Consider the following 134,486-nt stretch of genomic DNA (forward strand, 5'->3'; position numbering starts at 1 on the left):
AAATGGAAATAAAAACAGAATGCACATCTCAGAAACACGTTTTATTCAAAATAGGACAGAAAAAACAAAATGTGGAAAAAACTACAATTATAAGAAAACTATGAACTTGTTTTGACTTTAATGCAGCGACATGTTTCACGATGGAACAACAAAGGCTGGAGAATTAAGTGGTGCTAAAGAAAACAGGTGGAGGAGCATTTTGAAAACAGTAAGGTTCATTTGTAGGGCTACAATGATTCGTCGACATAATCGGTCACACGACATAGAAATTTCTTGTCACATCCTAAAACCACATAAATGTTTTTTTTGTTTTTATTTAAACTAAAACACACTACAGGAAGCTGTGGGGGCAGTATCACCTATGTTGTCTGCCAAGACTGCACTCAACACTGACGAAGAAGAAGACAGTGGAACAGCAAAACAGCATCATCTGTAAACTTTGGAAACTTGTTATTTTGGACTGGAAAACAAAATCTTTTTTTATTTACTTTAAAGCTGAATTTTTGGTTCAAATACTACTAGAATTTAATTCATATTACTTAATATTTGTGTTCATTTCATTTTTATTTGGACAGTCTTATTGAGTAAAATAGGACTAAATATTTAAGTATTGATGTTAAAAATACATTATTTTCAAATTCATGTCTCCTGGGTCATTGTTTTAATTTTCTGTGGGACGAGACGAGAGGGTGATACTCACAGGTGGGCAGACCTGAGCAGGTGAGGTACTAAAGCCTAGAACAGGAAGTCTTCCCACAGGAAGCGGAGACAAGATTTATTGAAATAATCGTTGACTAATCAAAGACAAATTGAAACCTCTGGAGCATCAGAAAATCAAAAACACAACAAAGAGCCGCGGGACTGCTGAGCCTCTAGAATCCTCTATCAAACCTTTTTTGAGACCTGGTGCTGCCATCAATTTCAAAAAAAAGATTTATCATATTTTCCCTGACGAATGAAAAAGCTTCAACATGATAAGTATCATCAGATTTAGTTCACACATTGCGACATGTAATACAGTCAAACGATCATTGTCTGAATAGGTTTTCAAGCCAAAAGCAAAAACATTTGAACCAGCATGAATTTGTACATTTGTGTCAAACTTAGCTCCAAATATTTGACCTTTTCTAAAAACATGTTAAGACTACAGCTTCTCACCTGTGTGAGCTCTCAGCAGGAGGAAACAGCTGATGTTCAACATTTACGTGGCCAGTCAAATGAGGATTTCAACTTTCGCCACGCTTTGCAGGAATGCAGCTATTTACCTGAATGAATTTCTGTGTGTTTTTTAAGTGATGTTGAATTTGAAAACTTTTTACTGGAGGTGTTACCAACATGTGACCTCTCAACTGTGTGAGTTCTTATGTGGAAAGACAAACTTTTATTGTGATAAAAACCTTTCCCGCATGTTTTGCAAGAGTACGGCTTCTCACCTGAGTGGAGCCACACATGTTGTTTAAGTGACGATGACCTGGGAAACCTTTTACCGCATGTTTGACAAGAGTACGGCTTCTCACCTGAGTGAAGTCGTGTGTGTTGTTTAAGTGACGATGACGTAGAAAACTGTTTACTACATGTTTGACAAGGATATGGTTTCTCGCCTGTGTGAGATCTCATGTGGATATTTAAATGATCTGTTGAAAGAAAACTCTTCCCACATGTTTCACAAGAATACGGCTTCTCACCTGAGTGAATTCTCATGTGGACGGTCAAATGACAAGTTCGACGAAACTTTTTCCCACATGTTTTACAGGAATATGGCTTCTCACCTGTGTGGATCTGTGTATGCCTTCTAAGTTCTGATGGCCTAGAAAACATTTTACCACAAGTCTTACAGAGATTTTTGCACGAACGAGAGCTTTCTGCAGTTTTACTTCTGTTTGGATTTCTTGTTGATCCTGGATCTGCACTCCTGCTTCTTCCCTGATCTTGGCTCTCAGCAAGAGGGGCGTTATTAGTGATGAGACGATCATTATCTGGTTCACTGTGCTCTCCTTCCTCAGCAGCAGTCACCATGAAGGTATCCGTCTCCTCCTTCAGTCCCAGCTGCTCTCCCTCCTGACTGCTGCACAGTTCCTCCTGCTCCTCTTTAATCTGTGGAGGTTCTGGTTCCTCCTGGTCACAGAGCTGCAGCTCAAGGAGAACCTCCTCCTCCTTACAGACAGGCTGCTGTGGGACGTCTGGAGGGGAAAAAAAAGACAACTAATGAGATTATGAGAGAGAGAGAGAGACAGAGACAGAGAGAGACAGACAGAGAGAGACAGAGAGAGTACATACAATACAAACATCACATTGGGGATGGTCAGGCTAGGTAGTGAGGAAAAAAAAAACAAAAAAACAACAGTGAAATGTGTAACACAAAAGGATAATACAGGAATATCAGCACACCATAACACAATAAAACACAGACAAGCAACATGGGAGAGTATTCCAGTGTGTACAGCTGATCTGGGACAATCTTCGCCTGCGCCTCCAGCTGATCCGTCCACATTGGATGGGAGGCGTTGGATTCAGGGGAAGGAGGGTGATAGTGAGGGCGCATCAGTATCAGTGTACATGTTTCGTGCGTGTGCATGTGTATCCCGTGTTCAGCTGAGAGAAAGTGTCACCACGCCCGGTTAAGCAAAGGTCAACAGTCTCCAGTGGACGCAGGTGGCCTTGAAGGAGGGACAAAGAGTTCTGACAACAATCCTGTAATCATGGGAACAATTTGTTGTTCCAGTCAGCTTCGACCTTGGCGCCAGTGGGATAGCTGCATGAGTGAAGATGGTGAATGTTTGGGTTTAGTGCAAACAACTGCATCCAATTTTTACAGTTGGTCTAATGTCCGTCACTGGTCACCAATTATCTCAATTCCCGTTGTTCTTCTCCAAGATCTTATCAAAACACAGTCTGAGTACTCACAGCCCTGCCCATCGTCTATCATGTCAGCCAGCCTTATGGGATTTTGAACAGCAGTAGCGATAAAAAATGCGGCCCTTAAGGCTGCAGACCCTGAATTGGGATACAGCCATTGTGTCTGTTTTATGCTGATGCACGAAGGCCCTGACACTGAGAGGGTGGATCTACCTGTACGTGACCAGGCTGCATCCTCAGTGCTCAAACATCTGAAGATGAAAACCTGTTTTATGTTTCCTACATCTAATCAAGCGCACGACACAAACACTCAGCAAGTACTGGTCTCTGTTTATGGATGGGATAAAGAAAGGCAACGGAGTTGATGCCTTGTAACTAAGCAACAACCTATATGATGCACTTAAGTGCAACGCTAAGTCACACTCTGAGTCTGAACTTTTACAAACCAAGCTACTGAGAACACAGGACACAATCAGCAGAATGTCTGTGATGAAAATGACCATGAGCTGCCTGAAATGACACTGATGCGTTCATATTATTGGAGACCCACAGGAGGACTTCTATTGCTGTATCTGCATCTGCATCTTAATGCATTCATACATGAGGGTATTTTACATTACACTTTCTTTTAAAGCGATACTTTCACAGTTCTAACTTTATGCTGTTACTTGCATAAAGAAAACTCAAATCCAGGCTGATTTCAGCGCCTGCTGTTTGAATGGAGCACGGTGCAGTCCTGTCAGTGAAGTTGCCCCCCACCTGCTTCAAATCCAACAAAAGTGGTGTCAAACGTTTGTGCTGCTAAAATTGTCGTTTGTGCTGCCTCTGTTTTAAAGATATTAATGAAAATGCAAACGTCAAAAGGTCAGCCAGCCCCCCACATCACCCAAATCAAACAAAAGTTGATGTCACAGGTTGGTGCTACGTTTGTGCTGCAAATTTTTTGTTTGTGCCGCTTTCATTTTAAAGATATTAATAAAATTCCATCCATCCATCCATTCGCTTCCACTTATCCTTTTAAGGGTCGCAGGGGGCGCTGGAAATCTATCCCACACAGCAAAATCCGAAGTGTTGATGTGAGTTAAAATTACTGGTGTTAAAAATTTCGAGTTGAAAAGTGTTGGTTTGAGAGTTACAGTAACACTAACGGTGCTGAAAAAGCTCTGTAGCCGGAGTTATTTCAAAGAGTCAATACTATAACACTCATTTGGAGTTGATTTCCACATCCGGGTTTTTCGCGCTCATGGGCATGAGGAGTCCGCCAGAAGTTTGCTGTCAAGATCGAGGAGGTTGTTCAGGTAAGAACTATACAACAAGACCTATGTTATTTTATCATTATTAAATATTGTAACTAACTAGCCTATAACATTATTTATCAGAAGCATGCAATATTTTCCTAATGTGGAGTGTATTCATCTGCGGTAAGAGATGGGATTCGTTAGCTTAGGTAGCTAAACTATCCTCTATAACAAGTTAATATTGCAGCGAAAATAAATGCGTGCTTAATATAATTCTCAATTCTAGTTAGTTCTAATGTCATAAGAGAAATGCTTTCCAGTGTTCAATGCTTATTAAATGAAACGAGGGAGGAGTTAGCTATCCTCTGGATATGTTAAATGTAATGTTAAAATTTGAATTTGTGGTAGCCTAGCTGGCAGCTAAGACAAATGCGTTTAGCCCACTGCTTTTAAGGGAAGCGAACATTCGCCTCAGAAATATCCTATTTAAAAGTGAACTAAACAATCACATGGAGACGTTCAAGTCAAGTTTTGGAAAGCGTCAAGATAGGCTAATTACACGTGCTACCAGCGAGTTTAGCAGTAGCCTAGCCTACAAATCTTTGAAGTGGCAGGGGGTTATGGAATTCTGTTAGATGTTAGTGACCAAGCAAGGCGCGCTGCGTTTGTGCATGGATTGCTTGCTAACGGTTAGGATATATCATACATGTTGTAGTAGGGCTGCCCAATTAATCGAATTTTAATCACGATTACGATCTGGGCTTTCAACGATCATTAAAAATGACTGAGCCGATTATTAGCCCCTCCCTCGTGCTTTACTCTCGCGCTGCTCCGTGTGGCAAATCGAGCGCACCTCTCTGCATTTCGAACACGTGTCACAACAATTAAGAGGACCCGAGGGAAGCTCGGAAAGCTAAGCAGAAGTTATTTGGAGAGGAGAGTGACTGCCGTTGGTTGAAAAGAGAGGTAAAAAAAACTTCAGTGGTGTGGAAACATTATGGGTTCGCGGAGTCAGACGTGGATCAAGTAGACATAGTGTGTAAACTTTGCTACAGTGTTGTAGCTGCACCACAGAGCAACACTGCAACGTTCACTAAACATAGATGTTTACATTTTTCATTTATTTTTTATATTGCAAACATTTGCACTGTTATCAGTATTTGCACACTATTTTATATTATTTTTTGACAATCTTTAAAGTCATTATTCAATACATTGTTATTGTTAAATAAATATCGTCAAATAATCGAGATCTCAATTTCAGTGAAAATAATCGTGATTATCATTTTTGCCATAATCGAGCAGCCCTATGTTGTAGTAGGCCTAATCTAAGGGAACATTTTCCCCTTTTCTACAGTTTTAGTGAAATAGGCTACCATCCAGTGTTTAAGACAAAGCGGTATAACGACTGAGGGTCATTGACGTCGCCTCCACTGATAATCGTAGCATGTCGTGTCACAAAACAACCACCACAAAGTAGCAACTAGCCAGACGGCTGTGCATGTGTCAGAAACTCCCGATATAAATGTAAGACTTGCACTCATTAATTTACAGTATAAGGGATATTTGTTGTCATAAGTGAAAGCGTGATGAAGGCAGGTGTGCGTTCAACAGGAAATTTTATGTGGATTATCATCCTGACATGGTTTAAACAGAGATGCTTTTCCCCAAGTAGGCTACAGCGATTTACTCGCAACATAGCAGAACTAAGTATCTAGCCTGCGTGCAGACGAGAAGATCGCCGTTGTCGTCTTATAAACATGTGGATGGGTGGATAATTCATTGGATGCTATTTCTGTGTACCCAAGTTCAGCTATTTTAGTGCGCAGGGGGAAGCCAAATTATGTTCCTGAGGTTGAAGTGGTCTGTCACCCCTTCACAGATCATCACACAATGTATAGCCTAATATTTTCTTAAAGTTGTCCGGATTTGTTGCCACTTAAGCTATGGTTTAAATATATGGTAAAAAATATTCTGTGCCCCCTTCTCTCCACCAGGTGCTGTTGTAAGACATGTTGCTGAAAGTGAAATACCTCAATGTAAAGAAGTACATTAAATTGCACGCAGGATTCACTTATCTAGAATTCATCAGTGAAGGTAAGATAACCTGGCAGAACAAAATTTGTTGCACATGTATCAGTTCATCATGTTTGCATCTCATCTATTTAAAAAACGAATTAAATGTTAACACATTTTATTTTAATGTGTGACATTAAAAACAGTACAGAGCAGTAGGCCTAGGCCTATATTGTTGCTGCAGACTTGTCTAATTTAACCATTTTAAAGACAGGTAAAACAGCTGTTAATAAATATTAGCTAAATAAAAAAGTCAAAATTAGTTTTTAAAAAAGTTTTTCAGGCGTTTTAGGTGACATTATGCTTATCTTTTTGTAAAGCCAAAACCAAGTTTGGACTTCTGGATGCTGCTGACCTTGATATTTTCGATGAAACTGACACAGCTGTCGAAGAAGACATTTTTCTGGAGTTACTGGAGGCCCAACCAGACCTATGCCTGACAATACGTGAAAAGATTTCAGATGAAGGTAAATGTTATCATAACTTAAATTTTCAGAGTATAGCCCACTCAATGTAGAGCCAAGTTCTTTTGCTCTTGATGCAGATGACATTGACCTGTCTTCATGCAATATACATGACAGTGGACAGGGCTGGGTCATATTTGTATAGAATGTTGTCTGAACATGAACATTGAAATTGTGTTATTAATGGCATTGTGGAGTAGCCTAAAGAAAGTTAACCAAATCATCTCTCCCAAAGATTTTTGTCCTTTAGCTCATTCCACACCATCCTCCTCGGATACATTATCTTCCCTCACGGACACTATATCACTTTCATCAAGTGACAGTGACCTCAGGGAAAAGGGCATTCCTGCAGGCCGCAGTAGATCCAGCAAAGACAGTTCTGCACCAAATGTTTCTGTGTCAGAGGCTGCAAAAGAGGTAATTGAGAACAGAAAATGTCTTTTGTATTTTTGAGTTGACACCATTTATACTGTAGATTGTTATACAAATTGAAATTCAAAACATGGTGGTTCCCAACTTGCCCTGTATGAAAAAATGTTAGTAGAAGTTAGTGCTTCTTGCTAGATATGTCTTTCACAGGTTTGTTGACATTCCTCTAAACTTTCACCTTTACTGACAAACAAGTTTTTATTGTTATTATTTTCCCTTTTATATGAGCAGATGGTTAAAAATGCCTTGACTAGGAAACCTGGTGGAGAGGAAATTCTTGAAGAATACAATGCCGAAAATTCACTGAGCCACCGCACCCGGCGGCAGCTTGTTAACATATTGGCAAGTGATATGACTGAGAGACATGGGTAAGAGTAATAGTACCTAATAAAAAAGTAAAGATGGGCCATATGGAATATTCTTGTAATGTATACTGCAGTAAAGACACATACTTCTGATTTAACATTGTCAATTGTATTTCCTCTATAGCAGAATTCCCTCCCGTAAGCAAAAGGAGAAATATGCCCTTGGAATAATTACACTCTTTCCCTCATTGAAGGATCCATTTTCTCCAAACGGCTATGTAAGTCATGCAGTGATTGTAAAACAGCACATTATTTAGTTTTCATCATGGAATAATTACATCAGCTAAATGATTTAAAAGAAAAATCTTAATTCCTCTTTCGTAATAACTATTGTCATAAAACTGTATTGAAATTGTGGATGTTGTTTAACATGTATTGCACCTGTTACATGATAATAGTCCTTGGGTTTCTTTTTGCTGAATCTGCAAAGTCTGTAAGATCGCATTTGATGTTTATTTTTCATCTATGTTTAAATGTGACAGGAGCATTTCTACGACGGAGTGAAAGGCACTGGATATGTAGCGTGGCGCCTCAAAACCATGTCCAGGTCTACAACCAAACGGCCAGTGAAGGAAGTCCCAGTGCATCAAGAACAAGGGCCTAAGCGCAGAAGATTAGCAACCACATTGCCTCAGCAACTTGATGGAGATGCCTGCAAGGAGGCCATCTCATTTCTTGTTCACTCTCCTGATGAAGCAAGTGTATTTCAGAAGATGAAAATGACGTTCCAACATCGCCAGGATCTGGTGCATGATCCACAAAGAACTGCAGATGTCTTCAAAACATTTCCACGCTTTTTGGATGTCAAAGGACTAGTAAGTCAAATCACTTGATATTTTCAACTGTTAATCCTTTTTTTTTTGTTTTGCTGATGTGGATGGCAACAGTAAAAGATGTGATCATTGGTCATCCCAGTCAGGCTATATCCCATATTGGTCAAAATCACATTGCAATGTAAACAATGTTGAGCACTGTCTTTATGTCCTGTGTGTATGATGAACAGGTCAATCAAGACTTCCTGCTGCTGTTTGGTGCTGAAACAGCCACCAAGTTGCTTGAGAAGTGGGACATGTCATTCAAGCCAAAGGTTATTAAAGAAGCCAAACAGCTGACTCAGTCAACTGACCTGTGTCGTTTGATAAAAGCTGCTGAGAAACCAACAGAGAGTGATGTAAATGGTAGGCGTCGCACCATGCTTGTTTGATTTTAATAATATTTATTTTTACCTGTCATTTTGAAATTGTTTTATAAATTCAACCATACACAGACTGGGACAGTGACATGGCCTCTCTGCTGCTACTCCTTCAACTTTTGCCACCCACAGCTGGATGAAAGAGGAGAACCAAAATAAGTCCAACTGATGCAGCACACAAAATGGTGCACTTTCACAAGGTAAATATGTTGTCTCACTTTTTAAAATCCTACAAAACACTTTTTCAGTTTTTGCACTTTTTAGTTTTCCTCTCCATGAAGTATGTGTCTTAGTATTTTGTAATAAGTTAGCAAGGCACATAATGTCAAACTGAATGAATGGTTCATACTCAGCAAGTGTAAGCTAGGCCTATATGTCAATATCTCATTTGTTTTTAGTCATGCTGCAGCATTGATGAACACTTGCAAGCAAGAGATGGTAAACAACCATACATCCTCGCTGTTGGTCGAACCCAGAACAGCATTGACACCTTCTACATCGCAGTGGACAAACAGCTCATCCCCTGCCAAGCCACCAGCTCACTCAGTGCTTTTGATGAACTTTTCAAATCCCACTACGTGTTCAACTTATCTTACGACGAGTCACTGGTTCATCTCTACAGTTTTGTGCAGACCACCATATTCAACATTGATGCCACCTCAACAGATGAGTCACCACGTGTTCGTGAGTTGCGTGCCAAAATGTTGAATGAGAACCATGTTTAAATGTTTTTATCCAAGCACCAAATTTAATGACTTGTTCAAATTGTTGTATCCAGGTAGGAACATGATTCCCAAACACCACTTTATGTTGCACTACCCAACTTGCATCAGAAAAATTGGGCCATTATTGCATGTATGGAGCATGAGAGGTGAGGCTAAACATAGGGTGTTCAAAGACACCCTTAAGAACTTTAAGAACATCACAGTGTCACTTGCCAAAAAACATCAAACATCCATAGCATACAAGTGGGAGACATGTCCTTTAAGCCATGTTGAGTAGGGGCCCTTGAAATCATTTGATGTTAATAGTGAGGAAAATAGTGAAATGATCTCCCTAGGCTTGCCTGCTGTTGCAGAAGAGGCTTTCGCTGCTAATTGGGTTAACATTAATGGGACTGAGTACAGAACAGGTATGGTCATTTGTTGTGGTTCTGAACATGAGATGCCGGTGTTTTGCAGAATAAAAACAATAGTTTTGGTCAATAGTCACACCTACTTCATAGTTCAGAAGCTTGTGGTTGAAAATTTCAGTGAACATTGCCATGCTTATAAAGTGTTTGAAACGGATGAAAAAGATGTTGTTAAAGCAGACTGTATTGAAATATACAAGCCCTTTGATTTGCAAAGTGCTTATGGTGATGATGATGGTCTGTACATTGTGCCATTATTTTTGTTGTGAACGTATGCTGTATGGTGCTTGGAATTTAATATTTATTAAAATGCTTATGTGACCAATTTTATGTTTTCTCCTTTTATCCTGTAAAGGGACTTAACAAGGATTTTCACTGAATGTAACACAGTAGTCATACAGTAATTGCACTTTAATGCATTTTTGTATTCAGACAATTAATACAGACTAGTATTTAAAAGCTCATATATGTCACTTTAAAGTGCCAAAATAACACTGTAAAAGTTACAGAATAACACTCTAAGTGAAAACAGTCAACACAATCCAGTGTGAAAATAAACACTTAAAAGTGTCATAAATAACACCATAGTTGTTGTGTAGTAACACCCTCAGTGAAAAGAGTTAACCCAAGCCAGTGTAAAAGTGAACACTTATCAGTGTCCTAAAACAACACTATAAATGTTAGGTAGTTACACTCTGAGTGAAGACACTTCACACCATACAGAGTGAAATTCTAACACTATGGGTGTTATATTTTTAACACTACAATGGAGTTAAAATAATAACACTTTGCAAAGTGTTACTTTAACTCTAAACCAGTGAGAATTATATAAACACTGGAAAAGTGTTAACTTTAACACTATAGGAGTTGAATTAACACTGGAGATTTTGCTGTGCAGCTGTCATAGGGCGAGAGGCGGGGTACATCCTGGACAGGTGGCCAGTCTGTCGCAGGGCCAACACACAGGGACAGACGACCAGTCGCACTCACATTCACACCTATGGGCAATTTGGATTAACCAATTAACCTATCACCACAAGCTGCATGTCTTTGGAGAGAACCCGGAGAGAACCCACGCAAACACGGGGAGAACATGCAAACTCCACACAGAAAGACCCTGGCCTGATCGTGGAATTGAACTCAGGACCTTCTTGCTGTGCAACAGTGCTAACCACCGTGCTGCCGTAATAATAACATCAAATAACATTTATGAAGAAATTTAAAGGGGCATGCCTGTAGGTGCGTATCAGTTTATAATTAGATATGGTGTTTTGAGCCAATAAGCTGGTTGTGGATCACTGACTACCATGTTTCTTAACATTACCTTACTCCATCTAGTGTGCTACCAGCAGGGTATATGCTAAAATGCTAATGGTTGTTAAAACATTAACCTAGAGCTGGGCGATATGAGATTTTTTCACATCACGATATGTTTTTTTCATTTTATATATATATATATCTATCACGATATCAGCCAAATAACTATATTTGTAAGATTTAAATGTGCCGTTGCGCACAAGTAAAATGTGAAATAATCAGCAGCTTGTTTTGATTTAAATATTTATTTCCCATAATAAGTTCAACAGGGTAGATGTACTTAAGGAACATGAGACTTTTTCAGATAAATAAAGGCAAATATTGCAAACTACACAAAAGGCAGCCGCTAAAGCGTTTAAGTTTCAAAATAGAACAAACGAAACAGACTAAACTGTCAATTCCACTTAGAAACAAAATATTAATTCTAAAAATAAATCTTAGTTTGTTTTACAGAAGAACAGACAAAACTGACTAACTTTTGTCAATATCAAATAAACTGAGAACTAAAAGGAAATTCTCAATCTCTCCTTGTTGTATAGCTTAGATTTTCAAACAGTTTTAACAGTTACTTTAGTCTGACAAAAGCCGAATGACGAATTAGCGCTTCCAGTCAGAGACTGAGGCTACGTCCACACGTACACGGGTATTTTTGAAAACTGAGATTTTCCATTTTCGTTTTAAAAAATAATCCCGTCCACACATAAAGGCAGAAATGAAGGAAAACGCTGCTATGAACATGCCAAAGCAGCAGGTGGCGCTAGATTCCTAACCGTGCAGAAATGTTGGCCAATCAGAAGTCTAGAAGCCTCGGTGGGAAAAAGTAAACAAAGCTGGGGCATAGAAGCAGAACCGAGTCGTATGTGTGGAGGGACAGTAACTGTGTGTATATGTAAGCATTTAAACACTGCAGAGAGTAGAATTAACAGTATTGTAGAAATTCATTTCACCGAAACAATAACGTGGCGCACAGTGTGACGCATGCACCAGTTTATTGTATTTCCAGACTTGCTTTCGGCACATTTACAGTGCACGCTACTCTGTTTTTTGTCAGACTTGAAATAGCCGAAATACCTTCACACTACGGAACTTCTATGGCTCTTCCGTTCAACAATCTCTCCGGCATTGCAACCATCATCTGTTTTCTCTTCGGTCACGCTCGGTTGATTTTTCTAGTCGGCACACTCATTTCCTCCATTATGCGCTGGCTGCTTCCCAAACAAACACACGTGCGGCTTGGCACTTGTGCTGTACGTAACAAGTCACGCGACGTGACGCTGCGGCTGTGATTGGTTCGGCTCTGCGCTGCTTAATTTGGATTGGCTGACCTTTTTTTTTTTTTTTTTTTTTTAAGAGGACAAGAGCGGCGAGGTCTATCGCGATAGCGTAATTTCTCTATCGAGTAAAAGTTATATCGCGATACATATCGTTATCGTTCTATCGCCCAGCTCTACGTTAACCTAATAATATGTGAACTGTAGCTTTTAATTCAAATGCTAATATTAACAAAAGTGCTGTCATTTGTATGTGGGCTGTCATGAGCAAGTTGTATAAAATTAACATACACAGGAGTGCACTTCAGTGATTCAGCAAATGTGAGCTCAAAGGCTCCAAACAGCCTGCAGAACTGTGAATCTCAGGTAACTGTCAATGTTACCTGAAAGGGCCAAACTATATATTTTTGCAAGAGTCAAACTTCTGTAGCCATGGTCACAAAGGGCTATTAAATGAGTGGGCTATTAAACACGTGTGGCATTGACACACATTTATCTCAGAGCCTGGATTTATCTACAAGTATTTTGATGATGAGCTATGAACATTGACTAAATTCATTTTTATGCCGATCAAATGAATTTTGAACTAGATCTTGTTAAGGATAAACTGGTACAACTCTGCCAAAAAAGCAAACATAGCGACCTGTGTTCGGTTTGTGATCACCAGGGGGCGCTATCACACACATTCTACTTCTGAGAGAAAAAAAACAAGAGTTGAAGAAAACATGTGCTAGCTCTCTCATTTGCATTTTTAAGCTAGCTTCCATGAGCAACAGCAATCATCAACACTAGAGCAGGGCGATATGGCCAAAAATATTTATCACGATATATATTTGAAAATTTGCGATAACGATATAACAGACGATATAATTGATGCGAGACAAAATACAACTCCACAACATTACTAGTGCAAAAAAACCATCCATTCCTTTTACTTAAACAAGCAGCTGTTTTTATGTGCATTAAGGCTTTATAAAAATGTAACAGTACAAATGCAAATTCCTTGCTGAAAGTTTAACCAAAAGGCATTTCCAGTAGAAATGGGCTGACATATCCTGAGCATAACCATGTATAATATCCACTGAAGTTAAAAAGAGGTGCTTTGCAACATTAAACTGCAGTGTGCAGTACGTATTTTTCGGACCATAAGGTGCACGGGATTATAAGGCACATTAAGCGAAACAAAGCAGTCAGATAAATCAAACTTTATCAAACTCATTCTTCTTGCTTCCTCCACTTCTGTACCATTGATTCATTAATGTTGAATCCTCTGGCAGCTGCTCTATTCCCATGTTGTTGCAGTATATTAATGACTAACCTCGTATTGTGGATGGATTATCTCAGTTGTTCTCCTGACTGAAGTTTGGTCCGTTTACAGCATCCTGCCATGCGATTGCATTTGTCTCTAACTATCAGGAACTTTAACGTTAACTTTTATAAGTGGAAAAGTGTTAGTGTTCGTCCTCCAGCTTCACTGTTTATGTTATGCTAACATAGCTGTGTCGCTAGCGATCACGTAGCACATCATTATATACCAGCTAGCCCAACTTCAGTAACCCTACAAAGGTCACTGCTGTTTAGTTTCCAGTCTTCATTTATGTTGGAAGTGATAGCAGAGCTGTACGTTTGATTTTTTTAGAAATCTCTCAGTCAGAACATGCTATATCATGGTTAGGTAACTAGCGAAACTAGCGAGCTAACTTCCGCTAGCTTCCTGCTAACTTCTAACTCTGTTAAATGTAATAACTTTTGTTTTCATGGATGCCTGGAAGTTAAACGTCATAGTTACACCTGGTAAAGCAGCAATGCTGATCGTTTTATTAAAGATAAATGGTAAATGGCCTGCATTTGTATAGCGCTTTTCTAGTCCATAGGACCCCAAAGCGCTTTACACTACATTCAGTCATTCACCCATTCACACACTGGCGATGGCAAGATGAAAGAATTTAGACAGTTTTTAACTCTAAGTGATGCTGCAGTGTTCGTTTAACCTGAAGCGTACGGAGTTTAGGACCCAGATTACTCCCAGATTTAAGAGCATCTTAGTCCGACAATAACGACAATAACGACGGCCGCTTGCATGTTCTGCAAAAAAATGTGCTTTGTCGTGTATCTGACGGACAAACACCAAGTTGCACCATTTTTACAAACCAATTGTGGTTCATCTGTTTCACTCAACAATCGGCCATGTGCGTATGAAAACAAAGGCACCGCGCATGCGCGTTTTACTCATATTCTATCGCGATATTTCATTTTCCTATCGTTGCCTAACATTATACCGGTATTACCGTGAACGGTATAATATGGCCCAGCCCTAATCAACACTTCAATTCACTACGTCAAAACAGTGTATCAAAGTAAGTAATTTTATGTCCACTTAAAGATGTAGAACTAAAGTTATAACCAAATTATGGCAGTAATATATCACATTTGTCATTTTTGCTTGACAGATGCCAAAGAAATCAGTGGTGGACAAAATTGCAGTATTTGAAGTCCTTTGTGCTTCTAAAGAAGCAGTCATAAAAAAATGGAAAAGTTTCAACTCCAAGTGACATATAGAAAAATCTATGCAAACAACTTGGCAAAAAGATGACACCAAAAGCTCTTTACACTTTTGTTAAATTAAACAGACAATGTATGGGCTGCTCTGGATTACAGTGACGAATAGAGACTGACACAGACAGCAGTGACAATGATAATGATTTTGAACAAAGCAGCTCTCCTTTTCAAAACAAAGACTGCAAGACTGTGGAGCTCCCATTTGAACAGTGGATACATATGATTCCACATAAAGTCACATACAAAAAGAATACTTTCAAGAAAAGGGAATACACAATTTTGAAGCCAGGCACATGGACTCATGTTGTAAACCAGGGAATCTGGAAAGAGGTTAAAAGTACATGCACCATTACTTTTAAACGAGCCAAGGTGTACCCCAGACCTGTATCTTGTTTTATTAAAATCAGAGGCTTTTGTAAAGAGTGTAGTGGCCAGCTGTACATTACATGTGAAAAGGAACCTGAAAATCACTGCCCAATGGTGCTGAAGTGTGTAATGGCAAACACGGATGAATCCATCCACACTGGCTTTTCTAAGAGAGCCATGCCCGGAAGTCTGAGGGCACAAGTAACAAAAGAACTTGGTGAAGGCAGACTGCAGCCCCATGTGTGGAGAGCATCAGAGGCAGCAAAGCTGATGGACTTTGGTGATCCAGAGCCAAGCCATCTACCAAATTTGACAACTCTGCGCAAAGACAAACATGAACAAAATCAACTAGAAGTTGCTCATAAAAACCCAATACTGTCTCTCCACTCATTAAAATACAGTTCCCCTCCCAGTGGAAGCATTTGGGACATTGGATTAGACAAGTTCTTCTGTCACTACTGGAGTCAAACTCAAATGCTGTACAAGACTGCAAAGCACCCATAGTCGCTTTTGATGCGACTGGCTCAGCTGTAAAAAAGCTTCTCAGGCCTAATGGTTTATCTGGAAACATCTTCCTGTATCAAGGTGTGTTAACAGGAAGGGACAACTCTCACGTCCCAGTGGTGCAAATGTTGTCAGAGAGACATGATGTCCAGGCAATCACAAGATGGTTATCGGAATGGATTCGTGCTGGAGCACCAATCCCAAAGGAGGCCATCTGTGATTTCTCCTTAGCTTTACTTGGTGCTTTAGTTAAGGCTTTAACACATCATTCAGATTTGAAGCTACATTAATGAATGCTTTGGCGTCTTGCTTCGGAAAAAAATCCCCCTTATGTCAGGAGTGTCCAAATCAAATCTGAAAAGAAAGATTGCAGATGAGACTATGTCTGTTTCTGATGACAAGGAAGAAGAAGACATTAGATAACTTCAGCTAATGTTGAAGCAGAGTTCAAGAACATTAAACATGGTCTGTTCAAGCATGAAAATCTCCCTATAAGGATAGATAAATTCCCTGCACGACATCTTGGTTTCATTGAAGGAAACATGCAGATCTGTTCTGCAACACAAATACGAAAAGAAGCAGAGGTTGCCAGACAGGATGGTACAGTGAAGCGTCAGGATCCACACAAAGCCTTTGTGGAGCAGGAAGTGGATGATAACCCCTCTCAGGAGCCCAAAATTGACACAGACATGGACATTGAAGAAACAGCAGCTTTGGAAAACTGGAGAGGCCTTGCAGTTCCTAGCCTTCCTGATCAGCAAACTGATCAGGAAGGCTAGCTCTGTGGTCGGCATGAAGCTGGACACTCTGGTGACAGTGGCAGAGAAAAGGACACTAAAGAAACTGATGGACATTATGGACAATGCTGGGCATCCTCTGCACACGGCCATAACCAACCAGAAGAGTCTGTTCAGTGACAGGTTGCTTCTCCCCAAGACAAGAACTAACAGACTTAAAAACTCCTTTGTCCCACACGCCATCAGACTGTTTAACTCCTCTCTGGAGGGGAGAGGGAGGGGAGTCTGAGACTCTCCTCAGCTCTTACTGGGACAGTGGCGCGGCTGCCCCTCTGTTGGTCTTCCTTGGTCTCTTGTTTTCTGGGGGCCTCTGGATGTCTGGAGTTTTGATCTCCTCCATACCTGCTTCATACCCTGGGGACGGGGCTGTGGCTCCCCACACTCCCTAGCAGATCGTTACATGGAGAAACCTTTGGAATGCAAGCATGCTGATCCACACAGGTGTGCACACAGGTGTACACACGGGTATTCACAGACGCGGACTACAGCTTTCTTGGCTGCTGCCTAAAGCACATTGTGCGCTGTCTATCTTGCGTGCTGCACAATATCGTTTATTATTTAGTATCTACTGATATCTACTGCTAGCTAGTTTATTGTGATGGTGCTGTTTTTTTTATTATGTTGCTCTTTGTTGTTTGCTTTCTCTTCTGTTTTTTTTCTCCATACAGGTGACCCAGGTGTTTTTTTTTTTCTTTCTTCCCCCCCTTCTCACCGTCTCTTCTCCCCTTTGGTTTTCTTTCTCTCCCTCTCTTTCTTTCATTCTTTCTCCCTGTCCTGTCCCCCAGTCATGTCTGTCCCGTTTGTAGCAACTGAAAATAAAATAAATTCATAATTATAATAAAGGTCAATCAAATGGACCAATATGGCATGGCCATGATGATCCACTTGGTAAAATAAATCCACTTGGCATCTTTCTTGGCCTTAAGACAACAATTCTGATGCTAAAGATCCAAACGGGACACAAAACCCCCCCAAAAAAACAAACATGTTGAATAGTTCAGAGGAGAACAAAGTATTCCAGCTTGTGAAATCCCTTGCTTCAAAGGGTGTCACTCAACATGCCTATTCATTGAGGGCAGAGGTGCTGAGCTCAATATTCTGCCCTGTTCAGTTGAAGACTGCTGTTCATCGTGTTGATGCACAGTGCCATGTGTCCACAGTAATTCAAAAAACAATGACGGAAAATCCAAGTGTTCACTTCACAAGACAGTGTTCCTCCCAGTACTGCAAACTTTACACACCAAACACAAGGCAAATATCTTTTGTTTCCATTGATCTGTCAGCTTCTGGCATAGCTCACCTTCAGTCTGCTGTTGAACAAGGGCTCAACCTTCCAGCATCGCCATGCCTAAGACCAATCGAAAGTCCTGATGCATCTCCAACAGCATTTAAAACAGATTCATCAGGAAAGCAACTTTGCACAGGGACTGTTTGTCACAGTTTCACCCTGAGAGAGCTTGTATGGATTGACACAGACCTTGGAAAAGGCTCTACAGAAACTCTGGAGCACAGTTTTCACAGTCCAAAAAGGTTTTTGCTTACTGAATTCCCATCCACTCTGCTACTTCAAGGAGAGAAATTCACACTGAAAGCAGTCATTACATTTCAGGAGGGCCCAACACCAGAAACACTCGGGCATTATATGACATTCTGTAACAGGACCCCGTACATCTGGGAGATGTATGATGACCTAAGGAAGGATGTAACCATAGCATCTGAAAACACCAGCGCATGTCCGCACGCTGTGCTCTACACAAAGGAGTGATGGCAAGATTTCATGAAAGAAAGTCCTTTTCTAGTTTGTGAGTTAGATGATGGAAATAGCTGTTATTTTTCAGTTATTGTATTAGACTTGTGAGGCTCAGACAGTTCCATGTATTTACCTTTTCTAACAGGAAACATACAAACTGTTATAAAATCAGTTTTACCCCGGTTCGTATATTCGTCAGGACTCCAGAAAGAACACCGGGACTCAGTAGTCAATTAACAACACTTTTATTAATACACACTTATTGATTACACCTTCTAGAAGGGAGATGTACAGGACCCCGGACTTTCTCTGCAGATCTCAACTCCTTTGTCTGTTACATGCAGTTTTGTATCAGTGACCCCCCTTCTAAACCCTCTACAAGGTGCCATAAAACTAAGTACTATGTTTACATACTTTCACTTGTGTGTGTGCGAACCTGTGAATGCCTACATGTGCGCGTTCCCGCGTGCCTATATGAGTGCTCGTGTGTGCCTGTGTGAGCATACCTGTGTGTATGTGTGAGTGCACATGAGTGAGTGTGCGTGTGGATGTGTGTGCGTGACAGTTAAAACACTGTGGGGGTAGGTGACTCCCTAGAGGTCATAAAAACCCATCTCCCTTCCAGATCACAGTTATCCAGTTACAAATGTTGAGACCCCCACCCAAACATCCTCTGGGGAATTTCCACTCAGTGGGGGAGGGGTCTCCTACAATCTACTCCTAAGTTCACAAGACAATGAGCCCTTTATTATATTAAGGGCAGTGTCAGTGTCTCTACAATAGTTCTACATTCTATGATAACACATTTCTAAACTCTAAATCAGCTAAACATTCTACAAAACCACGTTGTTCTCGTAGTTTTGTATTTTGTTACCAGCAAATAAAGTTGTTTCTCCAACAGAATGCATTAATTATTTTAAATGCTATATTTAACCTAGTTTTTAAATAGGTTATAGCAGTTTGATTACTAGGTTTAAGAGTGTGATCATGAGAAAAAAATATCCAATGCTGGTTAATATCTCTCAATGTTTTTTACAGCAAAGGAAGTGGCTGGTTGAACTTTAGAAACTTATAATAATATCTTTAAAACGACAGCGGCACAAACAAACATTTTTGCAGCACAAAAGTTTGACATCAAATTTGTTTGATTCCATTAATGTGGGGGAGCTGGTTGACCTCTGATGACCTCTAGAATTTTTCTTGAATATCTTTAAAATGAAAGCAGCACAAACGAAAATGTTTGCAGCACAAACGTTAGATACCACTTTTGTTGGATTTGAAGAAGGTGGGGGGCAACTTCACTCGTGCAGTCCTGTCCTCTGTTTGCTCTTTGTTAGCTCACATCTCCAAAAAGTCCTCACAATCAGAAACGTCCCGCAGAGCTGTGATCAGGATCCTCCCTCAGAGGGACACTCACCTGTCCTGTGCAGCTTGATTTGGGGTTTCCAGGTGATATCCAGCAGTCTGCGCTGACGGTCGATCTCTTCCTCGTACTGGACGATCGTTTTTTCAAACTCCAAGAATATTTGTTCAGCAGCAGCAGTTAGTCGCTCGTTGATGAACTCTCTCAGATACTGAACTGAAGGCATCGTTGCTGCCGCAGCTCACACACTCAGCTCACACACAACAACAACAGTCTCTGGAAAGCTAACGCAATTTGCGCCTTTCCTTTGTTTACTTCCGCCTGGTGTCACGTGATTAACTCACCTCCCCCTCTCTCTTATTAATGAATGTAAAGTATTACAGAGAGCTCGGGGAGTCAGTGCAAAGCCGCTAACACCACAGTGATGTGCTGACTCTTTCGGTCCCACACTCCCGGCTCTGTTCACACACGCGCCTTTCCTTTCTTTATTTCCGCTTGGTGTCACACGGTTGTTGCTCCGGCAGAGAGCATTTACCTTTAACTGTTCCGCTGTCGAAGATTTCTCTGTTTCAAATCAGTTTCCAGCTGAAATCAATTTTTTTCTACATCCACGGAAAACAAGAAAATCGCAGATATTCTCATTTGAATTTTAAGCTTTCTGGTTTGAAATGATCTGAATACGTTTCTTATATTGAACTTTAACATGATCCCTATAAAAAGAGTTACTGTTTGATCTGGTGAGCTCAGAACAAACAAACAAAAATGTGCTTTCTGATCAAAATATATAAAGTTTGATTAAAAACTTACAAAGTAATGCCAGAATAAGTTATTAATTATTATTATTGTTTGACTGGCCACAAATAAATTTTTATTATATTCAGTTGTTAAACATTTGGCATATTGTTTATTAAATTAGAACCTCTGGTGCTGGTTCTAATTTCAGCTAGGCCTTCAAGCTGGCTGTAGTTAAACCTTTACTCAAAAAGTATCTCTAGACCCAGCAGTCTTAGCTAATTATAGGCCAATCTCCAACCTTCCTTTCATATCAAAGATCCTTGAAAGAGTAGTTGTCAAACAGCTAACAGATCATCTGCAGAGGTTTATTTGAAGAGTTTCAGTCAGGTTTCAGAGCTCATCACAGCACAGAAACAGCTTTAGTGAAGGTTACAAATGATCTTCTTATGGCCTCTGACAGTGGACTCATCTCTGTGCTTGTCCTGCTAGACCTTAGTGCAGCGTTCGATACTGTCGACCATAATATCCTATTAGAGCGATTAGAACATGCTGTAGGTATTACAGGTACTGTGCTGCAGTGGTTTGTATCATATCTATCTAATAGACTCCAGTTTGTGCATGTAAATGGAGAGTCCTCTTCACACACTGAGGTTAATTATGGAGTTCCACAGGGTTCAGTGCTAGGACCAATTCTGTTTACATTATACATGCTTCCCTTAGGCAGCATCATTAGAAGACATAGCATACATTTACACTGCTATGCTGATGACACCCAGCTCTATCTGTCCATGAAGCCAGATAACACACACCAATGAGTTAAACTGCAGGAATGTCTTAAAGACATAAAGACCTGGATGGCCGCTAACTTTCTGCTTCTTAATTCAGATCAAACTGAGGTTATTGTACTCGGCCCTGAAAACCTTAGAAATATGGTCTCTAAGCAGATTCTTACTCTGGATGGCATTACCTTGGCCTCCAGTAACGCTGTGAGGAACCTTGGAGTCATTTTTGACCAGGACATGTCCTTCAACGCACATATTAAACAAATATGTAAGACTGCTTTCTTCCATTTGTGCAACATCTCTAAAATTAGAAATATCCTGTCTCAGAGTGACACTGAAAAACTAGTTCATGCATTTATTACTTCCAGGCTGGACGACTGTGATTCATTATTATCAGGATGTCCTAAAAACTCCCTGAAAAGCCTTCAGCTAATCCAAAATGCTGCAGCAAGAGTCCTGACAGGGACTAGAAAGAGAGAGCATATTTCTCCTGTTTTGGCTTCCTGTTAAATCCAGAATTCAAAATCCTGCTCCTCACATACAAGGTCTTAAATAATCAGGCCCCATCTTATCTTAATGACCTTGTAGTACCATATCACCCTATTAGAGCACTTCGCTCTCGCTCTGCAGGCCTACTTGTTGTTCCTAGAGTATTTAAAAGTAGAATGGGAGGCAGAGCCTTCAGTTTTCAGGCCCCTCTTCTGTGGAACCAGCTTCCAGTTTGGATTCAGGAGACAGACACTATCTCTACTTTCAAGATTAGGCTTCAAACTTTCCTTTTTGCTAAAGCATATAGTTAGGGCTGGACCAGGTGACCCTGAGTCCTCCCTTAGTTATGCTGCAATAGACGTAGGCTGCCGGGGGATTCCCATGATGCATTGAGTTTTTCCTTTCCAGTCACCTTTCTCACTCACTATGTATTAACAGACCTCTCTGCATTGAATCATATCTGTTATTAACCTCTGTCTCTCTTCCACAGCATGTCTTTTATCCTGTCTTCCTTCTCTCACCCCAACCGGTCGCAGCAGATGGCCCCGCCCCTCCCTGAGCCTGGTTCTGCCGGAGGTTTCTTCCTGTTAAAAGGGAATTTTTCCTTCCCACTGTTGCCAAAGTGCTGCTCATAGGGGGTCATATGATTGTTGGGTTTTTTTCTCTGTATCTATGAAGCGCCTTGAGGCGACTTATGTTGTGATTTGGCGCTATATAAATAAAATTGAATTGAATTGAATTGAATTGGTCACCAGCAGCTCCCTCACAGGGAAATCTTCAAAACTCCTCCGTAGGCCCACCCAGAAGATGGATAAACTCAGCATTTCATGAACACTGTGATGGAGATGTTTGTGTAATGTTATAAATACTCGGATACTCCTCAGAGGCTCCGGACATAAAGATATTATATTCAGTCCTGTAGAAAGTTATATATTTACAAATATATTATCATCTCTGGTTACTGTGGTATGAATGACTCTGAATTACTTTATGGTAAACAACACGCTACTGTCAAAAAACAGTGAAAGAATTCCAGATCACAAGTTTGTAGTTAAACATACAAGTGACGACCTTTGACCTTCCTCAGGTTTTATTTAATTGTGTCTGAGAAAATCTCATGTACTCTTCATGCAGCTGAGTACATTCAGTGCACATTCTTATCTCTCGCCTCAGTCTTGAATCCTCCTCACCTGATTCATCACTGACCCCAACCAGCAAAGGCATAAGAGCTTGATCCACATAGCTGGAAAGAAAGCGAATTTGTTCCTGGTGGGTGTTGGACTCTGCGCTCTGCAGATATGAGGAAACAGTGACAGGAAACAGAGCTCAGCAAGAGGAGGAGCTACAGCAGTGAACATGAAAGGCTTCATTTAGGAGCTGAAGAGCTGCTGTGTTCTCTCTATTGTTCATTCAGTCCAAGAGAAAATCATGTTGCTGCTTTTCATTTGGATGATGATAGTCTCCTTTCAGACTGGTGAGTCATCAAAAGATGGAGTGAGATGTAAAAGGAGATGATGGACATGAAAATATCTGGATGTTGTTTGAATTGATTCACTTTTTATAAACTAAGTTTAAAGATGCAGAAACATGATGGTGAAATATGTCTTTGTTGTTTTCAGGATCCTCTGAGGATTTACTGACACCATCTAAAGATGTAGTGACGAGTTTGGAAGGAGGCACTGTGACTCTCTCCTGCAACTATTCAGGTTATGTTCAGAACCTTTTCTGGTACCATCAGAAGTCTGGTTCACATCCACAGCTTGTTATGGCAGAACATTCAAAGCAAACAGAAAAGCTGAAGTTTATACATGACAAAGAAAAACAGGAGTTTCATCTGGAGATCTCCTCTGCTGCAGTGTCTGACTCTGCTGTGTACTACTGTGCTGTGAGGCCCACAGTGACAGGAAACAGCAAAACTCTGTACAAAAACCTTTGGAGCAAAGACAACAGAATACTCCACAACATCCACTAGAGGGAGCCACACACTGTTAAACCTCTGATTCTTGTGTCATTGGACTGATGACAAAGACAACAGAGAAATGAAGCAGTAAAGATCAGAGACAGAGACAGAGCTGCTGTGGAAGCACAAAACTGTTTGATTGGCTGAGCTATTAAAATGGCCCCGCCCACTGAAGTTGAGCTCATCCAATGACATTATTTGTTGGTCATTGTGCTGCAGTGGAAGAACATTGTTCATGTGCTGTCTGTCTGGCTTTAATAACTCCAAAGACATGTTGCTGCACCTCTTTTTGCTTCTATCTCACATTATAGGTGAGTTTAAGAACAGGGATTAAAGTTTAGTTGAAGCTGCTGCATTAAGCAGATATACAGACTGCATTTCACTACTTTTCTTCTTTCTTTTTCCAGGACTAACAGCTGGAGACTCAATCACTCCTCAACAACCTGAAGTCACTAAAACAGAAGGAGAATCTGTCACACTCACATGTAGCTATGAGACAAGTGATGATACTCCTTGGCTTTATTGGTACAGACATGATTCTGACCTTCAGGCTCCTCAGTTTATACTCTGGAAAGGAGCAAAACGCAGCACAAGTGATTATATTCCCAATAATCGATATGGATCCCAAACATCACCAACAACAACTAATCTGACCATAGCAGCCCTAACCCTGGCAGACACAGCTCTCTACTACTGTGCTCTACAAACACAGTGATACAAAGTGTAGAAGAGGCTGTACAAAAACCTGAACACAGATATCTGACTACTCTTCAAAGAGGAGGGAAGTGGTATTCAAAGCACAGCTTCATATCAGATGGATTCTGCTAATTCCTGTTTTATCAGAGTCACTGTGGTTACAGCTGCTAATGAAACACTGTGGGAGGATTCACATGAGCAGCAAATCCACATCAACCACAAACCAACTGCAGGAACGTTCAGACACAATAAAAACTGTCAAACATCAAAAGCTGCTCATTTACACTATTTTATATTTAGTGGATGAGGACATGCAGAAATGCAGCAGAAGCAAAATAAACAGAGTAACAGAGGTTTATCTCTTTAAGGTAAAATCTCTCACATGAAGCTAAAAGTCCAACCAGGAAGACCATCTCATGCTTGTTCCATTTATTCTCTTTGAACTCATCACATCAGATGATGATGCTCTCCTTCAGATTTGGTGAAAACATCAATGTCCTGCTCTCATTTCTCAAAGTCTCCCCCTCTCTGCTGTTCTTAGTTTTCATTTCAGTGTCAGATGGATGCAGCCCTCCTCCACATTTCATCAGGACCAGAGTCTGTGGGTCCTTCCACTGAGTTCTTCAGCAGTCCTGCTCCACCACCAGGCTCCCTCTGATCTAAACACTGAGGACCGCTCACACATTTCTGCAGCAGCAGGGAGAGTTTCCAGTCAGCAGAGTTCATGAGTTCACATATTTTCTTTCACAGGAACTGCAGCAACATTTCAACATCACATCCTCTTTAGATTTTATAATCTTACAGAGATTATAAAAGACAAAATATGACTTTGGACGCAGGATTACACAATAGCAAACTTTAAATCTGATGAACCAGCAAAGACAGACTCGACATAGCTGCTGTAAACCAAGAAGAAAACACATGGAGGAAACCTGACAGCATTACTGTATATGTGTGAAACCAACAAGGCAAAACAAGCACAGAGTAAACATCCAATTTATCAGGAAGTGGGGACAAGGAAAGCACTAGAAATGAAGAGGATTAGGTAGACGGGGAAGCATCAGAAACATGAGGAAATAGTAAAGAGAAGAAAAACAGGAGAAGCTGTGAATGTGACAACCTGTGAGATTTGAACTAAAGACATGCTGGAACAGTGGGGACGAGATTTTCTCACCTTATTGTTTTGTACAAGAATATTTAAGGCATTCACACAGCTCAGTTAGATGTGGTCAATATAATGTGACTGGTACATGGTCAATGAACCTGATGGAGGAAATCAGAGATGACCCGGAGCCTGCGAGCAGAACCAGGTCCTGCATTTTTAGCTCCTGAGCTTGATACAAGCAGCAGAAATTAACAGTTGGTCTTCTTTCTTTTAAATTCATAATCTTTTGACAAACAAACATTTGTGTTAGTTGAAATTTGGCGGCTCAAACTGGTGCTGCTTGAAAGCTAACTCTTGGTCTGGTTTATGTCCCGAGTCTAACACACTGATCATGAGGAAGTTTTGGATTTTTAATGAAGGGTTTTCCCCTGACGCTGCTTCTTCAGGAAATCATCTGATCTACACTTATTATCTGTCCTAATGCAACATTTACCTGCAGGCCAGGTTTGACGCAGCATTGCTGAGCGGACTCATTCTTCTGCTGGGAGTCAAAAAGAAAACGATCTATTAGTTCAAACTTTGACCCTGGCAGTCCCATGAAGACAGTGAAGCAGGACACAAACAGCCTGAAACTGTGACCTCTTCCAGTATTTCAGTGTTCCTTCCAACTAATGTTAGCTACACTGTCAAAAGCACAAAGCTTCCATCCAACAACCAAACACAAGCCCAGGTTTGGTGCAAAAGTGCAAATAGCCAGAACCCGTTCCAGCGAAGCAACTCTCCTGTCCACCAGCAAAAATCCCAACATAAAGGCATCAAGCTGGGGGAAACAGATGTATCCACCCTGGTTATCGCCAGGGCCTCCAACTTTGGCTGCCACCTAACCCACACTCTCTGTGGAGCCCCTCCCCTGGGCCTGGTCCAGCTTAGAGCCTCAGAAACCCCATCCCACGTACCCAGACATGGTCCACTGGTCAATGCAGCATAGATGTCTTCTGATTCATTCTTAGTCTTACCCCTCTCTCAGGACCAGTGTGCATATAGGGACCCTGCCAGGGGCAAATTACCATTGAAAACAGAACTCCTGGTATCATTTGGCACCATATCCCTCCACCATGATAAGGTGGAGATTCGTGGAGGAACATTACATCAAGTAGTTCCTGAATTATCTCTAAACATGTCCATGAGTTAATCAGTGAAGAAGCAAACGTATCACCTGTGTAAAGGAAAGCGAGCCTCATTCCTGTGTTTGTTCTGGTATATTGTGAAACCAGTTCGGTGAGTTTCTTTTCAGGAAACTGGAAACCTCCCAAACAGCCAAAGCAAAACCAGTTTGGTCCAAAGAACTCAGCCTTCACGTTATCATGAAGAAGAACAATTCTAACTAGATTCCAGCTCAGTATAAAAGAGCATCCAGTCAGTCAGTCAGTCAGCAGGTGTTTCCAGTGCAGGTACAGTTGAGTCCTTCTTTTCTGAGCAGTCTGAGCTCTTTAATCAGAGGACAACCAGGACTCAGCATCTCTGCTGTAAGTCTCTGATTCTTCATTTCTCATTTGTCTTAGCAGCAGCAGCAGATGTTGTTTCTGTTTTACTTTGAAGAAGGTTTTTCTTTCATCTGTCACATCAGAGATGGAGGATGTTGCAAAGAAAGAAGACATGAGAGGAACATGATTATTTTGTGTTCTTATTGTGAAACATCTTGGGACAGAAATGACATTATTCAGATTTTATGTCAGTGAAAGTGTTAAGTTTGCAGTACTGTGGTAAAGCTGAGAGGGGTAAACTTGGACTGGTGAAGAGTAGCTGAGCTGTTTGCATACATTTAATCAGAGATTGTTTAACTGTGAGGTGCTGTTTGAGTTAATTCACCAAATTCTAGGTTTTTTGGGTTTTCGTAGTGGCTGGAAGCTGGAAATATGTAACATCTGAATTCGGTCGGCTAAATCCACAAAGAGCAGCTTTAGCTGATCACAACCTGGATACAAAGAAAACCTGAGTGGAGCTTCCAGTACAGGGTCTCATTTCCAAGTCCCCCACGCTGCCCCACTGCACCTGGGCTTAGAGTTTCCCCACCTGCCAAATCTCACTTTGATGCCTGATTAGGATCCCGTGTGTCTACATTCAATAGTCTTCAGGTTTATTAGGCTCAAGTCTTATTATCTATTAATCAGTATCAGCAATACATTTTCTCATTAATATTTTTAAAAATCAGTCCTGAATAATCCACAAGAAGCAGAGATGATGTGATGCACAGTGAAAATCCCAAGAGCTGATGTGATGTGACACATTCTGTCTCTCCAGCTCAACATGTCCTCTGATTTCTTTCTAGGTCAGAGATGGAGACGTGGACAGACAGTCAGGGTAAAAAAGTATGTTACTGTATGATTCATATGAGATATGTCGATTGTTTGATCTTAGCCTCTTGTAGTAACTTCCAAACCAATAATAATAATAATTACTGCAAATGACTGCATAAAAAAATCAGCTTGTGTTAAAATAATCTGAAGAGTTTCTGTTTGGTCTCTCAGATTTACCCAGTGACTCAACAATCACAGTCAAATCGCATCGCCCTGCTGATCAACATTGAAACGTTTAATACAAGTTTATACAAATGTAGAGCTGCGAAAGATGAGAAAGTCATGCAAAGTCTACTTCAAACTCTTGGATATGAGGTAGTGAGATGTGGGGACATCACTGCAAAGGTAACTTTTAAAAGCAGAAAAGGTTTCTTCACTTGCACCCAGTTTTACAAACTGGTTAAATGATCCAGTGACGGATTTCTTCTCACAGATGATCGATAAACCTCTGAAAGAATTTTCTGAACACCCAAAACTGGCCCTCACAGACAGCGTGTTTGTGACTTTGGTGTGTTATGGAGGCACGGGAACTGAGGAGTTTGAAATTGACCAAATCTTTCAGCACTTAAACTCAAAGAACTGTCCTGCACTGAAGGACAAACCAAAGATCGTCATTATTCACGCCTGCAGAGGAGGTGATTCTCATCTGTCCTCACACACCCAACAAACAGCATGAATGAATCTTCAATGAATTTACTGTTAATATTTGTTCATTTGAAAAGGTAAAAGATCGACACGTTTCAGTAAGTCTGTGTGTTTGTTTCAGTGGGGGAGGAATCGGTGGATTTACTTGATAGGACACAATTTGTGCCCACAGACGACATCGAATCTCTGTCAGTGAACTCTGTCAAAGGTCCTCGGACACACAATGAAAAGGATTTCATCATTTTTCATTCCAGCACCACTTGTAAGTGCACCACCCTCCAATAAGTAACATTTAGAACAATCAAACACCCCCTAACTACAGATATGATCTGGTTCTGTTTGCTTGCAGACACAGGTTCATACACTCATGAAACATACGGTTCTGCCTTCATCCAACACATCTGTGAGGCTGTCAAAAAGCACTGCCTTAGAGATGACATTGAGGAAATATTCAGAACGGTAAGTTTGGCAAGTGGAATATATGGAATACACAAATATATACATATCTATCTATCTATCTATCTATCTATCTATCTATCTATCTATCTATCTATCTATCTATCTATCTATCTATCTATCTATCTATCTATCTATCTATCTATCTATCTATCTATCTATCTATCTATCTATCTATCTATCTATCTATCTATCTATCTATCTGTGTGTGGAATCATGTTAAGTGCAGTCTAACCAACAGGTCATGCAAAGCTTTGAAGAATTCCCATCTGAGCAGATGCCAACCAAAGAGAGAGACACTCTGACAAAGCGCTTCTACGTGTTTCAAAGTGAGTGTTACAGGTTTTTGATGTGACTTTAAGATATTGTGTTGTTTTGGGATGACAGGACACATGAGACTGCATGAAATGTTCAGTCTGGTTTATTCACATCGATGAGCGACTGATGGAACTAAAGAGCAATGATGATGATGATGATGAACAAAACAGAAAAGCATCCCACAGCATTAAGTTCCCAGTGGACAGTTCTGTGTGGCATCAGTCCATATGAGAGTCCTCCATGATCCCACAGGGCTTCAATATTGAGGTCCAGGCTCTGAGGAAGCCGGTGCATGGCTCACAGTGTTTCATTGTGTTTGTGTTTGTGAAGTTCACCTGATCGACACACCAGCTGTCAACAACTGTACCATCCGTGCTCCAGTTATGTTGAGTCTTCCCAGGCACCTCAACCCCTACTCACATCTTGCGTCTCAATGGGTCACATGATAGAGTGAGGCAAGGTTTCACCATAGTTTCATCCAAAAGCTCTGCTGATAATGACCCACACCTTTTTTTATAACTTGGATCTTGTGATGAGGCACATGATCAATAGTGTGCCAATGATCCTCTTAAGTGGACAACTCCCACTAGAGTTTAAACACCAAAGGAGAAACCTCTTCAAAAAGCTTCATGAGGTCCAGTCGCCGTCTTCCAAAGCTGCTTAGATCGAATAAACGGTAAATGGACTGGTTCTTGTTTAACTCAACACAACGTGCCTCATTCACCTTTTCTATATAAGAGCTTTCTATCTAACATGCACACATATTTATATTCTGATGGATGCGTTGAATCCATCAATCTTCTTCAGTAGTTTATGTAGACTAAAAATGACCATGACAAGCAGAGGACGAATGTCACCACATCAAAGTCTCTTGGTGGCTTTACTGCTTTCACTCAACTGATATATGAGGAAAAAACACTTTGACTTCCTACTTTTGTTCTGTTTCATTCAAAAAAACAAAACATGTAGGTGTTGTGAAAATTGTAATATTTGATTTTAAAAGAGCAATTCTGATTCAAGATGCACCTGAAGAAGTGAAGCAGTGGTCTGCAGGAAAGGAGTCTCTAAACAGGTATGAACAGATCCCTTCACTCAGCCTGTTTGTTTTATGCAGATGTAAGAGCTACATGAAGTCTTCCCTCTGTGACAGTATGAGTGATGATGTCCATGTTAGCATGTTGCCAACGACTGTGCTGGTTTGACCCCTCCTCTCCCTGCAGGGTGGAGCCTGATGGCGTCCGACGGGTGAGCTCGGATCTGAAGAAGTGTACGTTTGATTTTATGATGATTCTTGGAAACAAATCCAACCGTCTTTAAACTACTGTGTCGCTCATTCATATCTCTGATATCAGGAGTCACCATCAAAGAGCCGATCAACGAATAGATGATCGATCAATAACTGGATTTATTTGTTCTCTCTATCAGATTCCTATCAACTCACAATCGACCCAAACACAGTATACAAATGGATCCAGCTGTCTGACAGCAACAGAGAGGTGATGCGTTTGAATGCACAGCAGCCATATCCTGATCATCCAGAGAGATTTGACCGCCCTCAGCTGCTGTGCACAGACGGGCTGACTGGTCCTTGTTACTGGGAGGTTGAGTGGAGTGGATATGTTTCTATAGCAGTGAGCTACAAAGGAATCAAACGGAGAGGACACAGTGATGACTGCTTGTTTGGACTGAACAGTCAGTCCTGGAGCCTGGACTGCTCTTACTCTTACTCTGTCTTGCACAATAACACAGAAACCTTCATCCCCAAAGACGTTGTCTCCAACAGAGTAGCAGTGTATGTGGGCCATCCTGCCGGCACGCTGTCCTTCTACAATATCTTCTTGGACTCTCTGATCCACCTCCACACCTTCAACACCACATTCACTGAACCTCTGTATCCTGGATTTGGAGTCTGGTCTCATAATTCTTCAGTGAGAATAATGAAGCCGGTCCATGTGCACTGCTCTCCTCCAACAGAGTAGCAGTGTATGTGGACCGTCCTGCCGGCACAGCAAACAACCTCTATCCTGGATTTGAAGCTTGGTTTCATAATTCTCCAGTCAGTCTGTGCTTAGTTCAGTATAAAACTCTGAGAAGCACTGCTAAATAGACCTTTCAGTCTGCATCTTGCACTCAAAAACACTTTCAGATTCATGGATTCAATGATTTAATGTTTTAAACTCCTCTAAATGATTCCTTCTTAATTTCAATCCGCTGAAGATTGAAGCTTCCAGCAACCGTAGAGTGTGAGCCAGGGTCCAAGCTGGACAGGTCACCAATCTGAGACAGGGCTGACATTAACTTCATTCCACTAACTGCATGTCTTTGGACTGTGAGAGGAAGCTGGAGCACCCAGAGAGAATCCAAACAAACAAGCTGAGAACATACAAACTCCACACATGAAGGTGAAGTTGGACTCGGGACTTTGTTGCTGTGAGGTGACGGTGCTGACCTCTGCACCAAAGCTCTTCTGACATGGGGCTGAGAAAATATTTTGCACTGCTGATCAGAAAGAGAAATTCCTGCTTGAACAATGTTCTTTGTGTGATAGAGACTAAATATATATTGATCTTCAGTTTTCTTTACTGATGTGCTTTGTGTGAAGTGTGTTTCTTCTGCTTCGAGTATTTTAAAGTCACTGATACAACAACCACGTTTTTCCTCACCTGGAGACTTTCAATGAGAGCTTTAGATGAGAAATTCATCATGATGTTTAAATTGAATTCAACTTTATTTACACAGCACCAAATCACAACAACAGCCGCCTCAAGGTGCTTTATATTGTAAGGTCGACCCTACAATAATACACGCAGAGAGAAACCCAGCAATCATATGAAGTCCAGATATGTAATAGTCATTAACATGATCAGAGCCACGAGTGGTTTTAATCTCAGGAAGTTTATACAACAACTTGTAGCACCAACTGTAGTTAAATGAGGCTGCACAACATGAAATGCAGACTACAGAATTTCACTTTAATAATACTGAATGAGAGGAGCAGCAGCTAAGTCGTCTACATAAACCTGGAACAGTGTTTATTGATAGGCTGCGGACACTGCGCTGGTTGCCTGGGGTCAGGAAACTCTCAGGGTTTGCCTGCTCTCGTTGTGCCTAACTGAGCTAGTCTGGGTAAACAGGCACAACATTCACTGGCTTCATCTGGACTGAACCACGGGGAGAACCGGTGACAAGAACACTCTTCCTCCTGGAAGAGGGAGCATGGCTCCTCATCCTCCCACCACAACCACACCAATGATGAAGCTGGTTCATTCATGGAACTGTCTGGAATGCCGAATAACAGGAGCTCTTACAAGCTGGGCACCAGCGTCACAGCTTGAATGCTGGGTGGCAGCGGTGATGGTGGTGACCTGGGTGACCGGTGCAATAAGACTGCTGACTAAGAAGGCAGCAACAGACGAACTCCAGAAAACTCATCTCCAGTCAACCAGGGAACACATGATGGTAGGTCAACATAGACTGACACAGACACTGAGGAATAAACAGCACTATTTAAACACCCGAGGGTCAGAGGCATCAGGAGAAACAAGAGTGTAACAAGACGCAGGTGAGGATCATCAGAAGCAATGAGACAGAAGGTAAAACTAGACCAGCAACCGTCAGGACGTCAGAACCTTTAACTAGGGGAGCTGACACGAGAGGACACGATTGGAAAGGGAACAAATTAAACTCTGAACCAGGTGAACAACATTACTGCAAATACTTTGTGTTACAAATATTTTTCAGAGTCACCTATTTTAATGCAGCCCTTCACTCTGACAGTGTAATTTCACAGGATTAACTAATTTATTTGGATCACGTTTGAAATGTCATGATTTTTGCTGTAGATTAACAGATGGGAGCATTCAGACCACTGCAGTAGCAACAACCAGTTCAGTCAGCGCTACTTTCTCCTGAGATGAAGCCAAAATGTTCCTTTCTTTCTTTCCGTGTTTAGAAGCATCTGGACCTGCTCGTCATCACTCGTGTCCACTTCTTACACTTACAGTGCATTTTTGAGGAACACCTTTACTGTGTATATATCACGGTTATTATAGTGAACTAATATAATCTGCATGTGAAAAGCCTTTTGGTTAACTAAAACAAAAATAAAAACTAGACCTGAAATTATTTTGTGAACTTGGAAAAAAGAAAGATTAACGGTGGAAATCCCCGTAGTTTCAATATTTGTGAATTTGATCAAAACGTTCAAAATGTGCTTTATGAGGCTTTATAGAATAGAATAGAATAGAATAGAATAGAATTCAACTTTATTGTCATTGCACATGCACAGGTACAGGCCAACGAAATGCAGTTTGCATCCATCCAGAAGTTTTGGATGAGGCTTTATGAGGCTTTATGAGGCTTTATGAGGCTTTATGTGACGTTTGCCATCCAGGCAATAATAATTAATAAAGACTAAAACTAAAACAGACAATGACAGTTAAAAATAATTATTCTTAAACATTGCAAACTAAACTGAAATGATTCAACTCAATCTAAAAACTTATTAAACCTACATTGAATTAAAAGCCAAATGTGATGGTCTCTGTCGTCTCCGGCTGATTTCTCGGTTTGTTTGCTGTCTGTCTCTCGACTTTAGTTTTCTCTCTCTCCTCTGTCTGTGTTCCTTTGTTGTTGTTTGTGTTCCTTTGTTGTTGTTTGTGTTCCTTTGTTGTTGTTTGTGTCATTCTTCACTGGACTGTTGGATTAGAGTTAGTGAAGCCCTGGCTCCTCCTGCTCAGTGTTTGTGCTGCTTCTGATGCTTCAAGATACTTGCTGTGTGTTTCTTCTGTGTAGACTCCTGGTTTTGATCTTCCCAGGTGTGTGGTAAGACAAACCCTGAGTTGAGAGTGTTGTGTGGACTCCTTTCCTCCCTGGAGTCCCTGGAGCACTATACGCCTCCAATGAACTTTACAAATCATATATTTGAGTCCAACCTGCCTACCAACACAGATACACAAAGTCAAAATATGTAATGTAAAGCCTTAAGACTGCATTATAATAAACAACTAAATGTTCCAAAATGCAAAACAGAACTACGAATGTTGAACAACCTTAAAAGTTCAAACATTATTAATCGCACCAAATCTCAACAACAGTCCCCTCAAGGTGCTTTATATGGTGAGGTAGACCCTACAATAATCACACCCAAGATCATGTGCAGCCGATATTTTACAGAATCTGTCCTCTGTGTTGGAAAGGCTGTCAACTGTGTGTGGGAGCCCCCTTGTGGCGAGAGGGCACAGGTGCACTATTGAACACATGTTCCAGGGATCAGAGTTTGAGCGGACTGACTCAGCGGGGGATGTCGACACACAGTGTGAGTCGTGCGCGTTGCTAAAGAACTGAGTGGACGTGGAGCCCTGCCTGGAAAGGACAGCTTTAGTCTTTTAGGCATTTAGTGGATGTAGAAGTGCAATGTGTATTGGCCTGTTCACCTGTGTGGCCAGTTCATGCTGCTAATGTTGTACACAATAATAATAATGCACACTTTGCATTGATCCCCGTGGGGAAATTCACTCAGTGAAGCAGTGGGCAGACACCAGTGCAGCGCCCGGGGAGCACTGTGTGGGGATGGTACCTTGCTCAGGGGTATCTCAGGGTAGCCGTTCAGGGGATTCGAACCCCTGACCTTACCATCATGGGGCAACCGCTTTGGTTGATTGGCTGTTTTGTGTTGTTGGGTGTATTGGCAATTAATGTCATGGACTGTAAGGTTTTCTGAGTAGTGCATGGAGATCTTCATATCGGAATTTCCATTTGTAGTTCTGGTTAGACTGGAAGAAAGCTCATGAATCTTAATTCATGACTTAAATGTTTGTTATATTCAGTATTTTGTATATGCTCTGCTCTTGTTAGCTAACAGCTAACCCCCCCCCACCTACGAGTTCTTGTACATCCTCTGAAAGCCTGCGGTTGCATTACTGTGCTGCTGTGCTGCGCTGTTAAGCTACAGAATCACAGTAAAGACGGAATAACCTTATTTGTGCGTCCTGTGTGTTCTGACACCGCAAGGTGAACACCACTGCTATTCAGCCAACGCCGATACAGTCCTGGGTTCAACCCAAATTACCTCAGAATCAGAACAGAAGCAGAAAGAATGGCTTCTAAGTACACAGCAGATTGTCTCTCTCACTCACTGTCTGACTGCTACAACTATCACAGCCGAACATAAAGACAGGTTCAGATATGCTTTTTTCCCTGCTGTCAAATAATTGTGTAGTTATCAGTGAATTCACTGTCACTGATGATTCCAGGGAATCCTCTCCTCCCCAAACTTTACAGTCTGAACGGGAAACTTGTGCAGACACTGATGTGGTGAAGCCAGCTGTAAAAGTCACTGTCTGGATGTACTTGTACTTGTAACTGCACCTCTTTAGTTTCTTTTAACACCAGCAGATGTTTCGCTGTTCATAAAGACTCTAAACAGGTTTCTGTCTGGCTCCACCCACTGATGCTGAACTCAGCCAATGAGATGGTCTCTTCCTGCAGAACTACAGCCAGCCTGATGTTGAGGAGAAGGCTGTGCAGCAGAGAGGCTGCTTAGTCTTTTCATTCTGCTGAACTTTGTTCATCTGCTGTGTGACTTCAGCACCTGAAACATGTTCCTTTATCTGTTTGTACTTTTCTCTCACTGCATAGGTGAGTGTTAGAACACAGAAAAGTCTCATGGTGACAAGATTTGATCAGGAAATAAAAACCAGAGGAGACACAGATTCAGGGAGGAGCTGAGCTGCGACTGAAGAGCAGACGAGACAGAGAAACCTCCACATTCAACACAGAAGATTCAGTCCAACATGTTGTTGTTGGGCTGTTATGAAACTTCTCTGTTAATCATCATGATTCTAACAGGTACATGTGAAAAAACTTCATCCTAATATTTTAATTATTATTCACGATTTCTTTGTAAAATATTTACAGATTTCTGTTTCTTTAGGTGTCAGCTGTCAACAACTCACTGCCAACAAAACTGAAGAGTCCAGTTTGGAAGGCAGCACAGCTACTCTGTCCTACAGATACTCCAGACAAGCAACTGGAAGTGATCAGTTCTACTGGTATCGACAATATCCTGGAAAACCACCAGAGTTCCTGACCTTTAACTTGGGAACACAAAACACAACAAATTCCAAACTTTCTGTCAGAATGGTCGATGACAGAAATGGTCTGAACCTTCAGATCTCCTCTGCTGCAGTGTCTGACTCTGCTGTGTACTACTGTGCTGTGAGGCCCACAGTGACAGGAAACAGCAAAACTCTGTACAAAAACCTTTGGAGCAAAGACAACAGAATACTCCACAACATCCACTAGAGGGAGCCACACACTGTTAAACCTCTGTAGACTCTGAGAGAATGAGCCACAGCTGTGACAGCGAACTTTAGCAGCTACAATAACGTCACGAGTCTCCTCCTGAGTCTTGTAATCACAGTGTTCAGCTCAGGTGAAGCCTGTCATGCAGCAGCAGAGCAGCAGAGCTGGAAGAAACACAGCCGTGGGAACATTCCTGTTTCAAACCAAACACTCATCTTTCTCTGTTTTGTTTGCTCACAGAATATTAAGAATATTTTAATAGATGATTTTAGCTCTTGCAGATGATTCATTCAGCAGATTACAACTAGAAAACAGATTTTTACAGGAGGCTTTGATTAACCTGAAATTGCTCTTTGAGTATAAATGTGTGTGAAAGGGTGAATGAGGCTGTTGTATGAAGCACTCTGAGCGCTCAAGTAGAAAAGTGCTTTATGAGAAGCAGGAAGCTGAAGCTGATAAATGGAGCAAGTCTTGTTTTTCTTCATTTTACTGAAGCTCTTTATAAACCTTTTCCTTCTTAAGGCTTTTTTCTTTTGTATGAAAAAGAAATTCCTCGCTAATACACACGTCAATGCCAGACTTAATAATTAACCTACTTTAAAAACATGCACATTACATTACATGACCTAAAAGGTGGTGTCAAAGACTTATCCACGTTCTATCTGAACATATTAATGCTCACAAAGATGAAAGTTTCCCAAGGCACGAGCATGTACATGAGCTTCCTCTTTTATTCCTGCTGAAACATTTGTTCACAACATTACCGGAGAAGATACGCCAAAGACAGGGTCATGGCCAAACGCTACTGTTGCTCAATGCATAACACAACAGAGACCATTTGTGACACATGTCTTCCTCTGATCAGATTTCAAAGCCAAAACATTTTAGAATAAATTTACTTACAATATTTATTAATTACACACTTATTTATTACCTTTATGTAACTAAATCATGTCCTGAACTAATTACTGTCTTTGAGCAACACAGCAAACACAGAGCAGAGAGGAGGAGCAGAGATTCAGGGAGGAGCTGAGCTGTTACTGAACTATAGAAGAGAGAAAAACCTCCACATTCAACAGAGTTCAACACAAAACAAACTTTATGTTCCTCAACATGCTGTCATTACATCACTGTGTGTTTCCTCTGATTCTTCTCACTCTCACAGGTCTGCTCACCTACACAGGAAACTATGTTCAATTCAATGATTACTGTAAATTTTGTGTAACTGATTAATAACAGATATTCCTTTTTCTTCAGTTATCAGATGTGAAGAACTCACTCCAACCAAAGAAAAAGAATTTACTTTAGAAGCCAGCGCTGTTGCTCTGTCCTATAAATACTCCAAAGCTGCTGTTGGAACTGATTACTTCTTCTGGTATCGACAATATCCTGGAAAACCACCAGAGTTCCTGATCTCTCACTTTGGAACAGGAGACAGAATATCAGATCCAGTTCCTGGAATAACGTTTAATGTGAGTGGAGATAAAACACTGATGACTCTTCAGATCTCCTCTGCTGCAGTGACTGACTCTGCTGTGTACTACTGTGCTGTGAGGCCCACAGTGACAGGAAACAGCAAAACTCTGTACAAAAACCTTTGGAGCAAAGACAACAGAATACTCCACAACATCCACTAGAGGGAGCCACACACTGTTACACCTCTGATTCTTGTGTCATTGGACTGATGACAAAGACAACAGAGAAATGAAGCAGTAAAGATCAGAGACAGAGACAGAGCTGCTGTGGAAGCACAAAAAAAATTAAGAGTTTCATGTTTTGAATTGAAACATTAATCTGAGCCACCGGAGGACAATCATGATGTACTTTAGAGTGCTAGTGTAAATGTGCTATATGCACTATTGTAAAAAAAAAAGCAGGTTCAGTACGACATGTTTACATTGATCAGAGTACCATCATATCAAACTTTAACCCGCAGCAGGTCAGCTGGGAGATTAAAGCATATCTTACATGTTTGAACTGAACTCTCCTCTGTGACCGCTTTCACTTATGATCAGTCACAGCTCTCTGCAGCCTTCAGTGTCAATCTGTCGTTTCTACATTACAACTTTACAAAGACTTTATGTTTAGAATGAATATATGACATCACAAAAACAACAGGCACTGATAGCTGTATCGATTACTAACACTAATGATGCTCTGAGAAAAAGCCTTTAACTCCTCAGCTTGAAAAAAAGAAAACACTGACATCATTCATCATTACAGAGACATTTTATTTCTTTCTTTTTTTTTTTAAATACAGAGTCTTTTACAACAACATGCTGGACATCTTTATTCTGCTTTTGTTACATATGAGGGTTGGAAAAAAATGTTCACAATATCAATTGTATCCAGTTGGCAATGAGATCATTTTAATATTCATTATGTTTTCCATTTGGAGTTTTCTTTCATCCTCATGATGGCAGTGAAGTGTGACACAGATGGAACAAAACTCACATGATCACAGTTGGAGTGCACTCTAATAAACCTTGAATAGTAATAACACTAACCATGAATCTCTTTTTTTCCTAGTTTGGAGTCGCTTTGGATGTCTTCTCTAGAAAAATTTCAAGACTATGGCGTCTCATCTGTGTGAGTTTTCATGTGTCGCAACAAAACACTATTACGTGTGAACATTTTCCCACAGATTTTACAAATATATGGTTTCTCACCTGTGTGAGTTCTTATGTGAACTAACAGATGACTACTACATGTGAACTTTTTCCCGCATGTGTTACAAAGATACGGCTTCTCACCTGTGTGTGTTCTCATGTGCTCCAGCAAATTACTGCTTCGTGAGAACATTTTCCCACATCTTTTACAATGAAAGGGTTTCTCACCTGTGTGCGTTCTTAAGTGCGCTGTCAAATGCGTACTACATGTGAACTTTTTCCCACAGGTTTCACAAGGATACGGCTTCTCACCTGTGTGGATTCTCATGTGGACCAGCAGATGACTGTTCTGACTGAAGGTTTTTCCACATGTCTGGCAGGAATGTAACTTCTCTTTCGTGTGGATTCTCATGTGGCGCACCAAATTGCTCCTATGAGAAAAACCTCTCTGACATATTTTACAAGAATGTGGCTTCTCACCAGTGTGGATTCTGTAATGCTCTTTTATTTGGGACCTTTTCTTAAAGCTTTTTCCACAAATATCACATTTTAAAGACTTTTTACCTGTTTCAGTTTTACATTGACTACCTGAAATGGGACAGTCTTCAGCATTGTTACTGGCTCTTCTGTTCGTATTTCCAGTTGATCCTGGATCTACTTTCTTGCTTCCTTCCTGATCCTGGGTGTGAGTTTCAGGACAGCTGTGAGGGAGTGGCCTCTCTCTGTCTGGTTCACTGTGCTCTCCTTCCTCAGCAGCAGTCACCATAAAGGTATCAGTCTCCTCCTTCAGTCCCAGCTGCTCTCCATCCTGACTGCTGCACAGTTCCTCCTGTTCCTCTTTAATCTGTGGAAGTTCTGGTTCCTCCTGCTCCACACTCAGCTGGAGTGCCTGATTAGTGAGATCCTCCTCTTCCTTAAAAATGTGTTGCTGTTGGAGGTCTGCAAGGATGAAAGGAGAGAAGAAAAACGCATATTAAAATATCGATTGTAATAAGGCTCCACAGTGTGAGTCAGTAAAGAAATCCATAAAAAAATGTCCTCTTCTAGTCACTGCTGATGATCGCTGCTGTCAGCTGTTAAAAATATTGGAGAATGAGTGTTGATGTTGGAATCCTCACAGTCAGTTGTGAAGTGAGAAAGTCGCATCAAGATTATTAGAAGGAGAAAGGCCACAGCTGAGAATACACACCCTACTGCACAATTAAGAACAGAAAAGACTGCCTTTTATTGTCATAATACAGATGAACAGTGTGTATCAAAAAATAGCAATTATACAAATATTGGAAAAAATTATTGTTATATCTTTACAGTGCGGGCTATTGCACATAAATTAAATGTCGCACAGTGGTGATGTTAGTTGAGTGGTAGTCTGTGTATAGAAGTCCTTGAATTGGGGGGTGGAACTGTGTGGTCAGTGCTTGTGTGAGTTCAGGCTGGTTATGGCTCTTTGAAAGAAACAGTTTTTTAGTCAGTCGGTCTTTGTGCTGATGCACCTGTAGTGCTGCCCTGAGGGAAGCAGGCTGAAGAGGTCAAAGCCAGGGGGGGGAGCTGTCCTTGATAATGTTTGCTGCTCTGCTGAGGAGGAATAAATGTCCATCAGGGAGGCGAGAGGGCAGTCAATGATCTTCTGTGCTGCCTTAACTACACTCTGAAGCCTCGCTCTGTCCGCCTTAGTACAGCTGCCGAACCATACTGTGATGCAGTATCTCAGCAGGCTCTCAATGGACGAGCGGTAGAAGGTCAGCAGCAGGTTGAAGTCCGGTCTGTACTTCCTGAGGACCCTCAGGAAGTGTAGTCGCTGTTGGGTCTTCTTGATGACCATTGTGATATTGTCTGTCCAGGAGATGTCAGTGGAGATGACGACTCGGAGAAACCAGAAGGTATGGACTCTCTCCACACAGTCTGCGTTGATGTAAAGGGGGACTAAGTCAGTGCTGTGGCTCCTGAAGTCGACAATGACCTCTTTGGTTTTCTTGGTGTTCAGTGCCAGGTTGTTCTCTGAACACCATGCTGCCAACTTCAGGACTTCTTCTCTGTAGAAGAAGGGATGGCTACCTGATCTAGTGAGAGGCTGCAGATTCTTGTGAAGATGAGGGTGAGCTGGTGGGTGCATGCTCTTAGCACCTTGCCAGGTACTCTGTCTGGATCGGCAGCCTTCCTGGGGTTCACTGCTTGGAACACCTGTGTGACATCGTGCTCTGGTACAGTGAGTGGAGCGGTGCAGGAACCAGGTGAAGGTCAGGGTGAGGATGGGAACAGGGCTGAAGCAGCTGAGTGCTGCTGTTGTGGTGTTTCGGAGCAGGTGAAGAAGCAATTTATCTCCTCTGCCAGCGGTTCACTCAGGCTCACCAACAGAGGAACATCAGCAGAAGTACAGCAGTAAGAGAGGGAAGTTAAAATGCAAGATACAGCTGAAAAGCTGCTGGCAATAAATAATATATATGTTCAATGACTGAATAATCAACATGAAATGTGTGGATGTTAAATGGAAAGCTTGTGGTGATTGTTTTGCATTAGCGTCCTTCAGCATATACTCTAAAATAAAAGCACTGTTTCCGGTTACATTAACATTCAGGGCTAAAATTCTACAGACTGCTCTCTTGCCTGATCTCTACATTAGCAGGAAGAGTACGCTTGGAATCAGCATCACATATAAAGGAAATTTTTAAATGCTGCAGTAAAATGAGAAAAAGTAATAATTATAATTTTAGTAAGATCTAATACATATATTAAAAGATCAGAGGAGAAATTCTGTCCATTAGGGCTGGGCGATATGGCCTAAAATCCATATCACGGTATAATTTGAAGCATGCGTGGTAACGATACATATCGCGATATGTTATTTTCTTCTGTATAACGTATTTTACACACTTAAAATCCTTTCATTTTCTCAAAAATCTACAGTGCGCCTTATGTATGAATTCTGGTTGTGCTTACTGACCTTGAACTGATTTTATGTGCTACACGGCGCTCACAAATCTGTCAAAATGTAGCTTTGGTAAGCTACGAAGCCGCACCGCTTGATACCATTGATTTGTTGTGTGGTAGTAACAGGTAAATGAACTTTTTTTTTTTTATTATTTGAATCTATATGAGTGCTTGTGTATAAATACACAAACAATACACACATGCTTTCCATTGTGTAATTTAAGTGATCTAGTAGCGCTGTTTTGGAAGTTCAGTTAACGCTAGAAATGTGCTTTGGACTTTGTGCATGCTTTGTCTCTGGGGGCCACCGCATATATTTATATATAAACATATATAAATAAAACCACTTTCTTTTACATTAGTAATTCCTTATTTATTATTGTTAATAATAAATTAATTAAAGCAACAAAACAACCTGAAGAGCCGGTTCGGAGCTGAATGATCCGACTCTTTTTTGTCACGATCCTGGGTCTTATGACCCAGTGTTTTGAGTTTAGTTTATTTGGATGTTTATATGATTAAACTCATGAGTTTAATCATATAAACATCGTGACACTTTTTAATGATCCGAGCCGAAAGAGCCGGTTCTCTAAAAAGAGCCGCAAATCCCATCACTACTTTCGACCAAAACAGGCGCAGCTTGATGACATCATCAACATGCGGTAGAGCGGTATAGTCAAAATCTGTACCGTTGGCCAAATTTATATTGTTTCTACCGTTTACCGGTTATACCGCCCACCCCTACTGTCCATTACAAATCGTAACAGGTCCCTCCGGAAGGACAGATCGAGTACCCTGGCACTGACCTTCCTGTGAAGACTGAAGAGATGCCAGCTCAGCAGATGGTGGTGATCAGCTGACAGCTCAGTTTCAGTTTTCAGTTTTATTTGTCATATGCAAGTTAGCACAGGGTCAACATCGCAATGAAATGTATTTGACGAGCAGAAGACAGTCACTCAGCAGAATGGTACAGTAGAAGAAAAAATAAATAAAAAATAAAAATAAAACAAATAAAATAAAAATAGTAAAGAGCAAAATATTAATAAGATGTAGTAAAGGAAAAAAAGAGAGAAATTTCCAGTTAACTGACTGAATATATGTATGTATATATAAATATATGTACACACTAGTGATTAAATAAAGAAAATCTTAAATAGGAATGTGGGGGGGGGGGGGGGGGGGGGGGGCAGATGGGACACTGCACAGGGATGAGCAGCAGTACAAACTGAACAGTACAAAGTTTTGTTTTTTTGTGGCACTTGTTACAGTATTGCACTTTTTAAAAATATAACTATCAATAAAGTGGAGTGACCAGTGCAGATTAAACAGAGAACTTGTGAAGCTGCAGCTTCTGAGTGCGTCCCGTGGACTGTGTGTGTTGAAGTGTTGTGGTTGAGGCGTCGTATGGCTTGATGGTAGAAACTGTTTAAATCTTGTAGTCCGAGCAGACAGACTCCTGTAACGTCTGCCAGATGCTCTCTACACCCAGCTGACAACAACGCACCGTTACAAAATCAGCTGAGAGCTTTAACCACAAATCAAGCTGCATTAGCCGGACTGTCTGTGTGCTAGCTGACTCACCAAAACTTTAAACTCCAATCAGAGATAACGGGTATCACAGGGCTAGTTATCAACTCTCACCGGCTGAGAGACAGACTGTCTGCCCACTGAGGTTTCCTGAGCCTCGGTGTGGGGTCCCTGTGCTCACCCTGACAGCAGCTGCAGGACAAACTCCTCGTTTAAAACGGCGTTAATGAGAATCACGGCAGCATCAGAGTGACTCACCTGCTGTGTGCAGCTTGATTTGGGGTTTCCAGGTGATATCCAGCAGTCTGCGCTGACGGTCGATCTCTTCCTCGTACTGGACGATCGTTTTTTCAAACTCCAAGAATATTTGTTCAGCAGCAGCAGTTAGTCGCTCGTTGATGAACTCTCTCAGATACTGAACTGAAGGCATCGTTGCTGCCGCAGCTCACACACTCAGCTCACACACGCCGCTGATTCAACACAGGAGGAAAGCTACTTCCGCCTTTCCTTTGTTTACTTCCGCCTGGTGTCACACGGTCAAGCTCCGGCAGACAAGGGCTTCCGTTCCACTTCGTTTACGTAACAGCTCAGTTTCTAGTAGGAGGGAATATTAGTTACACATTCCTGAAAAATAAAAGGTTTCGGTAACATCATAAGTGGATTTTTCCCACCTTGATGCTAAAATCTGATTCCCAGTTTGAATCCAGTGGCTCCAGAGACTGTTTGGTATCACAGGCTGTGGATCTCTGTGGTGAACAGGGTTTGGAATATAAACAAGAATAAGATGCTCTCTGCTGAGTAAGCTGTACCTGTGCAGGCCGCCTCCTCTTACATCCCACCATCAAACACCACATCTCACACTTTATGGAGCACGTGGCAAAAGGACTAACACCTCAGCTCACCTCCATTCACCTGATTCAGGTGTGTTGACCCAGGGTGAGATCTAAAACCTGCAGGGAAACCGGCCCTCGTGGACTAGGGTTGGGGACCCCTGCCTTACAATAATAAGCTTCTTGAAGCTTAATATTGCTCTGATTTGGCACTATATGAATAAAATTGAACTGAGTTCATTTAATTGATGATTTTAAATTGGTTTAGCTGAAGAGAAAGGACCCAGAAAACTGTTTGACGTACTTTTCATTGGTATATATTTTTTAAAAAGATACATAAAACACAACTGTTAATATGAGTATAACATCTATGTATGTTTTAATGGAACCTGTACCTGGAAACCAACTGTGTGGTGTTCATGTGCCTGAATATGGGACTAATTTATTTGTGCATGTATGTTTTTAATTTTCAGTGGAATATCTAATAAAGTAAGGAAAAGGCAAACATGTTAATCCATTCAGGCATCACGCTGCATGTATAGAGTAGAGAGGTTCCTTCACTGGTCCTGCTGCTCATTCTGTACAGGCAGCTGAAGGAGTTTAGGTCAGGAAACCAATTTGTTGACACAGACAAGCATGGAGACAGAACACAGACACGGTCTGCTTTTCATTTGGATGATGATAGTCTCCTTTCAGACTGGTGAGTCATCAAAAGATGGAGTGAGATGTAAAAGGAGATGATGGACATGAAAATATCTGGATGTTGTTTGAATTGATTCACTTTTTATAAACTAAGTTTAAAGATGCAGAAACATGATGGTGAAATATGTCTTTGTTGTTTTCAGGATCCTCTGAGGATTTACTGACACCATCTAAAGATGTAGTGACGAGTTTGGAAGGAGACACTGTGACTCTCTCCTGCAACTATTCAGGCTCTGTCCTCAACCTCTACTGGTATCATCAGAAGTCTGGTTCACATCCACAGCTTCTCATAGATGAACATTCAGAGAAAATAGAAAAGCTGAAGTTTAGAAAAGATCAAGACAAAAGCGATTTTTATCTGGAGATCTCCTCTGCTGCAGTGTCTGACTCTGCTGTGTACTACTGTGCTCTGCAGCCCACAGTGACAGGAAACAGCAAAACTCTGTAAAAACCTTTGTAGAGACAGAGCTGCTGTGGAAACACAAAACTATTTGATTGGCTCAGCTATTAAACTGGCCCCGCCCACTGAAGTTGAGCTCATCCAATGACATTATTTGTTGGTCATTGTGCTGCAGTGGAAGAACATTGTTCATGTGCTGTCTGTCTGGCTTTAATAACTCCAAAGACATGTTGCTGCACCTCTTTTTGCTTCTATCTCACATTATAGGTGAGTTTAAGAACAGGGATTAAAGTTTAGTTGAAGCTGCTGCATTAAGCAGATATACAGACTGCATTTCACTACTTTTCTTCTTTCTTTTTCCAGGACTAACAGCTGGAGACTCAATCACTCCTCAACAACCTGAAGTCACTAAAACAGAAGGAGAATCTGTCAAACTCACATGTAGCTATGAGACAACATCAGAGTATGTACGCCTTTACTGGTACAGACATCATTCTGACCTTCAGGCTCCTCAGTTTATACTCTACAAAGGAGCAAGATCATGGAGTGGCAATGAATATATTCCTGATAATCGATATGAATCAAAAACATCACGTACAACAACTACTCTGACCATAGCAGCCCTAACCCTGGCAGACACAGCTCTCTACTACTGTGCTCTAGAAACACAGTGATACAAAGTGTAGAAGAGGCTGTACAAAAACCTGAACACAGATATCTGACTACTCTTCAAAGAGGAGGGAAGTGGTATTCAAAGCACAGCTTCATATCAGATGGATTCTGCTAATTCCTGTTTTATCAGAGTCACTGTGGTTACAGCTGCTAATGAAACACTGTGGGAGGATTCACATGAGCAGCAAATCCACACCAACCACAAACCAACACTTTATATCAGCATCAACAGTCAGGAGGAAACATCGTTGCTGTCTGTGGTCCTGAAATGTAAATGTTGTGAAACGAAGGGGTTTCTGTGTCTCTGAGCCCAGGACACTCTGACAAAAGACATTCTTCATCTCTAGAATTTCACTTCCTGATTTAAGTTAACAGTTCAGTATTAATTCTGACACACTGTGGCTTCTGATTCTGTGAAGTGTCTTCATCTTCAGCTCTGCATCTTTACTGCGGCTTTGATTTATAAATCATGAAACAGACAAAAAAACTTTAGAAAGAGCTTTTTATAAGAGCATGGTGAAAATCTACAACTTCCTAGTTTCACTTCTAAATCCTGAACAATCAAAATTAGTTGAACACAAAACAGAAGAACAAAAAGTGATACATGCTTTCCACAAATAAAAGACTCGTGTGGTCAGTGAGCACTACAGGATTTCTCAGCTTCAGTATCTCAGGTCACAATCCAAATATCTGAGGTAGAGTAAAAACAAGGGAAAGAAATCATACGTAGATCAGAATATGACAGAATACAATGGAAACATTTCATACATCCAATTTTCCAACCAAGTTCAAATACACACACAAACTTAACTGATGGCGGTAAAAGGAAAACAAAGCCAGTCTAACTCTGCAGGGAAAGAAGCTGCTTTAAAAACTAAGAGTTGCCGAGCAACGCCTCCACTTGTACCTTTTTATATTTACATTGTTGTGACAGAAAACTGCAGCAAACTCACAGAACTTAGCAACAACAGGAAACACTTCGGTTCATATTACACACATTTTTCTTCCAGAGTGTGTGAGTGCTGGAAAACACAGATTTTATAATAAAACAGAACAAATGTACTTCTTTCTATGGCCGGCTTTAACAAGATTTTATATCATGAAACACCAACTGTAATTCAGTGGCAGTCCGCACATCCAATGGTACACTGCACAAACAAACTTAACACAATTCAAACAAAAAATGACCTTGTGTGAGAGTCATCATGTTTCACTGGAGAATTAAAAACCCTCATCATGAGAGCGCCACAGCGTGACACCGAGTCGTCTAAAGTTGCGTCTCTGCTGCACGTGAGAGAAAATAAAAGTAATAACACATAAAATTGTCACATTGTGTTGATCAGTAGCTTGTAGGGCAGTGAAATGATCAGATTTCAGCCTTGAATTTGATTTCGGCTTCCTTCTATGAAATGATGATCATGGAACAAAACTGAAACTGTGTGCTCGACAAACAGAACACAAAAGCACATCAAGCACTTCCTGAATCACAGCTGTTCTCTGAAGGTTTCCTGAACTCGTCTGCACGAGTAACACTGTGTTAAGACACATATAACAAAACTGAGCTGTGCTGTACAGCAGAGGGGGAGGAGCTTGTCGTTCAGCATCATACTCTGTTGTTTTGAAATACTTTGAATTTAATGGAAGAGACGTAATGAAGACGAAATCACGTGTGAAGAGTGCTTTAACCTCCTAAGACCCGAACTCTTCCACGGCAGCATTTTTAATTTCTCTTTGATATTTGGTCACATTGGGGCCCGATGAATGTAAAAACAAAGAATTGCCAGATTTTTTTTTTAAAACCTATTTTTGTTTTTAAGAAAAATGAGAGCCACATATGAGGATATTCGTTTAAAATTCTGATAGAACAGTAGCAGTATAACGTCCTTGTAAGTGGATATCAGGCCCTTGTAGAGCAAAACTGAGTGTTTTGGTCTAAATAACCCAAAATGTGACGTCCACATGTGGACGGCAGGTCCCAGGAGGTTAATCGCCTGAAAACAATCCACGAACTGCAGCACGACTGACGCACAAAGGCTAAAAAAATAAAGAAATGGTTACTGACGTGAATTATCCGACATTGACTCGTCATGTCCACATTAAAGGTTTCAGCACACGGACTCGCTCACTCAGTTCTTTTCCTGAAGAGGAGATACCTGCACTGCATGCAAAAGCACGCAGGGAAACGCAGAGGGAGGTCAGAGCTGTCGATCTACATCCATCATGCAGGTACAGTGAATGCAGGGAAAGACTTTACATTTAGTGTTAAGTGGATGCGCTTACATCAGGCTTGCACCATATCGGTCTGGAAAAGTGTTTTAATTAATTCGTTAATATATATATATATTTTTTGGAATGTAGGTGAGTAATATTAGGAATGTTGCATTATGGATGTAAAAGCAGTGTTATGTTTACATGCAGTAAATGCCTTTTGTCACTAAAATACATGAATAATCACAACAATTAATCATGATCACAATATTGATCAAAAATCTCCTCAACAAACAGTTTTGATCCTTTCGTTAGTCATATGTTCAAACTCACAGCACCGCGGCTGTTCACACTGCAAAAACAATACAGCTGCATCTTAGTCACCTACACTAGCCAAATGCTTTTTAATGGCCAACAGTCATTTCATATTTATTTTATAGTTTGTTTGAGATCTGCTGCTGAGAATGATTCAATTTTAGATTTACATGTTTGTTCGATCACGGCTGCAGAAATGAGGATGAACTCTGCTGCAGACGCACAGGATAATACACCCAATCTTTGTTTTCATCATGAAGAGGAGTGAGTGTGTGTTAAAGTGGGAAACACATTAGTCGAAATCTTACACTTTTTCTTCACCTACTGTTTCTGCTTTTACACACACACATATATATAAAAAACATAAATAACTGTAAAGTTAAAAATCAGACAAATGTTAGTTCCTAATACTGTTTTACCTTCATATGTTTACAGAATGAGATCATTCGTCATCTGAACTAAAGACATGTTAAGTGCCAGTATGGATATGGGACTCTACTTCCCGCCTCCTATTTTCCCATTTCTGAAACAGGCGTGAGCATCTACAGTGTTCATACTAAGTGCTATCGTCTACAGGCTGCTGTTGAATAGAAGAATATCAGAAGACTACAAGTAAGCTATTAGGTTAGCGCTGGTTCACATCACTACATCTTAATATACATAAATCTGCATCATCACCGGTGAGAGCCGAGAACACGCAGAAAAACTGACGTTTAAATTGTGATGTTTTTTTGTTTGCCAGATTTCATTATTTCATCACATTTATGGAACATATATGAGCTTTTGAGATCAGTCATGACCTTAATTTCAGACTTTTAAAGACCTTTTATTGAGCAGCAGGAAGTGTGTAAAGCCAGCTCTGATTGTGAAAGCTTTACTGTTAACGGGTTCGATACTTTTGTCAAGCTCGGCTTCATAAATACACTGTTCCCTGCTAAATATTCAGAACTAAAACTTTTTCCCTGCGTGAGTTTTCATGTGGACTACCAAACCACCTCTTTGGGTAAAACTTTTCCCACATACTTTGCAAGTGTATGGCTTCTCACCGGTGTGAATTCTCACGTGCACCAATAAAGTACATTTTTTAGTGAAACTTTTCCCACATGTTTTGCAAGAATACGGCTTCTCTCCTGAGTGGATCCTCATGTGGACCAACAAACTGCCCCTTTGAGTGAACGTTTTCCCGCACGTTGTGCAAAAAAATGGATTTTCACCTGTGTGCACCGCCTTGTGCTTTTTAAGTGCTAATAAGTAACAAAATCTTTCACCACAGGTGTTACAGGTATACGGTTTCTCACCCGAGTGGGTCCTCATGTGAACCAACAGACTACCGCCTTGAGTAAAACTTTTCCCACACGTTTCACAAAGATAGGGCTTCTCGCCTGTGTGGATTCTGTGATGTTCGTGTATTTTGTATTTATTCTTAAACAATTTTCCACAAACATTGCATGTTACCGACTTTTTACCTATGTGAGTGTTACACTGACCCTCTGACGTGGGAGAGTCTTCTGCATCGGTACTGTGACTTCTGTTTGCACTATGTGCTGATCCTAAATCTACATAGTTGCTTCCTCCCTGATCTTGACCCTCAGCTATCAGGAAGCTGTGAGAGAGGAGCTGCTCCCTGTCTGGTCCTGGTTCACCGTGGGCTCTTTCCTCATAAGCAGCAGTCACCATAAAGGTATCAATGTCCTCCTTCAGTGCAAGCTGCTGTCCCTCCTGACTGCTGTAGAAATCCTCCTGTTCATGTTTGATCTGGAGAGGCTCCGGTTCCCCGCGGTTCTCCTCATTACAGAGCTGCTGGTTAATGAGAAATTCCTCCTCCTTATAGACATGCTGCTGCTGGAGGCCTAGAACGAAGCCAACATAAAGAAAACTGATGTGATGACAGAAAAACTCCTCTGAGCAATCATTAAAATAAACACACACAATGTTTCCGCTTCTTCTAAAAGTCTGGTCGGATGTGTAAAAAAAAGCTAAAAATCATGTCTGGAAAAAGGTTTATTTGTTTTTTGTGGGGATAAACTGTTTATTTTACAGCATTACCTCAATAATGGAGTGGATTTATATAGCGCTTTTCAAGGCACCCAAAGCGCTTTACAATGCCACTATTCATTCACTCTCACATTCACACACTGGTGGAGGCAGCTACAGTTGTAGCCACAGCTGCCCTGGGGCAGACTGACAGAAGCCAGGCTGCCATATCACGCCATCGGCCCCTCTGGCCAACGCCAGTAGGCGGTAGGGTAAAGTGTCTTGCCCAAGGACACAACGACCAGGACAGAGAGCCCAGGGATCGAACCGGCGACCTTCCGGTTACAGATGCGATTCCCAACCCCCTGAGCCACAGTTGCCCCAATAAACCCACACACAGGGTTAAAAAGGTAGTAAAGAGCTCCATAAAATTACATTTATAATATATTAAAACTCAAAGAAACCTACAGAACCAAACTCACTAATATAACTACATGCCCAGGCACATAAGGAAAAGGCCTTTTATATTCTTATTTCTTGGTGTCAGTGAAAATCCAGGCAGGGCGTTCTGAATCAGCTGAGAAGACAGTTAAAAAAGTTTTTAAAAAATGAAAGTTTGGACGACCTTGTGAGAGTCATCAGCTGTTCTTGTTTTTTTGTTTTGCTTCTGTGTGTTTTTGGCTTTGAAGCAGAGCTTAAATATAACAACTGACATTAAATATAAAGCGCTTTGAGGCAATTGTTGCTGTGCTTTGGTGCTATATAAATAAAACCAAAGTGAAGTGAAGTGCTATTGCAGATCAATATTATATTTCCATCATCTGTTCATGTGTTTTATTTGATCATTTCTCGTTCACTCTGAGAGTTACTGAGAGCACCAGGGGGATAAGTGGATGCTACCGACAGTAACGTCAGGCTCAAAAAGCAGCACCACTGCTCTCATTCTCTCCTCTCAGTGTGCACACAGACACGCATGGTAGTGGGTAACCATGGTAACCGTTCAGGTTATTATTTCCATGCAAAAGAAAGAACACAAGTACCGCTGTTGTCTAACCGAGTAACTAGGGCTGCTCGATTATGGCAAAAATGATAATCACGATTATTTTCACTGAAATTGAGATCACGATTATTTGACGATATTTATTTAACCCTTTAAGACCTACTATAGAACCAAGTCCACCAGAGCTTATATTATTTTTTTACATGCTGTAGTGCCATTTGTGGGAGCATTTCAAGTTGCTATACATCAATACAACTGTTATAGCCCATATTTTAATAATATGTATGCATTAAGTGCATAGTAATTACATAAATTGCAAAAAAGTGCAATAAACTACAAAAAAATTGAAAATCGCTTTTGTTTTGTTTACATATATTTCTACTTTGAGAAATTTAAGAGGTTTATCCCTCAAAACTTTAAATACAATAAAGTTGCAAAAAATAGTTTACAACAACAGGAAATTTATTTTGAGTGTCTTCATAGTTTTATTTTGGAGATACATTAATTTTTATATACTGCAGGAAAAACGAAAAAACAATCCTATGATGCAAATTTGCAAAGAAAACAGCAGGTGCATCATTTCACTGTGGGAAGTGTTACGAACAGCTGATAGGAACGGCAAAACGTGTTTCTGGAATATTATGTTTTTGTTCCTGCAAGCGCTTTTTATGCAATTTTTGCAAAGCTATATGTGGAAGGAAACCGTGACCGAGGACAAGCTGATGGCATCAGATGTAAGTACAACTCCTCCGGTTTCATATGCAAAACAAATTATTGTGCTAGCTTACACTGTCCAGGTTCTACAGGGATTTAAAAATAGTTACACAAAACGGAGCGTGCTGCTCTGACCGGCTTTAAAGGGTTAACAATGACTTTAAAAAATAATATAAAATAGTGTGCAACACCACTGAAGTTTTTTTTACCTCTCTTTTCAACCAACAGCAGTCACTCTCCTCTCCAAATAACTTCTGCTTAGCTTTCCGAGCTTCCCTCGGGTCCTCTTAATCAGCGGTCTCCAACCTTTTTTGCGCCACGGACGGTTTATGCCCGACAATATTTTCACAGACCGGCCTTTAAGGTGTCGCGGATAAATGAGGGAGGGGCTAATAATCGGCTCCGTCATTTTTAATGATCGTTGAAAGCCCAGATCGTAATCGTGATTAAAATTCGATTAATTGAGCAGCCCTACGAGTAACTAATATACTGCGCATGTATATAGTGCATGTTACTTTACAAAGTCAGTGTGCACTCTGTGACAATAATGTGACTTCAGAAGAAGAAAATAAGCCCTTCATTTGAAAAAATGTGATTGACTCAAAATAAAATACATAAGATGTGTGTGAAACAGAAGAGGAAGTGATGCAGCTGTGAAGACATGTTTCACTGGATGGAAAAGAACCCGGTAATAAAAAGCAACAGATGTGTTGGATGCACATCTGTAGCTGCATGAAATATTGGCCTGTAGTCGGCAGCGGACCTGACGACAGTTCAGTTCTTATGGTAGGAAATACTGTCTAAATATTTCCCTTTATGCAATGTTTTTAAATAATTAGCTGACTCAATGAAAAAATAATCTGATGCTAAGTAACCAATCATCACGTTGCACTATTTTTACAACCGGGGGCCTGTTCTTCGTACCTCGCTAAGTTAGCTGGATTTGATTGTTGACGATTTCGCGTGATCTTGGATCGTTCGGTTCCCCGAAGCTCATCCGGGACTTGCTGTCATAGCAACAGAGCCGTAAGCGTAAACCTGCTCGGGAGCAGGTTTACTTTATGTAAACAGGAGGTATGTCCGCTTCATTTATACGAAAGCAACAGCGATATTCCACCACTGTTTCACCATAAATAAATATTCTCAATGTAACTAAAGATAATGCAGCACCTGATCCATTTATTGATGTCACACAGATACATACAGGTCATTTCCTAAAAAAGGGAAATGTACTATTAACATTCTATTACATGTATGTGATTATTACAGATGTAATTCATATTTTAGAGTAGTAATTGTAAATTACTTCATGTAATCAAGATGAGAGACCACGGCTATAAAAGCGAAGGTGGATTTGGGAAGTCTGTCGCAGCCATGTCCTGTCCGTATACGCGAGCAACCCATTGTGGAAGGTGCAAGATTGATAAGGAGAGTCCTCAGAATTCAGCGTATATTGCGGGATAGACAGGATCCTTTAGCTCAGCGCGACAGTGTGCTCATAGAGAGATATCGATTTTCCCGTGAGGGTATTATTTACTTAACCAACTTGTTGACGAGGGGGTGCAGGACCACCACCTGTCTTTTTTTGCTCTGCCCTTTTCTTGGTTGCTGTTATGAACAAACAGATTATTTCAGGGTCTCTTTCCAAGAGACTAAAAGCAATATAAGTGATAAATATTACCATTCTGTAGAATATTCTTATATTTCACTTTTACCTGTTCCCATGTTCTAGTGGGTCCTGTTGTGGCTCTAATGTGAAAGGGGATATAATGTAATATAATGTAATATAATATAACATATTATAATATAATGTAATATAATATTGGATAATATAGTGTAATATAATAAATCTACCCTACCGCCTACTGGTGTTGGCCAGAGGGGCCGATGGCGCGATATGGCAGCCTGGCTTCTGTCAGTCTGCCCCAGGGCAGCTGTGGCTACAACCGTAGCTGCCTCCACCAGTGTGTGAATGTGGGAGTGAATGAATAGTGGTATCGTAAAGCGCTTTGGGTGCCTTGAAAAGCGCTATATCAATCCACTCCATTATTATTATTATTATTATTATTATTAAATTACTTACGAGTTTAATTTGTCAGCAACTTCCTGCCAGCCCTCTCTCCTTGCTTTTGCAGCCTTTGCAGTGTTCCCTTGTGTTTTACTTAAACTCTGAAACTCCTGAAATCCCTCACTCAAGAGTTCTTGCTCTGCTGCCGAAGAATACCGAGCCGAGCGCGCTCCGTCGACATTTTCGCCGACCAATCAAAGGGTTGCCGATCAATGTTTCTACTCTCGATGCGTAGCCCCTTTTACGACACCCAGTGATCTCACATTACTTCATCCAGCTGTACTAATCGTCAACAACAGGTGTGTTCGGAGAACCGGAATAGCGAGCTCAAAGTTAGCGCGATGATTTGATCTTGGATGTAGTAAGCGACGTACGAAGAACGGACCCCAGGACAATAAGAGAGAGCAGAGGTGATGACGAGTGCGGGAGTGAAGAAGAGCTGAACATCCCAAAGCAATAATATGATAAACATATAAAACATAGCAAATAACTTTAAAATGAGTGAGACTCGTTCATGTGTGAGTTCATCCATCAGAGTGAGACTCGCCTGCTGTGTGCAGCTTTATCTCGGGTTTCCAGGTGATATCCAGCAGTCTGCGCTGACGGTCGATCACTTCCTCGTACTGGACGATCGTTTTTTCAAACTCTGAGAAGATTTCTTCCGCAGCAGCAGTTAGTCGCTCGTTGATGAACTCTCTCAGATACTGAACTGAAGACATGGTTGCTCAAACGGCTCAAAGATTCAGCTGAGAGACGACAACAATACGACCGTCTTCCTTCTCTGTCACACAGGAGAAAAGCTAACGGAACTTCCGCTCTTTCCTGTTTACTTCCGCCTGGTGTTACACAGTAAAGTTCCGACAGAGAAGGACAGGTTTCGTTCCCAAATCAGGTTATAGTACGAAGTTCTATATTTATTTGTTTTTACCGCATTTCACAAAAACAAAACATTATTTTAACCATAATAAGTTAAATTTCAACTTAGAAAATTCTCTGTTTAAACTGAAAACTGATTGTTAGTTTGAGTTCTTCTCATTTTTATAAGCGAAATAGATTATTGGTTGGTCGACTCACGTTGTGTTCAGCTGCTCCATAAGAATAACAGATTTTCCTTTTATTGTTTTGTTTTAATTTTTCCCCCCGTAAATTTATTTAACTGTGTGCTGGCTTGGTGAAGCACTTTAGTTCAAGTGCTTAAATTAAAGTAAGCGACTGGACTTCTATAAATTTCTTGAAGACGTTTCACTTCCTGTTATTAGGAGGATTTTAGACACCTAAACATATTATTATTGTTGTTGTTGTTAATAATAATAATAATAATAATAATAATAATAATAACAACAACAACAACAACAACAATAATAATAATAAATTCTATTTCAAAGCGCCTTTATAGACACCCAATGACACTTAATGATAGAATAAAACACACAATAGAACATTGGCAGTGAAGAAAAATAAGAAAACAAAAGCACAAGATAAAATAAACAGGTTCACAGTGACTATGCAGATTTGAATAGGTGGGCAGTAGGAGGAGGGATTTAAACCGGGGGAGAGAATCAAGGTTTCTTATATCTGGGGGTAGAGAGTTCCACAGCCTGGGAGCAGAGCAGCTGAAAGCGATGCCTGCCATGGTGCTGAGGTGGAAAGAAGGCACAGCAAGCTGGATAGAAGAAGATGATCGAAGAGATAGTGCTTAACAGGTCAGCAAGGTAGGCAGGAGTGAGGTTGTGAAGGACCTTGTAGGTGAATAGAAGAAGTTTGTTCAAGGTTCAAGGTTCTTTATTTGTCACATGCATAGTTATACAAGTATAACACACAGTGAAATGTAGCCTGACACGCTCCTCGACATGTGCAAAAATGGGGGGGGGGGGGGGGGGGGGGGTGTAGAGGAAGAACATTATATATATATATATATAATATATATATATAAAAAACACCCAGCACGCCCCTGCGGGCGGTTTATCCTTCAAGCTCGGGTCCTCTACCAGAGGCCTGGGAGCTTGAGGGTCCTGGGCAGTATCTTAGCTGTTCCCAGGACCGCGCTCTTCTGGACAGAGATCTCCGATGTTATTCCCGGGATCTGCTGGAGCCACTCGCCTAGCTTGGGAGTCACCGCACCTAGTGCTCCGATTACCACGGGGACCACCGTTACCTTCACCCTCCACATCCTCTCGAGCTCTTCTCTGAGCCCTTGGTATTTCTCCAGCTTCTCGTGTTCCTTCTTCCTGATATTGCTGTCATTCGGAACCGCTACATCGATCACTACGGCCGTCTTCTTCTGTTTGTCTACCACCACTATGTCCGGTTGGTTAGCCACCACCATTTTGTCCGTCTGTATCTGGAAGTCCCACAGGATCTTAGCTCGGTCATTCTCCACCACCCTTGGGGGCATCTCCCATTTTGACCTCGGGACTTCCAGGTTATATATATATATATATATATATATATATATATATAGTATATACATTGGGTGAATGTGCAGTAGTAGCAGCAAGCAGGTGAATTCTGTACATTAATATGAATAGACATCTGACTATTTTACAGGATAGACAATATAAACATATTTAAAATTAAAGGAATTGAAATGTACATTGTGCCTTGGTTTAGTGTCTGGAAGAGTCCTGTCTCAGTCAATTATAGATGATGTGAGAGGGCGGGTGTGTGTGTTTAGGGCACGGATGGCTTGGGGATAGAAGCTCCTCTTGTACACTATCTGGAATTTCACAGGGAGCCAGTGAAGCTCCTGGAGAACAGGGGTGATGTTCTGGTCGGAGGGGGTTCTTGTAATAATGCAGCTGAGTTTTGAACCAGTTGAAGTTGGAGATATTTTTGGGGGAGACCATGCAAGAGAGGATTACACTAGTCAATACGTGAGTTAACGAGACTGTGGACATGAATGGACATAAAACAGTAATTATTCATAGATCCTTGTATGTTGACGACATTCACCATTTAGAAGCATTAAATATGTATATATCTATTTTAACATCCAATTTCTTAAACTCCAGCAGCTAAAACTGAATCCCCCCTTTCCAAACTAAAATTATGGCAGAATTAAAAGTTAGAAAATTATAATCTTTTATGTTGTTTTTTTCCTCTGCATCCATGCTTGTTCTCTCTGGGTAATAAAAAAACAAACTCTGCAGGAGGGGGAGATACAGGAGAGGTGGAGGAAGATCTCAGCCTGGGCGTCTATTGTCTTGTGTAGTCTGGAAGGTGAGTGGATGACGGGGTGGGTGCAGTTTTCTCTGTGGTGGGGTCGGGTGGACTGTCCCGGGCTCTGTGGGGCCGGGTGGCGCTGTTGTTCTGGGCCCCGGTCCGGATGGACCTGAGCCCCCTTTCCCTGGCGGGTTGCAGAGTATGGGGGTGCCTACTGGGGTCAGCGGGGGAGCTGTATAGCGAAAAGCGCTATATAAATGCAATCCATTATTATTATTATTATTACCCGACTGCAATCTGGAAATATTAAATATTTGGTAAAAATGGTAAATGGCCTGTATTTGTATAGCGCTTTACTAGTCCCTAAGGACCCTAAAGCGCTTTACATATCCAGTCATCCACACATTCACACACTGGTGATGGCAGCTACATTGTAGCCACAGCCACCCTGGGGCGCACTGATAGAGGCGAGGCTGCCGGACACTGGCGCCACCGGGCCCTCTGACCACCACCAGTAGGCAACGGGTGAAGTGTCTTGCCCAAGGACACAACGACCGAGACTGTCCGAGCCGGGGCTCGAACCGGCAACCTTCCGATTACAAGGCGAACTCCCAACTCTTGAGCCACAATTGCCCATTTAGGTATGGATATCTCTCCTAAGCTTGCAGAATTAACTAAATTAAACTACATCCCGCTTTTAAAGGAAGTAGAAGGCGATCTGGCTAGATGGAAATCTCTGCCCATATCACTCATGGGAAGGGTCGCTGCTATAAAAATGATGGTCTTACCAAAAAGAAATTATTTATTTTCAATGATCCCAAATAAGCCATCACAAGATTGGTTCAGATCTCTAGACTCGTATATTTCTAAATTCCTTTGAAAAGATAAACCCCCACGTATCAGCTTAAAAACACTACAAAAGACCAAGGATAAAGGAGGATTAGATCTGCCCAACAGGCTTCAGTTCATCTCCAGATGGTTAAAACACACCCTCTTAGATGAACCTTGGATAGATGTAGAACAGGCACTATGTAATAATCTAGAAATTTCAGACCTATCATTTATCAGCTCAAACATCAAACGACATGAATGCTTTAAAAGCATCAATATCAGCTCTTCTCTGACAGCATGGTGGGAGTTTCTAAAAATAACAGAGTCTTCATTAATCCCATGCAAACGTACACCTATCTGGAACCATCTGGGCATATTACAAAACAATAATATGATAAACTTTCCAGATTGGAGTTATAAAGGAATTAAATACCTGGAACATATATTGGAAGGAACAGACTTTATTTCGTTTGACAGACTAGTTACACAATATGGGATCAACAAGAAACGATTTTTGGAATATCAACAAATTAAATCCATAGTAAAAAAGAAATTTAATCCCAGTGAAGCTGAATTACAAACACCACCAAGTGTGATACAATTTTTTAATCTTAAAACTCCCAAACTATTGTCTAAAATATACAGAACACTTTCTAAAATAGATGAATCAATATCCCTTCCTATTGCAAAATGGGAAGCGGATTTATCGATCAGCTTAGACCAAAACCTTTGGTCTCAGATATGCTTAAAAACCTTTCAATGGATCAGAAATCTCAGTTTGCAATTAATGCAATATAAAATATTAAATAGAGTGCACTATACAGGTCATAGGATGTTCAAAATGGGCTTTACGTCTACCAACAACTGCTCACACTGTCAAGCAAATACACCGGACAATTATATCCACGCTCTTTGGTTCTGTCCACCAGTTCAGAAGTTTTGGCGCGAGATATGTGAAGACTTATCAAAGTGTCTGAAACGCAACATTCCAACTTCCCCTTTAGTGTGTTTGTTGGGCAACTTGGATGAGGTCACTGCAGAAATAAACACAGCCCACGTTGTTTTTACGACCCTATGCATTGCTAAGAAAACGGTCCTCATTAACTGGAAAAATAAAAATAATCTTAGTTCTAACCAATATAAAAACCATCTAATAGATCACATTAGTCTTGATACAGCCTCTGCCATCACATTTGATCAACAGCGAACTATAGCAGTCCCTTAATTAACCTCTGCCTGTCCTCGCAAACCACCAACAAAGTCTCGTGGCACCAGGTTCTGTCCTCTATCACTCCTTTTAAGATATCCGAACTCCTCCTTGCGCATTATTCCTCAAGGTGTCCCTTCAGTTCTCATGTGCTTTCACTAGCAACATCTAAACGCTCCCTCCTTGACATAGCCATTCGAGACCACTCTCCAAGCCGACTCGCGGTTCTGACGACATTCAAAATGGACTTATCATCTTCTGTGAGGTTCGTGGAATCAGGTGGCGCTCTGCCAGTTTTGGGGGTTATGATTATAGAAGGTGGTTTTACTCTAATCAGTTCGCAAACCCGTCCAAAGCTGCTGACTGTCACCTCTGTTCATTTCAGAAATTGGTGCCGTTCAGAGTCGATCCACGTCGATACCTGATCGAGGGTTCCCCTCATTCATCCGTTAAGGTTTTCTCTTCTCCCAAAATTCATTCCTAATTGTCTGAGCCCATCCACTTGATTCTATGGAATCCTGGACCGATTTATTGAGGACACGGACTGTTCATCTTTGCTAGCCTTCCCACCAGTTATATTCCTCTCCTCTGGGTGGTGATGTCACTTGGTGTTCATCCTGTCTTCCTTCTCTCACTCCAACCAATCACAGCAGATGGCCCCGCCCCTCCCTGAGCCTGGTTATGCTGGAGGTTTCTTCCTGTTAAAAGGGAGTTTATCCTTCCCACTGTCGCCAAAATACTTGCTCATAGGGGGTCATGTGATTGTTGGGTTTTTCTCTGTAGGTATTATTGTCGGGTCTTGATGCGACTGTCGCTGTGAGTTGGCGCTGTATAAATAAGTTGAATTAAAAATCGAATTATTACCGCAGAGGTCTTTGACCGTACAGTTAGTACTGCTTCTAGGGGATGCCTTCTTTGGGCATCTGTCCGGTCTGGGTGCCACCGCCAGTCCTCTTCAAGGCCTTCCCCAAACTGCAGATCAATTCATGTCTAAGAATTCAACTTTACCTGATAAAAACGCCGTTAAACCTAAAATGAGGACTTCGGCCCAATGAGTGTAATGTGCCTCATCATGTGTAAATGAATTCATACTGAAATCCAACAGTAACTCTCTAAATCCATGGTAAAACCAAAAACCTAATCAGTTCTTAGTTCTTCAGTTTTGTCCCATGCGTGGAGACGTCTCCAGATTCTCTGAATTTGTGGTAAAGACGAGCAATTCTGGCAAACCATCAGACGACTTGGGAGGAAAGCAGCGCTCTGCTGGGTCTGGGATTGTCTGCTTAGGCTGTTGCCCCCGCTACCCGCCTCTGATAAATGGAAAAAAATCAATTCAGTTTTATTTATACAACAGAAAAATCACAACAACAGCCTCAAAGTGCTTTATATTGTAAGCTAGGGTAAGAAAATGGAGCCATTACTGTTTGTATATCACATTTACAGTATTTTTGGCAACAGTGTAATAATGGAGCTTGAGAGTCATTAAGGCAGTAATGGCAGACCTGGGAAACAAACCATCCTTAAATATTATAACATACCAAGCTTCTGTGTTTGAATGCAAAACAAACACGTTGTTGAGCTCGAACGCGCGTGTGTGGCTGAAAAATAATTAAATGACATATTGATTATCAGTAATGTAACCTACAAAATAAAGTTATTGGAAGCTTAAAATGAATTTCAAAATTATTACATTTCAGACTTTTTTTATAGATACGTTTGTAAAGTTTTGATTGTATAAAAATGAAATAAAATAATAATAATTGGTTCATATTTGAAGTATTATTGAATAACAGTACTGTACAATAACTACAGTAGTGGCAGCACATTTATTGTTCAGTAGAAAAATGTCCAGTATGTTGGCTGACATACTTTTTTTCCTTTGAAAATATAAATGGGCTGATTGTAATCGTACTGTAAGTGTCAGCAAACCCACAGTCTGTCTACAAAACACAGGAAGCATTTTCCACACTGCTCAGCTCCACTAGAGGGCGACATCATCCAGTAGGCGGGGCTCTCCTTCTGCACTGTGTTCAACCATTGTGTCAATAATAAGTGCTGCTGTGAAGAGAACAATTCTCAGACTGAATGTTGAACATCAGCTAGTTTCTCCTGTTGATTTAAACCTTGTTGTACAGATGGAACATTGGCTGTGGATTATTCTTGCTGCTCTTTTCTTTGGTGAGATACAAACATCAACATGTTTCCTCTGCTTAAATAAATGTGTGAGTCTGATTAATGGTGAGTTTTTAATCATGTTTATTGATCCATCTCTTCCTCTGCATGTTCTGTTCTTCCTCAGAGTGTAAAGGAGAAGACAAAGTGATCCAGGAACAAGGAGATGTCATTGCTGCTGAAGGAGACACAGTTACACTTGGATGTAACTTTGAAACAACTGATACATATCCATATTTGTTCTGGTACAAACAAGAAGTAAATGACTTTCCAAAATATGTTTTACGACGTGATAAAACAGCCGGCGATAATGCTCAAGAATTCCCAAAGAACAGATTTGATGCTGAACTCAAAGAAAAGTCAGTCCCACTGAAAATCCAGAAGCTTCAGCTGTCTGACTCTGCTGTGTACTACTGTGCTGTGAGGCCCACAGTGACAGGAAACAGCAAAACTCTGTACAAAAACCTTTGGAGCAAAGACAACAGAATACTCCACAACATCCACTAGAGGGAGCCACACACTGTTAAACCTCTGATTCTTGTGTCATTGGACTGATGACAAAGACAACAGAGAAATGAAGCAGTAAAGATCAGAGACAGAGACAGAGCTGCTGTGGAAGCACAAAACTGTTTGATTGGCTGAGCTATTAAAATGGCCCCGCCCACTGAAGTTGAGCTCATCCAATGACATTATTTGTTGGTCATTGTGCTGCAGTGGAAGAACATTGTTCATGTGCTGTCTGTCTGGCTTTAATAACTCCAAAGACATGTTGCTGCACCTCTTTTTGCTTCTATCTCACATTATAGGTGAGTTTAAGAACAGGGATTAAAGTTTAGTTGAAGCTGCTGCATTAAGCAGATATACAGACTGCATTTCACTACTTTTCTTCTTTCTTTTTCCAGGACTAACAGCTGGAGACTCAATCACTCCTCAACAACCTGAAGTCACTAAAACAGAAGGAGAATCAGTCAAACTCACATGTAGCTATGAGACAAGTTATACACTTCCAGAGCTTTATTGGTACAGACATGATTCTGACCTTCAGGCTCCTCAGTTTATACTCTGGAAAGGAGCAAAAGACAGCACAAGTGATTATATCCCCAATAATCGATATGGATCCCAAACATCACCTACAACAACTACTCTGACCATAGCAGCCCTAACCCTGGCAGACACAGCTCTCTACTACTGTGCTCTACAAACACAGTGATACAAAGTGTAGAAGAGGCTGTACAAAAACCTGAACACAGATATCTGACTACTCTTCAAAGAGGAGGGAAGTGGTATTCAAAGCACAGCTTCATATCAGATGGATTCTGCTAATTCCTGTTTTATCAGAGTCACTGTGGTTACAGCTGCTAATGAAACACTGTGGGAGGATTCACATGAGCAGCAAATCCACATCAACCACAAACCAACTGCAGGAACGTTCAGACGCAAAGAAACAATAATGAAATAACTACAAACAGTAAAAACTGTTCATGTGAAATATGTACAGTATACAATATGCTTTCTAACTTTTATTCATATGCATTCACACTCCGATGGATGTATCAGAGAGCAAATCAGGGTTAGTATCTTGCCCAAGGACATTTGGCATGCAATCTGGGGGAGGCAGGGATCAAACCACCAACCTCCCGATCAGCAGCTGACCTGCTCTACCGTCTGAGCTACAGCCACCCCTAAAGGTCATCAGGATATAACTTTCTTATTTATTGGATGACAGTGTTTAAAAATCAGAAACAAAATAAAATAACTCAGTTTCACATGTAACAAAGTCACAACATAATAATCTAATCTAAAGGTGCTTCATGCCTGCATGACCTACTTTGACATTCTCACAGTGTTTTTCTATCGTGGCTTGAACATCTGCTTTAAACTTTCCTTACATTTGACACAAATCCTCTGTGTGAGTCTGATTTTTCAGTGATGTCATGTATATAGTTTCTCACCTGTGTGTTTGTTCTGATTGGGTGTTTACTGCCGTTTCATTGTTCACTCACTCGCTCCCCAATAGATATTTCATAAATAATTAGAAATAATAATAATATCAATCAATCCAAGCTTTATTCGCCACATGCAGGTTTCTCTGCAGTGAAATGGGACCCCCCCCCCCCCCCCCCCGACCTTACACACACACAACACAGACATCACATGGGGATACAGGTTGGAGATCGGTAGCGTTACAGAAAAACACTGAAATATACACTACAATGGGAAAGTACAAGAGGAAAAAAAGAGACCTCTACTCATGCTGTGCTTCCATGGTAGGACAGCATGAGAACAGTAATAATAATAACACAATTAGCAAAGAAGTCAAGTATGTAAAACATGTTAAAAGTGAAAATGAAAACCTGATTAAAATTCAATACATGTAAAATGTGACTATGGTGGTTTGGGTTCTTTCTTCTTCTTCTTTTTTGAGTTTTTCTATCTTAAAATGCTTAGTAGTGTCTTTTATGATTTATTTAGTTAATTCTATATACTGTTCCCATTCTTTTCCATCAGTCTCTGTGTTTATCTTTTATTTGTTCTCGTTGTGCTGTTTTCCCTTTTTTGGCAGCTTTTGTTTTTTTCTGTCTTGTGTTTGCTTATTTTGTAATACCTGACTTTCTCTTTGCATTTTTTGGCTTTATAAGTTGTCCTGACAAATCCAGACTAAGTACTTGTTGGAGTCCTGCCACCACCATGTTGCATTTGTGTCCATAAGATATCACCACATAGCTAATTATGACACACAGCACATGTCAGATGTCCTGAAAGTGTATGGTAATAACTGAGTGTAAAGTGTTGTTACGGTGCCGGCCAGAGATGGGCAGTAACGCGTTACTGTAATCTGATTACTTTTTTCAAGTAACGAGTAAAGTAAGGGATTACTATTGCAAAAAAGGTAATTAGATTACTGTTACTTTCCCGTGGGAATGCTGCGTTACTGCGTTACTAAAACCGTGATTTCTTTGCGAGAATGTCTCACGACAGTGACGTAAGCGAGTGCGACGTTCGTGACAACAGCTGTGTGCAGATCAACAATGGATCATATATCGAGTGCAGAGAGAGTATGAGCGTGCAGCGTTTAAAGCGTGGAAGTTCTGACCTTACTTTGAGTTTGATTCCATAAAAAGTGACAAAAACATTAGTGTCCGCTGTGCGTGGGAAGAAAACTTCTTTTTACAGCGAAAAAACCCCTAAACTTCCAACAAGCACCGAGTAGCTACGACGTAATGGGAAACTCACAGAGAAACTCACAGATTCTTCCACTGACCGCGGCACACCTGCACCAGGGTAAACCTCCGCCTACCCCACTCCTGCTTTACAGGTGAAAATAGAGCAACAGGACCGCTGAGTCTTTGACTTTATTTATTTTCTGCTGTGTTTTACTTGCATCTATTTGAAAGACTGAGTGTAAACACACAATATTTTATTTTATGTGCTGGAATGTGCAGAAAATAGGTTTAACTGTTAAACTAATTTCTTCCAGTCAGAGAATGTTGCATATAATTAAATTTTTGCTTGATGCATAAAGTTAAAAGATTAAAACTAATAAACAAGTTTTAAAAAGAGACTTTTCCATTTGATTACATTTTGTATGATGGATTATGTAGAAAAAGTAGAATTGGGCTGAAAGATCTATCGCTTTATCACCTATTCAGGTTGTAAATCGTGTTTTAAAAAAGTAACTAAGTAACTAAGTAATTAATTACTTTTGAAAATAAGTAATGAGTAAAGTAACAGGATTACTTTTTTGGGGAAGTAATCAGTAATTAGTTACGGATTACTTTTTTCAAGTAACTTGACCAACACTGGTTCCGGCTGAGACAAACAGCTGATTCTGTGTCATAAAGAATTATTTCATGAAGTGTGAGAGATTATCTGTATCTGTGCTTGTGTCAGTGGAGCTGGAGCAGCCTGTTAGACAAGGAGCTCTTACTGTAAGAGGCTGATAGATAACAGCTTGTGCAGTGACCTTCTCTCCACCACAGCTTCCTGTATATCCAGTTTGCATTAAGCCTTCCTCATCACTTTATTCAGTTTGTTGGTGTCACCAGAAATGTGGCTTACGATTGTTACGATTTTCCCCCAGTATACATTCTGCTGTCTTCACAGAAGAGGTGATCATTAGGGGTGGGCTTTGATAATCGATTTATCGATTAATATCGATTCTGGCTTGGATAACGTGATATCGATTCATTAAAATCCTGAATCGATTTTTTAATATAAATTTATTTTGCCCAAAATGCCAGAATCTCAGGTTAAACCTCACAAAATTTCAACAACCACCAAACAGCTAAAACAGTAAATGAGAGCAGGAACACGGCTTCTGCACAAAGATGTAAACACAAAGCGCGGACCCGCCGACGGATCAGAATCACTGAGATGTCGCGTTTCTCACCCGACGGCACGGACACGGTCGGGGCTGAAAGCCGACAGCTCGCTGATTCTGATGTTTCGGCGGGTCCGCGCTTTGTGTTTACGTCGTTTTTGCGCTGATTCTAAAGCTGTTAGTTTTATCTCTCTCCAAACAATATTGACTGAACCAGCAGCAAAAGAAGATCCAAACTTCACATAAACATTGTCATGGACTCCCTCTGACTTTTGCTGTTTTGCTTCCACCAGGATAAAATCACACTTCATGCACAGCTCTCTCTCTGTCTCTGTACTTCAAGAACAGTTTCCTGTCTAAAAATGTTTTCTGCATTATTTGCTTGCTTGTTACGCAGAAGTCTACCGTTGTTTACAGCGCTGTCGGTCGCTGTTTTTTTTTCTTTGACTTACTTCTGAAAAATAAACCAAATTTCTGCTGTTCAGTAGGCTACTGAACAAATGTAAACTTTTAAAAATTATGCAAAATGTGTCTGTGTTTTATCTTCAGCTACTTTGACACAAAGGCCTCTGCTGTGATGCTCACACCTTTGATAAAGTCTTGCAAGTGTCAGCTTCCTTTTTTATAGATACAAAAATATATAAATGTACTGATCTGAATAATAATATTTCTGACTGTCTGAGGCAAAATTTCCCAGATTCAAATCTAACCGAATCGTGAATTGAATCGATTCTAGAAATCAGTGACGATACCCAGCCCCAGTGATCATTGTTACCTGTGTGGACTCTGAGCTGTGTATTTACATTCAGGACTTATTCTTTCAGATTTATTCCCAAATATCCCATGTGTCAGAAACACATCAACTCCCTATCTCCATTGTCACACTGAATATGTAGGCAGGGAGGGTGATGTCTTCTTTTTGGCTTGGACACGTACAGCTCTACATTTGGAGTTGATCCTGAGTCTAATATTCACTTCCTATCTGATCTTGACTTTCAGCTTCAGCAGAGTTTTAATTGTGTTTCTATTAAAAAAATTTGTCTTTGAGACTCTCAAAGTGCCGAACACTACAAGCCACACTCGCCCTTCACACACTGATGTGTTTAAGGATCATTGACTTTTCACTTTGTAGACTTCCTGCTGCCAAGGAAAGCAGAGCAGCAGAAAGACGTGCTGAGTGTGAAGCTGTCAGCAGGGGGAATAACACAGGGCTGTGAATGAGTCCTGTCACTGTGATCAGGCTCCTCCTTCTAATCCACCAACTTAGTGTTGATGAAGACTAAACAGAGAGATCACAGCTTCTTTATACTTGCTGTAGCTCACAGTTACTCTACACTGCAGATATGACGCCTCTGTTCATCTCAGTGCTGCTGGCTGCTATGTGCCTCGGTATGAACACAACTCTGTTTCTTTGATATCAACATTGACGTGATTCTTTAACAGCACACTGATACTGTTTGTTGGTGTTTTACAGAATGCAGAGCACAAAAAGACAACGTGCTGCAAGCAAGAGGAGAAGAGACTGCTGCTGCAGGAGGCACAGTGACACTTGACTGTCTCTATAACAGCAGCAGTTTAACAGGTACTTCTCTCTTCTGGTACAAACAGGATGGAAACAACAGCCCCAAATTCATCCTGAGTCGTGTTAGTGGGGATCAAGGAAACACAGCAGACGAGTTCAAGGAGAGATTTTCATCCACACTGGATTCCAGCATCAGATCAGTTCCTCTGAAGATCCAGAAGCTTCAGCTGTCTGACTCTGCTGTGTACTACTGTGCTCTGCAGCCCACAGTGACAGGAAACAGCAAAACTCTGTACAAAAACCTTTGGAGCAAAGACAACAGAATACTCCACAACATCCACTAGAGGGAGCCACACACTGTTAAACCTCTGCCCAGTTGGGTTTGTTGTAGTGACAATTTGAGTGAATAATGTTTATTGTGTAAAATAACAGAAATTATTCAAGATAATCAGTCATGTGACACAAGCTACTCACTGAAATACAATAACAGCTAGCTAACGTCATACTTCTATTATTTTGTGATGAATCTACTTCCTGCTTCTTCAAAATGTTTGTTCATACAGCAGCAGAGGTAAGGATGAAACAGAAAGACAGAACTGTGTCACATGACCACAGATGTTTCTGCAAAAGCTGCTGCCCACATTCTGCAAGAATACAATGAATCTAACCCCACTAACTGCATGGAGGAAGCCAGAGAAAACCCAACCCAATAAATAAGGATGTGAGTTATTGTCTCTTCACTGAGGATAGACTGACAAGAAACTTTTTTCTCAAACACAGTAAGTACAGGAGATTTTAACAGGTGAAATGTTTAATTTAACGCTTGCAGAGGAACAGAAATCATCAATGAAAATGCTAACTACCTCTATATATGAGCGTCCCACCACGTCTTGAGTCTAAAACTCTACAAAAAAGCTAAAAGTAACAGAAAACGAGTGTCAATGAATTAAATGACCAAAAGAAAATGAGACAAATGAATGATATAAACAGCAACATTAAAAAATTATATCTAAATGAGCTTTCAAGTTATTCTTATTAAAAGAATTGGAAAAGCAGCATGATGGTGCAGTGGTTAGCACATTTTTTAAAAATCTCAAATTTATCACAGTGTAGTCTGACAGCTGGAGGTTCAACTGATCTCACAGGATTCCACTCAACAAACTAGAACACAGGGTAAAGCTGTACTCTGCGGAAACACAAATCTAAAATAAATATTGTATTTCCATTTATTTTATCACTCACTGGCCTTTCCATGCTGCTGGATGCACGTTTGAAATTTTTACAAGACACCTTTAAACATCAAAGGTTACTGTCCAGAACCAGAGCACAAACAAACAACCTGAAATGAAAAAAAAATCAAAAAGAAATTAATTTCATTGATGAAGCAGGTCTTCTCGGTGTGTGTTCTGTTTTGTGATGTAGTAGCTGCAATGACAGCAATGCAAAAGAGATATAAGAGCAGAAACCAAATGTTTGCACTTCATTCAGTTAGGAAACAGTTTAAAGACTTCTACATAGAAAATGTATTCCTCAGTACTGTTGGGCAAGTTACTTTGAAAAAGTAATTAGCTATAGTTACTTCTTGAAAAAAGTAAGTTATTAACTAAGTTACAATATTATAAAAGTAACTAAATACAAAGAAAAGTAACTATGGTGTTACTTTAGAAAAAAAAGTTTAACCCTCTGAGGTCCAGGGTTGATTTGACCTCTACATTTCACCTTTCAAGAACTATTTATCATGCCTTGTTTGGTATCATTCTTTTCAGCACAAACTCACATCTGAATTTACAGTTATGTTTTCAATAATACAATTGATTAAAAAAATATGTAAATAACCAAAACAAACAACCCCCACCCCCATGAAATCTTTTTTTTTTTTTTACTGTAACAACAACAAACATTTAACAAATCATTTTCATAACATGAAATGCAAATAGACATTGTACATTTTAAAAACCTATGCAGGAGTTTTGCAAATAAAAAAGTTATATGCAACTATTTACCAAAAAAATGCAGCAAAGACTTTGTTAATAACCATTTTAAACTATTTACAGAACACTCTGCATCAAATAAGATGCCACACAAATTATTTGTGCCACCACGTTATCTTAAATTGGTCATGTAATTGGTTTACCATGACTACTTTATCCTTCCTCAGCCAACCAGTGGGACTTGTGGGACTGTTTCGCCCCACTAGCTCCCAGCAAGATGAACACAGCTTCAACCAACTGTGTGTTGAGAAACTGTAACGTGCCTGCACCGCATTTTCTTCATAGTAACAGTAACAGCAACAGCATTATAACGATAGAAATAGTAATTAGTTAGATTACTAATTACTGAAAAAAGCAATGGTGTTATCCCCATCACTGTTGCTTGGGTAAAGAATTGATAATGCTCTTAAAACATTTTGTAAATGGAATAATTTGTAAAAATGTGCCACTTCCACCTGCTTTTAAAATGAAACTCTAACCATGACCTCCTCACTACCATGCTGTGCTTACCATTAGTTCCCATGCTGACTTATGTTTAACTTTGCACTCAACACAGCTTACTAAACTGTTAATTTTGTTAAAAGAGTACACCTCTATATGTGTATTTTCATGTGACGCAACAAGTGAGCACGATATCTAAATGAATTCCCACAGGTTTTACAATGATATGGTTTCTCACCTGTGTGTATTCTTATGTGCTCTTTTAAATGACTGTTACGCTTGAACATTTTCCCACATGTTTTACAATGATATGGTTTCTCACCTGTGTGACGTTTTGTGTGTATCAAAAACAAGTTTCTAAGTGGAAATGTTTTCCCACATGTTTTACAATAATAAGGTTTCTCACTTGTGTGAACTTTTTTGTGCCTCAATAAGCCATTACTACGTGCAAACATTTTCCCACATATTTCACAGTGATACCGCTTCTCACCTGTGTGCGTGATCATGTGGACAGTTAAACCATTTGTCTGTCTAAAACTTTTCCCACACACTTTGCAAGAATATGGTTTCTCACCTGTGTGGATTCTCATGTGCTGCACTACAGAACCACTACGTGCAAACATTTTCCCACATGTTTTACAGGAAAACGGCTTCTCCCCTGTATGGATTCTATAATGTCTTTCCATTTCATAATTATATTTGTAGGCTTTTCCACAAACATCACATTTTAAAGACTTTTTACTTTTGTCAGACTTGCACTGACTGTCTGGCGTAGGTTGGTGTTCTACATTATTGTGACCTTTTTTTTTATTTCTTCGTGATTGTGAATCTTTCTTCCTTCCTCCCTGATATTGTCTCACTGCTACAGCAGAGCTGACACAGTTGAGTTGGTCTCTTGTTGGTTCTGGTTCACTGTGGTCTCTTTTCTCAGCAGCAGTCACCATAAAGGTATGATTCTCCTCCTTTAGTACCAGCTGCTCTCCTTCCTGACTGCTACAGAGTTGCTCCTGTTCCTCTTTAATCTGTGGAGCTTCTGGTTCCTCTTGGTCCAGATTGGAGCTCCTCTCCTGGTTCCAGAGCTGCTGATCAGCGATAACTTCCTCCTCCCTACAGAAATGCTGCTGATCAGCGATAACTTCCTCCTCCCTACAGAAATGCTGCTGATCAGCGATAACTTCCTCCTCCTTACAGAAATGCTGCTGTGGGACATCTGGAGGGGAAAAAGGAGACAATTAAAAGAAAGGTGATGTGAAAATAGAAAAAAAATCATACTGAGCAAATATACTGCACAAAAAATAAAGGAAGACTTTGAACATGTATCAGATCAAAATGGAAAATTAAATTAAGCTTGATATCTATAGTGCCATGGACTGGGTATGTGTTCGGAATAGAACTGCACGATTAATCGTTGGAAAATCGCGATCTCGATTCATACTTATGTGCGATCTCATTTCCAAATGACAACGATTTAAAAAAATAAAAAATAAAAAGACGACGATTGTACCGCATTTTGATCCGGGACATAATCTGCATGAAAACAAGCGCTCACTCTTCCTGCTCAACAAATGACAAGGGCGGAGCCTTATACCACGTGATACAGAAGCTGTGCTGTGTGATGCTAAAATTAGCAGGAAAACACAACGGAGAGCACGTCAGGGATGACGAGAAAGTGACAGGAGAAAATCCGTCCCGGTCAACCACCCAAACATCAATAACAGGAACCTTATACAGCGCTTCCCTATACCCGTCGAACTCCTGCAGGCACAAAGAAATCACGGAGGCTATCACTTATCACCTGACCAAAGATATGGCTCCCATCAACACTGTGCAAAACGAGGGATTTAGGAAAATGATCAACACCCTAGACAAACGCTGCACAGTGCCGTCCCGCAACTATTTTTCTATTGTTGCACTACCTGCTCTGTACACGCAGCGTCGAGCAACGGTAGAGACGGAATTACAAGCAGTACAACATTTTACGGCAACAACAAAACGTGAGACATTTGTTGTTTTTATGTTTATTTATTGTTTTTATGTTCAGTCTCAACTGTTACGAAGTTGATGTGCAGTTAATAAGTACAATAAATATTTATACTGGAAAAGAAAATCGTGAGAGAATCGTGATCTCAATTCTAAGCCAAAAAAAAATCGTGATTCTCATTTTATGCAAAATCGTGCAGCCCTAGTTGGGAATGAAAGGATGCCGTGTGGCTGAATTCAAGGACTCCCTAAAAATTTTACTGTAACCACTCAAAATGGTACTCAGTAGTTCAATTGGCCCTATTTGCTTGTAGGGCAGGGGTGTCCAACTCCAGTCCTTGAGAGCTACTGTCCTGCAGCTTTTAGATGCAGCCTTGTTCCAACACAACTGAATCTAATGAATGACTTGTTACCAGGCCTTTGCCAAACTTGATGGCATGCTGAAGAGGTATTCCAACCATTTGATTAAGCTGTGCTGGGGTAGGGATGCATCTAAAAGCTGCAGGATAGTAGCCCTCGAGGACTGGAGTTGGACACCCCTGTTGTAGGGCATGAAATGACAGATGCGTCCAGGGGAATCCCCCCCTAGATCTCGATCTGCCCATCACTGAGCTCCTGGACAGAGTTGTAACCTCGTAGTACCAGATGGAATGAAACATAACATCCCAGATATGAATGGAAATTAAGAAGAATTTAGTGATTCCAACTGATTATTGATAACGCTTAATGTTCCAATTTTGTATCAATTCTGTCTTCGATCCTTATTGCCTCTGCTTTGAGAGTCACCGCTATCATTAAGCAGCACATCAAAGACATTACTTCATACAAATTAATTTGTGCATGTAAGAGGTATTTCTCCTTTGTTGTGATCAGTGCTGGGGTGGTAAATGACAAAAACCCCAAAACAAAACAAAACGTTGCTACACATATTACATGGAGCACTTAAAATTAATTTGAATTAGTACAGTACTGCAGTATTTACTCCTAGAAGAAAGTAACTCATTGTACTAGTCATTACAAAACTTTAATGTTAATGGGGTCAGCTCTCAGCTGCAGCGTCACTCTGGGCTCTTGGCTAGCTTAGCATTAGCATGCTGACTGCACAGGTGCTTGCAGAGTCATAGTTGTGTTAGCAGCCGTTTTGTCCTGGATCCAGTTTCTACTTTACCATCATGTTCTCATCCTTTTGTGCAATAAAAATAAATGTAATGTCCATAATCATGTTGCAGAGTGCGCCGCTATTTCACTCCTCTCACACGCAAACTAAAATCACCTGATTGTAGTGCAAGAACAGTGGGATCAATAACCAGACAGACTAACAATTGAATTACTTGAATTGGATTACCAGGAACCAGTTCTTGAGGACAGCCAGTGCCCAGCAGTCCAGGTCCTTGGATTCCCGTCCCTAACCCACTCTGCTACTTAACTGACCAGATCAATATGCCAGTAGTTTGACTGACCTGATGCTATACTCTGGTTAAAAAGCATTCCTTTACTTTTTCAAGCAGTGCATACTGTTAAAACAAGGCTTAAAAGTAGGAATGTCAGTCAGAAAAACACAGAAAGTTTACACCTCTTGTCAGTGCTGATGATGACTGACATCAGCTGTTGAAAATACGAGAGAAATGCAGAAATGTTGGCTGGATCCTCACAGTTAACAGATAAATCAACTCTCATTAAAAATCAGCTACAAGGAAAAAGGCCACAAATGAATACAGAGAGAATACAGACCCTACTCCACAAGTTAGCCCATGAACAGAGAAAGTCCTGTAAATTCACAGTAACTGCCGTCTCCTTACACACTTGTACAGACTGTATATAACTCCAGCCATGTTGATGGATTGCCTATATTGGCTGGAAATATTAATTTCCGGAGGAAAGGACACAGGCAGACGATGCTTACAGGATGTGATGTGACAACACTAATGAAATATTGATGTGTCATATTTGTCCAAGGCGTATTTCATTGTTATGGAAAAAGAGAATATCAAAATCATGATGACCAATTGGAGTGGTGATTTCTATGACTTTGTGTATATAATTTGGAATTTTGTACAAATGTAGGCCAATAAGGAATATATGATATCATTTCATTCTTCAAAGGTTTCTTTGCATGACGCACAAACAGACACAATTGAAAGGTACAAATGTGCATGACACGAATTCAAACGTGGTGCAGATGTGTGTCACAGGCTGATCTGGCTGTAGGCTGTGGCACGTGGCCAGAGGTGGCGCTGGTTGACTCGAGTCCATGTTAGTGCACAAAGTAAACTGCTCGCTGTAGTTGTGGAGCAAAAATGCTGAAACCGGAGAAATAAAACGATAACGGCGACAAGAGTCTGTCCCGTGAACAACATCGGCGTGGCGTTAATTGTTTGCCGTTTTCGCGATCGCGTCGCACATGAGGACATAACCAAGTGGTACATAAGTACATTTTTCTTACTTAAGTCTCCAAAAAGTCCTCACAATCAGAAACGTTGTTAGCAGAGCTGCTCTGGGCAGCGTTATGGCATAATAATTTTAAGGGAGAATAAAAAGTCGACACACATATCTCATTCCTGACGGAGGACTCTACCACTACACTTCTCCAGTCCATTCACAGAGTCGTTGCATGGTAAGACATGGATAGAGAGTGGGCGGAGCCTTTTACCGTCATTTTATTACGACGCAAAGTACAAACACCTGTGGACACACAATCCAACAGCCCCACTTGTACACAGGTTGGGGAAAAACAATCCTCCGAAAAAACATCTTATATTCCAAACACAAATACAGAGAATTTGTCTAACTTAGACTTTGAAACTGGTTTCGTCATCTGTTCATTTTCACACTCTTTCACATCCGTGATATAATCACTCAAATAATCAGGTCTCTTTCTGATTCTGGATGGATAACGTGTAGCTCCAGCATCTACTTTATCATCAGTTTTAACCTCGGACTCAGTTTGACTGCTTTCACTACCATCTGGAATATCCTCATCCTTCGTCTGTTTGGGTTCACCATCTTTTCTGGATTCATAAACCTCATCTTCATACATCTGATCACTCTGTGTTTGTTGATCCATTGTCGCGGGATTTAGTATTTTTATCAATCTGTGCTTTTCAACTTTCCCGGTTTTTGGGAAATAGATCAAATATGCTGGACTATTTTTGTCATATCCCAAGAAAACACCTTTGTCGCATCTTGGATCCAGCTTTCCCCTATTTTGTTTATAAGCATAGCACAATGATCCGAATTTTTTCATTCTAGAAAGATCAGGTCTTTTTCCAGTTAACATCTTATACGCTGTCTGACCTGTGCGTTTGTTAAAACATCGGTTCCGAATCACTCCCGCGGTTTGTACTGCATATGGCCATAAAGACTTTGGCAATTCGCTCTCAACTAACATGCATCTCGCCATGTCAAAAAGTGTACGCCAGTTCCTCTCTGCTGTTCCGTTTTGATGAGGCGAATATGGCGCCGAAGTTTCCTGCCTAATGCCGTGTCTACTTAATAAATCTCTGAACTGTCTGCTTGTAAATTCAGTTCCATTATCAGAACGAATGCACTTGATTTTCCCATATGACGCCACCTCTGCAATAAATCTTTCAGTTGCTTGAGTTGTATCACTTTTGTGTTTCAGATTATATACAAATGTTGCACCTGAATAATCATCAACAAACGACAAAACATACTTAAACCCTTCTTTAGAGTTTGGCGTAATCGGACCAGCTAAATCCGTATGTACCAACTCTAATGCTGCCCTGGCCTTTTCATCCGGTTCTCGGTTCCTAGTTTGAATAAACTTCCCTTGTATACAGGCTTCACATTGCATATTTTTGTTGATTTTACCCTTAATTTCCATTCCATCAACGACATTTTGCAGATTTTGAACATCCTCATAATTACAGTGTCCTAGAATTTCATGCCACGTTTGCATATCAAAACATCCATTACATTTCTCTTCAAACTCTTGCACAGTGTTTATAAAGAACAGTCTCTCGTGTTCACATATAGGGAATTTTGTTCCATCAACATGTTTAAGAAAACTGTCCCCGTGTTTGAAAACCACAGTGGCTCCGTTACTAGTAGCTGCTTTTACTGACAAAATGTCCTGTGGAAACGATGGAATGTAGAGTGCTTGTTTCAATGTTACCTTGTGACTGCGTCCTTTACTGTCAATCATACTTATCTCAGCATCTCCTCGCCGCTTTGCAGCTCCTCTGCTCCGCCTTCCGTCAGCCAACTCTACACAATGAGCCTCGGGTCGAAATGTGTCATCAAAAGTCTTAAAACTCTCGATCTTCGTAAAGATATGTGACGTCGCTCCCGTATCCACCAGTAGCTGGTTATTCAGCATCTCTTGGCCGCCGTCCGGGACCCTCTGGGGTTCGGAGCCCGTCCTGAACGCGTAGTCCTTCTCCACAACCCCTCTCGCTTCATCCCGTCTTAGCTTCCTTCTACAGGTCGCATCTTTGTGTGTACTACTCCGGCAAAAACTGCACCATACTCTGGATCGGCACGTTCTTGCAGTGTGTCCCTTTAGTCCACATTTAAAACACACAATCTCATTATTCTTTGATCTTCGGTCATCTGCTCGCCATGAAGTAGAATCCTGGTCTAATTGCACTTTTGTCCTCATTACGTTGTCATCAGTTACAGCCGCACGCATTCTCTCGGTTTCTTCATAACTTCTGAGTTTTACTTTAAACTCTGAAAATGTGATTTTTGCTTCGCTCTGTGTAACGTGCACAATCAGGGGTTTAAACGTCTCTGGTAGACCTTTCATTATCATTGCGATCAGAAGTCCATCAGTTAATGACTCACCCGCATTTTTTAACGCTGTGATAATTGCTTCTGCTCGGATAATATAGTCCGTCACACTTTCATTCTTTTCATTTGTGAGAGAAGTAAGTTCGGTGTACAGACTTATGATCCTTGGCTTGCCCACTCCTGCATAATGACCTCTCAAAATATTTAGGGCTTTCCGTCCGTCATCAACTGCATCTCTCATAACTAACGATAAACTTTTTGTCATCATCTTCACCATCGGCTTCTTCATCACCCTCAGCCTTTAAGATGACATCTTTCAAACCTTGTAGTCTGAGATGACCAAGGAACTTCGTTTCCCATATCTCATATTTCCTTTCATCTCCATCAAACTGCAAACGGGAATATCGACTGCCCGACTCTGCCGTGCGTCTGCTCATGATGCACAAAAACGCTTACTCACTCAATCGTGCCAAACTTTTAACACCTGCCGGTAACCTGCGGCTTTCCAGGAAACGCTGCCCTTCCTTTGGCAGTTACAGGATCTCTTTCCTGCTGCTTTGGGCCCATAACCTGTTAGCAGAGCTGCTCTGGGCAGCGTTATGGCATAATAATTTTAAGGGAGAATAAAAAGTCGACACACATATCTCATTCCTGACGGAGGACTCTACCACTACACTTCTCCAGTCCATTCACAGAGTCGTTGCATGGCAAGACATGGATGGGAAGTGGGCGGAGCCTTTTACCGTCATTTTATTACGACGCAAAGTACAAACACCTGTGGACACACAATCCAACAAACGTCCCGCAGAGCTGTGATCAGGATGCTCCCTCAGAGGGACACTCACCTGTCCTGTGCAGCTTGATTTGGGGTTTCCAGGTGATATCCAGCAGTCTGCGCTGACGGTCGATCTCTTCCTCGTACTGGACGATCGTTTTTTCAAACTCCAAGAATATTTGTTCAGCAGCAGCAGTTAGTCGCTCGTTGATGAACTCTCTCAGATACTGAACTGAAGGCATCGTTGCTGCCGCAGCTCACACACTCGGCTCACACACGTGGGACGGTAATGACGCCTTTGTTTGTTTACTTCCGCCTGTGTCACGCGGTGAGGTTCCGGCAGTACACGAGTGTTGCCTTTAGTTCCTTTAACATCTCAGTTTGTTGCAGTAAATGAATAAATGATTGTGAGCAGCAAGGCTGCAGTGAGAAGAGAAAACAGATCCATGAATGACTGAAGCTCCATGCAGGATGTGGAATAAAAACAAAGGAAGTTATTTTGACTGTTTAGCTTTCAGTGCTGACTTTCATTTAATTTTTAATACACAACTGAACAAATCCATCATACTCATACAAAAATATCAAAGACAAAAGAGCAGAAACTGCAGCAGCTTCTTTTTCGGCTGCTGTATCAGATAAAAGGAGCAAAATCTCCTTCATCTGTGTCACTGCGTTAGTTTTCAGGTCTTTCAAATCTGACTCAGTTTTCTCAGTGTTACACTTATTATTACACAAACTGTAAATGTTTATTTTTTACAGATTTACATAAATGTAACGTTTTATTTTCAAAGTGGAGCCCAGACGTGAGTGTTTAGTGGATGTTCTTTGGCTCAGACACCACAGAGAGAAGAACCAGATGCTCTGTGTGAACAAAGTTGAAGCAGGAAAACTTTAAAGAGCAGCATCACATCACATGAGAGCAAAAGCTCCTCCTCCTCCTGACTGCAGAAACCTGTCTGACTCCAGCTGTGAACATCAGACCACTCACAGCTCATAACTCCAAAGACATGTTGCTGCACCTCTTTTTGCTTCTATCTCACATTATAGGTGAGTTTAAGAACAGGGATTAAAGTTTAGTTGAAGCTGCTGCATTAAGCAGATATACAGACTGCATTTCACTACTTTTCTTCTTTCTTTTTCCAGGACTAACAGCTGGAGACTCAATCACTCCTCAACAACCTGAAGTCACTAAAACAGAAGGAGAATCTGTCAAACTCACATGTAGCTATGAGACAAGTGATAGTGTTGCCGTGCTTCACTGGTACAAACATCATTCTGACCTTCAGGCTCCTGTCCATCCTTTTCTGGAAACAAGGAAAAGGATGGACAGCTCAATATATCCCTAATAGACGATATGACTCAGAAACATCTTCTACAACAACTAATCTGACCATAGCAGCCCTAACCCTGGCAGACACAGCTCTCTACTACTGTGCTCTAGAAACACAGTGATACAAAGTGTAGAAGAGGCTGTACAAAAACCTGAACACAGATATCTGACTACTCTTCAAAGAGGAGGGAAGTGGTATTCAAAGCACAGCTTCATATCAGATGGATTCTGCTAATTCCTGTTTTATCAGAGTCACTGTGGTTACAGCTGCTAATGAAACACTGTGGGAGGATTCACATGAGCAGCAAATCCACATCAACCACAAACCAACTGCAGGAACGTTCAAATGTGATGTTTGACGTTTAGAGTTTTATTGTCATATGCAGATAAACAGTGTAGCCACATTTACCTATAAGGAAATTCTTTGGCTCATGCTCGTCAGCTTTACATGAACATATAGAAGTGTGCAAAGGAGAAAATAACAATTACAATAATAATGATTAGAAGAAGAATAACAAAATACTAAAATATTAAATATTTAGAGAATTTAAGACAATTTTTGGTATTTAGAGTTTGCACCGAAATCGTTGCAATGAGCATTTAAATGTGTAATGTTGTGTCCAGAATGTCAGCGGTTCAAAAGCCTGATGGCTTGTGGGTAGAAACTGTGTCTGCTAGTGCGGGTCTGGATGCTCCTGAACCGCCTGTCGGACGGCAGGAGTGTGAAAAGTCTGTGGCTGGGATCAGAGAGGATCCGCTGCGTCTTCCTCATGCAGCGCCGTTTGTACAGATCCTGCATTGCTGGTGATGCACTGTGCTGATCTCACCACCCTCTGCAGAGCTTTGGGGTCAGGAGTGTTACAGCTGCCGTACCAGGTGGTGGTGCAAACAGTCAGAATACTTTCAATGGTGCTTCTGTAGAAGTTTGTAAGTATTCTGGGGTTCATGCTGAATCTTCTCAGGCGCCGCAGAGAGAAGAGCTGCTGTCTTGCTGCTTTTGTGATCACATCAACATGGTGTGACCAGCTCAGATCCTCGCTGATGTTGATGCTTAGGATGATGCCTTTTCATATTACCTTATTGTTCTTTCAAAATAAAGTTCTTCCAAAGAGTGCTGCACATCTTCACACAGATTTAAATTCCACCTTCAGTCGAGCTCCATCCTGGTTTGACCTGCTTTGGTCGAACTGTGCGGTGAAGAACTGAAACTGAACCTTCAGCAAACACTCCTCTGAGGCAGGAATAATCGCACTGACTGGCCTGAAAATGTTTCTGACTCCACCCACTGATGCTGAACTCAACCAATGAGATGATTTCTGTCTGCAGAAGCACAGCCAGCCTGACGTTGAGGAGAAGGACTGCAGCAGAGAGGCTGCTTAGTTTCTTCATTCTGCTGTCTGACTAACCCAACAACTAAAGACATGCTGCTTTACCTCATTTTACTTCTCTCTCATATCAGAGGTGAGTGTTAGACAAGTGAAGAAATTTGTTAGAATGGTCAGAAGATCGTTTCTGCTGCCGTTTGTTAGCTTGTAAAAACACCTGATATTCTACATGTAATTCTACTCTCTAAAGCTGCTGATTGTTCTCCTTTAGTCAATCATGTTTATTGATCCATCTCTTCCTCTGCATGTTCTGTTCTTCCTCAGAGTGTAAAGGAGAAGACAAAGTGATCCAGGAACAAGGAGATGTCATTGCTGCTGAAGGAGACACAGTTACACTTGGATGTAACTTTGAAACATCTGCTTCATATTCATATTTGTTCTGGTACAAACAAGAAGTAAATGACTTTCCAAAGTATGTTTTACAGCGTGGAACTACTGGAACAGCAGATAACGCTCAGGAGTTCCCAAAAGACAGATTTGATGCCGAAGTCAACAAGAAAGAAAATTCAGCTCCTCTGAAGATCCAGAAGCTTCAGCTGTCTGACTCTGCTGTGTACTACTGTGCTCTGCAGCCCACAGTGACAGGAAACAGCAAAACTCTGTACAAAAACCTTTGGAGCAAAGACAACAGAATACTCCACAACATCCACTAGAGGGAGCCACACACTGTTAAACCTCTGATTCTTGTGTCATTGGACTGATGACAAAGACAACAGAGAAATGAAGCAGTAAAGATCAGAGACAGAGACAGAGCTGCTGTGGAAGCACAGAACTGTTTGATTGGCTGAGCTATTAAACTGGCCCCGCCCACTGAAGTTGAGCTCATCCAATGACATTATCTGTTGGTCATTGTGCTGCAGTGGAAGAACATTGTTCATGTGCTGTCTGTCTGGCTTTAATAACTCCAAAGACATGTTGCTGCACCTCTTTTTGCTTCTATCTCACATTATAGGTGAGTTTAAGAACAGGGATTAAAGTTTAGTTGAAGCTGCTGCATTAAGCAGATATACAGACTGCATTTCACTACTTTTCTTCTTTCTTTTTCCAGGACTAACAGCTGGAGACTCAATCACTCCTCAACAACCTGAAGTCACTAAAACAGAAGGAGAATCTGTCAAACTCACATGTAGCTATGAGACAGATGCAGATGGTGCTTTACTTCACTGGTACAGACATGATTCTGACCTTCAGGCTCCTCAGTTTATACTCTGGAAAGGAGCAAGATCATGGAGTGATCAATATATTCCTGATGATCGATATGAATCAGAAACATCACCTACATCAACTAATCTGAGCATAGCAGCCCTAACCCTGGCAGACACAGCTCTCTACTACTGTGCTCTACAAACACAGTGATACAAAGTGTAGAAGAGGCTGTACAAAAACCTGAACACAGATATCTGACTACTCTTCAAAGAGGAGGGAAGTGGTATTCAAAGCACAGCTTCATATCAGATGGATTCTGCTAATTCCTGTTTTATCAGAGTCACTGTGGTTACAGCTGCTAATGAAACACTGTGGGAGGATTCACATGAGCAGCAAATCCACATCAACCATAAACCAACTGTAGGCTGACCAACCTAAAACAACACAAAATAATGTGTATATTAATTATTTCATTTTAAGGCTGGCTGGGTGTGGTCTTGCCCCTTGGATGCAGAGGAGGGGTGGTGCAGCAGGTTCAGAGGCAGTGCCAGGGGAGGCAGCTATCATTAACTGCCTCATCATGCCTTCACTGTTTTTGCAATAGTCTGCTAGCAGTTAGGGAGAGAGCTGAGACTCTGCAAAGATTAAGTGGAAGCAGACAAACAAATCCACTGCAATGAATTGTATGTGTTGTACATATTGTAAATAAAATGATGCTCATTAACAGCATGGACTGTGTGCTGTGCTGAGAGTTGTAACACACAATGAGTCGAGGAACCATTCAGACTGTTTCACTAACTTGGGAGTAGCGAGAAAGACAATAACCAAGAAATTCATGAACAAATGTTCAAAAGGAAACAGGAATCAGTGACTCATCCTTGATTTTAATGCTTTTCAATCTACAGCGCACCGCCATTAGTAACAAAGCTTCCACTGTGGCTGACCTAAAACATTTAAACCCTACAGAGCTGGACAATAAAATCACATTGCTCCATCTTAGGAATCATAAAGTTTCTCAGTAATATTAAACCCGATTCTTTGATCCCCATGATAGAACAGAGAAGACCCGACTCAGAGTGGTCAAAACATTTATAATTCTTTATTCAATCATCTTCCCTGCACAGCCCAAAGCCAGCTGCAGAATCTCTAACATTAGAAGCTCAAGATGAGTCTCATATGCATGTTATTTTAGTACTTCAGACGTCACACACAGTTTCAACACAAACAACTCCTACTTAGTTCCTTTGTGTCTTACTTCCTGTGCAGCTTGCAATAACTTCCCTTTTCTGAGGTCTGTTGCCAGGGCAACCTGTCACCCTTCATCTGAACTTAGATTCACTCGGTCTGCTCCTCATATACTGCAAAAACATGCAGTTTCCTGTCAGCCTGTGACCTAGTCAAGTCTGGGCCTCTCATAAAACAATCTAATCAGCAAATGAGCATTAAGAATATATATTTATTTCTTAACAGTAACAATGAAAAAAGATGATCTGATTTTATGTTTGGCTCAGGATGCAAATGGAAATCCAGCTGAATGGACTCCAGCAGCACATTTAAAAACATTCTTGTCATAAAAGTGAAAATGAGAAAGTTACAGGAGTCTAATGTGGCCTCGAGAAGAGAGAAACACGCTGAAGGGTTGGAAATGGCTCAGATTCTGCAAGTAGAATAGGCAGGAAGACAAAGTCTGCAGCCCATCAGACCTGTTCCGGTAACAAAGTCAGAAACCCCAACCCCTGCAGCTCCTGCCTTTGCCTTTTTAGTCCTTATGAAATCTCAGCGACAGGCCAGAAGTTCTGACTTTATAAGTCATATTTGTTTCAGTGTGCACATTTGTAAATTCAATATACAGCTGGAGAGGTCAGACTGATCTCACAGTGTAACAAACTGGAAGACCAGCCAAAGGTTGTTTGACTCTGAACCTTTATAACGTTGTACATGTTTTTTCAGCCTCGCCTTCCAGACACCGTTTTCTCTAGAAAGACTCCGACTTCTGACCTCAGGGGCAGACGATGAATGAAGATCAACACAGCCAGGCTCCCTTTGTGTAAACTGACCTAACAAAAAGTAAAATCAGGCAGAGAAAACAGTTTTACGACAGTCGACGTGAACTTTTTATTTAAGCCGGGCTTTCTGCTTCCGACTCTGAGCCTGCTCACTTCTTCCAAAGTGTGAGTATAACCTACTCCATCAGACATGAACAGATGACGATAAAGTGATTTAAAAAATCTATAAAGAACATAGAAATGTAAGTTAAACAGAACACGACGTAAAGATATGATAAAAGGTTAACGCAGCAGAAAACTAGTGCATTGAGCAGTAAAATAAACATTTTAATGTGATAATTATTTTCTCTTTGAGTGTGCGCTCAGCTCTCATTAGAGCTCTGAACTGGACCCATGAAACATTAAAGCTTACAGTCCCAAAGCCTGACAAAAGATTTGCTTCAGTCTGTAGCAAAGTGAAATTCATTTTATTGTTTTTGTGTTTTTGTAATAGCTACAATTCAATCTGTGTAAAAGAGACTTAGCAGCAGATTAGAATCAAGTACAACAACATACTTTACATTTGCTGCATTATTAAATTACACATACGGGGGTCACATTCTGGCCACTTTTAAACTGAACCTCCGAACATTACCCGCTTTCGACCAGTTTATTTATATGTTCAGTGTAAGTTACCATGGTGATTTAGCCAGGTAAAAACTGGCCAGGTAAAGACTTTAGAGACACAAACATGTGGTTTCAGCTCAAAGCAGCTCACTAAGCCAATAATCTTGGTTGAGGAAACACTTCTCTCTGTGAGTTTTCATGTTTTACAGCATGTGTGTTTTTGTGTTCCTGTCATGTTGGGGTCAAATCTGACAGATTTACAACTTAAAGCACTCATAAATATTGTGTTTTACATACAATTGCCTTATGCTAATTTAAGAGCTGTGAAAACAGACCGGTCAATTCTGACTGGGAACACTAAAGGAAAGGGGGCGGGACTCTGGAGGATTAAAGCTACTTCTGAATATTTTTCCATGTTTTATGAGATGGTTTCAAACCTGCATGAACTCTCATGTGCTTGAATAAAGAACTACTATATCCAAACACTTTCCCACATGTTTTACAATGATATGGTTTCTCACCTGTGTGACTTCTTGAGTGTTTTAGTAGATCCCTATTATATGCAAACATTTTCCCACATGTTGGACAAGAACAACACTTTTCACCTGTGTGAGTCATTATGTGCTCTGTTAAGTGAGAGCTACGTTTGAACATCTTCCCACATATTGTACAAGAAAATGGCTTACCACCTGTGTGGGTTCTTATGTGCTTTGACAAAGAATTATTACATCTGAACATTTTCCCACACATCTTACAAGCAAACGGCCTCTCACCTGTGTGCATCCTGTAATGGATTTTAATTTGATAATTAAACTCAAAGGTTTTTCCACAAACATCACATTTTAGAGACTTTTTACATTTAGCAGAGTTACACCGACTCCCTGATGCAGTGGGGCTTTCTTTATTTTTGTGATTTTTATTTCTTTTTCTACTTGATCTTGAATTCTTGCCTCCTTCCTGATCCTGACTCTCAGCTCCAGCAGAGCTGGGAGAGGGGAGCTGCTCCCCGTCTCCTCCTGGTTCACTGTGGTCTCTTTCCTCAGCAGCAGTCACCATGAAGGTATCCGTCTCCTCCTTCAGTCCCAGCTGCTCTCCCTCCTGACTGCTGCACAGTTCCTCCTGTTCCTCTTTAATCTGTGGAGGTTCTGGTTCCTCCTGCTCCACACTGGAGCTCCTCTCCTGGTTCCAGAGCTGCTGCTCAGGGAGAACCTCCTCCTCCTCCTCACAGACAGGCTGCTGTGGGACGTCTGGAGGAACTGAAGGAGACAAAAAAAGAAAAAAGAAAAGTAATGTGACAACAGAAAAACATATCTGAGCAAATATACCGTCAAAATAAGGCTCTACAGTGAGAACATGTTCCTCAGAAAGTTGCCACCTCTCGTCAGTGCTGACAATCACTCACGTCTGCTTTTGAAACCACTGGAGAAATGGATGCTGTTCGCACAATCCTCACAGTTAAAGAAAATTCAGCTACAAGGAGAAAGACCACAAATGAAGGCTGCAACAGAGAATACACATCCTACTGTAGAGTTAAGCTCACCATTAGACCAATAAGACCACTAAGGGTCAAGTGAGGTTAGGTAATACATTTACTGTAGTGAGCTGCTAAATCAAACCAAGAACTGACACACAGGCACTCAGATGTTGCGTGTACAGAGTTGAGAGACAGAGGGAGGGGCGGGAAGCTTGCAGAGTATTAAGAGGCTGTGATTTGGAAATAACTGACTGTAAAGCGCTATACAAATGCATTTTGTTCCTCCAGGAGACGATCATCCTGAACAAATGATTACAGCAAACAGTCACAGTTGGATTATAAAGTAAAAGGAGGACAGATTCTGATGTTTGTGACCTGTTAATACAGACTTTTGCTGATTTCAATTTTCTTTCTAAAAACTATCACTGATAACATATACAAGGAGAAATCTCTGTGAAGGTTCTCAGTCATCCAGGTCATCGTAGTCAAAGGAGCTTGCAAAGAAAAGCGTCTGGACTTCTTTAAGTTGCTTGAAGACGTTTCACCTCTCATCCGAGAAGCTTCTTCAGTTCTAAGGTCAAATGGTGGAGAGTCCCAGATATAAAGCTAGTGGGAGTTTCCCCCCACAGAGGGACAAAAGGACCCCTGATGATCCTCTAATCGCCTGAGCCAAGGTGTGAAACTGGGTGTGGGTCCCAATCAGCCAGAGTTTCGGGTGAGCTCATTGTGAAACCTGGCCCCACCCTATCATGTGATTTCCTGAGGTCAGATGGCCCAGGATGTGAGTGGGCGTTAAGGAGTCTGGGGAGGGATCTCAAAACTGGATTATAGATGGCAGACAGTTGGTGTCGTAAGCCCCGCCCTCTGTTCAAAGATGGTCGCTCACAGTGGACATAGATGGCTTCTTTCACTCCTCTTTCAAACCATCTGTCCTCTCTGTCCAAAATGTGAACGTTGGCATCTTCGAAAGAGTGACCTTTGACTAGGGCTGGGCGATATATCGAGTTTTTAAAAATATCGATATATTTTCATACGAGATATAAGATGTGACAATATCGTTTATATCGATATAGTCTATGTTACATTATAATTATACTTGTGGAGCCGCAGGTTTGCCTCTCTTTCGTCCACTTTTGTCTCTACGCAACGTTACTCGGCCTCGCCTCTCCTTCACTGAACACAACTCCGCCTCCCCCATAGCTTCACCTGCAGGCAATAACAAGATGAAAGCGGAAAATCTCCGTTAGCGAGTTACCGTGCGTGGGGCTGGACGGCGTAAACGTGTTAGCGAGCTAACCGCGCTAACGACATGCAGCCCGGAGGGGCTGCACGGCCTAAAATCCTTTCATTTTCTCAAAAATCGACAGTGCGCCTTATGTATGAATTCTGGTTGTGCTTACTGACCGCGAACCGATTTTATGTGATACACAGCGCTCAGCAATCTGTCAAAAAATGTTTTAATATGACTTTGCTAAGCTACGGAGCTGCACCGCTTGATGGATTGTCGAGGATTACGGCTACAGAGGAGGAGCCTCGCGGAGTGATACGTACTGTGTGTGTATAAGGACCACAAATGGCACCTGTTCAGAGACGTGGTGCAGCTGTGAAATCTGTCTCTTTGTTATTACGCTCAGCGTCTATTAGTTTACATTTTGACTGCACAATTGTGAGCTTTTTGTTATGCACAAAAACAACATTGTTTTCTTTTATTTATGGAGCATTATTATTTAATAAATGCTGATAATTTATTTTTGAGTAATTTCTTCATGTACATCTACGCTGTATGTAAATAAAAGTGCCCGTGTGACATCTGGGACACAGTGTGACTAAGAACTCTCTTTTTGTTCTTAACTTATGGCTTAAAAAATAAATATCGAGATATATATCTTATATCGCCATCCAGCTAAAAAATATCGAGATATGAGTTTTGGGTCATATCGCCCAGCCCTACCTTTGACCTTTAGATGCAGATGGACTGCTGAGTCTTGTCCTGTGGAGGTGGCTCTTCTGTGTTGTGCCATGCGCTTGTGAAGTGGCTGTTTGGTCTCTCCAATGTAGAGGTCTGGGCATTCCTTGCTGCACTGTACAGCATACACCACATTGTTAAGACAATGGGGTGTATTGTCAAAAACTGGTTCACCCAAAAGACAAAACTCCTAAACACAGACTTAACAATGTGGTGTATGCTGTACAGTGCAGCGAGGAATGCCCAGAAATTGAACTTGCAAATTTGAATGTCACACAGCTGCAGACCACAAGATAAACTAGATCTACGCTCATGGGTGGGACGATTGACTGACTGGACAAGATTAACAGAGTCAATAAGATTCAGGAAGTCTCTACCCAGAGGTTTTTGGTAGCAGCAAACATGAATATTAAAATTCCCAAGGATTAAAACGCTGTCAAATCTTGGTAAGATCCCCGATAAAAATACAAAGTCTTGAATAAAATCTTCGTTAAACTTTGGTGTAAGATAAGCAAGTGCACACAGCACAGGCGAATGCAGATCCAACAGAAATAATTGTTGTTCAAAGCTGCCATAAATGAGCGGTGAGCTGTCGTCATTTAAAAGTTTTTTTTAAAAACAGTTGCTTAAAACCTCCGCCACGACCACTTTCCCGCAGGGAGTTGAAAAACTGGCAGCTAGAGGGAATGAGTTCAGAGGAAGCGCTTAACTCACCTGTCATGGTCCTGTCACATCACATCAACACCATGGTGAAAAAGGCCCGACAGCGTCTCTACCACCTCAGATGCTTGAGAGACTTCCAACTGCCCTCCAAGGTGCTCAGGAACTTTTACTCCTGCACCATAGAGAGCATCCTGACGGGAAACATCTTAACCTGGTTCGGGAACAGCACCATGCAGGACAGACGAGCTCTACAGAGGGTTGTGCGGTCAGCTGAGCGCACCATCCGCTCCGAGCTCCCTGACCTGCACTCAATCTACAGCAGGCGGTGCTGGACCAAGGCCAGGAAGATCGTGAAGGACCTCAGCCATCCCAACAACAGACTGTTCTCTCTGTTCTCTCGGCACAAGAGACCCTGTGCCGAGGGTCTCTTGACCCTCTGTGCCGAGGGTCAAGAAAGTGATTCCGCTCCCTGAAGACCAACACAGAGAGACTGAGGAGGAGCTTCTTCCCGCAGGCGATACGGTCTCTCGGTCACACCACCACACAGTACTGACCCACACATATGGTTTTTACACACACACTGGACATTCTGGACATTTGTTTACACTAGTGGCCACTGCACAACTACACTGCCTGGTCATCTAATCAAATCACTCACTTAGTCACAGGTCACTTAAATAAATCACTTTTAAGCATATTTAGGGGCGACCGTGGCTCAGGGGGTTGGGAAGCGTATCTATAACCGGAAGGTCGCCAGTTTGCTCCCCAGCTCTTTCTGTCCTGGTCGTTGTGTCCTTGGGCAAGACACTTCACCTACCGCCTATTGGTGTTGGCCAGAGGGGCCGATGGCGCGATATGGCAGCCTCGCCTCTGTCAGTCTGCCCCAGGGCAGCTGTGGCTACACCTGCAGCTGCCTCCACCAGTGTGTGAATGCGAGAGTGAATGAATAGTGGTATTGTAAAGCGCTTTGGGTGCCTTGAAAAGCGCTATATAAATCCAATCCATTATTATTATTATATTTGCACTACACAAGACACTTAATATGTGGATTGCACAACGCTGGACATTACATTTCTTTCATTACTTGTACTGCTGCTCTTATTGTTCTATTTTATTTTATTCTTTCCTAGTTAAATTTACCCTTCATTTTAATTTTCAGATTTATTTCCTATCCTATTCAGTCTTTTAATTTAGGTCACGAGCAGATGTCTAAGCATTTCACTGCATATCGTACTGTGTATGTGACAAATAAAATTTGAATTTATTTATAGAAATACAAACAAACTACAGGTACTTCCATTATTTTACAGCATGTGTATAATGTCAGTTAAAATAACAGGACATACCGAGGCTGCCGGCTCCGAGCTCTGGCTAGCTTTAGCTTTAGCCACTTTGCCTTTGTTAGATTCTTTAAAATGTCCATATTTTGCTGATTAATGGAGATTTAAGCATCAGATCAAGTTTGTTGCTACCAGTTTCCTTTAGGTCCTCCCGTGGTTTACTTTGGCGATGGTTGTGTCTTCACTCACAGTGAAGACCTTCCATGGTACCAGCATGAAATTATCTGAAATGTCTTGGTATGTTGAAGAAATAAAAGTTCCTTTGACTGGAACTAAAGGGCAAAACCCAACTCCCGAAAAACAACCTCCTTCACCAGAGTTACACAATGCAGTTAGGTGAGTCCAGTTTCCCTGCCAACCCTGGAAACGCCTCATCAAGCCCAAAGGGGGAGGACACACACACACACACACACACACACACACACACACACACACACACACACACACAACTCTCATAGTGTGAGCTAATAATTGTCAGGTGGTGTAATCAAATAAAATATTAATTAAAATCACAAAATAATCGTTTTTTTGTACTCTCTACAATACTTTATGCATTTATATTTGTATTTTTCTGTGTTTACATACTACATTGAAGAATAAAAACAGAAATATTTACCGTTAGAACACAATTATTACAATTTCCAAAAAACAATCAAACAGAAAATAATGTGATCTGCACTGCAGACAATCAAAGGGACGTTATTTATTTTATGGCCTGAACCACCTGACAGTTTTGTGGTGCTGAATAGAAAAATGGGGACGAAATAGTAAACTGAAGAAAATTCTAAAGATGTTAAAAGAGAAACAGCCTGCAGATAAATCACCAAACACATTTTATTATTGCAGCTCATATTATGTTTCCAACACTTTCCAATTAAACACTGTTTTACTTCATCATCATCATCATCATCATCATCATCTCTAGCTTTCTCAATCATTGGTCGTTATTATCATCATTATGATTATTATTACAACAACTACTAATTATTAATCTCTGGCTCTCTTCCACAGCTGTCTTTGTCCTGTTTTCCTCCCCTCACTCCCACATGGCCGCCCCTCCCTGAGCCTGGTTCTGCTGGAGGTCTCTTCCTGTTAAAAGGTTGGTTTTCCGTCCCACTGTCACCAAAGCGCTTGCTCAAATTGCGTCATATGATTGCTGGGGTTTCCTTGTATTACTGCAGGACCCATACTTTACAATATAAAGTGGCTTGAGGCGGCTATTTTGATTTGGTGCTATATAAATCAGGTTGAATAAAATGCTTAAATCCGGCCTGATTTCAAACAGGAAGAGAGGGACTGAGCGGGGAGGAAACGGCCCTGGACCGAGTCCAACCCTGACTCTTCCGGGGGCTTTTCGGCACATGGGCCCCCCTCTGAACCAGACTCACAAATCTCCTGATCCTAACTTTGTTTCACTAAATAATCAAGAGAGAAATCCAGGCTGATTTCAGCGCCAGCTGTTTGAATGCAGCGCAGCGCAGTCCTGTCCTCTGTTTGCTCTTTGTTAGCTCACATCTCCAAAAAGTCCTCACAATCAGAAACGTCCCGCAGAGCTGTGATCAGGATCCTCCCTCAGAGGGACACTCACCTGTCCTGTGCAGCTTGATTTGGGGTTTCCAGGTGATATCCAGCAGTCTGCGCTGACGGTCGATCTCTTCCTCGTACTGGACGATCGTTTTTTCAAACTCCAAGAATATTTGTTCAGCAGCAGCAGTTAGTCGCTCGTTGATGAACTCTCTCAGATACTGAACTGAAGGCATCGTTGCTGCCGCAGCTCACACACTCAGCTCACACACTCAGCTCACACACTCAGCTCACACACTCAGCTCACACACTCAGCTCACACACTCAGCTCACACACTCAGCTCACACACTCAGCTCACAAAACAACACAACAGTCCCTGTGCTCAGGCACACACACGTGGAAAGCTAACGGTATTAGCGCCTTTCCTTTGTTTTCTTCCGCCTGGTGTCACGTGGTGAGCTTCCGGCAGAGCACACGTGTTGCCTTTAGTTCCTATGTGTACATTTTTAAACTCACCGTTGCAGTAAATGAACAGATTCTAAGCAGCAAGGCTACAGTGCGAAGAGAAAACAGATCCATCAAAAACAAATTATCCTTTTGCCATAAGCATTGTTGCATTGTGTGAAACTAAAACCGGTGAGCATTAGTTTGGTGATGAGAGAGCTCAGAGGAGAACAATCAGACAGGTTGGAGCTGACAGAAAGAACAGCTGTGAACATCAGTCTTATCCAGGGACTCTTCAACATGTGCATTGAAGGAGAGGTAGATCAAACTACCAACGGATAGATTTCACTTTATAGACTTCCTGCTGCAAGATCTCCAAGCAAAGCAGAGCAGCAGAAAGACGTGCTGAGTGTGAAGCTGTCAGCAGGGGGAATAACACAGGGCTGTGAATGAGTCCTGTCACTGTGATCAGGCTCCTCCTTCTAATCCACCAACTTAGTGTTGATGAAGACTAAACAGAGAGATCACAGCTTCTTTATACTTGCTGTAGCTCACAGTTACTCTACACTGCAGATATGACGCCTCTGTTCATCTCAGTGCTGCTGGCTGCTATGTGCCTCGGTATGAACACAACTCTGTTTCTTTGATATCAACATTGACGTGATTCTTTAACAGCACACTGATACTGTTTGTTGGTGTTTTACAGAATGCAGAGCACAAAAAGACAACGTGCTGCAAGCAAGAGGAGAAGAGACTGCTGCTGCAGGAGGCACAGTGACACTTCACTGTCTCTATAACAGCAGTGCAACAACTAATTATCTCTTCTGGTACAAACAGGATGGAAACAACAGCCCCAAATTCATCCTCAGCCGTGTTAGTGGGGATCAAGGAAACACAGCAGACGAGTTCAAGGAGAGATTTTCCTCCACACTGGATTCCAGCATCAGATCAGTTCCTCTGAAGATCCAGAAGCTTCAGCTGTCTGACTCTGCTGTGTACTACTGTGCTCTGCAGCCCACAGTGACAGGAAACAGCAAAACTCTGTACAAAAACCTTTGGAGCAAAGACAACAGAATACTCCACAACATCCACTAGAGGGAGCCACACACTGTTAAACCTCTGATTCTTGTGTCATTGGACTGATGACAAAGACAACAGAGAAATGAAGCAGTAAAGATCAGAGACAGAGACAGAGCTGCTGTGGAAGCACAAAACTATTTGATTGGCTGAGCTATTAAACTGGCCCCGCCCATTGAAGTTGAGCTCATCCAATGACATTATTTGTTGGTCATTGTGCTGCAGTGGAAGAACATTGTTCATGTGCTGTCTGTCTGGCTTTAATAACTCCAAAGACATGTTGCTGCACCTCTTTTTGCTTCTATCTCACATTATAGGTGAGTTTAAGAACAGGGATTAAAGTTTAGTTGAAGCTGCTGCATTAAGCAGATATACAGACTGCATTTCACTACTTTTCTTCTTTCTTTTTCCAGGACTAACAGCTGGAGACTCAATCACTCCTCAACAACCTGAAGTCACTGAAACAGAAGGAGAATCTGTCACACTCACATGTAGCTATGAGACGAGTGTTAGTGATCCTTGGCTTTATTGGTACAGACATGATTCTGACCTTCAGGCTCCTCAGTTTATACTAAAGAAAGGAGCAAAAGACTACAGTCGTTATGAATATATCCCTGATGATCGATATGACTCAGAAACATCACCTACATCAACTAATCTGACCATAGCAGCCCTAACCCTGGCAGACACAGCTCTCTACTACTGTGCTCTACAAACACAGTGATACAAAGTGTAGAAGAGGCTGTACAAAAACCTGAACACAGATATCTGACTACTCTTCAAAGAGGAGGGAAGTGGTATTCAAAGCACAGCTTCATATCAGATGGATTCTGCTAATTCCTGTTTTATCAGAGTCACTGTGGTTACAGCTGCTAATGAAACACTGTGGGAGGATTCACATGAGCAGCAAATCCACATCAACCATAAACCAACTGCAGGAACGTTCAAATGTGACATTTTCATATTAAAAGCATTTCTGTTCTTTCAAGAGTGCTACATACATTGACACAGATTTAAATTCCAGGCTTGATAATGTTTTTGGCTCCACCCACTGGTGTTGAACTCAACCAATGAGATGATTTCTGTCTGCAGGATTTAAAGCACAACCAGCCTGATGCTGAGGAGAAGGACTGCAGCAGAGAGACTGCATAGTTTCTTTATTCTGAGGTCTATTACAGTTTCTCTAATGTTAGAATCATCATGTCTCAGAATGATGCTGAAAAAGTAGTTCATGCATTTAGGTGGGACTACTGTAATTCATTATTTTCAGGTTGTCCTAAAAACTCCCTGAAAAGCCTGCAGTTGATCCAAAATGCTGCACCAAGAGTACCGACAGAGAAGCAGCTTCCAGTTTGGTTTCAGGAGACAGACACTATCTCTACTTTTAAGATTAGACTTCAAACTTTCCTTTTTGCTAAAGCATAAAATTAGGGCTCAACCAAATGACCCTGAATCGCTGGTCTTAAAAGCCGGCGTTGTGCCAAAAAAGTGTTTGCCTGCCAAAACTGATTTCCAATGTTTCCGTGTTTAATATCTTCATGTATGTCGGTAAATAAGTGTTGGTGAACATGGTTTACAGAGGGGTTTTATATATACAATAACTACCTGTTGTTCAAGTATCTTTATAACTGGTTATAATGTAGGTACAGTTGATACATTTGTTGTGCTGTCTGCTGTCCGCTTGGCCAGATTACACTTAAAAAATAAATTTGTAATGTCAACAAGATTGTTTGTGAACTGGATAAATAAAGGATATATAAAAGTCACTGCCAAAAACTGATTGCAGCTTCTACCTGTTACAGGAATGTTGCTGGTGGCTCAAAGTGACGTGATGTCATTAATGAGGGAAACATTTGACATGTTTCACGTATTATAGACCAACAAGTTATTTATAGCAGGTTAAATATGAGCAATCAGTTTAGGGCAAAAACCAGAAATCAGTTTTTGGCACAACATCGGTCATTCTTACACATGTGCTGTATCATATAAAATATATAAACTAAATATCTTTGCAGACCACCCTGTGTGATTCTCCACTCGCCGACCAGGAAAGACCAACCGCAGGTCTCAGTTGCAGCAGCCCATCCACGTCTGATCTTGCTCGGGCAGATTCAGCAACACTGCCAGAGACTTCCTGTAATCTATTACAGTTGTTAAAGAAACGGTCCAGGAACAGGTCAATCAGGTTAATCCTGTGTGAACAACTGAAAATATTGTTTTTTCATCTTTACTGTGTATTTGAAATATTCTTGTTTAATCTCTTTAATCTTGTAATATATATTTCAGTCTGTATCGCCCGAGTGGGCGATCGTGGCTCAAGAGTTGGGAGTTCGCCTTGTAATCGGAAGGTTGCCAGCTTGGACAGTCTCGGTCATTGGTCCTTGTGCAAGACACTTCACCCGTTGCCTACTGGTGGTGGTCAGAGGGCCCGGTGGCGCCAGTGTCCGGCAGCCTCGCCTCTGTCAGTGCGCCCCAGGGTGGCTGTGGCTACAATGTAGCTCCATCACCAGTGTGTGAATGTGTGTGTGAATGGGTGGATGACTGAATGTAGTGTAAAGTGCTTTATAGATAGTAAATGCAGGCCATTTACTATTTTAACGGGCGCTCAAAAGTTTGAGTACATTTCCCCTATTTTAGCTTCACTTCACTGGCTGCCCATTTCTTTTAGGATTCATTTTAAACTTCCTCTATTTGCTTTTAAAGCTCTGCATGGCCTAGCCCCATCTTATCTCTCTGAGCTGCTACAGCCTTATACACCTACTGGCTCTCTCAGGTAAGCTGATCAGCTCCTCCTGAATGTACCCAGGACTGGGTGTAAACTTAGAGGAGATCGTGCTTTTGTTGTATCAGCTCCCAAACTGTGGAACGACTCCCTTTAGAGATTAGACAGGCCACTTCCCTACCTGTTTTTAAGTCACTCCAGAAAACCCACCTCTTTACCCTGGCCTTTGACACCACGTGAGATGTTGGTTTTTATTTTTTTGTTTTATTTTAGTTGTTTCTACGCAGTTTTGTCTTGTTTTTTTTAGTATAGGGCTGTTTTAATTTTTATGTATTATGTGTTTTATTTATTTACTTTTGCTGTTTTCTGTTATTCTATTGTTTTTAACTTATTTTATGTACAGAACTTTACAAGTGAAGAATAGTACAGGAGAGTATAAATACAGGTTTAATGCTTTATTTAATACTTGCAGAACAACAACTGAAAATTGTACACTTATACCTGCCTACCAAACCTGGGGTTCTCACAGAAAGTCTAGATTCTTAAGCAACTTAAAAATACCAGTAAATTCATGTAAATGCACTAAATGAGCTAAATAAAGAAAACAAATATCAATATAAAGGCCATCTCAATTAAAACAAAAACAAACATCTTTTATATATTCAAAAAGAAACTAGCAGCACGGTGGCGCAGTGGCTAGCACCATACCCTCACAGTAAGAAGGTCCTGGTTGGCTCAGGCCTCCCTGTGTGGAGTCTGCATGTTCTGTCTGGGTACTCCAGCTTCCTCCCACAGTCCAAAGACATGGATGTTGTTCTAAATAGTGATTATATTGACCACAGGTGAAAGTGTAACTGGTTGACTCTGATAGTCTGGCAGCCACATCATCACCACAGTGGACAGCATCATGTTTAAGCTGTAGATGGAAAAACATAGAAACAGCTCCTAGATTTCAGTTTGCCGGAACAGAGCACCCCCCCTCCTCAGAAAAAGAAAGCATATACTATCAATGGAGATTAACACGACCAGACTTCCTTTATATAAACTAAATTAACAAAACTTTTTTCTTTTTGCCTGTCCCGTTTGGCTCTTTTGCATCAGAATTGTTGTCTAAAGGCAAAGAAAGATGCCCAACGGATTTACTTTACCAAACTGACCATCCCAGCCTTGCCGTAATGGTCCATTTGATTCACCTTTTATTGTTTATTTTATTTTCACTTACTGAATATGGGACAGACTTGACTGGGGGAAAGAAGGGGAGAAAGAAAGAGGGAAAGAGAAACAGCTGAGAAGAGGGACGGGGGAGAAGGGCAAAAAACAAAAACCAACAGAACGGGCAGAGAAAAAAAATGCATATATCAATCACCTGGGTCACCTGCTGAGAAAGAAAAAAGAAAGCAAGCAGAAGAGAACAAGAGCAATAGAATAAACAACATCACAATGATATATGGGAATATGACAGTAAATACTAAATGTTAAACATTATTGTGCAGCACATAAGATCAACAGAACACAGTGTGCTTTGAGGTAGGAGCCAAAAAGGGTGTAGTTTGTGGGTGTGATCACCCGTGTGCACACCTGTGAGCATGGACGCGCTTGTATTTAAAAGGTTCCTTCATGTAATGATCTGTTAGAGGGTGTGGGGGGGCCACAGCCCCGTCCTCCAGGGCATGAAGCAGGTATGGAGGAGATCAAAACTCCAGACATCCAGAGGCCCCCAGAACACAAGAGACCAAGGAAGACCAACAGAGGGGCAGCCGCGCCACTGTCCCAGAAAGAGCTGAGGAGAGTCCCAGATGAGGGCTCACTCAGCAGCCGCGGAGCAGAAGCCAGGGGGGGTTGCAATTAACAAAACTAAAATCCCAGTCAGAATAAACGCTGCCATTATCAGATGACAATAAAATGATTAAAAATTTATAGAGAACATAAAAAAAATATACCAATAAAACACTTGCTGAAAGTATGACAAAAGAGTGTGCGCGTGGCTCTCTCTAGAGCTCTGATACTTTAAACTGGACCCATTTAAACGTTAAAGCTTATAGTTCCAAAGCCTAAGAAAATATTTGCTTTACTTTGTTCCAAACTAAATTCATTGTATTGTGTTTGTGATCCATCTTCTAATAGCTAAAATTAAATTAGTGCAAAAGATTTAGCGGCAGATTAGAATCAAGTATAACAACACTTGTATGTTTTCTGCATACTAAATGAATACATGCACATTCCAGTTAAACCTCTCAACTTTACCTGCTCTTTAACAAGTTATGTGTTCAGTCTAAGTTACCATGACCTTTAAATTAATATTTATATTCATAGCTCTTTCAATTATTCATTCCTGAACAGGATAATTAAAGCCAGATTTTAAAAAGCAAGTTTTGTGACACAAACCTCTGACTTTTAGCTCAATGCAGCTCACTGAGCCAATAATCTTGTATCGATAGTGCGCCGCTTAGCGTGAGTTTTCATGTGGCGCAACAAATGAGTTCTAGAGTTAAACATTTTCCCACATGTTTTACATCCATACGGTTTCTCGCCTGTGTGTGTTCTTATGTGCTCTGTCAACATAGAGTCACGGCTGAACGATTTCCCACATGTTTTACAATGATATGGTTTCTCACCAGTGTGCGTCTTCAGGTGCTTCAGTAAATCACTGTTATAAGCAAACATTTTCCCACATGTTGTACAAGGATAAGGCTTCTCACCTGTGTGAGCTCTTCTGTGCTTCCCCAAAGAGCCAGTACATACAAAACCCTTACCACAAATAGTGCATGAAAACGGTTTCTCGCCTGTGTGGATTCTATAATGTCTTGTCATTTCACAATTATATCGGAATACCTTTCCACAAACATCACATTTTAAATACTTTTTACTTTTATCAGAGTTACACCTACTCCCTGATGTTGTCGAGTCTTTTTCATTCTTGGGACTTTTGTTCGTAAATCGAATTGATTCTGAATCGAGTTTCTCACTTCGTCTCTGATCTTGGTTCTCAGCTACAGCAGAGCTAAGAAACAGGAGCCGCTGCCCATCTGTTTCGTTTTGGTCACTTTTGTCACAAGTAGTGGTCACCATAAAGGTATCCGTCTCCTCCTTCAGTACAAGCTGCTCTCCCTCCGGTTCCTCCTTAACCTGCGGAGATTCTGGTTCCCCCTGTTCCAGACTGGAGTTGTTCTCCTGATTACAGACCTCCTGCTTAGTCGGTACCTTCTCCTTCTTAAGAACATGTTGCTGTGGGACATCTGGAGGGACAAAAGGAGACAACACAAAGAAACTGATATGATACCAGAAAAACAGAAGCAAATTTGCTGTCAAATCAACTAAAGAACAGCAATAAGGGTAAACCAACATTAAACTACAAGCTGATGTTGGAAAAAAAATGTTTCCCCTCTTTAAAAAAGCACTCCATGAAGCTGGAACATAGTATTATTTACCTGAGAATAAAATGAACGGTTTCTCTTTAGCACCGTAGCCAGCCTGACAAAAAGTCCAAGCACTGTTGAGCCAGTGATTCCTTTCGCTCTATTTTTTTTTAAACTGAGTTTTACATGTATCAATGGCCTTGTCCCAGACTTAGTGAGCAGAATGATTTTCATAGCAGCACAGGAGTCACAAAAAGAAGAGCAGCTCCTGGACACTGCTAACTACCAAAACACCAAACATTATTTGGTCAATTCTTGTTTTCCTAATCCTAAATGTCAACAGATCAGCGTTTTTTAATTCCAAGGTGAAACAATGGCTGAAACAAAAACAAATCTGTGGACACTAATGTAAACCAGCCTGCTTTATTGTGGGCTGTTTACATCAACCAGCAAAGAGGATAAAGTGCATCTCCATGTATCTCCTGTTATTAGTTACAGTAACTTACAGACAAGAAAAAGATCTTTCAGATAGAATGTATCTGCAATAAAACCTCCCCCAGCACAGAGTGGCTGGAGAGGAATGTCTTTGATCTTATAGTTTGAACTTAGACTTTACAAATTTAAGAAACACAATGACAACATTCAACAATTTGACTTAACAGTCGTGTTTACGAGTGCCTGTGAGGAGTCGAGCTGCAGCATCCTGAACTAGCTGCAGATGAGACAGCAGAGCTGATACCAGAATAAAGACTGTTGCAGCCGTCAAGCCTGGATGAAATGCATGTGTGGATCACTTTCTCAAAGTCAGCTGATGACATAATGTTCATAATTTTTCCAAAGGCCCTGAGCTGGAAGGAGCTGGCTCTTACAACAGAATTTATTTGTTTGTCAAATGAAAAACTGCCATCAAAGAGAGTTCTGGACTTTTCCAGAGCGCCAAGGTCAACCTTAAGAGAAGAACGAGGGTCAGAAGGTCTAAATAGTACGATCTCAGTATTTTGACCGTTTACATTCAAAATATGTAATGCCAACTACAGGGAGTGCAGAATTATTAGGCAAATGAGTATTTTGTCCACATCATCCTCTTCATGCATGTTGTCTTACTCCAAGCTGTATAGGCTCGAAAGCCTACTACCAATTAAGCATATTAGGTGATGTGCATCTCTGTAATGAGAAGGGGTGTGGTCTAATGACATCAACACCCTATATCAGGTGTGCATAATTATTAGGCAACGTCCTTTCCTTTGGCAAAATGGGTCAAAAGAAGGACTTGACAGGCTCAGAAAAGTCAAAAATAGTGAGATATCTTGTAGAGGGATGCAGCAGTCTCAAAATTGCAAAGCTTCTGAAGCGTGATCATCGAACAATCAAGCGTTTCATTCAAAATAGTCAACAGGGTCGCAAGAAGCGTGTGGAAAAACCAAGGCGCAAAATAACTGCCCATGAACTGAGAAAAGTCAAGCGTGCAGCTGCCAAGATGCCACTTGCCACCAGTTTGGCCATATTTCAGAGCTGCAAAATCACTGGAGTGCCCAAAAGCACAAGGTGTGCAATACTCAGAGACATGGCCAAGGTAAGAAAGGCTGAAAGACGACCACCACTGAACAAGACGCACAAGCTGAAACGTCAAGACTGGGCCAAGAAATATCTCAAGACTGGTTTTTCTAAGGTTTTATGGACTGATGAAATGAGAGTGAGTCTTGATGGGCCAGATGGATGGGCCCGTGGCTGGATTGGTAAAGGGCAGAGAGCTCCAGTCCGACTCAGACGCCAGCAAGGTGGAGGTGGAGTACTGGTTTGGGCTGGTATCATCAAAGATGAGCTTGTGGGGCCTTTTCGGGTTGAGGATGGAGTCAAGCTCAACTCCCAGTCCTACTGCCAGTTTCTGGAAGACACCTTCTTCAAGCAGTGGTACAGGAAGAAGTCTGCATCCTTCAAGAAAAACATGATTTTCATGCAGGACAATGCTCCATCACACGCGTCCAAGTACTCCACAGTGTGGCTGGCAAGAAAGGGTATAAAAGAAGAAAAACGAATGACATGGCCTCCTTGTTCACCTGATCTGAACCCCATTGAGAACCTGTGGTCCATCATCAAATGTGAGATTTACAAGGAGGGAAAACAGTACACCTCTCTGAACAGTGTCTGGGAGGCTGTGGTTGCTGCTGCACGCAATGTTGATGGTGAACAGATCAAAACACTGACAGAATCCATGGATGGCAGGCTTTTGAGTGTCCTTGCAAAGAAAGGTGGCTATATTGGTCGCTGATTTGTTTTTGTTTTGTTTTTGAATGTCAGAAATGTATATTTGTGAATGTGGAGATGTTATATTGGTGTCACTGGTAAAAATAAATCATTGAAATGGGTATATATTTGTTTTTTGTTAAGTTGCCTAATAATTATGCACAGTAATAGTCACCTGCACACACAGATATCCCCCTAAAATAGCTAAAACTACAAACAAACTAAAAACTACTTCCAAAAACATTCAGCTTTGATATTAATGAGTTTTTTGGGTTCATTGAGAACATGGTTGTTGTTCAATAATAACATTATTCCTCAGAAATACAACTTGCCTAATAATTCTGCACTCCCAGTATGATTTCATGTCATCAAGGCAGTCCAGCAATTTTTAAAGAGTCTGTAGATTTTAAAAAAAAAGGAAAGTAGATTTGAGATTCATCGGCGTAACAGTGAAACGACAGTCAGTCAGTCGGTGCTCTGTCTTTGTGTCGTCACAGTTCACGGTGCTAATGTGGGCTACACGTCTGTGCTTCATGCCTCAGATGGAACTATCACAGTGTAAGAGAGAGATTCTCCGTGCAGTAAATGTAACACATGACTGAAGTGGAGCTCTGACAGACGACACAGCGTTTAGTTCAAAGGTCATTTTTGCTTGTTATGAAGCAAATTAAAAACTGACGGGCTGTGCTGAGTCTGTCTTTGCTCCCCAGAACAAATGCACCCACTGTTTATGATGGAGGTGACAGGTGCTGTCAGCCCAGCTCCATCAGCTGTGTAACTCACTGTAACACTGGGTGTGGTCTGTGGCTGCAGAGGAGGGTGGTGCAGTGAGTTCAGGGGTGTGAGTCAAGCTGGGTCCATGACACAACTGTGTTACAGAAGTCGAATGTTAACTTTAACTGGAAACCAGCCTGGAGACCTGAGACCTGCTGTCAGTCTGCTACAAACAGAGTGAACTGAAGACGCTGAGTCACATCAAACATCAGAACGAAGTCAGAGAAACCACATCACTGACTCGTGTGTACAGCTCACACTGACACACACTTCAATGCTACAAACACTTTAGAATCAAAGAAATCACATGAAAGTCATCGATGTTGGTGGCAACATGACGGCTGTGTGGTCTGGACTGAGCTCGATAAAAGAAAACTGAGTATGTATAGGGCTGCTCAATTAATCGAATTTTAATCACGATTACGATCTGGGCTTTCAACGATCTTTAAAAATGACTGAGCCGATTATTAGCCCCTCCCTCAAGCTTTACTCTCGCGCTGCTCCGTGTGGCAAATCGAGCGCACCTCTCTGCATTTCGAACACGCATCACAACAATTAAGAGGACCCGAGAGAAGCTCGGAAAGTTAAGCAGAAGTTACTTGGAGAGGAGAGTGACTGCCGTTGGTTGAAAAGAGAGGTAAAAAAAAAAAAAAAAACTTCAGTGGTGTGGAAACATTATGGGTTCACGGAGTCAGACGTGGATCAAGTAGACACAGTGTGTAAACTTTGCTACGGTGTCGTAGCTGCACCACAGAGCAACACTGCAAAGTTCACTAAACATAGATGTTTACATTTTTCATTAATTTTTTTATATTGCAAACATTTGCTCCAAAATAAAACTATGAAGACACTCAAAATAAATTTGCTGTTGCTGTAAACTATTTTTTGCAACTTTTTTGTATTTAAAGTTTTGAGGGATAAGCCTCTTAAATTTCTCCAAGTAGAAATATATGTAAAAAAAACAAAAACAATTTTCAATTTTTTTGTAGTTTATTGCACTTTTTTGCCATTAATGTACTTACTATGGACTTAATGCATACATATTATTAAAATATGGGCTGTAACAGTTGTATTGATGTATAGAAACTTGAAATGCTCACAAATGGCTCTATAACATGTAAAAATATAATATAAGCTCTGGCGGACTTGGTTCTATGGCAGGTCTTAAAGGGTTAAATAAATATCGTCAAATAATCGAGATCTCAATTTCAGTGAAAATAATCGTGATTATCATTTTTGCCATAATCGAGCCGCCCTAAGTATGTAAAACATTTATATTCTACACTTTAATAAATAATATATATGTATTTATAGTTATAAAGTGAGCTTTGTTTTAATGACACTGGCAAAAGCGCTCGTCCAGCATTCTGAATGTTTCACAGTGAGCGAGGAGGCCGTCACACTGGACCTGCTGCAGCCCCTCAGCTCATCCTGAAACATGATGTTTTAGCTCCTTTATCCTTTAATCCAACTTCACTGTGATTGGCCACCTTTTGAAAACAGCAGGTCTGAAGCGCAGGTGGGGCTGCTGTGCACTTTAGACGACCCTATCAGGGCTATCTGCTCGCTCTGATCATGCTGTTCTGATCTGTTCATGCAGAGTTCATTCAAACCAGCAGAGAATCACACACTGCTGCTGCATGCTGGGCGATACCTGTGTGTTCATCGTTGGTGCTGCACTCAAACTCCATGAAGGTATCCGTCTCCTCCTTCAGTCCCAGCTGCTCTCCCTCCTGACTGCTGCACAGTTCCTCCTGTTCCTCTTTAATCTGTGGAGGTTGTGGTTCCTCCTGCTCCACACTGGAGCTCCTCTCCTGGTTCCAGAGCTGCTGCTCAGGGAGAACCTCCTCCTCCGCACAGACACGCTGCTGACAGAAGTACTTATTTCTATTCTAAGTAAGTACCACGTGGAACCTTCAGAGGCTCACACACCCCCCGTGCCTTTAATTAAATGTGTGTATTGAGCAGCTGCTCAGTCTGATTGTGTGTACTGATTAATTTTATTTTTGCTATATTTAAAAATGTAAAATAAAAAAAAAAAAAAGTCCAACTGAGGACTGGGTTTGCAAAATATCCTTTGGTTCGAAAACCTTTGTTAAAACCGTTGTTTTGTACAATTAGAGAAAAATGTTTATAACTGTCCATTATTAAATTCAGTTCTTTGTATTCTTCAACGGCCAAGAAAGACACGCTCAAAGTGGTCTAACTCAAAAGATGATCTTTAATTTTGCATTTTCCGGAAAATGCAGACTTAGCACAGAAACGCCAGCTCAAGTCTGGGGCATCAGCGGCCTGTCTCGCTATATATTTTTGCAGCACGTCAGACCCAGTTTCGATACAAACAACTCCTTATATGGTACAAGTTCTGGTGCAGCTTTGCACTTCCTCTTTCTAAAGTCTGTTGCCAGGGCAACCTGTCACCCTTAACATAGTTCTCGTGTGGGTCTGGCATACATAAAACAATATAAGCAGACAATAAGTCGGACAATATATTTAAATCCCAACAGACCCCCTCTTGACCTTTCCCCCAGAAAGGTCAAGAGGGGGTTTTGATTGTAGACAATCAAAGGGACGTTATTTATTTTAATTCGGCTGAACCACCTGACAGTTTTGTGGTGCTGAATAGAAAAATGGGGACGAAATAGTAAACTGAAGAAAATTCTAAAGATGTTAAAAGAGAAACAGCCTGCAGATAAATCACCAAACACATTTTATTATTGCAGCTCATATTATGTTTCCAACACTTTCCAATTAAACACTGTTTTACTTCATCATCATCATCATCATCATCTCTAGCTTTCTCAATCATTGGTCGTTATTATCATCATTATGATTATTATTACAACAACTACTAATTATTAATCTCTGGCTCTCTTCCACAGCTGTCTTTGTCCTGTTTTCCTCCCCTCACTCCCACATGGCCGCCCCTCCCTGAGCCTGGTTCTGCTGGAGGTCTCTTCCTGTTAAAAGGTTGGTTTTCCGTCCCACTGTCACCAAAGCGCTTGCTCAAATTGCGTCATATGATTGCTGGGGTTTCCTTGTATTACTGCAGGACCCATACTTTACAATATAAAGTGGCTTGAGGCGGCTATTTTGATTTGGTGCTATATAAATCAGGTTGAATAAAATGCTTAAATCCGGCCTGATTTCAAACAGGAAGAGAGGGACTGAGCGGGGAGGAAACGGCCCTGGACCGAGTCCAACCCTGACTCTTCCGGGGGCTTTTCGGCACATGGGCCCCCCTCTGAACCAGACTCACAAATCTTCTAATCCTAACTTTGTTTCACTAAATAATCAAGAGAGAAATCCAGGCTGATTTCAGCGCCTGCTGTTTGAATGCAGCGCAGCGCAGTCCTGTCCTCTGTTTGCTCTTTGTTAGCTCACATCTCCAAAAAGTCCTCACAATCAGAAACGTCCCGCAGAGCTGTGATCAGGATCCTCCCTCAGAGGGACACTCACCTGTCCTGTGCAGCTTGATTTGGGGTTTCCAGGTGATATCCAGCAGTCTGCGCTGACGGTCGATCTCTTCCTCGTACTGGACGATCGTTTTTTCAAACTCCAAGAATATTTGTTCAGCAGCAGCAGTTAGTCGCTCGTTGATGAACTCTCTCAGATACTGAACTGAAGGCATCGTTGCTGCCGCAGCTCACACACTCAGCTCACACACTCAGCTCACAAAACAACACAACAGTCCCTGTGCTCAGGCACACACACGTGGAAAGCTAACGGTATTAGCGCCTTTCCTTTGTTTTCTTCCGCCTGGTGTCACGTGGTGAGCTTCCGGCAGAGCACACGTGTTGCCTGTAGTTCCTATGTGTACATTTTTAAACTCACCGTTGCAGTAAATGAACAGATTCTAAGCAGCAAGGCTACAGTGCGAAGAGAAAACAGATCCATCAAAAACAAATTATCCTTTTGCCATAAGCATTGTTGCATTGTGTGAAACTAAAACCGGTGAGCATTAGTTTGGTGATGAGAGAGCTCAGAGGAGAACAATCAGACAGGTTGGAGCTGACAGAAAGAACAGCTGTGAACATCAGTCTTATCCAGGGACTCTTCAACATGTGCATTGAAGGAGAGGTAGATCAAACTACCAACGGATAGATTTCACTTTATAGACTTCCTGCTGCAAGATCTCCAAGCAAAGCAGAGCAGCAGAAAGACGTGCTGAGTGTGAAGCTGTCAGCAGGGGGAATAACACAGCGCTGTGAATGAGTCCTGTCACTGTGATCAGGCTCCTCCTTCTAATCCACCAACTTAGTGTTGATGAAGACTAAACAGAGAGATCACAGCTTCTTTATACTTGCTGTAGCTCACAGTTACTCTACACTGCAGATATGACGCCTCTGTTCATCTCAGTGCTGCTGGCTGCTATGTGCCTCGGTATGAACACAACTCTGTTTCTTTGATATCAACATTGACGTGATTCTTTAACAGCACACTGATACTGTTTGTTGGTGTTTTACAGAATGCAGAGCACAAAAAGACAACGTGCTGCAAGCAAAAGGAGAAGAGACTGCTGCTGCAGGAGGCACAGTGACACTTGGCTGTCTCTATAACACCAGCAGTTTAACAGGTACTTCTCTCTTCTGGTACAAACAGGATGGAAACAACAGCCCCAAATTCATCCTGATGCGCTATAGTGGGGATGATGGAAACACAGCAGAGGAGTTCAAGGAGAGATTTTCATCCACACTGGATTCCAGCATCAGATCAGTTCCTCTGAAGATCCAGAAGCTTCAGCTGTCTGACTCTGCTGTGTACTACTGTGCTCTGCAGCCCACAGTGACAGGAAACAGCAAAACTCTGTACAAAAACCTTTGGAGCAAAGACAACAGAATACTCCACAACATCCACTAGAGGGAGCCACACACTGTTAAACTTCTCTCCAGTCAGAATTACAGTCTTTACTTGTTTGATCACATTGATGGAAAGCGTTAAGGCCTATTATTTTCTCTCTTCTTTCTACATTTTTCATTTCAGTGTCTGATCGATGCACTCCTCCACTTTTCATCAGGACCAAATTCTGTGGGTCCTTCCAATATTTGCCAGTGAAATATAGTACAGTGGTCCCTCGGAACATGGGGAACAGAGCCTTCAGTTGCTCTCTTCCTCAAGCCATAAGAAATAAAAACTCTCTTCCTGTGTTTAAGTCACAGCTCAAAACACATCTGTTCAAACTGGTTTATTCACTTTAGTGCTGATTTTCTGTTGTCAAGTTCTGTTTTGCAATTTTAACTTATTTTATGTATTTTATGACTATTGCTCCCTTTATTAATTTTGTTCTTTTGTAAGGTGACCTTGGGTTTTTGAAAGGCGCCCACAAATAAAATGTATTATTATTATTATTACTTCTCTACCGTGGTGATGGGATTTCCGGCTCTTTTTAGAGAGCCGGCTCTTTCAGTTCCCAACCGGCTCTTCAGGTTGTTTTGTTGCTTTAAATAATTTATTATTAACAACAATATAAAATTATGCACTAAAGGAATTACTAATGTAAAAAAAGTGGTTTTATTTAGAGACAGAGCAGGTACAAACTCCAAAACACATTTCTAGCGTTAACTGAACTTCCAAAACAGAGCTACCTAGATCACTTAAATTACACAATTGAAAGCATGAAAGCATGTGTGTATAGTTATATTCAAATAATTAAAGAAAAAATGTTCATTTACCTGTTACTACCACACACCAAATCCGGTCATTGGTACTTTCTGGCTTGTGTAGCCACTACGTAACAAAAGCTCAACACTGCGCCTAGCATCCTGGAGCACGTCTGTTGTGTTTTGTACGTGTTTTGGAGCTTGTATGTGCTTTGTCTCTAAAAAAAAAAAAAAAAACATGGCTCGCGTCATTCATGTCAAAGATCCGGCTCCAAGAGCTGTTTCGTTCGCAACCGACACATCACTACTCTACGAGACTGAAACTGTGAGAAGAACATTGGACTAGTTTCCCTTTGACTGTACAAATGTAGTTGTACTTTTTTAGTTGTTATTTAGCTCATGAGTATCTTACACAATGCCAGTCTTACATTCCTGTTGCATCTCATAGTATTAGACCCTTACCTGGAACTTCTATTTTAACTCTGTTATTTGTTGTTTATTGTATACTGCACATTTTTTACTCATTCTCATCCTGCTGCTGTAACACAGTTTTACCTGTGAGATCAAAAAAGTCAAACTTAAAATCACACATGCAAACGTGTGAGTGTGAATATTCTGTCTCTGTTAGACCTGTGATAGACGGCCAACCTGCTCCCTTACTCAGTGATCACCACAGTGGTTAGGTTGGCCGTCATGTTTGAGTTTTGGGTGGATAAAAAACAAAGAAAGAAAACAAACAGCTGTTGTGCATTTTTGGTTTATAACATAATTGTAAAATTCTAACTTTAATTCAACAACACAGTAGATTTCCATGTGTATCAAAAAACTGAAAAGACAAAACAACAACAAATAAAAACATTAAAAATTGATCACATCGCAGTCTGACAGCTGAAGACATCAGGCTGATCTGACTGTTCAGGACAATAATGCAGAGGCTTCCTGCGCCGTAACAGTGGGTGTACAACAAGTTTCTGTAAAAAACGGTCGTGGTGGTGAGAAAAATGACCGTTACAGCAGGTATACTACTGCGTTAAGGTGGTTTAACTCTGAACCTTTAGAAACTCTCTACTTAGACACTGTTTTCTCTAAAAAGACTTCTAACCTGAGGGGTAGATTATGAATGGTAAATGGCCTATATTTATATAGCACTTTTACTAGTCCCTAAGGACCCCAAAGCGCTTTACATATCCAGTCATCCACCCATTCACACACTGGTGATGGCAGCTACATTGTAGCCACAGCCACCCTGGGACACACTGACAGAGGCGAAGATGATATTAAGGGAACAACTGCACATTAGAGACCTGAAACTTACAGCAGCAAAAACTAAGAACAGATTTGCTTTAGCTTGTGGCAAATCTAAATTAATTGTATTACTTTCTTGTGTTGTGTGTTCTAATTGCTACAATTTAATCAGTGTTAAAGAGATTTAGCAGCAGATTAGAATGAGGTATAACAGCACAGTCACTTTTAAAGTGAAACTCTGAACACATTACCTGCTCCTGACCAGGTTATTCAGTGTAAGTTACCACAGCGAATTAGATAAAAACAGCTACTTTTGTGACACAAACCTCTGACTTTTAGCTCAACACAGCTGAGCAATTAACCTTGTGTCAAAATACACCTCTCAGTGTGAGTTCTCATACAGCGCCACAACTGTGTTCTGGTTTTGAATCTTTTATTACATCTTTGACAACAAAGCCACTGGCCAAGTGGAATACCTGGGAGTGTCCTCAAAACCTGCGCTTGCTGGCTCCTGTGTTCACCAGACTATTCAACATTTACCTGTCACATGCCACTGTCTCACATTGCCTCAAATCAGCAACAATAATCCCACAGTCCCCAAGTCCACCACCATCAGTGGCCTCAACGACTACAGAACCATCGCTCTGACTCCAGTAGTTGCTAAGTGCTTTGAGAAGCTCGTTTTAATGCACATAAAAGACTACCTCTCACCCAGCTTCGACCCCCACCAGGTTTGCCTATAAGGCAAACAGGTCCAACTTAAGATGCAACTTCCACTGCCCTCCTGGGACTTCAGTAAGGATGCTCTTCATTGATTTCAGCTCGGCCATTAATACCATCATCCCAGACATCGTTATTGACAAGCTTGTAAACTTGGACTCCACCCCACATGTGTATGGATCAAAAACTTTCTTACAGACCGATGAAAATATGTCAAGGTTGGCAACCAGAGATCATCCACCCTGTCACTCAGCACTGGCTCACCACAGGGATGTGTGCTGAGTCCACTCCTGTACACCATCTACACCAGTGACTGCACCCCCACTAGTGCTGAGCGATATGACGATAAATATCGTGTGGACTATCGTGCCATTTGTCTTCTATCGTTTCTAACCTAATTTTAGAATTTATTACATAAAATATAACCTTTAAAACCGGTCGGAGTGGGAACGCTCTGTTTTGCATAACTATTTTTAAATCCCTGTAGAACTGGAATCACTTAAGCTAGCGCAATAATTTTTGGAGGAGTTGTACTTACATCTGATGCCATCAGCTTGCCCTAGGCCACGGTTTCCTTCCACATTTAGCTTTGCAAAAACTGCATAAAAAGCACTTGCAGTAACAAAAACATAATATTCCAGAAACACCGATCTGATCAGCTGTTCATAACACTACCCTGGTTGGAACAGACGTCAGCACGAACTATTGCATGTCCGCCATTACCTGCCCGAAACTGGAAGAGACGTCATTTTCGAGGAAAATGTAGTTTTTTACCTTCAGGGCCTTATAAGCCTATGCTGGTGTTTTTGAAAGTCATGTTTGACTTTTTGCTTTTCTGAATCATTTTCAGGATGCTTAGAACTCAAATTACACTGCTGGAAATAGTTTATTTTGGTGCACATGCTGTCTTTTTGCAAATTTGCATTGTAATATTTATTTTCATTTTTCCTGCAGTATATAAAAATTTGCACACCGAGGGAACAGTTTACCCTGCCCGGGATAGGGTTACCGGGGCCCCGCCCTGGAGCCAGGCCCGGGGAGGGTGCCCGAGGGCGAGCGTCTGGTGGCCGGGCCTTAGTCCATGGGGCCCGGCCGGGCACAGCCCGAAAAGGAGACATGGGCCCATCCTCCCGCAGGCCCACCACCCGCAGGAGGCGCCATAGGGGTCGGGTGCATTGTGTGCCGGGTGGCGGCCAGGAGCGGAGGCCCTGGAGGACTGACCCCCGGCTGCCAAGACTAGCAATAGGGACATGGAATGTCACCTCTCTGGTGGGGAAGGAGCCTGAGTTAGTGCGTGAGGTTGAGAGGTACCGGCTAGATATAGTCGGGCTCACCTCTACACATGGCTTGGGCTCTGGAACCAGTCTCCTGGAGAGGGGCTGGACTCTGTCTCAGTCTGGAGTTGCCCCTGGTGAGAGGCGGCGGGCTGGGGTGGGTATCCTAATATCCTGACGTCGACTGAGAAAATTGTCAGGCGGTGGAAGGAATACTTCGAGGACCTCCTTAATCCCACTGACACGTCTTCCGAGGAGGAAGCAGAGTCTGGGGATGAGGGGAATGACCCGCCAATTTCCGGGGGCGAGGTCACTGAGGCAGTTAAACAACTCCTTGGTGGCAGAGCCCCTGGTGTTGATGAGGTCCGCCCCGAGTTCCTGAAGGCTCTGGACGTTGTAGGGCTGTCCTGGTTGACACGCCTCTGCAATGTTGCGTGGAGATCAGGGGCAGTACCTGTGGACTGGCAGACCGGGGTGGTGGTCCCCATCAGTCGAGATCTGGGCTGAACCAACAGTAACTGTGTGGATGACCTTAAAGCCCCAGCAGGAGCATATGGGTTTAAAAGTTCCTTAAGATAGCTTGGTGCAGTGTTATTGGTAATTTTAAAAGTAAACAACAAAATTTTAAATTGAATACGATATTTGACAGGCAACCAGTGCAGATCAGCAAGGACAGGAGTAATGTGGGCAAACTTCCTGGTTTTAGTTAGAATGCGTGCTGCAGCATTCTGAACTGTCTGTAATCTATGTAAAAGGGAAGAGTGGAGACCACAATAAAGTGAATTGCAGTAATCAAGCCTTGACGTTACAAAGGCGTGGATGAGCTTTTCTAGGTCTTTATACGGGATATAGTGCCTTTTCATACACATTAAAAAAAACTGTATCACCAACGTAGCCTGGACAACATTTGCTAGTTAGATGAAGTCAGCTATCTCATCTTAGCATATTTATATGCATATTTATAATTATACGGTTCTTGGAGTGAGTGCATACACTCATGAAGTTTAGTAACTTCCGGTCACTGCAACAAGCCCAGGTACAGTTTACCGCCGGATGGGTGCAGGACCTTGAAATGCACCGTGTAGAACGAAAGACCATCGTACGTATCATAAGTTTACCAGTCTCACAAATCGTCTTCATAAATACACATTCATTAACCGTTTATTAATAGGACCTTTGAGCTCAACGGTAATTAATTAGTAGTGGAAATAATTTCTGGTAGCATCACAGAAATGTAGCAGTGACAATAATACTGTATGCTGTAATCGCACTGGGCAATTAGTGATACAAAACAACTGTTTTATCCTGTGAATAAAAGTATATGTTTTTGTCAATGTACCATAATAACAGAAGCGAAACACAATATTGTGTCAGGACAATTCACTATTTATGCACAATAAATAAAGGAGCATAGCGCGACAATTTCTGTTCAGCGCCAGACTTGCTTGTAACCTATATCACCAATTATGTTATGAAAATGACGCATTAACTACAACAGCAGACTGACCTTCGTGTAAATGCTTGGAGCAGACTAACCTGTGAGCTGGAGGGTTCTGGGACGTTATATTTGCTCTTTGAATGGCTGCAATCCAGTCGCCTCTTTGTTACTTCAGAAACATGGCTCGAACAATTTCTCTTCAACGACGTAATCCGATAACAACCGATCTCTTTACCCGTCGGCTTCCCGTGGCTGTCATGCGACCGACTATTGCAGTTAATAATACAACAGCTTCTTGCCATTTTTGTGTTTCTTTTTATCGCTGTGTGACTGATTTTAATTGAAAGCCTGCGTGCGCTAGTACCGCTTGCCACGAGTTCCCAGAATCCTTTGCGGTTTTACCCCTGAATGACGTCACATTTTCAATCTCTATATAATATGCATGTTAAATTTTATATTTGGGGTAAAATATCAAGTCTTTTCAAGTAAACCGGTTCAAGTCCAATTCAAGTCCCAAGTCATTGGTGTAAAAGTCCAAGTCAAGTCACAAGTCTTAGAACATTTTTTCAAGTCAAGTCTAAAGTCATAAAATTAATGACTCGAGTCTGACTCGAGTCCAAGTCATGTGACTCGAGTCCACACCTCTGCTGATCAATGATCAGCTGTTGCGAGTCCGTCTCTCTTGTTTGTTTTTGGCCCACTTTGTGCCAGAAAGAGGAAACCAGCAGATAAACAACAGCAGCACGTTTAAGCTTGATAAGCTGTTGTTAGATTTTATTTCATATTACTTTCTACACCAGGATCCTTTTCTATGCAGCTGACGGCTGGTAACTGTGCAGGGGCGGATCTAGCAAAGTTTAGCCAGGGGGGCAGGTAGGGAAAGGGGGGGCCCAAAATTACATTTCTTTCTTACTGTCATTTCTAGCTTTTAATAAATAATTATCTGAATCTTAAAACCAAAGTTTTCATCTGATGTAAAATGTATGGAAATCCATTACTGTATATAGTAACTGTTCAGTCAAACTTATAACCTACTAAGCTGTAGTACTTTTTCCTTTGGGAACCATCTGTGCAGTCTGCAGTTCTGTTGAAGAAAGATGTTCAATCCATTTAATTATTCTTGAAAAATTATTGATTTCTGTTTTTTGTTTTTTTATACGTGCATCAAATTAAAGTTGATTACGTTGATTAAGCATCATGAGGGTGGGGGGTGGTTCCCTATTTTTTTTCTTTTGCTGGGAGTTTGCAGCCCTGTTAGTTAGGTTGTTTAATATTTCTGCTAAGTACTCTTTAAAACACCAGAATAGGGAGGATGGTGCAGGTTTAAGTTTATTAGATTGATCAGTTTTGCTGAACTATGAAACATTTTGGGTGCAGTGTGTTTTTTGCATACAAGTGTAACAGAATAGCTTTAGTTTAGTTTAGTTTTTAACTTGAGTATGAACTTATACAAAATGCAGCAAGATATTTAAAAAAACATTTTATTGATCATAAAATATGCTATATCGGATTCATATCGGTATCGGCAGATATCCAACTTTATGATATCGGAATCGGACATAAAAAAGTGGTATCGTGCCATCTCTACATATCACCCCATTAGAGCACTTCGCTCTGGCACTGCAGGCTTACTTGTTGTTCTTAGAGTATTTAAAAGTAAGTCTGCCTAAACACACTCATTCAGTGATGGATTCAGGTTGAATAAAATACTAAAATCCGGCCTGATTTCAAAGTTTTACAAGAATTATTCTATAGGATTCTTTTATAATAATAATGGATTGGATTTATATAGCGCTTTTCAAGGCACCCAAAGCGCTTTACAATACCACTATTCATTCACTCTCACATTCACACACTGGTGGAGGCAGCTACGGTTGTAGCCACAGCTGCCCTGGGGCAGACTGACAGAAGCGAGGCTGCCATATCGCGCCATCGGCCCCTCTGGCCAACACCAGTAGGCGGTAGGTGAAGTGTCTTGCCCAAGGACACAACGACCAGGACAGAGAGCCCGGGGATCGAACCGGTGTTCCAGATCTACTGGCGTTTAGATCAACTGGCGTTGGTCGAACAGATGTGTGGCAGTCTTGCGTTTCAGGAGCTGCTACCGACAAACCAGCAAAAAAACACCAAATGTGTCACCTGTGACACTTGTGAGGTTGTCTCAAACACACTCCGTCAGTCTTGATGCTGTTGAACAACAAAATGTTTAAAATGTGGCGAGTTTACCTGGTGATATCCTCACGCGCGCCGCGATCGCGAAAACAGCAAACAAGTAACACCACGCCGATGTTGTTCACGGGACAGCAAGAGTCAACGATCGGGAGACTCTTGTCATCGTTATTGTTCCCCTCGCACGGTTTGTTTCTCCGGTTTCAGCGTTTTTGCTTCACAACTACAGCGAGCAGTTTACTTTGTGCACTAACATGGACTCGAGTCAACCAGCGCCACCTCTGGCCACGTGCCACAGCCTACAGCCAGATCAGCCTGTGACACACATCTGCACCACGTTTGAATTCGTGTCATGCACATTTGTACCTTTCAATTGTGTCTGTTTGTGCGTCATGCAAATAAACCTTTGAAATGAATGAAATGATATCATATATTCCTTATTGGCCTACATTTGTACAAAATTCCAAATTATATACACAAAGTCATAGAAATCACCACTCCTATTGGTCATCATGATTTTAATATTCTCTTTTTCCATAACAATGAAATACACCTTGGACAAATATGACACATCAATATTTCATTAGTGTTGTCACATCACATCCTGTAAGCATCGTCTGTCTGTGTCTTTTACCTGGAAATTAATATTTCCAGCCAATATAGGCAATTCATCAACATGGCTGGAGTTATATACAGTCTGTATAAGTGTGGTTAAGCTAATGAAGATTTGTAAGGAGACGGCAGTTACTGTGAATTCACAGCAGTTACACAGTGATTAGTAATAAACAGCCAGTGAGAGTGAGTGGATTTAAGAAAGTCAGTGACTCAGGTGTGTCGCTTGGTTTGTCATCTGTTTGTGAGACTGGAGGAGACGTAGAAATCTTTTGTTTTAAATCTTAGTTAGGAAGATTCCTGTTTGAAAACAAGCACGTTTTGTGAGAAATGCAAGAAGCACATCTGCAGAAAGCACACAGTTACATTCTGTCCATCATCATGTGGACAAAACTGAAAATGTTGAGCATTGAAAAACTGAGAACGTTGGGCAAGTTCAACAGAAATGTGTTTGTAAGAACGAAAAACCAAATTGTTCCTACAATAGTTATGGAAAGTCTAACTGTTGTATGTCTGTGTTCTACATGTTTATCTGATGGGAAATAAAGTTGCTATTGTTTTATTGCAGTTTTTGGATAATTCTGAGTGGATTTACACAGTACGGGTCAAAATGACCTGCAACAAAATCAATGTCACTTTTTTGTTCTTCAACATAATACAAGGGTTCATTTCCAAAACTTGCTTATGATCTTCAATTTGTAGCAGATCCACTATCACACAGCAGCTGGAGCAGTTTCAAATGGAGCTCAGTCCACTGCTGCCATAGCCCACTACTAGATTAACTTGTGACACATCTGCACCTGCTGCTATGATGAGTAGAGGCTGAGTGGCTGCACTTACCCCTGGTACATCCAGATCTACCCACAAACATGTTGAAAGATGCAATGGCAGCAATGTGGATTGTCAACACTGAAAACAATCAGTAAGCAAAGACAACAGGGATCATTTGTTTCTGTTTATTTAGCACCCACAACATTTGTAGTCGCCTTCTGCACAGGGGACGTCCACACACACTGTGTGGTACCACTTTCCACAGAAGGTGCATTCAGTCTGCAAGATTGAATGAGATTGTCAGAGTCATTGTCTGACTGTTTATTACTGATCACCTGCTGTACATTCACAGTAACTGCCATCTCCTTACAAATGATCATTAGAGTAACCACACTTATACAGACTGTATATCACAACCAACTCTAACATGTTTGTTTGCAGAGAAAAGACACAGACAGACTGCGCTAACGACATGTGATGTTACAACACTAGTGAAATGTTAGTGTCATTTCATTCTTGTCAAAGGTTTATTTGCATGACGCACAAACAGACACAATTGAAAGGTACAAATGTGCATGACACGAATTCAAACGTGGTGCAGATGTGTGTCACAGGCTGATCTGGCTGTAGGCTGTGGCACGTGGCCAGAGGTGGCGCTGGTTGACTCGAGTCCATGTTAGTGCACAAAGTAAACTGCTCGCTGCTCGAGGATATCACCAGGTAAACTCGCCACATTTTTAAACATTTTGTTGTTCAACAGTATCAAGACTGACGGAGTGTGTTTGAGACAACCTCACAAGTGTCACAGGTGACACATTTGGCGTTTTTTTGCTGGTTTGTCGGTAGCAGCTCCTGAAACACAAGACTACCACACATCTGTTCGACCAACGCCAGTTGATCTAAACGCCAGTAGATCTGGAACACCGGCGACCTTCCGGTTACAGATGCGATTCCCAACCCCCTGAGCCACGGTCGCCCCTGGAGCGCAAACACGAAAAGAGAGGGACAGAGCGGGGAGGAAGCGGCCCAGGGTGGACTCCAACCACAACACGTCCGGGAGCTTTTCGGCACATGGGCCCCCCTCTGAACCAGACTCACAAATCTCCTGATCCTAACTTTGTTTCACTAAATAATCAAGAGAGAAATCCAGGCTGATTTCAGCGCCTGCTGTTTGCATGCAGCGCAGCGCAGTCCTGTCCTCTGTTTGCTCTTTGTTAGCTCACATCTCCAAAAAGTCCTCACAATCAGAAACGTCCCGCAGAGCTGTGATCAGGATCCTCCCTCAGAGGGACACTCACCTGTCCTGTGCAGCTTGATTTGGGGTTTCCAGGTGATATCCAGCAGTCTGCGCTGACGGTCGATCTCTTCCTCGTACTGGACGATCGTTTTTTCAAACTCCAAGAATATTTGTTCAGCAGCAGCAGTTAGTCGCTCGTTGATGAACTCTCTCAGATACTGAACTGAAGGCATCGTTGCTGCCGCAGCTCACACACTCAGCTCACACACAACAACAACACAACAGTCTCTGTGCTCAGGCACACACACGTGGGACGGTAATGACGCCTTTGTTTGTTTACTTCCGCCTGTGTCACATGGTGAGCTTCCGGCAGTAGACAATAGCTACCTTTTGTTCCTGGTTAAAGTCTAATTTTGTGGCAGTCCAAATCCAATTTATTTTTAAAGCACATTTAAAAAACAGAAAGTTTGCCCAAAGTGCTTCACAAAGATAAAAGATAAACACTCACATAAAATAAAACAAAGAGAATAAAAAGATTACATCAGCTCACAGCGGTCCAAACACTATTGAAAGAAAAGATGTGTTTCAAAAGAGAATTAAAAGCTGGAAGCAAAGATGGCCGTCTGATATTTGAAGGCAACGTTTTCCAGGTTTGGGAGCCTCAACTGAAAAAGCTCGTTCTCCTCCAAGTTCCAGTCTAGTTTTTGGGGACAACCAAAAGCAGCCGGATGGCTGATCTAAGGGAATATGAGGCTGAAGTATATTATTAGTCCTTTATTTTTCCAGTTAAAAATCTCACTGAGATTAAAATTCTCGTTTCCAAGAGAGACCTGGCAAAGGTATCAGAAAGGTATGTAGGAGCAAGACCATTTAGGCATTTACGAGCCAACGTTAGGACTTTGAAATTAATTCTGAGATAAACAGGAAGCCAGTGAAGAGAGGACAGGTGAGATATGTTGATGCCTGTGTGTACCAGTTAAGAGACGACACAGAACTGATTTGTTCATTATATTTAAAATCCGAGTCCACAATGACTCCCAGATTTGTGACATGCTGTTCGATGTATGACCCAAGTCAACCACAATTAATAAGCGGATTGCACGAGTTATTATTAGTGCTGGATGTAATTACTTCTGTTTTGCTGTCATTGAAGCTCAAAAAGTTCAGAGCCATCCAAGCTTTGACCTCTTCAAGGTAGTTTAAAAGGAGTTGTATGGAGCCTGGATTATTAGGTGTTAAAGGAAGGTAAATTAGGCAGTCATCTGCGTGGCAGTGGAAGGATATCTCAGTTTGTTGCAGTAAATGAATAAATGATTGTGAGCAGCAAGGCTGCAGTGAGAAGAGAAAACAGATCCATGAATGACTGAAGCTCCATGCAGGATGTGGAATAAAAACAAAGGAAATTATTTTGACTGTTTAGCTTTCAGTGCTGACTTTCATTTAATTTTTAATACACAACTAAACAAATCCATCATACTCATACAAAAATATCAAAGACAAAAGAGCAGAAACTGCAGCAGCTTCTTTTTCGGCTGCTGTATCAAATAAAAGGAGCAAAATCTCCTTCATCTGTGTCACTGCGTTAGTTTTCAGGTCTTTCAAATCTGACTCCAACAGTTTTCTCGGTGTTATGTTTATTATTACACAAGCTGTAAATGTTCATTGGTTATAGATTTAATTACATTTAACATTTTACTTTCAAAGTGGAGCCCAGACGTGAGTGTTTAGTGGATGTTCTTTGGCTCAGACACCACACAGAGAAGAACCAGATGCTCTGTGTGAACAAATTGAAGCAGGAAAACTTTAAAAGCAGCATCACATCACATGAGAGCAAAAGCAGCTCCTCCTCCTGACTGCAGAAACCTGTCTGACTCCAGCTGTGAACATCAGACCACTCACAGCTAACTCCCAGTGAACATCACTTCCAACATTTCTCCTCTGGAAACATGGAAAAACTGGCTGTGATTTGGATCTTTGCAGCTCTCGTAGGTACGTATGTTTCTGACAGGAACACCTGAAATTCAAAGACATGTTTACAGCGTTACGGATCCAGTTTGGACTTTCTTTGAGCTCACTGTGTTTTTCCAATGATGGACATGTGACTGTGGAACAGAGCTGTAAATATAACATGTTGTTTCATCAGCAGGTAACAGCTTGGAAGATGATATTACTGCCAGCAGTGCTGAAGTGTTTTCATCAGAGGGCCGTACAGTTACTGTGTCCTGTAACTATTCAGTTCAAGCCCAGAATCTCCAGTGGTATCGACAGGATCCTGGATCAGCTCCTCAGTTCCTTCTCCTCATCACTGATACGAGTGAGCCGAGTGTGCTGAGAGCAACCCCCCCAAACCCTCGACTGACTGCTGCACTGGACAAGGAGAGAAATCGAGTCAATCTGGAGATCTCCTCTGCTGCAGTGTCAGACTCTGCTGTGTACTACTGTGCTCTGCAGCCCACAGTGACAGGAAACAGCAAAACTCTGTACAAAAACCTTTGGAGCAAACAGAATACTCCACAACATCCACTAGAGGGAGCCACACACTGTTAAACCTCTGATTCTTGTGTCATTGGACTGATGACAAAGACAACAGAGAAATGAAGCAGTAAAGATCAGAGACAGAGACAGAGCTGCTGTGGAAGCACAAAACTGTTTGATTGGCTGAGATGAAGTTACAAAAAATATTAGAGCTCCTCCCACCTGAAAGTGAAGATGCTGCTACTAGTGTGTAAAGCAGGAGGAAGTGAGAGAAGTTCAAATCCAGATCAGAGAGGAGGAGGAGAGATTCAGGGAGGAGCTGAGCTGTTACTGAACTAGAAGAGAGAGAAACCTCCACATTCAACAGAGTTCAACACAAACCATAAACTTTACCTTCATTCAACATGTTTTCTTTGGACTATTTTGCACTTTCTTTACTGATTCTCACCATTCTAACAGGTACGTTACAATCTGTGTGTTTAAAGAAACACATTTGAATTGTGATGATTTATAAAAGAATAAAACATGTTTCTGTTCCTTTAGGTGTCAGCTGTGAAGATCTCACTCCAACCAACAAAGAAGTGTTCAGTGTAGAAGGCAGCACTGCTACTCTGTCCTATAGATACTCCAAAGCTGCAGTTTATGATGATTATTTCTTCTGGTATCGACAATATCCTGGAAAACCACCAGAGTTCCTGATCTCTCATTTACCATCCGGAGAAGTGATGAAAGAAGAAATCTCTGGACTGTCTGTTAATGTGAGTGAAGATAAAACACTGATGACTCTTCAGATCTCCTCTGCTGCAGTGTCTGACTCTGCTGTGTACTACTGTGCTCTGCAGCCCACAGTGACAGGAAACAGCAAAACTCTGTACAAAAACCTTTGGAGCAAAGACAACAGAATACTCCACAACATCCACTAGAGGGAGCCACACACTGTTAAACCTCTGATTCTTGTGTCATTGGACTGATGACAAAGACAACAGAGAAATGAAGCAGTAAAGATCAGAGACAGAGACAGAGCTGCTGTGGAAGCAGAAAACTATTTGATTGGCTGAGCTATTAAACTGGCCCCGCCCACTGAAGTTGAGCTCATCCAATGACATTATTTGTTGGTCATTGTGCTGCAGTGGAAGAACATTGTTCATGTGCTGTCTGTCTGGCTTTAATAACTCCAAAGACATGTTGCTGCACCTCTTTTTGCTTCTATCTCACATTATAGGTGAGTTTAAGAACAGGGATTAAAGTTTAGTTGAAGCTGCTGCATTAAGCAGATATACAGACTGCATTTCACTACTTTTCTTCTTTCTTTTTCCAGGACTAACAGCTGGAGACTCAATCACTCCTCAACAACCTGAAGTCACTGAAACAGAAGGAGAATCTGTCAAACTCACATGTAGCTATGAGACGAGTGATGACATAGTTTACCTTCACTGGTACAGACATGATTCTGACCTTCAAGCTCCTCAGTTTATAATCTGGAAAGGAGCAAGATCTCGGAGTGATCGTCAATATATTCCTGATAAACGTTATAAAACCCAAACATCTTCTTCATCAACTAATCTGACCATAGCAGCCCTAACCCTGGCAGACACAGCTCTCTACTACTGTGCTCTACAAACACAGTGATACAAAGTGTAGAAGAGGCTGTACAAAAACCTGAACACAGATATCTGACTACTCTTCAAAGAGGAGGGAAGTGGTATTCAAAGCACAGCTTCATATCAGATGGATTCTGCTAATTCCTGTTTTATCAGAGTCACTGTGGTTACAGCTGCTAATGAAACACTGTGGGAGGATTCACATGAGCAGCAAATCCACATCAACCACAAACCAACTGCAGGAACGTTCAGACACAATAAAAACTGTCAAACATCAAAAGCTGCTCATTTACACTATTTTATATTTAGTGGATGAGGACATGCAGAAATGCAGCAGAAGCAAAATAAACAGAGTAACAGAGGTTTATCTCTTTAAGGTAAAATCTCTCACATGAAGCTAAAAGTCCAACCAGGAAGACCATCTCATGCTTGTTCCATTTATTCTCTTTGAACTCATCACACCAGATGATGATGCTCTCCTTCATCATTGTCCTGCTCTGGTACTTTGTGATGTTCCCCCTCTGGCAGGTCCAGACTCTCCTCTGTGCTTCTGCTCTGAACAACATTTCAGAGGGCCTGGCCTTCTTGAGGTCTCTGAGCAGGATCCTGGACGCTGCATCATCTGGTAACTCTATTGTGCTTCTGAGGACTTTATGTGTCCGAGTGACACAATGGTGGTTTCTGTTTTACTGGACTTGTGTGCTAACCACAGTATAGGTTATGCTTGACGCCTGTGTTTTTAAATCTGTTTATGACTGCCATCAGATTTCTTTTTCCTCTTTTTCCAGCTTTGAACTACAGCTTTTTAAACTAAACTCATCCACTCCGTTACTGATTGCAGTGGTATATCGTCCTCCCAAATTTAACAAGGACTTTATCAGTGAGTTTGGGGAATTTCTTTCAGGGCTTTCAGTAGATTTTGATCATTTTCTTATTGTTGGTGACCTGAATATTCATGTGTGCTGTCCATCTAAACCCCTGGTTAGAGACTTTGTTTCACTGTTGGATTCCTTCAACCTTACTCAGTGTGTGTCTGGCTCCACACATGAGAAGGGTCACACTTTGGACCTTGTCATGTCTCACGGCTTGGGTATCCACATCTCTGAAATTTGTGCGAGTGCGTGTATCTCCGATCATTTTCCTGTTCTATTTTCTGCCACTGCACATTGTTCTGATGCTGCAGTTAAACCTCCCTCACGCCGTCACCGGATCATCAATACCCATGTACCATCTCAGTTTTCTGCTGCTTTTAGCAACTCTGAGCTCTCCACGGTGGACTGGATTGATTCCTTGTGTGCAGAAGATTTAACTGCTCTTTTTAACTCAACATGTACTTCTATTTTGGACCTCATCGCTCCCTTAAAAACACTCCGTCCCAAAGCTCACGCTGAACCCTGGATTACAGACTCTGTTCGTGCTCTCAGGCGCACCTGTAGGTGTGCTGAGAGAAAATGGAAAAAGGACAAGCTGCACATTTCTTTTAATATCCTCAGAGACTCTCTTTTAACCTATCAGAAAGCCGTTAAAGAGGCCAAGTCCTCCTACATATCAAACCTGGTTAGCAGTAGTGTCCATAAACCTCAGACTCTGTTTCGTGTTTTAAATTCCATTGTAAATCCTTACACATCCACCAGCCTCACACCTTCTGCCACCCTCTGTAATGACTTTCTAAAGTTCTTTGTAAACAAGATTTCCTCCCTGCAGTCTGTCATTCCATCTCCACCTTCCAATCCCTGTGTTTTTTCTTTGTGCCATTCTGCCTTTAATCAGTTCGAACCAATCTCTCTCTCTCAGCTGCATGAAATAGTCTGCAAGGTTAAGACTACCAACTGTTCCACCGATGCTATCCCCTCTCGGCTTCTGAAGCAAGTTCTGGACTCAGTCGGACCTTTCCTTCTGGTCCTGATCAATGCCTGCCTCAGTTCTGGTTGCTTTCCAACACCCTTCAAGCACGCTGTTGTTCAACCTCTCCTTAAAAAGCCTAATCTAGATCCATCCCTACTCTCTAACTATAGGCCCATTTCCAACCTCCCTTTTCTGTCCAAAGTACTGGAACGAGCCGCCCTCACGCAGCTCCAGCTATTTCTTGACAACAACAATCTCTATGAGAAGTTCCAGTCTGGTTTTAGAGCTCGGCATAGCACAGAAACCGCCCTACTGAGAGTTTTTAATGATTTGCTTTTAACTGTTGACTCTGGTTGTGCTGCTGTCTTAGTAACCTTGGACCTGACAGCAGCCTTCGACACTGTAGATCACAACATACTGCTAGCCCGCCTTCAACATTGTGTCGGTTTAAAGGGCACTGTCTTAAAGTTTTTCCAGTCCTATTTGAATAATAGGAGTTTTTCTGTTCACCTTGGTGAACTGTCATCTCCCAGAGCTCCTTTAACCTGTGGCGTACCTCAGGGGTCCATACTAGGCCCCCTGTTGTTTATTCTGTACTTGCTCCCTCTGGGCGATGTGCTCCGTAAACATAATGTGTCCTTCCACATCTTTGCCGATGATATTCAGATCTACCTCCCTCTGAGGTTGAACTGCAATGTTTCTTTGCAGCCGCTACTCTCCTGCTTGTCTGACATTAAGACTTGGATGACTCTTAACTTCTTACACCTTAATGAAAGCAAAACTGAAGTCATTGTGTTTGGGCTTCCTAAAGATCCCAACTTCTCTCTTGACTTTTTGGGACCCCTAACCTCCGATTGCACTTCTTCCATTAAGAGTCTTGGAGTTATTTTTGACAATGCTTTTAAACTTGATAAACAAATCAGCTCTGTAGTTAAGGGATCTTTTTATCATTTACGGATTTTAGCCAAAGTCAAGTCTTACCTTTGCAGGAACGATCTAGAAAGAGTGGTCCATGCTTTTATTACTTCACGGCTAGACTACTGCAATTCCCTCTATGCTGGCCTAGATCGTTCCTGTCTACATCGCCTTCAACTGGTGCAGAACGCTGCCGCTCGCCTGTTGACCGGTTCAAAAAAAGGAGACCACATCACTCCGGTTCTCTACTCTCTCCACTGGCTCCCAGTTGCTTTTAGGATTGATTTTAAAATCTTACTGCTGGCTTTTAAGGTTTTAAATGGCACTGCACCTTCTTACCTGTCAGAACTCCTTAGTACTTATCGCCCCAGGAGATCTTTGAGGTCAGCCGATCTGATGCTTTTAGATGTTCCCAGGTATAAATTAAAGACAAAGGGAGAGAGGGCGTTTGCTGTGGCTGCACCCAGACTGTGGAACAGTTTACCTCCTCACGTCAGATTCTCCAAAAGCCTAGAAACTTTTAAAACTGCTCTTAAAACTCACCTCTTTTCATTGGCTTTTAGAAAGGTTTAATTTATTTGTTTATTTATTTTTTATTTGATCAGCGAGGTGTTTTACGAAATTGTGTTCTATTGTATTTTTATCTGTATTTACTGTACAGCACTTTGGTCAGCCTTGGTTGTTTTTAAATGTGCTCTATAAATAAACTTGACTTGACTTGACTTGACTCTGTAATTGCATCATCAGGTCTGCAGCAGTGTGTTCTGGACACTCTGGTGAAGAGAGGAGCTGAGCTGTCATCTGATCACCATCTGGGGGTGAGTTGAGTCAGGTGGTGGGGGAGAATGCTGGACAGGCCTGGCGTATCAAAGTGGTTCAGGTGATCTTCAACTCCCACCTCCAGCAGAGCTTTGGCAGCAGTCTGAGTGAGGCTGGGGACTCATTGCTGATGGGGCTGTGCAGAGCTTTGACTGCAAGCTGGTTGGTGCTTGTAGTGTTGCTAACCTCCTAACCAGATCTCATTAACTCCTCGTGTTTTGGGGAATGAAAGGTCCAGCTGAAACATCCACTCTTTGTCAGATTGTTGTCTTCATTCTGGTGGTAATTCAGCTTTAATTTATGACTTATGAGTTTGTGCTTGTAGCTTCTGTTACCTCACCATGTTCTCTTGTGTCTGCTCATAGCTCTGTGGACTTGAGTTACCTGAAACCTGAAGGATTGTCTCATTGCCTGCTGTTTGGAAAGGACTGACTTGTAACAGAGCTGGAAAACTCACCTGCCCATCCACTCTCCACCCACTCAGCCTTCTGAAGCCTTCACTTACCTCCCTGACACAGAAACTCTAAAAGTGAAACACAAGAAAGGACTCTAATAAATACTATATAAGCAATTCTGACTGCACTGATACTCAGCAGTCGTTCTCTCGGGCAGTTCTGTGGTGTCTCCCTGCTCTGTCCCTCTGCAGGAAACCTACTTACCTGCCCCCCTGTCTTTGAACCTTCTCAAAATAAAAGCATGTAAAGCTTTAGCCTCATGTGGGCTGCGTTAGAGTCGATGCATTCCTGTAATCATGACACTGAGAGGTTGCTCCAGGGATTTAAATCATGTATTAATCGTAGTGGAGAGAAATTAATATGAATATTTCCTGTGTGAAGATGATGGTGTGATATCAGGGCTGCCACATGAAGGGGCAACGTGAACAAGTTTATGAATACCTCAGAAAAAAAGCTTCAATAAGTATAAATGATCTTCTGATATTAACGATATCCTGGAACACCAACATGCACGCTCAGTCATCCAGGTAAGCAAATCCCAAAAAGTTGATTCTGTTCATCTGGATGTTTTCAGTGGGAGAAACGTTTCATCATCATCAGGTGACGTCTTCAGTCTTAGCTGACTGCAGGTTTCCAACCTTAGAAACAGGACATTTGCACAATGACTGAAACCAGCAGCACTGAATGAACACTGGGCTGTGAGGTCAGTTTATGACCATTAATATGCAAATCGTCACAACCATTGATCAACAACCACTGATCAATGGTCACGAGTACCACTCTCTGTTTATCATACTAAGCTGATGTGGAATCAGAAAAGTATTTGATTGGCTGAGATGAAGTTACAAAAAATATTAGAGCTCCTCCCACCTGAAAGTGAAGATGCTGCTACTAGTGTGTGAAGCAGGAGGAAGTGAGAGAAGTTCAAATCCAGATCAGAGAGGAGGAGGAGAGATTCAGGGAGGAGCTGAGCTGTTACTGAACTAGAAGAGAGAGAAACCTCCACATTCAACAGAGTTCAACACAAACCATAAACTTTACCTTCATTCAACATGTTGTCTTTGGACTATTTTGCACTTTCTTTACTGATTCTCACCATTCTAACAGGTACGTTACAATCTGTGTGTTTAAAGAAACACATTTGAATTGTGATGATTTATAAAAGAATAAAACATGTTTCTGTTCCTTTAGGTGTCAGCTGTGAAGATCTCACTCCAACCAACAAAGAAGTGTTCAGTGTAGAAGGCAGCACAGCTACTCTGTCCTATAGATTATCCAAAAAGGCAACTGGAAGTGACGAGTTTTACTGGTATCGACAATATCCTGGAAAACCACCAGAGTTCCTGATCTCTCATTTGGGATCAGGAAGTGTAATGAAAGAAGAAATCTCTGGACTGTCTGTTCAAGTTGTGGATGATCAAAAACAAATCGATCTCAACATCTCCTCTGCTGCAGTGTCTGACTCTGCTGTGTACTACTGTGCTGTGAGGCCCACAGTGACAGGAAACAGCAAAACTCTGTACAAAAACCTTTGGAGCAAAGACAACAGAATACTCCACAACATCCACTAGAGGGAGCCACACACTGTTAAACCTCTGATTCTTGTGTCATTGGACTGATGACAAAGACAACAGAGAAATGAAGCAGTAAAGATCAGAGACAGAGACAGAGCTGCTGTCGAAGCACAAAACTATTTGATTGGCTGAGCTATTAAACTGGCCCCGCCCACTGAAGCTGAGCTCATCCAATGACATTATTTGTTGGTCATTGTGCTGCAGTGGAAGAACATTGTTCATGTGCTGTCTGTCTGGCTTTAATAACTCCAAAGACATGTTGCTGCACCTCTTTTTGCTTCTATCTCACATTATAGGTGAGTTTAAGAACAGGGATTAAAGTTTAGTTGAAGCTGCTGCATTAAGCAGATATACAGACTGCATTTCACTACTTTTCTTCTTTCTTTTTCCAGGACTAACAGCTGGAGACTCAATCACTCCTCAACAACCTGAAGTCACTAAAACAGAAGGAAAATCTGTCAAACTCACATGTAGCTATGAGACAGGTTACAGAAATATTTACCTTCACTGGTACAGACATTATTCTGAACTTCAGGCTCCTCTGTTTGCTGTCAAGAAAGGAGCAAAGGGATTCAAGAATCTGTATACATCTGATAATCGATATAAATCAGAAACATCTTCTACATCAACTAATCTGACCATAACAGCCCTAACCCTGGCAGACACAGCTCTCTACTACTGTGCTCTAGAAACACAGTGATACAAAGTGTAGAAGAGGCTGTACAAAAACCTGAACACAGATATCTGACTACTCTTCAAAGAGGAGGGAAGTGGTATTCAAAGCACAGCTTCATATCAGATGGATTCTGCTAATTCCTGTTTTATCAGAGTCACTGTGGTTACAGCTGCTAATGAAACACTGTGGGAGGATTCACATGAGCAGCAAATCCACATCAACCACAAACCAACTGCAGGAACGTTCAAATGTGACATTTTCATATTAAAAGCATTTCTGTTCTTTCAAGAGTGCTACATATATTGACACAGATTTAAATTCCAGGCTTGATAATGTTTTTGGCTCCACCCACTGATGTTGAACTCAACCAATGAGATGATTTCTGTCTGCAGGATTTAAAGCACAACCATCCTGATGAGGGCTGTATCCCAATTCAGGGTCTGCAGCCTTAAAGTACGCAGCTAAGTGCGAGGCTTGTGAAATGGGACGGTCTAGCCTCCGTTGGGCTGCCCAGGTTGCCTAGCAACCATGATACTAACAGCTGGAAATGTGTCATACAGCTGTGTTTGACAGAAATGAAGGAGAAAATCTTTTGTTCATTTGTTTGTTTCTACATGATCTTTGATCATTCTCTGTAAGATTAAGCTCAGCTATTGAACGGCGTATATTTTAAAGTAAAGGCTTTAAAACCAAGTTAGTACAAACGTCACTAACGTCACATGACTTTGCCGACATGTGGCCAACAGTAATGTTTAATGTTCTTCGTTATTAAACATTTGCACATAAATAAGTGACATAATATTCAGTACTTACTTAAAGTTTACTCTTCGGGCGCCCCTGATCTGCTGTTTTTTTTCGGCAAATTTATCCACACCTACCGCCGCGCTATGTATTCTGGGATATGTTGGGCCACGAAGTCTACACTGCCACAGCCTTAAAATTCAGGGAAATGAAGGACACATTTCAGGGCCGCATTTCGAGCAGCCTTTGAATTGGGACAGCCTTTGGCGCGCCGCTGTGACGTAAACGGCCTTGAAATGCAGCCTTTAAGGCTGCAGACCCTGGATTGGGATACAGCCATTGAGAAGGACTGCAGCTGAGCGACTGCATAGTTTCTTTATTCTGAGGTCTATTTTTACAGTTTCTCCAATGTTAGAATCATCCTGTCTCAGAGTGATGCTCAAAAAGTAGTTGATGCATTTAGGTGGGACTACTGTAATTCATTATTTTCAGCATGTCCCAAAAACCTCCTGAAAAGCTTTCAGTTGATCCAAAATGCTGCACCAAGAGTACTGACAGAGAACCAGCTTCCAGTTTGGATTCAGGAGACAGACACTATCTCTACTTTTAAGATTAGACTTCAAACTTTCCTTTTTGCTAAAGCATATAGTTAGAGCTGGACCAGGTGATCCTGAATCCTCCCTTAGTTATGCTGAGATAGGCATAGACTGCTGGAGGACTGCCATGATGCACTGGGTCTTTGAGTATCAGCTAAGATGGGGGCTGTGGTAGGACTTGACTTAAGCAGCCAAAGAAGTGCAGGAAACTGATGCTGTCCAGTGTAGCCAGTGATTTATTCACCATTTTGTGACCCAAACAAAAAACATAAAACATAACTGAACTCAAATCAACGGAAATTAAGGTCAAAATGCACACAGCTACACTGACCTGAACCTTTCTTCAAACACCTGAGTTCTGCTTAAATAGTCCACTTAACCAAACAATTTTTCCTCTGAACTATTCCATTCAGTACGTAAGATGAACAGGATTATATTCAAACCTCTACTGCCACTCTTTACTAGCAACATAAACTCTATGGTGGAATCAATACATATTCAATAAATCTATTTCTCCATAAACCCTCTAAAATCAACTTGATTAAATTACAAGAGTTCTTCCCCTTCTGCACTTGGTCTCTTCCTGTGACCTCAGATTGACCCAGAAGCTATAAAGCAGGAAGTAAAACTACATTTCCTCCTTTTGTTTCTGGAAGACAGGTAGGTAGGGTAAGTTTAAACAGTACAAATTAACAGTTGAAATAAAGAACATGTTAACTTAAAAAACTTGTAGGAATTGATTTAAACAAAGATGTTATATTATATAATCTGTAAAAGTGCAAAACATAAACAAACCCGGGATAGTAGATGTTTGCCTATTGCAGACTACATATGAAATATGGTTCAATCAAAACAAGAATGTTAACTAATATGGACAAATGGTATTCTCACCCACTTTGTCACAGGGGTAATGCCAAAGAGCTCTCAAAACAGATTTGATGTCGAACTTGACAGGACATTACCAAACACCAAAACCTTATGGAGGAAAGACAACAGAACACAGAATATATTTTTCTCTACTTTTCTTTGCTAAATGTACTTTGTATATTGTTTACATGATTGAAATAAATTAAAAAAACAAACAGACAAATATTGAAAGAACCCACAGACTATGGTCCTGATGAAAAGTGGACATGGGAAGTTAGATAAAGGTTGCTTTGATTTGACACTGAAATGAAAACTAAGAGCAGAAGAAAGAGGAAGACTTAAACATGAAGGGCCTTAAAGATCTTCATCAAGGCGGTCACACAAGTGAAAGCAAAGTAGACTGTAATCCTGCTGCAGAGAAGTTTAACAGTGTGTGTGTCATGGTCACGGTGAGTGCTAGAGTTTTCCATTGTGCCAGTGATCTCATCCCCTAGGTGGAGTTGCCGCATCTCCACGTGCCACGGCCCCTGTGAGTAATTTGGCTGCCGGCTTTTAAGACCAGCGCTCACAATCACTCCCCGCCAGATTGCCTGCTAACCATGTTTAGTGTCGGAAGTCATAGCTGAAGTTAATGTATCATAGTATTGCTCGTACTCACCTGTTTACCCTCTCTGCTCACAGTAATTCTCCGGACGCCATTTTCCATCCTGCCATAACTAACCTCCATTAAGTCGCTGGTTTGTTGTGCTGCTTCACCGCTGCACTTACTTGCCTGCCTCCCTGCCCAGCTTTCTGGAAACGCTTGGATTTCGCTCAAGATGTGTATGAGGCTCACCAGAAAAACTTACAGGCTGTATCCCAATTCAGGGTCTGCAGCCTTAAAGGCCGCATTTTAAGGCCGATTACATCACAACGACGCAACGAAGGCTGTCCCAATTCAAAGGCTGGTGGCGTCGAGCCAAACTGACTTTAACGTGTGTTTGAACGAGCTGACGGTTCACTCGTTAAGCTGAAAGAAAGATGCTTTAATCACAGCAGTCACACATGTGTCCACTGCACCATCTGGAACTCTTCTTGTTTACACTCGTAATAACACAAACACTAAATCCTGCTTCTCTGGTGCTGTTGTGTAGCAGTGTGTACACCTGAGACTTTCACCTGTCTGTCTGTCCTGCACTCTCTCTCTGTTTCTTTCTCTCTGATTGTGGAATAAAAGTATGAACATGTGTTTATAAGTTACACTTGTGTTTGAATCCTGCAGCTTATCACACATTTGATGTCCATGTGTGACGACTGCAAGTGTCCAGAGTGAGGACAGACTGAGGGACCCACTGCTGCACATCATCTGTGAGGCTTTGCACCCCTGATGATCCACCAGGACAAACTCAGCAGTGTGTGAGGAAGAGGAGGAGGAAGAGCCAGCAGCAGCTGACAGATGGAGAGAAGAGACAGACTGTTCCCTGTTTGTGAAGGACTGCTAGGAAAGTTTAACATAACTGTCTGTGCTGAATCAGTCTTATTAGGTAATGTTCACGTAATGTTATCATCCCAGTGTTTCCAGTGTGGGAGGAAGTACTCAGAGTACTCAGGGCCTTCAAGTTACACACTATGAAAGGCAGCAACAAGTTTAATGTTCAGAAACCTAAAGGCTGTATCTGCAGCAGAATGGAGCTAAAATAAATGTTGGTTTCAGTTCTATGAAGCTTTGAGTATTTTGGATCAGTAGCTGCTGTGTTTGTTGCATCATATTGCTGTAACTGTTTATATGCTTTATATATTCTGAGCTAAGTTGATCTATAGTGTTACATCATATTCTATAAGGATGTTATGTGTTTGTAGACTTTCTGCCCAGTTTGACCCATTTAGCAGAAGTCAGCCTGTTTAAGGCTCTGATATCTATTCTGTATGACTTAAAGCAGTTATGACTAGGGATGGGTACCGGTATCCGGTGCCATTATGCCACCGGTTCTGACATAAACGATAGTAACCAGACCAAAAAGCAGCGCATATTTCGGTGCTTTATTTAAGTGCTTTTTTCCCCCCCTGAGATGTCATACACTTTGGATTCCAGCCAATCATTTTACCTTTCCGAGGATAGTAGGCGGGCCCAGGTATGTACGTTCTTTTAGAGCAGAGCTACAGATTAAAAATGCCCAAGGCGAAGCGGTCAAAAGTCTGGCTGTACTTCACAGCAAAAGATGCAAACTCAGCAGCAACAAGTGCTTTAAGCTGATACTGTGATACTGTCAAAGGAGGTAACACCTCGAATCTGATGAAACACCTGGCGACGCATAGCGTTTTTTTAAAAGCCTAGAAATGCACCGTATTTCAAAGTGGAGCCCAGACGTGAGTGTTTAGTGGATGTTCTTTGGCTCAGACACCACAGAGAGAAGAACCAGATGCTCTGTGTGAACAAAGTTGAAGCAGGAAAACTTTAAAGAGCAGCATCACATCACATGAGAACAAAAGCAGCTCCTCCTCCTGACTGTAGAAAACGGTCTGACTCCAGCTGTGAACATCAGACCACTCACAGCTCACAGCTAATAACTCCAAAGACATGTTGCTGCACCTCTTTTTGCTTCTATCTCACATTATAGGTGAGTTTAAGAACAGGGATTAAAGTTTAGTTGAAGCTGCTGCATTAAGCAGATATACAGACTGCATTTCACTACTTTTCTTCTTTCTTTTTCCAGGACTAACAGCTGGAGACTCAATCACTCCTCAACAACCTGAAGTCACTGAAACAGAAGGAGAATCTGTCAAACTCACATGTAGCTATGAGACAGATGCAGGTGGTGCTTTACTTCACTGGTACAGACATCATTCTGACCTTCAAGCTCCTCAGTTTATACTCTGGAAACAAGGAAAAGGAGGCAGTGCTGAATATATTCCTGATAATCGATATAAATCAGAAACATCTTCTACATCAACTAATCTGACCATAACAGCCCTAACCCTGGCAGACACAGCTCTCTACTACTGTGCTCTACAAACACAGTGATACAAAGTGTAGAAGAGGCTGTACAAAAACCTGAACACAGATATCTGACTACTCTTCAAAGAGGAGGGAAGTGGTATTCAAAGCACAGCTTCATATCAGATGGATTCTGCTAATTCCTGTTTTATCAGAGTCACTGTGGTTACAGCTGCTAATGAAACACTGTGGGAGGATTCACATGAGCAGCAAATCCACATCAACCACAAACCAACTGCAGGAACAATAAAATGTGACATTTTCTTATTAAAAGCATTTCTTTCTTTCTTTTCCAAAATAAAGTTCTTCCAAAGAGTGCTACATATAAATGGTAAAATGGTCTGTATTTGTATAGCGCTTTACTTGGTCCTAAGGACCCCAAAGCGCTTTACATTATACACAGTCATCTACCCATTCGCACACACATTCACACACTGGTGATGGCAGCTACAGTGTAGCCACAGCCACCCTTGCCAAAAAGGCTAAAATGACCAAAGAAAAAGTGGAAAACAGCTAAACATGATAGGTTTTTGGACAAAGTTGGTGTTTCCCCCCCCCCCCCCATTGCTTAAGCATTGCTTCCAGCCAAGAGTGATACCATAAATCCCCTATAGCTGCAGAAAAGGCTAACATTGTTTTCTTTTTACAAAAAAAAAAAAAAAAAAACAGTTATAAGAGGTTTTTGGACAAAGTTTGTTCTTCATTCCTTAAGCACCAGCACCGTTTCAAAAGTACCGGTTTGGTACTGGTATCGGATAAAACCTAAACGATACCCATCCCTAGTTAAGACATGGTCTGATTTTCTCACCCAATAAAGGAATATTTAATATGTCAGTCTACTCTTCATTCTATCAGAAACAGTTATCACAGCTCGTACATTTTCTTTTTACACATACAGTGGGGCAAAAAAGTATTTAGTCAGCCACCGATTGTGCAAGTTCCCCCACTTAAAATGATGACAGAGGTCAGTAATTTGCACCAAAGGTACACTTCAACTGTGAGAGACAGAATGTGAAAAAAAATCCATGAATCCACATGGTAGGATTTGTAAAGAATTTATTCGTAAATCAGGGTGGAAAATAAGTATTTGGTCACCTCAAACAAGGAAAATCTCTGGCTCTCACAGACCTGTAACGTCTTCTGTAAGAAGCTTTTCTGTCCCCCACTCGTTACCTGTATGAATGGCACCTGTTTGAACTCATCATCTGTATAAAAGACACCTGTCCACAGCCTCAAACAGTCAGACTCCAAACTCCGCCATGGCCAAGACCAAAGAGCTTTCGAAGGACACCAGGAAAAGTATTGTAGACCTGCACCAGACTGGGAAGAGTGAATCTACAATAGGCAAGCAGCTTGGTGTGAAAAAATCAACTGTGGGAGCAATCATCAGAAAATGGAAGACATACAAGACCACTGATAATCTCCCTTGATCTGGGGCTCCACGCAAGATCTCATCCCGTGGGGTCAAAATGATCATGAGAACGGTGAGCAAAGATCCCAGAACCACACGGGGGGACCTGGTGAATGACCTGCAGAGAGCTGGGACCAAAGTAACAAAGGTCACCATCAGTAACACACTACAACGGCAGGGAATCAAATCCCGCAGTGCCAGACGTGTTCCGCTGCTGAAGCCAGTGCATGTCCAGGCCCGTCTGAAGTTTGCCAGAGAGCACATGGATGATACAGCAGAGGATTGGGAGAATGTCATGTGGTCAGATGAAACCAAAGTAGAACTTTTTGGTATAAACTCAACTCGTCGTGTTTGGAGGACGAAGAATACTGAGTTGCATCCCAAGAACACCATACCTACTGTGAAGCATGGAGGTGGAAACATCATGCTATGGGGCTGTTTTTCTGCCAAGGGGACAGGACGACTGATCCGTGTTAAGGACAGAATGAATGGGGCCATGTATCGTGAGATTTTGAGCCAAAACCTCCTTCCATCAGTGAGAACTTTGAAGATGAAACGAGGCTGGGTCTTCCAACATGACAATGATCCAAAACACACCGCCCGGGCAACAAAGGAGTGGCTCCGTAAGAAGCATTTGAAAGTCCTGGAGTGGCCTAGCCAGTCTCCAGACCTCAACCCCATAGAAAATCTGTGGCGGGAGTTGAAAGTCCGTGTTGCTCGGCGACAGCCCCAAAACATCACTGCTCTGGAGAAGATCTGCATGGAGGAATGGGCCAAAATACCAG

General features: G+C 41.4%; 7 protein-coding genes, 2 long non-coding RNA genes and 4 gene segments (V, D, J or C); 8 read left to right on the forward strand and 5 right to left on the reverse strand.

The window, feature by feature from the left end:
* Positions 1–6,519: 6,519 nt before the first annotated feature.
* Positions 6,520–9,019, forward strand: LOC113010345 (uncharacterized). Its single transcript, XM_026149389.1, has 7 exons — positions 6,520–6,637; positions 6,870–7,051; positions 7,295–7,431; positions 7,553–7,646; positions 7,911–8,243; positions 8,432–8,606; positions 8,696–9,019. The coding sequence occupies exons 3-7, from the start codon at positions 7,295–7,297 to the stop codon at positions 8,758–8,760; spliced, it is 804 nt and encodes a 267-aa protein (XP_026005174.1). The 5' UTR covers positions 6,520–6,637; positions 6,870–7,051; the 3' UTR covers positions 8,761–9,019.
* Positions 9,020–23,727: 14,708 nt separating this feature from the next.
* On the forward strand, positions 23,728–24,641 carry LOC113010389 (uncharacterized). The gene is made up of 2 exons (XR_003270329.1): positions 23,728–23,956; positions 24,053–24,641. It is a non-coding gene; the product is annotated as an uncharacterized LOC113010389 (long non-coding RNA).
* A 3,141-nt stretch (positions 24,642–27,782) lies between these two features.
* Positions 27,783–31,201, forward strand: LOC113010721 (caspase-1-like). Its single transcript, XM_026149927.1, has 9 exons — positions 27,783–27,815; positions 27,975–28,148; positions 28,237–28,438; positions 28,570–28,710; positions 28,798–28,907; positions 29,146–29,233; positions 30,243–30,294; positions 30,443–30,489; positions 30,648–31,201. Exons 1-9 carry the CDS (start codon positions 27,783–27,785, stop codon positions 31,199–31,201), a joined length of 1,401 nt encoding a protein of 466 aa, XP_026005712.1.
* A 1,568-nt stretch (positions 31,202–32,769) lies between these two features.
* On the forward strand, positions 32,770–38,960 carry LOC113010722 (T cell receptor alpha variable 3-like). The segment is given in 5 exon segments: positions 32,770–32,917; positions 35,862–36,071; positions 36,157–36,258; positions 37,890–38,079; positions 38,951–38,960. Coding segments are annotated over 4 exon segments (357 nt in total).
* Positions 38,738–44,329, reverse strand: LOC113010291 (zinc finger protein 239-like). The gene is made up of 3 exons (XM_026149306.1): positions 44,263–44,329; positions 43,850–44,185; positions 38,738–40,075 (listed from the first exon to the last, which is right to left on the reverse strand). The coding sequence occupies exons 2-3, from the start codon at positions 44,019–44,021 to the stop codon at positions 39,099–39,101; spliced, it is 1,149 nt and encodes a 382-aa protein (XP_026005091.1). The 5' UTR covers positions 44,022–44,185; positions 44,263–44,329; the 3' UTR covers positions 38,738–39,098.
* A 2,351-nt stretch (positions 44,330–46,680) lies between these two features.
* Positions 46,681–55,353, reverse strand: LOC113010299 (zinc finger protein 664-like). 4 transcript variants are annotated; one of them, XM_026149323.1, is made up of 4 exons: positions 55,022–55,351; positions 50,206–50,568; positions 48,258–48,348; positions 46,681–46,885 (listed from the first exon to the last, which is right to left on the reverse strand). In XM_026149323.1, exons 1-3 carry the CDS (start codon positions 55,191–55,193, stop codon positions 48,281–48,283), a joined length of 603 nt encoding a protein of 200 aa, XP_026005108.1. In that variant the 5' UTR covers positions 55,194–55,351; the 3' UTR covers positions 46,681–46,885; positions 48,258–48,280. The 4 variants fall into 4 exon arrangements, with proteins under 4 accessions (XP_026005108.1, XP_026005110.1, XP_026005109.1 ...); XM_026149325.1 differs by lacking the exon at positions 48,258–48,348 and having other exon boundaries at positions 55,022–55,349; XM_026149324.1 differs by lacking the exon at positions 46,681–46,885 and having other exon boundaries at positions 48,264–48,353; positions 55,022–55,350.
* A 12,004-nt stretch (positions 55,354–67,357) lies between these two features.
* LOC113010350 (T cell receptor alpha variable 18-like) lies at positions 67,358–67,967 on the forward strand (the record flags this gene model as incomplete). The annotated part of the segment is given in 2 exon segments: positions 67,358–67,556; positions 67,642–67,967. Coding segments are annotated over 2 exon segments (372 nt in total), but the record flags the coding sequence as incomplete, so codon positions are not given.
* A 1,808-nt stretch (positions 67,968–69,775) lies between these two features.
* LOC113010376 (zinc finger protein 501-like) lies at positions 69,776–77,948 on the reverse strand. Its single transcript, XM_026149405.1, has 3 exons — positions 77,699–77,948; positions 71,297–71,331; positions 69,776–71,221 (listed from the first exon to the last, which is right to left on the reverse strand). Exons 1-3 carry the CDS (start codon positions 77,868–77,870, stop codon positions 70,274–70,276), a joined length of 1,155 nt encoding a protein of 384 aa, XP_026005190.1. The 5' UTR covers positions 77,871–77,948; the 3' UTR covers positions 69,776–70,273.
* Positions 77,949–83,891: 5,943 nt separating this feature from the next.
* On the reverse strand, positions 83,892–91,366 carry LOC113010301 (zinc finger protein 135-like). 2 transcript variants are annotated; one of them, XM_026149328.1, is made up of 2 exons: positions 91,133–91,366; positions 83,892–85,348 (listed from the first exon to the last, which is right to left on the reverse strand). In XM_026149328.1, exons 1-2 carry the CDS (start codon positions 91,302–91,304, stop codon positions 84,495–84,497), a joined length of 1,026 nt encoding a protein of 341 aa, XP_026005113.1. In that variant the 5' UTR covers positions 91,305–91,366; the 3' UTR covers positions 83,892–84,494. The 2 variants fall into 2 exon arrangements, with proteins under 2 accessions (XP_026005113.1, XP_026005112.1); XM_026149327.1 differs by having other exon boundaries at positions 83,892–85,357.
* Positions 91,367–91,390: 24 nt separating this feature from the next.
* Positions 91,391–92,542, forward strand: LOC113010357 (T cell receptor alpha variable 19-like; the record flags this gene model as incomplete). The annotated part of the segment is given in 2 exon segments: positions 91,391–92,134; positions 92,220–92,542. Coding segments are annotated over 2 exon segments (369 nt in total), but the record flags the coding sequence as incomplete, so codon positions are not given.
* A 4,581-nt stretch (positions 92,543–97,123) lies between these two features.
* On the reverse strand, positions 97,124–105,317 carry LOC113010723 (zinc finger protein 485-like). The gene is made up of 2 exons (XM_026149929.1): positions 105,146–105,317; positions 97,124–98,548 (listed from the first exon to the last, which is right to left on the reverse strand). Exons 1-2 carry the CDS (start codon positions 105,315–105,317, stop codon positions 97,722–97,724), a joined length of 999 nt encoding a protein of 332 aa, XP_026005714.1. The 3' UTR covers positions 97,124–97,721.
* Positions 105,255–106,480, forward strand: LOC113010351 (T cell receptor alpha variable 18-like; the record flags this gene model as incomplete). The annotated part of the segment is given in 2 exon segments: positions 105,255–106,069; positions 106,155–106,480. Coding segments are annotated over 2 exon segments (372 nt in total), but the record flags the coding sequence as incomplete, so codon positions are not given.
* Positions 106,481–120,272: 13,792 nt separating this feature from the next.
* Positions 120,273–121,137, forward strand: LOC113010381 (uncharacterized). The gene is made up of 2 exons (XR_003270322.1): positions 120,273–120,449; positions 120,546–121,137. It is a non-coding gene; the product is annotated as an uncharacterized LOC113010381 (long non-coding RNA).
* The last annotated feature ends 13,349 nt before the right edge of the window (positions 121,138–134,486 follow it).

This window comes from Astatotilapia calliptera, chromosome 18 (assembly GCF_900246225.1).
Source record: "Astatotilapia calliptera chromosome 18, fAstCal1.2, whole genome shotgun sequence".
Lineage (NCBI taxonomy): Eukaryota > Metazoa > Chordata > Actinopteri > Cichliformes > Cichlidae > Astatotilapia > Astatotilapia calliptera.

What these genes read in the sequence shown, in the direction of transcription:
- LOC113010345 (XM_026149389.1), top strand. Translation starts at nt 7,295, where the DNA reads ATGGTTAAAAATGCCTTGACTAGGAAACCTGGTGGAGAGGAAATTCTT. An exon ending in GATATGACTGAGAGACATGG is followed by an intron (nt 7,432 to 7,552) that starts GTAAGAGTAATA and finishes TTTCCTCTATAG; the next exon opens with CAGAATTCCCTCCCGTAAGC. An exon ending in TTTTGGATGTCAAAGGACTA is followed by an intron (nt 8,244 to 8,431) that starts GTAAGTCAAATC and finishes TATGATGAACAG; the next exon opens with GTCAATCAAGACTTCCTGCT.
- LOC113010721 (XM_026149927.1), top strand. Translation starts at nt 27,783, where the DNA reads ATGGAGACGTGGACAGACAGTCAGGGTAAAAAA. An exon ending in GTGGGGACATCACTGCAAAG is followed by an intron (nt 28,149 to 28,236) that starts GTAACTTTTAAA and finishes TTCTTCTCACAG; the next exon opens with ATGATCGATAAACCTCTGAA. An exon ending in GCGCTTCTACGTGTTTCAAA is followed by an intron (nt 29,234 to 30,242) that starts GTGAGTGTTACA and finishes TTCTGATTCAAG; the next exon opens with ATGCACCTGAAGAAGTGAAG.
- LOC113010291 (XM_026149306.1), bottom strand. Translation starts at nt 44,021, where the DNA reads ATGCCTTCAGTTCAGTATCTGAGAGAGTTCATCAACGAGCGACTAACT. An exon ending in AATCAAGCTGCACACAGCAG is followed by an intron (nt 40,076 to 43,849) that starts GTGAGTCACTCT and finishes TCATCCTTGCAG; the next exon opens with ACCTCCAACAGCAACACATT.
- LOC113010299 (XM_026149322.1), bottom strand. Translation starts at nt 55,193, where the DNA reads ATGTCTTCAGTTCAGTATCTGAGAGAGTTCATCAACGAGCGACTAACT. An exon ending in GATAAAGCTGCACACAGCAG is followed by an intron (nt 50,569 to 55,021) that starts GCGAGTCTCACT and finishes GCTTCGTTCTAG; the next exon opens with GCCTCCAGCAGCAGCATGTC.
- LOC113010376 (XM_026149405.1), bottom strand. Translation starts at nt 77,870, where the DNA reads ATGCCTTCAGTTCAGTATCTGAGAGAGTTCATCAACGAGCGACTAACT. An exon ending in AATCAAGCTGCACAGGACAG is followed by an intron (nt 71,332 to 77,698) that starts GTGAGTGTCCCT and finishes TTTCCCCTCCAG; the next exon opens with ATGTCCCACAGCAGCATTTC. An exon ending in ATTTCTGTAAGGAGGAGGAA is followed by an intron (nt 71,222 to 71,296) that starts GTTATCGCTGAT and finishes TGTAGGGAGGAG; the next exon opens with GAAGTTATCGCTGATCAGCA.
- LOC113010301 (XM_026149327.1), bottom strand. Translation starts at nt 91,304, where the DNA reads ATGCCTTCAGTTCAGTATCTGAGAGAGTTCATCAACGAGCGACTAACT. An exon ending in AATCAAGCTGCACAGGACAG is followed by an intron (nt 85,358 to 91,132) that starts GTGAGTGTCCCT and finishes TGTCTCCTTCAG; the next exon opens with TTCCTCCAGACGTCCCACAG.
- LOC113010723 (XM_026149929.1), bottom strand. Translation starts at nt 105,317, where the DNA reads ATGCCTTCAGTTCAGTATCTGAGAGAGTTCATCAACGAGCGACTAACT. An exon ending in AATCAAGCTGCACAGGACAG is followed by an intron (nt 98,549 to 105,145) that starts GTGAGTGTCCCT and finishes TTGTCCCTCCAG; the next exon opens with ATGTCCCACAGCAACATGTT.